The 144179-nt window shown below is 46.4% G+C and overlaps 2 protein-coding genes and 1 long non-coding RNA gene across 3 annotated transcripts; 1 reads left to right on the top strand and 2 right to left on the bottom strand.

The window, feature by feature from the left end:
- Positions 1–2316: 2316 nt before the first annotated feature.
- On the bottom strand, positions 2317–35755 carry PSMC1 (proteasome 26S subunit, ATPase 1). Its single transcript, XM_088462505.1, has 11 exons — positions 35658–35755; positions 25724–25777; positions 23949–24045; positions 22020–22144; positions 21460–21645; positions 19876–20004; positions 8957–9053; positions 8682–8871; positions 3502–3653; positions 2836–2990; positions 2317–2747 (listed from the first exon to the last, which is right to left on the bottom strand). The coding sequence occupies exons 1-11, from the start codon at positions 35658–35660 to the stop codon at positions 2613–2615; spliced, it is 1323 nt and encodes a 440-aa protein (XP_088318631.1). The 5' UTR covers positions 35661–35755; the 3' UTR covers positions 2317–2612.
- A 5617-nt stretch (positions 35756–41372) lies between these two features.
- On the bottom strand, positions 41373–42649 carry LOC148450923 (uncharacterized). Its single transcript, XM_088462507.1, has one exon. It carries the CDS (start codon positions 42638–42640, stop codon positions 41465–41467), a length of 1176 nt encoding a protein of 391 aa, XP_088318633.1. The 5' UTR covers positions 42641–42649; the 3' UTR covers positions 41373–41464.
- A 126-nt stretch (positions 42650–42775) lies between these two features.
- LOC148450924 (uncharacterized) lies at positions 42776–121256 on the top strand. The gene is made up of 3 exons (XR_015875195.1): positions 42776–42866; positions 96406–96531; positions 121123–121256. It is a non-coding gene; the product is annotated as an uncharacterized LOC148450924 (long non-coding RNA).
- The last annotated feature ends 22923 nt before the right edge of the window (positions 121257–144179 follow it).

The raw sequence follows: 144179 nt of genomic DNA on the forward strand, positions 1-144179 counted from the left end.
ATCGTGTGCAGATCGCCGTGTGTGGTCACCTTTAGTAGGTCGATAGCCTATGTAGCTGTAATTGTCAAGGGAGAAAAAGCACTGAAATGCGATTCTATATATAGAGAAGCTACAGTATCCTGCCAAAAGGGGGAGCCAAAGCCTCAGAAATAGAAGCTAGGTATCCAATAATATTAGGAAATTAAATCTGAGGCAATACAATGAAAATTACCAATTATTAAAACCTCCAGGTAGATCAGAGGCAAGGCACCACAGAGCTCAATTAGGATGGGGGGCAGCAGAGGATGACAATCATGACACTATAATGCAAGGTGTGATGGGGATATGGGGGAGAAGTGAGGTAGATGAAAGGAGAGGCAGCAATAACCTTCAGTGCTCACCACTGCTGGCCATGAAAACGAGGAGGTCTTTACCAGGTCCTTAGTAGGATGTAGTAATATTAGCTGCAGCGAGGGACACAGGGTGCGGGCCAGCCGACAGCCTAGGTCCTGCTGGAGTCAAGGCAGCCTCTGGAGCAATGGCTATCGCAGGCAGAGCAGCCGGAGTCACCAGCCCTTGCAGCCGGCTCTTGAGGAGACAGGGTCACGGTAAGCCAGCGGGTGTAGGCGAGCAGGAAGCCGGAATGTGGGGAGGGAGTAGTGAGCGTGTTGATCGCGGATGGGGCAGGTGTCCCGGTCCTCTGGATTATGGAAGTCTCCGTTGGCGTCTGTTCCAAATCAAGTCCCCGTCTTTAGGAGGGTGGTTAGGCCACCACCCGCAGGGAAGTAGAAAAGACCCTCGGCTCTGCGGGCTGACCCCGTGCGTGGAGTAGCAAGGATTTGGGAAAGGTGCAGACTGGGAGCTCAATCAGGCTTGGGGGAAGTGGAGGAGAAATTAGTAACGCCGGGCAGGCGCTCCCACAGGACACGTCTGTCTCCTTTGCTTGTCTCCACGCTCCCCCTGCTTGACCATTTAAAAAAAATATATAATTTGTGTGTGTGATGACCCCTGTAAGTTAGTAGTCAGAAATCACCATTACTTTATTTTTATTTACCTTCATATGGAGATGGCGGTCATTTTTGTATCATGGCGTATGACATTTTCCTCTGTTGCGGACGTTTGGGTAAATGCAATATCTCAGCTCAGAAAAGTCATCGAGAGCTGAGATAAAAACCATTATTTCCAGCACATAACAATTTTCCTACCTCACTTCCATATCACCGAAATTTAAGCCCAAATTCGTCACATTTTAAAGAAAAAGTTAATTTTTTTGGATTGTATTTCATTGGGAAGGAATAAAATTTCAGAGCTGTAATTTTTTGGGGGAATAGCTATATATTGCCAAACAAATTTCGAGTTATCTTTGTCTTCTTTTTTTATTAGAGCACTTTAAAATTGCTTGTTTATCCATTTTTCACCTAAATTGACAACTAATAAAAATGTCAAATTCCCAGCATACACCGTGTTCTGAGGGGTACCTGTAAAAAAAAAAAATTGGCGTTTGATATTCCATGTGGAACAAAGCTAAACGTGTGTTATAATAAGTTTACGCTTTTGAATCTTTTAAGTGACTGTGTTAAAGTAAAGCAGCATCTAAATGACAATTTTTAACACCCCTTAAGGAAACTATTACTTACAATTTTATTAAGCTCAATGTTGATTAAAATGCGAAGGACCTGTTGTTGTTGCAGGAACGTCTGGCTGTATCACAACCGTACACCCAAATCAGGCGGCCATTTTTTCCATATTCTATTCCGAACCACAATTCTCTCAACAGCAATAGGAGCATAAACTAGATACATAGCTAAATATAGAGACCTCAAAGTAAATAAAGAAACACAGAATACGGTTATTTAGGATGGTCCAAAAAGAATACAAGTCGCAGCTGCGAGGACCTCGGGAAGGTGGCCTACAGCAGTACGCAGGAGGCATAGATCGGAAGGGCGGGTATTACGCTGTGGTAGCGCTCATTGCTAGGGTACTGCTGACAACTTGGACATCTTTTCATCACAGTTCCATTAGTTTACTCAAATATAAACTCTTGTCTGATCCTATTGGCCCTGATTATGGACACCAGGAAAATGACCATCATTTTATTATCCTTGTATCCATTCATCACACTAATTCCCTCTCTTCTCACCTAGGAACATAGAATGAGTTTAGCAGGTGGATTCCAGGTTTTTATTCTAATTGGAAGAGGTCCTGGTCTATTATAGAGGAGAGGAAAGTTAAGCCAATTGGTGCAATAGCCTATGGACATCAGTATACGACGCCTGAGAAGCAGTACCGCAGCACTAGTGCTCTAATCACTGAGTAATAACACAATTTGCACTGATCTGCATTTGAATGGATTTTATTTAACACATCCTGCAGCAGCCGCAATAGGGCCACTGTCTAGCGCCCCGGGGGAACAGACATCATGCTAGCTCCTGGCTGAGCAACAGAATGGCCGATCGCGAATGTCCCACACCAGTATATCAGACCATGGTGTATGGGGATGATGGGAGTAACAGTCCAACAGCTGGAGGAGCTAATCTAAGGACAACTGCTCCCCACTACAGAAGCAGCAGCGCTCTCCCTCATCCAGTGAAAAATAACAAAAGAAAATAAAAATATTCAAGAAAAGATGAAGTTTAGAGGTAGAGCCCCTCCGGGGTGCCCTCCTGCTTCTTGTACAGCACGTTCTCTTTTGATTTCTTAAAGTCTTCGTTGGTAACTTTCATCCTACGCTCCCGGAGAGCCATCAGCCCGGCCTCAGTGCATATAGCCTGCGGAGAAAAGCAGAGACGTGACTCTGGGCTGATCGCTGCCGCATGTACTATGGGAACTATAAGGCTCACACAGGTAGGGTCTTACTTTTATATCTGCTCCAGACAGGTCGTCTTTGGCCATGATCAAATCATCTAACGTGACATCGGTGGACAACGTCATGCGGCTCGTGTGGATCTGGAAGATCCTTTTCTTGGTCTTCTCGTCCGGCAGAGGAAATTCAATCTTTCGGTCGATACGGCCTGATTTTAAAAATTTGACAGTAAGCATCACAAACACCAAATGTTTCTGCAGAGAGCAGATCTAACACAATGTGTAATATTCTTCCAAATAAACTCCCAGCTTCCCTGGTTCCGAATAGCTTTTATATTTATGTGTAAGTCAGTGTGTGTCAGAGTGTTACTGAGGAAACTTTCCCTATACGAGTCCTGGGCGTCTCTAGTCACTGTGTAACTACACTCTACGTAAGCAGTTTATCAGAGGCCGTCCCCAGGGTGGGGTGTAGGGGCTTTATTTTATTAGAGGGTATGGCGGTAAACTTCTTTGAGGATCCACCTTCCTGGATCCCAACAGTTACCTGTAACCCAGCTACTTGGGGGATACAGTGCTAGATAGAAGTGGAGATCACATCAGTTTACAACCTCTCACAATACACATGGTCATTGTCAGATTATGTGATCGCCGGGCCATGTAAGGTGGGTAGAAACGGTGAATCGCCATTAATGGACGCAGGCTGTATATGACAGAATATACCTGGTCTGATTAGTGCTGGGTCCAGGGTTTCTATCCTGTTTGTTGCCATAATGACTTTAACATCACCCCGGGAATCAAATCCGTCCAGTTGGTTGAGCAGCTCCAACATCGTTCTCTGAATCTCCCTCTCCCCACCGGAGTTGGAATCATATCTGTGGGAAGTACAGAAGACATGTGTAATGCTGAATCATCATGGCCACACAGGATCACATCATTACCTAACACACATACAGCCAGGGCCACACAGGATCACATCATTACCTAACACACATACAGCCAGGGCCACACAGGATCACATCATTACCTAACACACATACAGCCAGGGCCACACAGGATCACATCATTACCTAACACACATACAGCCATGGCCACACAGGATCACATCATTACCTAACACACATACAGCCAGGGCCACACAGGATCACGTTATTACCTAACACACATACAGCCAGGGCCACACAGGATCACATCATTACCTAACACACATACAGCCAGGGCCACACAGGATCACATCATTACCTAACACACATACAGCCAGGGCCACACAGGATCACATCATTACCTAACACACATACAGCCAGGGCCACACAGGATCACATCATTACCTAACACACATACAGCCAGGGCCACACAGGATCACATCATTACCTAACACACATACAGTCAGGGCCACACAGGATCACATCATTACCTAACACACATACAGCCAGGGCCACACAGGATCACATCATTACCTAACACACATACAGCCAGGGCCACACAGGATCACGTCATTACCTAACACACATACAGCCAGGGCCACACAGGATCACATCATTACCTAACACACATACAGCCAGGGCCACACAGGATCACATCATTACCTAACACACATACAGCCAGGGCCACACAGGATCACATCATTACCTAACACACATACAGCCAGGGTCACACAGGATCACACCATTACCTAACACACATACAGCCAGGGCCACACAGGATCACATCATTACCTAACACACATACAGCCATGGCCACACAGGATCACGTTATTACCTAACACACATACAGCCAGGGCCAGGGCCACACAGGATCACATCATTACCTAACACACATACAGCCAGGGCCACACAGGATCACGTTATTACCTAACACACATACAGCCAGGGCCACACAGGATCACATCATTACCTAACACACATACAGCCAGGGCCACACAGGATCACATCATTACCTAACACACATACAGCCAGGGCCACACAGGATCACATCATTACCTAACACACATACAGCCAGGGCCACACAGGATCACGTCATTACCTAACACACATACAGCCATGGCCGCACAGGATCACATCATTACCTAACACACATACAGCCAGGGCCACACAGGATCACGTCATTACCTAACACACATACAGCCAGGGCCACACAGGATCACGTCATTACCTAACACACATACAGCCAGGGCCACACAGGATCACATTATTACCTAACACACATACAGCCAGGGCCACACAGGATCACGTCATTACCTAACACACATACAGCCAGGGCCACACAGGATCACGTCATTACCTAACACACATACAGCCAGGGCCACACAGGATCACGTCATTACCTAACACACATACAGCCAGGGCCACACAGGATCACATCATTACCTAACACACATACAGCCAGGGCCACACAGGATCACGTCATTACCTAACACACATACAGCCAGGGCCACACAGGATCATTACCTAACACACATACAGCCAGGGCCACACAGGATCACATCATTACCTAACACACATACAGCCATGGCCACACAGGATCACGTTATTACCTAACACACATACAGCCAGGGCCAGGGCCACACAGGATCACATCATTACCTAACACACATACAGCCAGGGCCACACAGGATCACGTTATTACCTAACACACATACAGCCAGGGCCACACAGGATCACATCATTACCTAACACACATACAGCCAGGGCCACACAGGATCACATCATTACCTAACACACATACAGCCAGGGCCACACAGGATCACATCATTACCTAACACACATACAGCCAGGGCCACACAGGATCACGTCATTACCTAACACACATACAGCCATGGCCGCACAGGATCACATCATTACCTAACACACATACAGCCAGGGCCACACAGGATCACGTCATTACCTAACACACATACAGCCAGGGCCACACAGGATCACGTCATTACCTAACACACATACAGCCAGGGCCACACAGGATCACATTATTACCTAACACACATACAGCCAGGGCCACACAGGATCACGTCATTACCTAACACACATACAGCCAGGGCCACACAGGATCACATTATTACCTAACACACATACAGCCAGGGCCACACAGGATCACGTCATTACCTAACACACATACAGCCAGGGCCACACAGGATCACATCATTACCTAACACACATACAGCCAGGGCCACACAGGATCACGTCATTACCTAACACACATACAGCCAGGGCCACACAGGATCATTACCTAACACACATACAGCCAGGGCCACACAGGATCACATCATTACCTAACACACATACAGCAAGGGCCACACAGGATCGCATCATTACCTAACACACATACAGTCAGGGCCACACAGGATCACATCATTACCTAACACACATACAGCCAGGGCCACACAGGATCACATCATTACCTAACACACATACAGCCAGGGCCACACAGGATCACATCATTACCTAACACACATACAGTCAGGGCCACACAGGATCACGTCATTACCTAACACACATACAGCCATGGCCAAAAGTATTGAGAATGACACAAGTATTGGTTTTCACAAAGTTTGCTGCTTCACTGTTATTAGACCTATTTTTAAGATGTTACTATTGTATACTGAGGTATTGTCAATTACATTAAGTTTATGCAAAGAGTGAATATTTGCAGTGGTGACTCTTCTTTTTCAAGACCTCTGCAGTTCGCCCTGGCATGCTGTCACTCACCTTCTGGGCCACATACTGACTGATGGCCGCCCATTCTTACCTAATCAATGCTTGGAGTTTATCAGAATTTGTGGGTATTTGTTTGTCCACCCGCCTCTTGGGGATTGACCACAAATTCTCAATGGCATGACACAGGACGAAGACTTTTGGAGGATGGCCTGGTGTCAAGAAGGGCAGCAAGTTGGTCCAGAAGGTGAGTGACAGCATGCCAGGGCGAATTGCAGAGGTCTTGGTAAAGAAGGGTCACACTGCAAATATTCACTCTGCATAAACTTAATGTAATTGTCAATAAAAGCCTCTGACACTTCAGAAATGCTGTAATATTACTTCTGTATACCATAGTAACATCTGACACTTATGTAATGCTGTAATGTTACCTCAGTATACCATAGTAACATCTGACAAATAGGTCTAATACACAGAAGCAGCAAACTTTGTGAAAACCAATACTTATGTCATTCTCACAACTTTTGGCCATGGCTGTAGAATACAGCCCTGTTACACAGTGCTAATAACACAACAGAGAACGGGTACAGAAGACAATTGTGTTGGTGTGAAACCATGAGAGGGGCTAATACTGACGCCAAGCGCCCACATGAAACCGGGGAGTATATTCCTTCCATGACAAAGGTGCCCACTAAGAAGGGATTTTTCAAAATTTCACTCTTAAGGGGGTGAAAAGGTCTAAAACATCACTGGCAGCTGGTGTGGCTCTCCTATTTGTAGAGTGAGGGAATGGAATGTGTTACTACACACATAAGGGAAGGCAATGTGTTACTACAGAGGTACGGGAGGGGAATATGTTACTACACAGGTGAGGGAAGGGAATGTGTTACTACAGAGGTATGGGAGGGGAATATGTTACTACACAGGTGAGGGAATGTTTAACTACAGGGGTGAAGAACAGGAATGTGTTACTAAAGAATTGAGGGAGGGGAATGTGTTACTCCAGAGGGGAAGGAGGAGAATAAGTTACTACATGTGCGAGGAAGGGAAAGGTGTTACTACAGAGGTGAGGAAGTGGAATGTCTTAGACAGGTGAGGGAGGGTAATGTCTTACTATAGCAGTGATGCATTACTATAGAGGTGAAGGATTATTGGAGTGGTGAAATGGAAACAATATCTAAGGTATATCCGAGTGAAATTGGATACATCAGCTAGTATACATTTAAAAAGGGATCCTACTGTGATGCATGGGGTAAGAGATCCATAAGACACTGCTTTTCCTATATGTCTAATAAGCACCTGAATATCTGGCCTAACCTCTGTGAGTACCCCTTAGGGTACCAGCACCTTGAGGTGGAGAACACCAACACAGTCATAAAGAGCCACCCAGATCCAGTTTGTAGCCTCCACATACGAGAACACGCAAGTGGCAAAGTAACAGAGCCGTCTATTGATAGGACGGGCCGCACATTACACAATCCCCAATGATTGTACATTCTGCATAGCTGACACAACAGACAGGACAATTCTGAGCTCTCCCAGCCACCATTCATTTATCAATCATTGCTCTCACATGACCTTTCTGTGGTCACAAATGTCGTCATTACAATGTGCTCAGCAATTAAGAACATGTATAATATACGTGCGGTTTTACTATTCCATTATTATCTGGTAGTACACAATAATTTTTAAAAAGAAATGAGAGTAAAGCTGGGCACATACGTAAAGATTTTCTGTCCAACCATCCAACTAGTTGATTGGTTGGAATAAAAATCTGGTAACGTATGGGAGTAACTGATGATCAGCAATTTGCTCCTAAATGCCAGAAAACAGATGAAAATGGCGTCAAACAAGTTTGTTAAATGTTTGATATAAAACAATTTTTTCAAACAACAGTTTTTGTCCATTTTCCGGCGTTTGGGAGCAAATTGCTGATTGTCATTTGCTTTCATACATTACCAGATTTTCATTCCAACCAATCAACTAGTTTAATGGTTGGACAGAAAATCTTTACGTGTGTATGCAGCTTTAGGGTATGAATATTGATTTATGTAGCAAATATATTATGTTTATAAGGCTGTGGATAAATATTATATAATATTGGCGCTTTCCCTATGTACCTGTACACGTTATATGCTTTATGTATTGCATACGATAAGTCTGTTTGATTTTAAAATTCCAAAATAAATATTGAACCCAGAAAATGATTACTGGTGGTACTGGGAGCAGAATTCTAGTATAGAGCCAAGTTCTTACCTCTTTGTGCCAATGGCATCAATCTCATCAATGAATACTATAGACGGTGCGTGTTCTTCTGCCACTCGAAACAGCTCACGTACCAGTTTGGGCCCGTCTCCCAGGTATTTCTGTATCAGCTCCGAGCCCACCACCCTCAGGAAGGTGGCAGAGGTCTGGTTGGCTACGGCTTTGGCCAAAAGAGTTTTGCCTGAGAAGAGACGCAAACCAGACAGATATTAAGGGAATGGACAGAGAAACAGACAGACAATGAACAAGGGAGATGAAGATAGTACCTGTGCCAGGCGGGCCATAGAGAATGACCCCTTTGGGTGGTTTAATGCCCATCTCTTCATAGTATTCCGGATGTGTGAGAGGAAGCTCCACAGACTCCTGTAGGACAGAGACCACAGACACTCAGTGCCAGTCTCTACACAGCTCTGCTGTATGATCATCTAGTCTTATTATTTACACATATACCAAACCATGACAAAAATGTTCCTCCTTTCATCTACTCCTGACACTACCCATCAATTCATGGAACGTTCAAAGGATTAGCTGAGCCTCAAAATGCTGGTCTTCATCCAGGAGAAGCACTTTATTCAGCACCTCCACACTGAACTTCAGTCTAAAGTAGTCCTGTGATTCATTTAGTAATTTTGGTTATTTGCAACCGCACGTCTGACACCCCGTGGCGTGGCGTGGCGTGCCCCCCCCCCCCCCCGAGATAAGCAGACAAAAGGCAGTCATCAGTCTTGATAAAGTTCTTGACGAGCAATCAAAAAGCTGCAAGCAGACTGCTGAAATATTTTACGACATGTGGAACATTAACAGCCTGATCTTATTCAATCCGGCAAAACAAATTTCCGACTCGAGCTGACACCTGCCCCAAACAATGGAGGGGAAGCTGCACGTTGGGCTTCTGGGCTGTTCTAATCCACTGTGCCAAGCGCACTATTGAAGGCTCATGGCATGATTGCTATACCATGGCCAGGATGTTATTCCTACTTCCTAATCAGTGCCCTAGTAACAGAGTCCCCAGCGGCAACTATCCGAACCTCCCAGACCATATATGCGGGGATTGTAGACTTCGCATCACAGACCACTTACATCATCCCGCAGCCCCGCAGCAGACAGGATCTCTCTACAGAACCTCATCAGGTCATTTAGCCATCTTTCAGGATAAAATTATTTTCACCACATAATTAGAATGTAAGCTCTTTCAAGCAGGGCCCTCTACCCTCTTGCGCTTCTCCCTACCGTATTTTCATTTATGTGGGTGTAAAGGTCACTAATATCGCTATGTTTATTATCAGTGTCCTGCTTTGTATTTTATTGTATTGTAAGTCGCTGGTTACTTATTGGTTTATGTACTTTGTAAGGTGCTGCAGAACACTTGTGGCGCCATATGAATAAATTATAATTATAGGCTAAGCTACTGTTCCTATACCCCCTAAATAGACTAAGGGGCCTATGTGTGAAGCTGTTTTGTACATAAAATTAAGCAGAAACTACAGTTTCTGCATAATTTTATGTATGGTACCTATGTAACAATACAGGAGATTTCACAGAAATCTCTGGCAAAGTGCTAGTTAGCGCTGCGGATCACAGTCATCATTATTATCAATGGGGGCTACGATCTGACCCCAATGTACCTAGCGAAACTTTTCGGAATTTGGCCCCGGTAGTTTACACCCCCTTTAGATAGTGTAAACTACTGTAAGCCTATGGAGGCTCCAGGGGCAGGAGCTCCAATAGCGGCACTGTGCGCATGGTCAGGTTTTGTGAAAGACTCCTACAATTTTCCAAGGACATAACAGGCAGAGGCAGCGGTTACCGCATTCCTATGGAATTCGAAGACAAAGTTAAGGGTTAGTTATACCATAACTCTCCTTTTCTTCTTCAGGTTCCATAGGGCTCCACAGGGACAATGGGGATGTCCCAAAGCAGTTGTTCAAGGGCAGGAACACTCGTGAGCTGAGAGGAGAACCCAGCATCTGAATGAAACATCCTGAGAGGCAAATGTATCAAAGGCATAGAACCTAAGAAAGGTGTGGACAGAAGACCACGTGGCCGCCTTGCATAGTTGTTCGGCAGACGCACCACAACGGGTTGCCCACGAGGGACCCACAGAGCGAGTAGAATGAGCAGATACTGTAGCCGGTACAGGAAGGCCAGTCTGTGTAGGCCTGTGAGATGCGAAGCATTCTGGCCAGGGCCATCCCTTCTTATGGAATCCATATAGGACAAAGAGGGAGTACGATTTCCTGATAGAACTAGTACGGTCTATGTAGATCTTCAGAGTATGGATCACATCCAAAGAGGCCTCACCTGCCGAAAGGCCTGGTGATTAAAAGGCCGGAAACACAATTTCCTTAAGATGGAAACTAGAGACCACCTTCAGAAGGAAGCCAGGGTGCGTTCGAAGAACAGCCCTGTCCGGATGAAAGATTAGAAGTGGGGAGCGACAGGAAAGCACCCCTAAATCAGATACCCTACGGGCAGATGCTATTGCCAGAAGATATAGAGTCTTCACAGTGAGCCATTTGATATTTACTGAATTCAGGGGTTCGAATGGAGGTTCCTGAAGTGCCTTGGGGACCACTGACATATCCCACGGAGCCACAGGAGGGTCATAGGGGGATTGTACACTTAGAACACCTTCCAGGATAGAGTGAACCTCCGGTAGAGGAGCAATTTTGCGCTGGAAGCAGTAGGACAGAGCAGAAACGTGCACTTTCAGAGAGGCCAGGCGGAGTCCGAGATCCAGTTTAGCTTGAAGAAAGGCAAGGATTCTAGAACCCCTAAAAACCTGAGGGTCATAGTTTCTAGTAGTACACCACTGGAAATATGTATGCCACACCCGGTGATAAAACCTGGTAAAGGCTCTGAGCATGGTCTGGACCACAGAGCTAGAAAACCCTTTAAGACCTTAAGAGGGATGCCTCAAGAGCCAAGCCGCTAAAGACAGACGGGCCAGGTCCAGATGGACACAGGAACCCTGAGACAACAGGTCTGGTCGTAGAGGAAGTTGGAGAGGAACGTCTATGGAGAGACCTTGAAGATCGGAGTACCAATGGCGTCTGGGCCAAGCCGGAGCTACCAACAGGACCGTGCCTCCTCTTGCTTGAACTTCCACAGAATCCGGGGAATGGAGACTGGAGGAAAGAGGCACGCCAAAAGGTCCAACTCACAGATAATGCGTCCACGAAGGCTGCGTCGGGATCCCTCATCCTGGCCCCATACACTGGATGCTTGGGGTTGTGTTGCGAGGCCATGAGGTCCACGTCCGATAGACCCCATTTGTCCACCAGGAGCTGAAAGACTTCTGGATAGGGAGACCACTCCCCTGCATGCACGTCGCGGCGGCTGAGGAAATCCGCCTCCCAATTGAGAATCTCCCCTGCGGAGATGGCTGGGAGATAGCGTTCGGCCCATGTGAGAATGTGGAACACTTCTGTCATTGCTGATTGACTTCGAGTGCCTATTGGTGATTGAGGTAGGCCACTGCCATGGCGTTGTCAGACTGTACTTGTACTGGCTTGCCCTGAAGAATATCCTGATCCAGAGTGAGGGCTTTGTAAATGGCTCGGAGTTCCAGGACGTTGATTGGTAAGATCACCACGTCTGGAGTCCAGCGTCCTTGGAAGTAGTGCTGGTCGGTCACTGTGCCCCAATAGCGGAGGCCTGTGTCCATGGTGAGGAGTGCCCAGTCCGGGATCCAAAAGGGGCGACGCTTGTTTAGGTTGGATGTCTGTAGCGACCACGATAGGGACAGGCGAACCTCCGGAGATATGCCCATCGTCTGTGATCTGAGCAAATGGGGTAGCCCATTCCACCTGGAGAGGATCAGGTGTTGTAGGGGCCTGGAGTGAAACTGAGTGAATTCCACCATGTCGAAGGTGGACACCATGGATCCCAAGGTCTGCATTGCAGAGTGAATTGACACTCGGCGACTGTGGAGTAACTTGCGCACTCGGTGCTGTAATACAGAGATTTTATCTACTGTCAGAAGGGTTCTCTGAGCCTGAGAGTCAAGAAGGCTCCCAGATGCACCATTCTTTGAGAAGGGGTCAGGGAAGACTTTTTTTCCAGTTGATCAGCAAACTGTGCGTTTGTAGAAAGGCAATGGTTACTTGTAGATGGCGGTGAAGAATACCTGGGGAGCTTGCTAAGAGCAAGAGATTGTCCAAGTATGGGAGCAGTCTGATCCCCTGACGACGAAGATAGACCGCCATAACTGCATGATCTTGGTAAAGACCCGAGGAGCTGTAGAAAGCTCAAAAGGCAGAGCTTGAAATTGGTAATGTTGCTTTAGGACAGCAAACCAGAGATACTGCTGATGAGAAGGCGCTATAGGTACATGTAGGTAAGCGTCCCAAATGTCCAGAGACACCATAAAGTCCCCAGTCTCCAAAGCCAGGACAATAGAGCGGAGGGTTTCCATACAAAACCTGGGTACCCTGATAAACTTGTTCAGAGACCTGAGATTGAGGATAGGCCGATGAGACCCGTTGGGCTTCGAACTAAGAATAGGGTAGAATAATAGCCCTTCCCTTGCTGTGATGAGGGGACCGGAATTATTACCCCCGACAGCAGCAAGAAGTGAATGGCCTTCTGGAGGAGCAGGGCTTTGCTTGGGTCCGATGGAGGTCCTGTGCAATTGAACTGCTGGGGGGGGGGGGCGCTTCAGGAGTGGGAGGGCGTATCCGTGGGAGACCACTTCTTTTACCCAGTCATCTGAGGTGGTCTGATGCCAGAACTGGGCAATCTGAAGAAGTCGGACTCCCACCCTGGGAGCCCCCAGGGAGAGGACTGCCCCATCAGGCTGAAGGCTTGTCCTCAGACTTGCAGGTGGACGTCTAGTAGCCCAGGCTTGTTTGGTCCTAGGCTTGGAGGCCTTAGTGGATGCCGACTGCCGTGGAAAGGACTGACTTTTAGCTTTTCCTTGGGGACAAAAGGATGACATCCGAGGCTTCGTAGTAGATGCAGAAGGCAAGAAGTCTTGGAAGCTGCCAAGGTAGTCACAATATAGTAAAATTCTGGGCCGAACAGTATCTCCTCAGAATATGGCAGAGACTCCAAAGCCTTTTTAGAGTCCAAATCTGCCTTCCATGAGCAAAGCCAAACAATACGGCGGGCTACCACAGAAGTAGAAGATGCTTTGGCCAGTATCCCAAGCCACTTCTCCCAAATAGGAGGCTACATATCTAATGTGAGATATGTATGACAGCTGTTAACTCAAAGCATCAGAGGGAAATGTATCTTCTAGGGCATCTGCCCAACTCTCAATGGCTTTTGCCACCCAGGCCGTAGCCCTGGCAGGACGAGTAATAGCTCCTGTAAAAGAGTATACAGACTTCAGACAAGCTTACATCCTTCTATCAGTAGTCTCCTTTAAGGAGGTTGCAGTATGGATAGGTAAGGTAGCGGTAACCAGACGTGTCACGTGGGAATCCACTGCAGGGGGAACTTCCCATTTAGTGCGATCAGAAGCTGGAAGAGGGTAAAAGGAAATCAAGTGTTTAGGCAGCTGAAACTTTTACTTGGCATATTCCATGCTTCACACATGATCAAATAGCTGGTCCCAGTGAGGAAACTCCTGCAAAACTACCTTCTGTCATTTATAGAGGGGCTCTTTTGCCTTAGGAACAGGGTCTGTCTCTCCTATTTGAAGGATAGCTTGTACAGCTCTTATAAGTGCAGGTATATTCAATTTAGAGGGGGGCTCCTCCTCTCCCGAGGGGGGAGTCAGAGTGAGAGAGGTCTGTGTCTTCTGCCTCCCCAGATGATAACTCAGAATCTGATAGCTGGTGGGACTGGGAAGATAACAGCACACTTAGTAGGTTTACTAGGTAAGGTAGTAATTGCCAGACTCATCCACATCTACCCATGGGGGTAGGCAAATAATTTGCAGGGAGTACCTGCTGTGGCCATCCCATAGGGGAAACTACCACAGGGATCACTAGGTGGTCCGCAATTTTTGCCAACACCTGTGAAAAATAAGCCCGAGGGGGGTCCTGAGAGGATGCAGGGGCTGATGGACCAGGTGCCGTATAAAAAGATGAACATAGACCATCTTGAATTTGATCTTCTGAAGCGAAGTCTTCTAAACAGGTTATTCATCCCTTTGCTAGACATAGCTGCAAGGATAGTTATAGCATACAATCTGGCACAGTGCAGTGAGCAACTCAGATATGTACAATATGGCACAGTGTAGTGCGCAACACATACAGTCAGGTGCATAAATATTGGGACATTGACAGAATTTTCATATTTTGGCCTCTATTCACCACCACAATGGCTTTGAAATGAAACAAACAAGATGTGCTTTAACTGCAGACTTTCATATTTAATTTGAGGGTAATTACATCCAAATCAGGTGAACGGTGTAGGAATTACAACGGTTTCTATATGTGCCTCCCACTTTTTAAGGGGCCAAAAGTAATGGGACAAACTAAACAATCCTAAATCAAACTTTCACTTTTTAATACTTTGTTGCAAATCCTTTGCAGGCAATTACAGCCTGAAGTCTGGAACGCATAGACATCACCAGACGCTGGGTTTCATCCCTGGTGATACTCTGCCAGGCCTCTACTGCCAATGTTTTCAGTTCCTGCTTGTTCTTGGGGCATTTTCCCTTCAGTTTTGTCTTCATCAAGTGAAATGCATGCTCAATCGGATTCAGGTCAGGGGATTGACTTGGCCATTGCATAACATTCCACTTTTTAGCCTTAAAAAACTCTGGTTGCTTTTGCAGTATGCTTCGGGTCATTGTCCATCTGCACTGTGAAGCGCCGTCCAATCAGTTCTGAAGCATTTGACTGAATATGAGCATATAATATTGCCCGAAAACACTTCAGAATTCATTCTGCTGCTTTTGTCAGCAGTCACATCACCAATAAATACAAGGGAACCAGTTCCATTGGCAGCCATACATGCCCACGCCATGACACTACCACCACCATGCTTCACTGATGAGGTGGTATGTTTTGGATCATGAGCAGTTCCTTTCCAGTGGAATGGCGCCCTGAGCTGGGGGAGGGGCCTCAGGGTGAGGACCTTCTCCCCTATGCTGACATCAACCACCGGGTCTCTGCCCTTAATTTGTGCCTCCTGCCGGACACCAATGACACAGAGTTGCCCTCAGGCTGTGGGCGGTGTATAGGGGGGAAGGACCGGAGCATCCTGGGACAGAAAAAAAGCTTTCTTGTTGGTGTCCAGTCCTCCAAGTACCACCTATACCCTCATGTCTCCCTGTGGAGCCCTATGGACCCAGAAGAAATAATAGACATTAAAATAAAAAGTGTATCCTGCACTGATGAGATCTACTAACTGCCTGCGCCTACTGTTACCCTGGTATTTGTTGTCTGCATCCTTAGCCAACAAGACGAAGAAATGTGTATCTGCATCACATACTATAATAATAATAATATAATAACACTGAGGGATAACGAGCTGGGAATATGGGAATACATCACATACTATATGGGAATGCATCACATGCTATAATAATACAATATAATATAATATAATAACACTGAGGAATAACGAGCTGGGAACATGGGAATACCTCCTGCATCACATACAATAATAATAATAATAATAATAATAATAATAATATTAATATAATATAATAACACTGAGGGATAACAAGCTGGGAACATGGGAATACCTCCTGCATCACATACTATAATAATAATATAAAATAATAACACTGAGGGATAACAAGCTGGGAACATGGGAATAACTCCTGCATCACATACTATAATAATAATATAAAATAATAACACTGAGGGATAACAAGCTGGGAACATGGGAATAACTCCTGCATCACATACTATAATAATAATAATATAATAACACTGAGGGATAATGAGCTGGGAATAGTGGAATAACTCCTGCATCACATACTATAATAATAATCTAATAACACTGAGGGATAATGAGCTGGGAATAGTGGAATAACTCCTGCATCACATACTATAATAATAATATAATAACACTGAGGGATAATGAGCTGGGAATAGTGGAATAACTCCTGCATCACATACAATAATAATAATAATAATAATAATAATAATAATAATAATAATAATAATAATAATAATAATCTAATAACACTGAGGGATAATGAGCTGGGAATAGTGGAATAACTCCTCCATCACATACTATAATAATAATAATATAAAATAATAACACTGAGGGATAACAAGCTGGGAACATGGGAATAACTCCTGCATCACATACTATAATAATAATAATCTAATAACACTGAGGGATAATGAGCTGGGAATAGTGGAATAACTCCTGCATCACATACTATAATAATAATCTAATAACACTGAGGGATAATGAGCTGGGAATAGTGGAATAACTACTGCATCACATACTATAATAATAATCTAATAACACTGAGGGATAATGAGCTGGGAATAGTGGAATAACTCCTGCATCACATACTATAATAATAATCTAATAACACTGAGGGATAATGAGCTGGGAATAGTGGAATAACTCCTGCATCACATACTATAATAATAATCTAATAACACTGAGGGATAATGAGCTGGGAATAGTGGAATAACTCCTCCATCACATACTATAATAATAATATAATAACACTGAGGGATAATGAGCTGGGAATAGTGGAATAACTACTGCATCACATACTATAATAATAATAATAATAATATAATATCACTGAGGGATAATGAGCTGGGAATAGTGGAATAACTACTGCATCACATACTATAATAATAATCTAATAACACTGAGGGTTAATGAGCTGGGAATAGTGGAATAACTCCTGCATCACATACTATAATAATAATAATAATAATAATAATAATAATAATAATAATAATAATAATATAATAACACTGAGGGATAATGAGCTGGGAATAGTGGAATAACTCCTCCATCACATACTATAATAATAATCTAATAACACTGAGGGATAATGAGCTGGGAATAGTGGAATAACTACTGCATCACATACTATAATAATAATACAATAACACTGAGGGATAATGAGCTGGGAATAGTGGAATAACTACTGCATCACAAACTATAATAATAATAATAATAATAATAATAATAATAATATAATAACACTGAGGGATAATGAGCTGGGAATAGTGGAATAACTACTGCATCACATACTATAATAATAATATAATAACACTGAGGGATAATGAGCTGGGATTAGTGGAATAACTACTGCATCACATATAATAATAATAATAATAATATAATAACACTGAGGGATAACGAGCTGGGAACAGTGGAATAACTCCTGCATCACATACTATAATAATAATAATAATAATAATAATAATAATAATATAATAACACTGAGGGATAACGAGCTGGGAACAGTGGAATAACTCTTGCATCACATACTATAATAATAATAATAATAATAATAATAATAATAATAATATAATAACACTGAGGGATAACGAGCTGGGAACAGTGGAATAACTCCTGCATCACATACTATAACAATAATATAATAACACTGAGGGATAATGAGCTGGGAATAGTGGAACAACTCCTGCATCACATACTATAATAGATAATATATTAACTCTGAAGAATAACGAGCTGGGAACATGGGAATTACTCCTGCATCACATACGAAAATAATAATATAATAACACTGAGGAATAACGAGCTGTGAACATGGGAATAACTCCTGCATCACATACTATAATAATAATATAATATAACGAGCTGTGAACATGGGAATAACTCCTGCTTCACATACTATAATAATAATATTATTATTATTATTATTATTATTAATATAATACCACTGAGGAATAATGAGCTGTGAACATGGGAATAACTCCTGCATCACATACTATAATAATAATAATAATAATAATAATAATAATAATAATAATAATAATATAATAACACTGAGGAATAACTCCTGCATCACATACTATAATAATAATGTAATATAGTAACATTGAGGAATAACGAGCTCGGAACATGGGAATAATTCCTGCATCACATACTATAATAATAATAATAATAGAATAGAATAGAATAACACTGAGGAATAACGAGCTGGGAACATGGGAATAACTCCTGCATCACATATTATAATAATAATATAATAACACTGAGGAATAACAAGCTGGGAACATGGGAATAACTCCTGCATCACATACTATAATAATAATAATATAATATAATAACACTGAGGAATATCGAGCTGGGGACATGGGAATAACTCCTGCATCACATACTATAATAATAATAATAATAATATAATAACACTGAGGAATAACAAGCTGGGAACATGGGAATAACTCCTGCATCACATACTATAATAATAATAATATAATATATTAACACTGAGGAATAACGAGCTGGGAACATGGGAATAACTCCTGCATCACATACTATAATAATAATAATATAATAACACTGAGGAATAACGAGCTGGGAACATGGGAATAACTCCTGCATCACATACTATAATAATATAATAACACTGAGGAATAACGAGCTTGGAACATGGGAATAACTCCAGCATCACATACTATAATAATAATATAATAACACTGAGAAATAACAAGCTGGGAACATGGGAATAACTCCTGCATCACATACTATAATAATAATTAAATATAATAACACTGAGGGATAACGAGCTGGGAACATGGGAATAACTCCTGCATCACATACTATAATAATAATATAATAACACTGAGGAATAATGAGCTGGGAACATGGGAATAACTCCTGCATTACATACTATAATAATAATATAATAACACTGAGGAATAACAAGCTTGGAACATGGGAATAACTCCTGCATCACATACTATAATAATAATATAATAACACTGAGGAATAACGAGCTGGGAACATGGGAATAACTCCTACATCACTTCTACCAGCTCCTTTCACCATAACCCGATGTATGTTACAATCCAGAGTCTCTGGTGAGACCATTTGCCTATAACGGGCACAGTAATGGCAATGTATGGGGGCTGCGGGCTGGTGACACCATTTGCCTATAACTGGCACAGTAATGGCAATGTATGGGGGCCGCGGGCCGGTGAGACCATTTGTCTATAACGGGCACAGTAATGCAATGTACGGGGGCCGCGGGCCGGTGAGACCATTTGTTTGTAACGGGCACAGTAATGGTAGTGTACGGGGGCCGCGGGCCGGTGGGGACAGACAGAAATACCTTGATTTCCTGAATCTGATTATCAAGCCCCCCGATATCTGCATAGGTTTCCTGGGGGGCTTTTTCCACCTTCATCACTGTCACCAAGGGATCCGTGTCATCCATGAGCACTCCGATTACAGCATGAACCTGTACACAGAACACGCATGTGACATAAGAGAAGATCACACAGGTGTAATAATCCCACCACACTTACATATATGACTAATCGCCTGCAAAGGGAAAAACAAAAAGGCCACAATACTACAAGCTGCAAGTGTCTATAACATGGGGTAACATTATCCCCCTTTACTTACCTACTACAATGCCCCAACAGGGTCACATCCCGCCTAGGCCTGCTCTATGTCATTTATCAATAGCTAAAGCATCACTAAGACACCATACACCATATGCAGAGCAGCCACAGAGTACGTGCCCCTCGGCAGACTATGCGCCCCCTTAGCAGACTATGCGCCCAAACAATGACTGGAACAGTACACACAGTAATAGCTATTTCCCACTGATGCGGTATACAGGGGGTGGGAGGGGGGAATCTATATCCCAGATCTCCACCATCTTCTGTCACATAGAAAAATAGAGGGGTAGCTCTTGTTGAGGTGCATTATTACTCCTACACATTATGTTTGAACAGAAACAGAAAAAAATCCCCCCCCCCCAAAAAAAAAAAAATACACCACAATTTTCAAGCACAGAAGTTTTTGTGAAGTTTTTCTGCAGCCAGAATTGTGCTTTTTGCAAATTTGGAGAAGTAGATTAATGTCAGAGCAACAACCAGTAGGAATCCTTAATTTGCCATCTTTCTCGCTCAGGATGTTTATAAGCTCAGCACATAAAGTTCAATGTCAGTGTTCCATGTGCTTTAGTGCTTCAACCACTATAAAACATGCACAAAAATTAGCCAAATCATGACATGACGACATTTTATACCAGAACCGCTTCTGAGAAAGAGAATATCGAAATGTGAGAGAGAGGCTACACCTGCACACTAGGGATTAACTACTGGTCTTTGCGGAGGGTCCGGGATATCTATACCCATATCTATATGTCTGACCTCCCCGTATATCTGCTAGGCAGCCTATACCTCTGGGACTGGTCTTACATTGTGTTTCTCTGTTTCTAATTGTCATTATGCCATGTTTTAGGTCATTTTTGTACATGTTTTTAAATGAATAAATTTTTATGGTCAATACTGCAGTATGTATATATTTTTTCTCTCTCCTATATACCAACTAATGGAGTTCAAAACTGTTCTCTCTAAGCCTATCAGAGGGTAATTATTCTGTTTGGAAGGCACTATACTTTACTTCACAGATTTCACAATGGGAGGTTTCCAGCACCATCTAGTGGTTGAAACACTAAAAGCACACAGTGGATGGACAATTGTTGTAACTACTATACTATGTATTCTCATCTCTGCTTTGATTTTTATGTGCTGAGCCTTTGAACATCCTAAGCAAGAAATATGGAAAGTTAAGGATTCATAGCTCAAACTTAATTGTTTCAGAAGGACGGTGAAAACTGCTTTTGAGTTCCTGAGGATTGAACTACACAATCACACTGATCCCTGGTAACAGACGGACTCACTTTGTGGTTCAGTAATACGGAGCACCCTGGTTCCAGCAGGTCTTTATCCACAAATGAGAGGATACTGACATAGTGCTCGGATCCCACTGATGTGGACACAATCGCATGGTTATCATCAATGATCTCCTCTAAGGTGCCAACGGACATCGGGGTTCCTCGCAGGTCATCTACCTTTGACCTTTCCTCCTGTAAATATGAATGTAGAGATGTACATTATTCTCACATTACATTGTCTCATATGCTGTGTACAGGGCCATAGAGAGCCAGCCTGGGCCCAGGGTGATTGGCCTAATCGCGGGAGGTGTGGCCATGCCCGTGCAAATCCAGGGGGAGGGGAGCACGATCAGTGTGAACGCTTCACCCCACAGACAGAGGAGACTCCCACTGCACCCCAGCACACAGCAGCATGTGCTGGTAAGAGAGGGGGGGGCGTCATTGGACCCATGCCCTTCCAGCAAGCCCGAGCCTGTGTAATTACTACCCGCTTCCCCCTCCCAGCGCCCCTGCTGTATATCCTCTATAACCTCAACTAGTCATAGACACACAAGACATCTCGTTACCTCCTGCTTCTCCTCCAGCGGCTTCATCTGCTCCTGGTTCCTGATAAACTCTTCCTCCATGAGGAGATAGTCCTTGATGCGCTCCAGCTTCAGCAGCTTTAGCCTACACTGGGTATGTGGGGTAACTGCAAGAGAAACGAGGGTATGAAATTAGCTGATGACGGACCCCCCAATTATCTATAAACCAGTGACGGCATAATTATTAAATATGCGCAATACAACCTCTCAGTAATAGCAGTAACTAGAAGAGAGTCCGGTACTACAGGGCAGGAGCCAATCAGGGGACAGGACACATTACTCAGTAACTGTAATCACTAGAAGCGAGGCCGGTACTACAGGGCAGGAGCAGCCAATCAAGGGACAGACACATTACGCAGTAACAGCAATCACTAGAAGAGAGTCCGGTACTACAGGGCAGGAGCAGCCAATCAAGGGACAGACACATTACGCAGTAACAGCAATCACTAGAAGCGAGTCTGGTACTACAGGGCAGGAGCAGCCAATCAGGGGACATGACACATTACTCAGTAACTTCAATCACTAGAAGCGAGTCTGGTACTACAGGGCAGGAGCAGCCAATCAGGGGACAGGACACATTACTCGATAACTGCAATCACTAGAAGCGAGGCCGGTACTACAGAACAAGAGCAGCCAATCAGGGGACAGGACACATTACACAGTAACAGCAATCGCTAGAAGCGAGGCCGGTACTACAAAACAGGAGCAGCCAATCAGGGGACAGGACACATTACTCAGTAACTGCAATCACTAGAAGAGAGGCCGGCACTACAGGGCAGGAGCAGCCAATCAGGGGAGAGGACACATTACTCAGTAACTTCAATCACTAGAAGCGAGTCTGGTACTACAGGGCAGGAGCAGCCAATCAGGGGACAGGACACATTACTCGGTAACTGCAATCACTAGAAGCGAGGCCGGTACTACAGAACAAGAGCAGCCAATCAGGGGACAGGACACATTACACAGTAACAGCAATCACTAGAAGCGAGGCCGGTACTACAAAACAGGAGCAGCCAATCAGGGGACAGGACACATTACTCAGTAACTGCAATCACTAGAAGCGAGTCTGGTACTACAGGGCAGGAGCAGCCAATCAAGGGACAGGACACATTACTCAGTAACTTCAATCACTAGAAGCGAGTCTGGTACTACAGGGCAGGAGCAGCCAATCAGGGGACAGGACACATTACTCGGTAACTGCAATCACTAGAAGCGAGGCCGGTACTACAGAACAAGAGCAGCCAATCAGGGGACAGGACACATTACGCAGTAACAGCAATCACTAGAAGAGAGTCCGGTACTACAGGGCAGGAGCAGCCAGGGGGCAGGACACATTACTCAGTAACTGCAATCACTAGAAGCGAGGCCGGCACTACAGGGCAGGAGCAGCCAATCAGGGGACAGGACACATTACTCAGTATCTGCAATCACTAGAAGAGAGGCCGGCACTACAGAACAGGAGCAGCCAATCAGGGGGCAGGACACATTACTCAGTAACTGCAATCACTAGAAGCAAGGCCGGTACTACAGGGCAGGAGCAGCCAATCAGGGGACAGGACACATTACTTAGTAACTGCAATCACTAGAAGAGAGTCCGGTACTACAGGGCAGGAGCAGCCAATCAGGGGACAGGACACATTACTCAGTAACAGCAATCACTAGAAGCGAGTATGGCACTACAGGGCAGGAGCAGCCAATTAGGGGGCAGGACACATTACTGTCTCAGCTGACGCAGAAGAAACAACCTTTACCTTGGGAGGCGCAGTGCTGTTATGTACTAATGCCCCTTGGCACAGTCACTAATGAAGGTAATTTGGCCAGGTCTCCCCCACGTCTCCGCAGCATAACAGTAAGATTGTGTTGTGATCTCGGACAGGAATGTGGTCAGATAAAAGTGAAATTGTTGCTCACCAAGGGGAAGTTTACTGGCAGCATCCGGCCCCTTTGTCTTCTTCTTCTTCTTCCCGACTCTCGTGGGGACTGGAGGCTCGTACTTCTTCTTCTTATCCTGACATTTAACACATGGAGACCAGGGTTATTTCCAGACTGACCTGTATGTGCCCAGCACAATGACACCCTTCAGAACGGGCAAACGCAATAGAAGAGAGCACTAGTGAATAATACGAGGACAGAGGAACCTTTATACCCAAAGTCTGCATGAAAGTGTTATTGTTTCTCCAAAAATATTCTGGTAAGTTAAATGGCTACCAAGAAAAATATTAACCCTAGTGTGTGTGTTTGTACATATGATAGGGAAAATAGATTGTAAGCTCCACTGGGGCAGGGACTGATGCGATTGGGTAAATATTCTCTGTACAGCGCTGCAGATTATGTAAGTGCTATATACATAACCGGTAATACATAAAATAAATGATTGTGTCACCATCACGGTCGGTAGACAATGATGATGATGTGACCTTTATTAACATCTCACATTTTGCGCAGTCTGCAGCGTACATCACCATTATTACATCACTTAGTCGTTGTGGCTGTGGTATCAATGGACATCTGGAGGAGGGTGTTCGAGCTCAGACTGTTATATTATATATCTTATGACATAGACGACGGCTGCAGTCCCTATAACCTGATAGGTGAGACACAATCCTGTGCTAGTCTGTACCATTGGGGCACATGGCACAGAGAGGACGGAGCTCATTGATGGGTGACATTGGCAGGAGCAGTCTGTACCATTGGGGCACATGGCACAGAGGAGAGGACGGAGCTCATTGATGGGTGACATTGGCAGGAGCAGTCTGTACCATTGGGGCACATGGCACAGAGGAGAGGACGGAGCTCATAGATGGGTGACATTGGCAGGAGCAGTCTGTACCATTGGAGCACATGGCACAGAGGAGAGCACGGAGCTCATTGATGGGTGACATTGGCAGGAGCAGTCTGTACCATTGGAGCACATGGCACAGAGGAGAGCACGGAGCTCATTGATGGGTGACATTGGTAGGAGCAGTCTGTACCATTGGGGCACATGGCACAGAGGAGAGGACGGAGCTCATTGATGGGTGACATTGGCAGGAGCAGTGTGTACCATTGGAGCACATGGCACAGAGGAGAGCACGGAGCTCATTGATGGGTGACATTGGCAGGAGCAGTCTGTACCATTGGGGCACATGGCACAGAGGAGAGGACGGAGCTCATTGATGGGTGACATTGGCAGGAGCAGTCTGTACCATTGGAACACATGGCACAGAGGAGAGGACGGAGCACATTGATGGGTGACATTGGCAGGAGCAGTCTGTACCATTGGGGCACATGGCACAGAGGAGAGGACGGAGCTCATTGATGGGTGACATTGGCAGGAGCAGTCTGTACCATTGGGGCACATGGCACAGAGGAGAGGACGGAGCTCATTGATGGGTGACATTGGCAGGAGCAGTCTGTACCATTGGAGCACATGGCACAGAGGAGAGCATGGAGCTCATTGATGGGTGACATTGGCAGGAGCTGTCTGTACCATTGGAGCACATGGCACAGAGGAGAGCACGGAGCTCATTGATGGGTGACATTGGCAGGAGCGGTCTGTACCATTGGAGCACATGGCACAGAGGAGAGCACGGCGATCATTGGTGTGTGACATTGGCAGGAGCGGTCTGTACCATTGGAGCACATGGCACAGAGGAGAGCACGGAGCTCACTGATGGGTGACATTGGCAGGAGCGGTCTGTACTCACCTTGTCGTCCTTCTTCCCTCCCCCGGGTCCATGGCTGCCACTCTGGCTCTGTCCCTGCAGAATATACAATGATATGACTGGTCAGTGGGTGCACACAGGTATGTACATGTGCTTAGCTTTCATTGTTCTACATAACATGCTCACTTACAGGGCACTATTATTATGTGGGTGCTTCACTGCCAGATAGGGTGCAAATGGGACCACCAGTATAAAGCAGTGGAACATGCTAATGAGGCCTACATGCACCCCACTATGAAGTTTAAATGTATACACACAGAGTGGCTTGCAAACGTATTCAACCCCTCTAAAGTCTCAGATTTATCTGTATTACAAATGACACTTGCACAGATTGTACCAGACAGTATTTGTATTGGGAACCAGTAGGCTCTTAAAGTAAATTTCCAAACTCATAATTCCTTATTTGTCTGCTTATTTATTTATTTTTTAATGTAGACACAAACATGCTGCATGCATAAGTATAAGCACCCCTGCAGACTCGTACTTGGTAGAACCACATTTTGCTGCAACAGCAGCTGTAAGTATGTTGGTGGAAATGTCTACCAGGCTTATACACTGGGGGTAATTTTTGCTCATTCTTCCTTGCAGATTTGCGCCAGGTGGTTGGATGACCCTTGTGGACTGCAACAAATAGCACCACAGACGGAGATCTGGAAATGTACTCTGTCATTGGGCAATATTCACCATTTTATACAATCACCCCAATGTTCCTCTGGCCTTGTGCTTGGGATCATCTGTCCTGATATAGGTGACTGGTGCACTCTCACCCCAGGCTCAGCCACCGAGCTCTGTATCTCCTGCACAGTGATAGTGGTCTCTTCCTAGCCCCCCTCCCATACAGGCCAGGTGTATGCAGAGCTCCTGATATAGGTGACTGGTGCACCCTCACCACAGTCTCAGCCACTAAGCTCTGCATCTCCTGCACAGTGATAGTGGTCTCTTCCAAGCCCCCCTCCCATACAGGCCAGGTGTATGCAGAGCTCCTGATATAGGTGACTGGTGCACCCTCACCCCAGTCTCAGCCCCTGAGCTCTGTATCTCCTGCACAGTGATAGTGGACTCTTCCTAGCCCCCTCCCATACAGGCCAGGTGTATGCAGAGCTCCTGATATAGGTGACTGGTGCACCCTCACCCCAGGCTCAGCCACCGAGCTCTGTATCTCCTGCACAGTGATAGTGGTCTCTTCCTAGCCCCCCTCCCATACAGGCCAGGTGTATGCAGAGCTCCTGATATAGGTGACTGGTGCACCCTCACCCCAGTCTCATCCACTGAGCTCTGTATCTCCTCCACAGTGATAGTGGTCTCTTCCTAGCCCCCTCCCATACAGGCCAGGTGTATGCAGAGCTCCTGATATAGGTGACTGGTGCACCCTCACCCCAGGCTCAGCCACCGAGCTCTGTATCTCCTGCACAGTGATAGTGGTCTCTTCCTAGCCCCCCTCCCATACAGGCCAGGTGTATGCAGAGCTCCTGATATAGGTGACTGGTGCACCCTCACCCCAGTCTCATCCACTGAGCTCTGTATCTCCTCCACAGTGATAGTGGTCTCTTCCTAGCCCCCTCCCATACAGGCCAGGTGTATGCAGAGCTCCTGATATAGGTGACTGGTGCACCCTCACCCCAGTCTCAGACACTGAGCTCTGTATCTCCTGCACAGTGATAGTGGTCTCTTCCTAGCCCCCCTCCCATACAGGCCAGGTGTATGCAGAGCTCCTTATATAGGTGACTGGTGCACCCTCACCCCAGTCTCATCCACTGAGATCTGTATCTCCTGCACAGTGATAGTGGTCTCTTCCTAGCCCCCCTCCCATACAGGCCAGGTGTATGCAGAGCTCCTGATATAGGTGACTGGTGCACCATCACCCCAGGCTCAGCCCCTGAGCTCTGTATCTCCTGCACAGTGACAGTGGTCTCTTCCTAGCCCCATCCCATACAGGACAGGTGTATGCAGAGCTCTGTATCTCCTGCACAGTGATAGTTGTGACTCCGTCACAAGTCTCCTTTATCTGACACAGAGGTATGAGGTACGAGATAAGACTTTGCAGTTTCCATTTCCTCTCAATTCATCCAGCAGCGCTCACATTGATATTCCAGCACTTTGAAGATTGACTGTAAAGGTGCATACACATGTAACGATTTTTTGAACAATTTAACTATAACAAGGTCGTTATCGTTCAAAAAATCGTTCAGTTTCTGAGTTATAACGATGAACGAAAATCGTTCAAGCGCGCTCCAGTTTGTAGTTCATTTTAGACTGTCCAACAGAACGATTTTCATTAAGAGAAGGAACATTTTTCGTTCATCGTTATAAAAATCGTTCATTACACTTCAAAAAATCGTTCACTTTTCAAGGGAAAATCTGATAGAAAATCGTTGGTTACAAATCGTTACGTGTGTGTGCACCTTTAGAGCAGACTGGATGGCAATAAGATATCTGTCTGAAACAATCTGTGCGTCATGTGTAATACAATTAAACCTGTTTAGGGGCTTAGCAAGTCACAGTGCGACATTATAGACATACAAAGCGAGTCACCACCATATACTATAGATATATCTGTATCTACAAAAATATAGAAATGTTACCATGGTGCTAAATGATAATGAATACCCATAAAGAGTAATAAAAACATATACAATCAATAACAATGTTTAAAAGAAAAGCACAAATAGCCAGTGCCTAGTGATATCCGAGATCAAGAACAAGGTGCCTCCTAGTGCAATAATGTATCACAATCTACCTAAAGTGCAATAATGTATCACAATCTACCTAATGTGCAATAATGTATGACAATCTACCTAAAGTGCAATAATGTATCACAATCTACCTAATGTGCAATAATGTATCACAATCTACCTAATGTGCAATAATGTATGACAATCTACCTAATAATGTATGACAATCTACCTAAAGTGCAATAATGTATGACAATCTACCTAGAGTGCAATAATGTATCACAATCTACCTAATGTGCAATAATGTATCACAATCTACCTAATGTGCAATAATGTATGACAATCTACCTAAAGTGCAATAATGTATGACAATCTACCTAAAGTGCAATAATGTATGACAATCTACCTAATGTGCAATAATGTATGACAATCTACCTAAAGTGCAATAATGTATCACAATCTACCTAAAGTGCAATAATGTATCACAATCTACCTAATGTGCAATAATGTATGACAATCTACCTAAAGTGCAATAATGTATGACAATCTACCTAAAGTGCAATAATGTATGACAATCTACCTAAAGTGCAATAATGTATGACAATCTACCTAGAGTGCAATAATGTATCACAATCTACCTAATGTGCAATAATATATCACAATCTACCTAAAGTGCAATAATGTATCACAATCTACCTAAAGTGCAATAATGTATCACAATCTACCTAGAGTGCAATAATGTATCACAATCTACCTAGAGTGCAATAATGTATCACAATCTACCTAGAGTGCAATAATGTATCACAATCTACCTAATGTGCAATAATGTATCACAATCTACCTAAAGTGCAATAATGTATCACAATCTACCTAGAGTGCAATAATGTATGACAATCTACCTAAAGTGCAATAATGTATGACAATCTACCTAAAGTGCAATAATGTATGACAATCTACCTAATGTGCAATAATGTATCACAATCTACCTAATGTGCAATAATGTATGACAATCTACCTAATGTGCAATAATGTATGACAATCTACCTAATGTGCAATAATGTATGACAATCTACCTAATGTGCAATAATGTATGACAATCTACCTAATGGGCAATAATGTATCACAATCTACCTAAACGGCAATAATGTATCACAACCTACCTAATGGGCAATAATGTATCACAATCTACCTAATGTGCAATAATGTATCACAATTTACCTAATGTGCAATAATGTATCACAATCTACCTAATGTGCAATAATGTATGACAATCTACCTAATGTGCAATAATGTATGACAATCTACCTAATGGGCAATAATGTATCACAATCTACCTAAACGGCAATAATGTATCACAACCTACCTAATGGGCAATAATGTATCACAATCTACCTAATGTGCAATAATGTATCACAATCTACCTAATGTGCAATACTGTATCACAATCTACCTAAAGTGCAATAATGTAGCACAATCTACCTAAAGTGCAATAATGTAGCACAATCTACCTAAAGTGCAATAATGTATGACAATCTACCTAATGTGCAATAATGTAGCACAATCTACCTAATGTGCAATAATGTAGCACAATCTACCTAATGTGCAATAATGTAGCACAATCTATCTAAAGTGCAATAATGTAGCACAATCTACCTAATGTGCAATAATGTATCACAACCTACCTAATGTGCAATAATGTATCACAATCTACCTAAGGTGCAATAATGTAGCACAATCTATCTAAAGTGCAATAATGTATCACAACCTACCTAAAGTGCAATAATGTATGACAATCTACCTAATGTGCAATAATGTATCACAATCTACCTAAAGTGCAGTAAATGCAGAAAGTGAAGCCACCTTAATGGATCTATATAGCTAAAATTTACCAATAATTTCTTCTCAATTTAAATATATACTACATAAGATGTATCAAAAAGGAGAAAAATAGACCTAAAGAGGGAAAATATTTAAAAAAAAAAAGGAATGGGGGGGAAGAAAAACAAAAAAATTAGATAGATGGATAGATCTATCTATCTCGCACATGCTGATACGAAGGGGGGAGGGAGAATTATATGGCATAAAGTTGAATAGTGTCATTCAAACCCAAAGGTACTAAAAGGTATGTAACCTAAAAATCCAATATGCTTCACTCATGCATAATCTTGTAAAACGATCCCCTCCCCTAGCAGTGATCTTAATTTGTTCAATGGCCTTAACTCTCCGAAATATGCTTATATAGAGTATTACTGATCATCTTTTTCCTGATATTCCGTTGATGTTCCAACGGAAATAAAGAAATAAAGAACAAGGTGCGCCCTAATACAATGACGTATCAAAATCTACTTAATGTGCAATAGATGTAAAAAAGTGGTCCTGTACCAAAATATAGAATGGCAAATTGTATCTGATATTGCAAAAAAACTTCATGGGCGACTCTCCATAGACAGATTCCTCTTTGATAGAGCTCAGAGACAAAACAGACGGAAATGAAGTGTAATCCTAGTTATACAACAGATCTATCAGAAACAGGAATGACATGTACAATGAAGGGAAAGTCTGAGTGACAGAAATGCTTTATGCCGGGACGGAACGCTTTGGATTTAACGTTTATTGGCTGATGTCTTCCAAGTACTACTGAGATAAGCGCTGTTATTTTGTCTTTACTGTACGTGCAATTCCTGTTTTTGAGAGATGTTTGTATAAATAGGATTACACTATGTGTTCTTCAGAACCATGGCTCCCCCTTAATAGCCAGGACCCAACAGTAACCCCTAACCCCTTCGGGCTTAAAAACTGGTAACAGAGGGAACAAAACAATGAAAGGCATGGCTGGGGATTACACTTCCCAGCAGACGGAGGAAGGAAGAGAACAATATCCTGTACAGGCTTTTATAACGGTCTTCATCTCCCCTGATCTGGCTCCTGAGTGTGTGCCCGCCGGACCCTCACTGCAACCATCAGCCCCAATGCATCTCCCCTTACGCTCTTCTCAACCGCCTGCGTCAAGGATTCCACCCAGTCATAGGGTCACTTCTCACTACTCATCCTCCTTTCACCTCTCTGCTGCCTTGGATATAGGCGGCCACCCTCTTCATCACCACCCTACACTCTCCTGGCCTCCGCAGCACTGTCCTTTCAGCATGTTACCCTACATTTCCATCTGTTGGGGTCCCTGCAGTCTCGGTACTCAGCCCTGTACTTTTCTCGCTTTTACCTCTTGTACCTAGTACCTACAAGCTAATACTCTCCTTCAGCCCCCATTGCAACCTCTACCCCATAACCACTCTCATCCTCTGTTATCCAGTGTCCAACTAACTAGCTGCCATTTGCACCTGGATGTCCCAAAACTAGATATAACTGAACATGTTCAAAATGGGGCTCATCATCTTTCCCCCACTTAATATCACTCCATTCCTAGTCTCCCTCATGGCTGACAATAGACATCATCACCCCCTTTCCTGTTGCCCAAACTTGCCTGCCTTGGTGTCATCCTCAACACCGCTCTAAGCTTCACACCACACAGTCAGTGCCCCAAACAGCCCCCTGCTCTCTGGCCTTCCCATCACCCTCTACAATATATCCTAAATGTATTGTACTTCATGTATCTCCCACCTTGTGGCATGATGGACTGCTTCTCGCTCTCTTAGATCTACCTCTCACCTACAACGTTCCTCCTCTCTGACAAAGATTGGCCATTTCCATCCCCCATCTGGCTCCGGCCTTACCGCGTCTAATCAGACTCTCCTAACACCTTCATACTTCCAAGCACACCCTCAAAACTCACCTCCCATAGCCACTCTGAGTGCATTAGCTCCTATTGTACCCGCAGGCCCTCTACACCCTGTCTCTCAATCTGCAGCCCTTTATCAGCCTTATAGAATACAAAAACAAAAAATGGAAACCAAGTTTCCTATAGGAAGAGCTGTTCAGCTAGATATTCATTTGTTTTATCACCATAAATATCACAGAATTGTACATTATCTGGCTCTGCCACTCACATCTATTATCCGGAATATAATCTAATCTCTGGAATGAATATATCATTTTATAACAATTGCTAATTTTTATTTGCATATGAGCCTTGAATAAGCTAGTGGTGAAACGGCCGTCGGCTCTCTGTACGGCTGCTGCTAAAATTGTGAACCTTGTCTGTGCTTAAAATATACTGCTACATTGTGTCCCATATACTATGTATTCTTACTATATTCCAGAACATAGATTGATACCATCTTACCACCTGCTGTAACCTAACAGCTGTGAGTCTAAAGAATCTGACAGAGCGAGGAGAATGACTAAGGTCTCCTGATCACTATTATAGCCACGGCTGTGAGATACCGCTCAGGGTGATCACGATAGGCAGATATACAGCCTGCCGTTAAAACGCGATAGTGTCACCTCGGACAACTGTAATTGCCGCGACCCAAGGAGATAACATATTATGAGGGGATTGTTCCTAAGGAGATACTGTGTCAGGAGGAGACTGTTCCCCCGATAAATACAATGGAAATATAAGCGGTAGTACACCGTACACCACACACAGCATATGGTCACACATGTTCTCTGGTTCACAGAAAAATCATATTGTGGACATAAAATCTGCCTAGAATATATCTGACTTTGGACATTATAAATAAAGACAATTGCATTATATGGATATAACATATACAAACTATGTATTTAACGATTTATATGATTTCAGTTGAAGTCTAATAATAAAACTCAGCACAGCCTCAATTAGATAATATAGGCAATATAACTGTTCTAAAGCAGGAGGTATACAGGTGCATAGTACTAGGACGCCAGCCGTAAGAGTTTAATCATTATTTAATACACATTCCTCACTTCTACACATCTATATATTTTAATATTTCACTAATATTTTGAAATTATACAATATTTTAAAAAATAACAATAAAAGTATAAGATTTAATATATTTGTTGGCTCAGAGTGCCCCCTATTAGATGATTTCTTTTTTCTTCTTTGAAATTATTTGGTCTAAAGCTGGGTACACACGTAACAATTTCTGTCCAACCAGCCAACTGAAATGAAAATCTGCTAACGTATGGGAGTAACTGATGATCAACAATTTGCTCCTAATTTAAAATGATCGGTCAGACAAGTTTGTTAAATGTTTGATCTAAACAATTTGTTTCAACAACAGTTTTTGTCCATTTTCCGGCGTTTGGGAGCAAATTGCTGATTGTGATTTGCTTTCATCCCTTACCAGATTTTCATTCCAACCAATCAACTAGTTGGCTGGTTGGACAGTAAATCTTTACGTGTGTATGCAGCTAAAGACTCATAGCATTTGCGTAGCACCATATATCCATATTTACGCTACAATAATGATATATCTGAAAATGTGATAAAATATTAGGATATATAGAACCATTAGTCATTGGATAATTAACATTATAGGTTCCTCAAATACTGGTGCGGGACTGTATTAATGTAACTTGACGATCCAGTACTGTCTGGAGTCTTCATTTAAAGTACCTGTGAGTGCCGCAGTTTTTGTATTGCATAATTCCCCTCTGAGGGCACCTGGGCATTTACTGCATTTACCTGTGGAGTGCCAGCTTCACGTGTGTGTGTGTGTATATATATATATATATATATATATATATATATATATATATATATTAGGATCCACCAGTATATATAGTCTACCTTGACTATACAGCCCCTCCCCGCTAGTATATATAGTCTCCCCTGTATCTGTAGTCACCCTTGTATAGTCTCCCTGTATATAGAGTCTCCACAGTATGTATAATCTCCATGTATACAGAGCTCCCCACTGCCAGTATATATAGTGACCCCTGTATAGAATGTCCCTCACACCAGTCTCTAGTCTCCCCTGTATATAGAGCCCACCGACCAGTACATAGTCTCCCTGTATATAGAGCCCCCCGACCAGTACATAGTCTCCCTGTATATAGAGCCCCCCCACCAGTATATAGTCTCCCTGTATATAGAGTCCCCCCGCCAGTATATAGTCTCCCTGTATATAGAGCCCCCCCACCAGTATATAGTCTCCCCTGTATATAGAGCCCCCCCCACCAGTATAGTCTCCCTGTATATGGGGCCCCCCCACCAATATAGAGTCTACCCTGTATATAGAGCCCCCCACCAGTATAGTCTCCCTGTATATGGGGCCCCCCCACCAATATAGTCTCCCTGTATATAGCCCCCAACTAGTATAGTCTCCCCTGTATATAGAGCCCCCCACCAGTATAGTCTCCCTGTATATAGAGCCCCCTCACCAATAGTCTCCCTGTATATAGAGCCCCCCCACTAGTATATAGTCTCCCTGTATATAGAGCCCCCCACCAGTATAGCCTCCCTGTATATAGAGCCCCCCACCAGTATAGTCTATCTGTATATAGAGCCCCCCACCAGTATAGTCTCCCTGTATATATAGCCCCCACCAGTATAGTCTCCCTGTATATAGAGCCCCCACCAGTATAGTCTCCCTGTATATAGAGCCCCCCACCAGTATAGTCTCCCTGTATATAGAGCCCCCCACCAGTATAGTCTCCCTGTATATAGAGCCCCCCACCAGTATAATCTCCCTGTATATAGAGCCCCCCACCAGTATAGTCTCCCTGTATATAGAGCACCCCACCAGTATAGTCTCCCTGTATATACAGCCCCCCACCAGTATAGTCTCCCTGTATATAGAGCCCCCCACCAGTATAGTCTCCCTGTATATAGCGCCCCCTCACCAATACAGTCTCCCTGTATATAGTCTCCCCTGTATATAGAGCCCCCCCACTAGTATATAGTCTCACTGTATATAGTCTCCCCTGTATATAGAGCCCCCCACCAGTATAGCCTCCCTGTATATAGAGCCCCCCACCAGTATAGTCTCCCTGTATATAGAGCCCCCCACCAGTATAGTCTCCCTGTATATAGAGCCCCCCACCAGTATAGTCTCCCTGTATATAGAGCCCCCCACCAGTATAGTCTCCCTGTATATACAGCCCCCCACCAGTATAGTCTCCCTGTATATAGAGCACCCCACCAGTATAGTCTCCCTGTATATACAGCCCCCCCACCAGTATAGTCTCCCTGTATATAGAGCCCCCCACCAGTATAGTCTCCCTGTATATACAGCCCCCCCACCCACTATAACAGGTGACATGTGCCCGCGCTGTGTGTGGCCCCGGGGAGCCCCCGGTACGCGGTTGGTGTCACGGCCGGGGGTGTCTGGGCTCCCGGAGGAAAGATGCTCACTCACCATGTCTGCCGCTCCGTTCTCTGCCCGGATATACGTCACGGGACGGAGCAGCGGCTGGGTCAAACCTCGCAGCACTACGGAACGCGAAGCGGAAATCTTCGTTAATCACCATAGCAACCAGCATGGGGGAGGGGCCATGTGACGGCTTCCCCCGTGACTCAATGAAAATACCATGGTGCCTCAATGTGACACAGCTTTCCCCGGTGCCTCAATGTGACACAACTTTCCCCGTGCCTCAAAGTGGCAGAGCTTCCCCGGTGCCTCAATGTGACACAGCTTTCCCCGGTGCCTCAATGTGACACAGCTTTCCCCGGTGCCTCAATGTGACACAGCTTTCCCCGGAGCTTCAATGTGACACAACTTTCCCCGTGCCTCAAAGTGACACAGCTTCCCCGGTGCCTCAATGTGACAGAGCTTTCCCCGGTGCCTCAATGTGACACAGCTTTCCCCGGTGCCTCAATGTGACACAGCTTTCCCCGGTGCCTCAATGTGACACAGCTTTCCCCGGAGCTTCAATGTGACACAACTTTCCCCGTGCCTCAAAGTGACACAGCTTCCCCGGTGCCTCAATGTGACAGAGCTTTCCCCGGTGCCTCAACGTGACAGCTTTCCCCGTGCCTCAAAGTGACACAGCTTTCCCTAGTGTCTCAATGTGAGACAGCTTCCCTGGTGCCTCAATGGTAATACCCTAGTGCCTCAATGTGACACCACTTCCCCCGGTGCCTCAATGTGACACAGCTTCCCCACCCCGGTGCCTCAATGTGACAGTTCTCCCGGTGCCTCAATGTGACAGCTATCTTAACACCTCAAAGTGACAGTTCTCTCAGTCCTCAAAGTGACAGCTAGCTACCCTGGTGTCTCAATTTGACAGCTAACTAGCCTGGTGCCTCAATGTGACATCTTCTCCGGGCCCCAATGTTACAGCGAGCTACTCCGGGGCCCAATATAACAATTCTCCCGGTGCCTCAATGTGGCAGTTCCTCTGGTTTCTTGTGTGAAAACTAGTTACCCTGGGGCCCCAATGTGACAGCTACTCTGGTGCCTCAATGTGACTTTTCCCCCTGTGCCTCAATGTGAAAGGTTTCCTCGGTGCCTCAAAGTGATGGTTACCCCTGGGCCCCAATGTGTCAGTCCTCCTGGGGTCCCAATGTGAAATTCCCGACGTGCCTCAATGTGACGGTTACCTCAATATCCCAATATGCAGGTCACCCTGGGGCCTCAATGTGACAGTTACCAATGCTTGCACACACCCGCAGCTCAGTGTCACCCTCTCAGGGCAAGATCCATAGGGCTCGATTTAGACCCCCTCAATAGGAAGTGTTCGCTCATAGCCTGCCGATTTTCGCATTCTGCGCATGCGTACGCAGTGCGTGTGAGTGATCCATTGCGAGAGATCAGGAAGCGTTCACTCGCCGAACATAGTGAGTGACAGGAGAAGCTGTTTGTGGGTGGTGACGGGCTGGCAATTAATAACGGGGGAGTTGAGGTGCGTACACAGGCGTGCCTGGGCATTTCAGAGGCGTGCATAATTAATAGGCAGTGTCATAGTACACATCACCTGGTTGAATTTTACACTGAAGTGCTCGCAGTGCTTGCGGCAGGGTATAGTCAACCTCAAGCGCTGCAAATGCATCCGATGGTTGTATACACTTCCTGGAGATGACGTGCGGAAGTGGGCGTCTTAAGACAGGTTGGTGGGCGTCTGCATACATTCCATGGGAACGCCTTCCATCTGGAGCCGGCCCCACTGACATCACAAGTGATGTCAGTGGGAGTGCTTTGGCTCTCCCACTGGCTCTCCCACGAGACCGCAGGGTCTCGTCGCAAGCCCGATGGTCGCGATGGTCTTGACCATCGCGACCATCTTTTTGGCCGCTCGAATAAGCTGTGGGTGGTCACCCATAGCTATGCGAGCGGCCAGGAGGCCGCTCCATTTTTAGGTAGGAGGGCACTGATTCAGAGCGAGGGCACTGATTCAGAGCGAGCGCTCTGGTCAGAGCGTCCGGCTCTGAATCAGGCCCAGTGTTCCAAGCTCATTAAGTGCTAGTTGTTACAAAGAAATCTTTAGGCCTTATAATTTAAAGCAAGTAACCATAATGGTGCACATGGTCAGATTTTTCCTTCATATCTGAACGATAACGATTTAAAAATCGTTCAGTCGTTCATATCTGAAGGAAAATCTGACATATCTGATATGGAGCGTACACACGGTCAGATTTGTCAGACTTGTCAGATTTGTCAGATGAACGACTGAACGATTTGAACGATTTTACCAAAGTTTTGAACGATTGAACGATTTTTGACTGCTTTAAAATGAATGGAATCGTCCAAGTCTGACTGCAAACCCATCAGATGTCAGATATCGTTGTCTGACAAACGGGAACGCGCATCGTTGATCGTCCATCGTTCAGGCATGTCAGATATGAACGATTTTCCATCAGATATGAACGACTGAACGATTTTTAAATCGTTATCGTTCATATCTGAAGGAAAAATCTGATCGTGTGTATGCACCATTACTTGCAGATGGTGGTATCCAATTATACTATTAACATCAGTGCCAGGAAGTGTAATGGTTTTTCACTACATTATATTATACCCCTTTTCCACCTAAATTCCGGGTCCGACCCGGAGTTGGAACAAAGTTCCTATCCGGATCAGACCCGGAATTTTGCCGGCGCCGACTTGGGATATTCCCGAGTCAGCGCCGCTCACACCACAGTCGGGTCTGAATAGACCCGGCTTTTGCGGAGTGAAAGTGGTCGCTTGGAGATGATGTCATCTCCAAGCGCCACTGAAGCCGGACCAATCGGCCGGCTAGCAGCGCACTCCAGGTCACCGTGACCCGGAGTGCGCTGTTCTCACAGCAGGGTTTCACGGGCTACGCCCGTGTTAAACCCTGCTAGTTACCTGGGTTGGATTGCCGGGTCACTCGACCCGGTGATCCAACTCTCTCCCCTTTTACACCAGGGAGCTGCCCGGGTTAACCCTTCAAAAACCCGGGTTTTAGCTCCGGTGTAAAAGGGATATTATTTTGAGAGATATCAGGTGAGTTCCCTCTATTTGCAGATATATTGTTGTCACCTGTACTTTGGATCACTGAGGCTGGATGCAGGGATGGTACAGTACATTGAAAGAAAACATCAGTATTAAAAATGTTTTTAACATTGGTCAAATTTTTTTTATATAGTCCTATATATTGGTTCAGGAACACCAAAGGTTTCCGATATTAACCAATGTTTCTACTTGTTTGGAGTTAACTAGCTGCCTAACAATACTCCAAGGAAGAGATATGAGCACCAAGGGGTAAATATTATATACAGTGCATCTGGAAAGTATTCACAGCGCTTCACTTTTTCCACATTTTGTTATGTTACAGCCTTATTCCAAAATGGAATAAATTCATTTTTGTCCTCAAAATTCTACACACAATACCCCATAATGACAACGTGTAAAAAGTCTTTTTGAGATTTTTGCAAATTTAATAAAAAATGTAATAAAAACAAAATGTGGAAAAAGTGAAGCGCTGTGAATACTCTCCGGATGCTATATATATATATATATATATATATGTGTGTGTGTGCTTGTGAGCTGCCGGCATCTATGCAAATTCAGCAAGACTGCCTGATGTTTTCAAGTGGAAATCATTTAAGGTAAACCCAGGTTGGTTTTTGCCTTTAAAATGATTCCTGCTTTAAAGACAGGCATCCTATACCATATTTATACCTTTACCTGTGAGCTATCAGTGGTGGTGTGATTTATGTGCACCTTGTCACTCAGCTAAATCCCCCTGTATTTAAAACACAAATTGCCCAGCATGCCATACACAGGACTCAAACCCACAACCTCACATACTGAAGTCAGACACTTGAACACGTGAGCTATTTGCTCCTGGATAGGAAGCCTGATAATTCTATCTATATGAATATAGGTATAACTGACAACTTAAACCATTGCAGCAAAGCAGATTTATGTATATGTAGTGTAGTCTGTGGCTGCACAATACATAGACCTACTGTACTTAGCTGCAATGGTTTATGCTGACAATTACATCTAGCTTCATATAGTTAGAATTACCAGCAGGCTTCCTATGCAGGGAAATAGCTCCCCCAATACATCAATAGAACATCAGTAACAAAAACTTACAATGGTGAAGGCACATTGGATTAATTGCCGGGATAGTCATCGAAACCAAACCATCGTGGTCTCCGATGAAACATCATTCTCTTCCCTAGGATGGAGGCACGGTAATGTAAGGTGCAGCTGGGTTACGGGTTATATATTATATATAGCAATGGATGGGGTAGATCATACTCTCCCGGGACTGCTGGGAACCTCCTGAAAAACGTGTGTCGCTCCCGGCACCCCGTAAGAGTAGGCAAGTCCCCCGTAACGGCCGCTGCCCCCCCGCGCCTGCTGTGAAAGTGGGCGGTCCAGGGGTGTGATGATGCAATTTGCACTGAATCGCATCATCATAGCCCCGCCCCCTGCTTTTTTAATACTGGTAATATTTCAGCGTTATAAAGCGGAGAGGGGGGCCACGTTGATGCAATTTTGCCAACACGCCCCCACCCTCCCTGCTGCACCGACCTGCAGCCCCTTCCCGGAGGGTCCTGCCAGCATGTCGGTAAGTATGGGGTAGATTCAATGGGCCATGAACTAGGTCACATGACTTTTTACATTCGATAAAACCCTGGACCACAAACAGGATTCTACATTATGTAAAGATGGATTTCAGTGGGAGATATTGCGGCTTTTACTTCGTCCACCTAGAATAATCTTTTATATACACAGCAATCACTATAAAAACATTTTAATGACATTCATTTGCTGAAGTACACTTTCTGGTTGTCATTTTCCCTTTTATAGTAAAAGTAAAAAAAAAAATCAACCCTGTGACACCATTTAGCCGCCTCCAATACAACACGGTCCTGCCTGTCAGAATCCAACCAGTTTGGATCTGAGGTATTTGCCTGTGGGCTCAGGGACCGGGACCAATGGGCTGTAGATGAGGCTGAGCTCAGATGGGTGAGAAGGGTTTTAATGATGCTTCTTGCTGGAGCAAACTCAGGGGTAACGAGCTGGCCGGAGGTGGTAATGCTGGAATAAGGAACACTGGGCCTGATTCAGACCCACTCGCAAGCGGGTCGATGAGCGGACAGTGCGCACACATGCGAGCCCTGGAGCGAGCGATAAATCAATTGCTACAGGGCTCGCAACAAAACGGGGCGGCTGTCGATGTTGATCGACAGCTCGCCCCGTTTTGTAGGCGGGGAGGGGGGTGGCTGGCCAAACGGAGGTGTTCGCGAAGGAACACCTGCCATTTGAGGGCGGCTCTACTGACATCACCAGTGTGGTCAGTAGTTGAGCTTTCTGCTCTATTAGAGCAGGAAGCTCACTGGGGCTTGCGGGAACGAGACCGTACCACAAGGGTCGCGACCATCACCTGGCCGCTTGTAAAAGCTGTGGGTGGTCACCCACAGCTATGCGAGCGGCCAGGAAGCCGGCACCAAAAAAAAAAAAAAAAAACGCCCTGATTCAGAGCGAGCGCTCTGAAAGAGCGTCCGGCTCTGAATCAGGGCCACTGAACACCGACTGATACCGGTAGGACTGAGCACCAGACCAAACTGAACTGAACACCGGGCTGGAACTGGTGAAACTGGACAAAGACCAGCGGAGTGTGGCTGGACACCAGGCTGGTACCAGTGGTGCTGGATGCTGTGGTAGCAGCAAATCTGTGGGTGAACACTGGGCTGGGGCAGGTGGATGAGAGCTGGACACTAGGCTGGGACCAGTGGTACGTGAGCTTAACACTGACCAGACCTCAGTGGAACTAAAGGGAAGGTTGTTTGCCGAGCTGGACTCAGCGGTGCTGGAGGTGTTACTGTACACTGAGCTGGACTCAGCGGTGCTGGAGGTGTTACTGTACACTGAGCTGGACTCAGCGGTGCTGGAGGTGTTGCTGTACACTGAGCTGGACTCAGCGGTGCTGGAGGTGTTGCTGTACACTGAGCTGGACTCAGCGGCGCTGGAGGTGTTGCTGTACACTGAGCTGGACTCAGCGGCGCTGGAGGTGTTGCTGTACAATGAGCTGGACTCAGCGGCGCTGGAGGTGTTGCTGTACAATGAGCTGGACTCAGCGGCGCTGGAGGTGTTGCTGTACAATGAGCTGGACTCAGCGGCGCTGGAGGTGTTGCTGTACAATGAGCTGGACTCAGCGGTGCTGGAGGTGTTACTGTACACTGAGCTGGAGTCGGCGGCGCTGGAGGTGTTGCTGTACACTGAGCTGGAGTCGGTGGTGCTGGAGGTGTTGCTGTACATGGAGCTGGACTCAGCGGCGCTGGAGGTGTTGCTGTACACTGAGCTGGACTCAGCAGTGCTGGAGGTGTTGCTGTACACTGAGCTGGACTCAGCAGTGCTGGAGGTGTTGCTGTACACTGAGCTGGACTCAGCGGTGCTGGAGGTGTTGCTGTACAATGAGCTGGACTCAGCAGCACTGGAGGTGTTGCTGTACACTGAGCTGGACTCATCTGTGCTGGAGTTGTTGCTGTACACTGAGCTGGACTCATCTGTGCTGGAGGTGTTGCTGTACACTGAGCTGGACTCAGCGGTGCTGGAGGTGTTACTGTACACTGAGCTGGAGTCGGCGGTGCTGGAGGTGTTGCTGTACACTGAGCTGGAGTCGGTGTCGCTGGAGGTGTTGTTGTACAATGAGCTGGACTCAGCGGCGCTGGAGGTGTTGCTGTACACTGAGCTGGACTCAGTGGTGCTGGAGGTATTGCTGTACACTGAGCTGGACTCGGTGGCCCTGGAGGTGTTGCTGTACACTGAGCTGGACTCGGCGGTGCTGGAGGTGTTACTGGACTCATCTGTGCTGGAGGTGTTACTGGACTCACTGGTGCTGGAACTGTGACAAGGAACCAATGCAATATACACACAGGAATACTGTATATGCTTGCAGGAGTTTCTGGGGTTAATTGCATGTCAGGATACAGGAACACTGCAACAGAATGAGGAGTGCACTAATCCAGCAACTGGTTAATAAATCTGAGATGAACAAGATACTCAGGTGGATAATTAGTCTGGAAGGAAACAGCAAACTGCTAAGGAGACACCTGTACAAGGCTAAGGTAACTGCAGACTGGGAACATGGATGCAAAGAAAAGTTTCTGAAAGCAGTGGACAGTAGCTGGTCTGCACAGAGCTGAGGTTGGTGACAGATATGCTGTAGCCTGAATTACAGGAATTTAGGTGATAAATGCCCCAGGAACTCAGGATAAGCTAGTGGCTTGCATGACTTAGCAGACAGGGAATCCAGCAAAGCAAGTAACTATAGAGAAGCTTTTGTACACGTAAATTTTTTCTGTCCAACCATTCAACTAGTTGATTGGTTGGAATGAAAATCTGGTAATGTATGGGAGTAACTGACGATCAGCAAGTTGCTCCTAAATGCCAGAAAACAGATGAAAATGGCGTCAGACAAGTTTGTTAAATGTTTGATCTAAACAATTTGTTCAAACAACAGCTTTTGTCCATTTTCCGGTGTTTGGGAGCAAATTGCTGATTGTCATTTACTTTCATACCTTACCAGGTTTTCATTCCAACCAATCAACTAGTTGGCTGGTTGGACAGATCTTTAGATATGTGGCCAGCTTTACTACTAACTGGAGCCAGGTATAGCAATGTGACTGCCTGCAATCAGGAGCCTGAGATCAGGATGTAACTAATTGCTCTGGCAGTGGATTAGGGATGGCCATCAGCGATTCAAAATCACCTATCGTTTATGGCCAATGTTGAATACCTTTACCATCAATGGCAGAGAATCAGTGTCCACTGAGACAAGGAACACTCTGGAGGAATGCAAGCAGCTGACCTGCTCCTACATAGTGACGCCTCTGCATCTGTAGTTCTACAAGACAAGCAGAAAACCTGACCTGCAGGACAGGTGGTGAAGGTAAGTCACATGAAAAATTACTTAGAACGTGTAGAAAGTCAGAATCGTGACTGCCGATTTGCTACTTTTCTGGGGCGCAGGATGATGTCCCCACACTTTCATGCACTGAGAGTTGATGCACAACATGCCGCAATGTTTGCGCCTTGCCATTTTTAATTGAATTGCGCAGGTATCAGGCGAGTGCTTCATGAATATATGCCACAAAGTGCGCTTTAATTTAAGGCAGGACTTCACCATACAGAATTAGCGCCTAATTGAATTTGGCCAAAATTTTGGTAATTTTTTGAAAACTTTCTGCTTGCGCTGGTATGCTACAGTATGTGTATCAAAAGTGTGAATACTGGAAATATAGATATCCCAAGCTACAGATTCCCAGTGGGGAAACCCAGGAATATAGGAGAGCTAGGCGAGGCGTGGCGGAACTAGTATTTCCTTACAACAACTTTTATATTCCAGTATTTCTCTAGTTTCAGCATCACACATATGATGACATACTAGTCATTATGAGGTCACAGGAATGTGACATCACTTTGGTGACAAGCCATGTGTTAAATCATTCATACCCATCTTATGTCAGTATAAATTTTCATCTACATTAAGAGTGCCCCAAAAACAGTTTCTTTTGCCTCTTGCAAAGTGTATTTCTGTGTATACCACCCATGTCTTTGGGAGCACCAACAACATAGTGTCATCTAGATGTCATTGGTTTTTGATATTTTCATTGATCATACATTCCGGGTTGGGTATGAAATCCCTGTGGCTGAGTAGCTGCCGGGTGAAATGCCAATGCTAGAAGCCCGAAGAAGCAGAATCCCAACGGCTAAGGTACACTTAGGGGGTGTGACCTATGGTAATTGAGCCATGCTCCCATTTTTTGGTCCCGCGTGGCTTCGCTGTGCACTAGTATTGGGCACTATTAACTGAGCCGACACAGGCTTAAGTGAAAAGTCATTGCAATTGAATTGGGCAGAAAGTCTCCAGCTGAAATGACGTCATCAGCGAAAACTTTTCATGATCACTGCTTTTCGCCTGCAATTGAATACGGCCCAGTGTGTATATGAAGCCATCTCCTCAGCCCCGGAACCTGTGTAATTTAAGAGTCTAAGTTTTATGGGATTGTGTGACAGTGTGTGGCTCTGGCGAAGTTCAAACCTAGGCAAAAACCTAATCCCGGTCAAACTACACCACCATGCCAAATTTGGTGAAACTAGGTCCAAAACACAGACACCCACACACTCTCTCATTATATTCAGCAAATAAAATGTCTCTAAACATTGCAGTTTGAATTCTCAACCATAGGGGGCTGCTGAGTGATTCTATATCAGTGGTTCCCAAACTTTTTGAATCAGGGCGCCCTAGAGTATCAGCATTTTTTCCACGGCACCCCTACGCCAAAAGTTTCTTATTGTGAAATTGAGAAAAAAATGAACTGAAGTAAATTGTGCTTCTATGTCGCCCTTAGGTTCAGGTATGTGCTGGGTGACAGGGCTGTGCTTCTTTTTGTCCACATATTTTTTGATAGGCAAAACCTGTGCTAATGGCTGCCAATCTCACTGAACACAATTTATTTTATTTGGTACTGGACCACCACCACAAGGCACCCCTGCAAGTGCCCTGAGGCACCCCAGGCACGGCACACCGTTTGGGAACCACTGGTGTATGTATTGATTGTCCTGTTAAAAGGTGAAGAATATTTTGGGCTCCTAACTAACTGGTGAATAGAGATCACTGCTTGTGTTATCTCAGACCTATCTATCTGTGTGAGTGAGACCCAAGAGGGAGACTGTACACATGGGAACGCCGGACATTGGTGATGACACAATTTGCATGTCTTATTACCATTGTATTCAGAGACCATAATGACCATTTATTATTGTTGTTATCCTTTCATATGGCGCTATAAAGGTTCCGCAGCGCCTTACACATAATGAGCACACAAGAAAAACTGTTATTAGTAACAGGGGCGCCGAGAGGGGGGGGGGGCGGGTATAGTTTGCCCGGGCTTCCAGAGGGGCTCGGCAGGGGCCCGCACTCCCTCCCTCCCTCTGCAGCAGCCCAGCACACAGCGTGTGCTGGACTGCAGCGGGAGATTGCTTGCGGCTGCTAAGCAGCAGCCGCAAGCAATCTCCTATGCCTGAAGGGGGGAGCAATCACACTGATCGCGCCCCCCACTGGCTTTGCGCCGGGCTGAGGGGCTCACAGCGCCCCCTCTCCGGAGCTGCAAAAAACTTTTTTTCCCCAAGGGGGCGTGGCCACGCCTCCTGAAATTAGGCCACGCCCCCTCTTTACCGGGGCCCGGCGTGGCTCTCTACGCCCCTGATTAGTAATACAAAACTATGCAGGACAAGGACGGCTTATAAAATGTATGGAGTTAGCATCTGTGTAGACGTGCACAAGAGGTTATAATTAATGAACCATAAGTATGTGGAGAGGCTTTTACTATATGTCAGTAACACTTGTACATTATTGTACCCTACCCACTCAGCCTGGTGGGGGGCATAGGTGCGATTCACAGGATCATGGTCCATCATAGGAGTGAAGTTCAGGGAGGAGTTGCAGTCCCTAAGGGGAATGGCACAGAACAGACTGACAGGTGAACAAGCCCGACTGCGGTGAAATGCGCATTCTGGCACTCTGCCATTTCCCTGTTGCAGAAGTGAAGTGCTCGCTGCAGGTCTCATTGGCACTGATACCATGGTCATTTCTCCGAGACAGATATTTCTCTTTCAGGTGGGTAGCGACTTACCCCGATGGCGCCTCCGGTCCCTGCAATGCTGCCAGCAACAGGGTCCGCCTAACACCATACACGGGTGCAATGTCCCCTCAACTCCCTGTTGATTCCATCGGTGGTGCCATAACTTCCTCTCTCATCTCGGGTCCACTCGGCTGCAGGGCTGGCGCTACCATTGGGCATCTTTAGGCAGCTGCCTAGGGCACCGGCTCTTGTGGGGGTGCCACTGAGTCTTCCAAGTACACAAATTATGGATCTCTCCTTCATTTACATGATCTTTGCGGCAGCCACGTATCTTCCCAGCCACATCCGCCACCACCTCTGCCTACACTTTGTCCCTTCCTGATCTGGGGCAGGCTAGCCACGTCACTGACAGTCACATGACTGATGAGCCATGTGCTGTAATGAGGGCAATGTTACACGGGCGCCCAGACCCTGCTCTCTCCCCCTTACTTTCCTGCAATAAATGAGCTCCCCACCCATTTAAACTTAGACACCGCTCCCACTGTCTATCATGACTGCAGGAACATCTAAACATGGCCAGGAAAGGCGGTGGCTCGCACCTCCCACCACAAAAGAGAGGGAGCCCAGTCAGCTGTGCAGGAGACTTCTCCCACCTCCTCCCCAGTGTGTCTTCCTCCCCACCAGCAGCGCGGGACCTACTTCCTGAGGCTGCAAGTGACAACAGCATGAGGGTGACAATGGTAAGAAGATCAGCAACAGGTAAGTGGAGCTGGGGGGGCGAGGGGCTTGTGTGGGGGACGGGATTGTCACAGTTCACGAAAGTTGAAAAGTATAAGGGTAAGCTATGTGGGTTTTATTATGAGGGTAAAGGTGTTAATGTAATATAGATAAGTTTATTTGTTTTTTTTATTTGCGCTCTCAAAATGCTCTTGGTGTGGTCGTCACAAAAATGCTCTTGGTATTGCATGGGCGTTACAAAGATGCTCTCAGTAGTACTGTTTGGCGGTCACAAAAATGCTCTTAGTGTGGTGGTCACAAAAATGCTCTTGGTATTGCATGATGGTCACAAAGCTGTTAATGTTATTGCTGTATTGTTTTAGTGTCATTTTTATAATTTATGTTGTAATAAATCTAAAAAGACATCTACCAATATTTTAAGAAGTCAAGTTTACATGTGAGTGATTGGGCGGAGGCTATTGGGAGGAACAGGGGCGGTATTGTGTATCTTTGCCCAGGGTGCCTAGAGACCTTGCGCCGGCCCCGCTCAGCTGATGACCTCAGAAAGTAGAAGGAATCGGACTTCCACACCGTACAATACTATTTCTTTGGTTCTTGTTAATAGATTGTTGCTTATGTCTGGAGACACTGCTACTTTCTGACTCAGTATAGTGGGAATAATAACCATATGAGACAGGAGTTGCAACATTGTTTTATGATTTAATTGTTTTCAGAATAGGATACTGAATTGCCGATAGCTTGTGGAGGGTAGATAGAGCCCTATTATCACGTAATAGATGTGCATAATATACCTCTAGCACAACAATACAGAGTATGTTATGAGAAAACTATTCTCTAGGTATTCCTGTCTTCTGTAGATGCACGATACCTGCATTACTTATTTATTATTAAGTAGCATCACATTAAAAGATTCGAATCCATATTTATTTTGTTTGCAATTATTACGCTTATATAAAGGATCATTAAAAATCGGAGTGAATTTTACTACCTGCCAAACCTGCCTGCATGGCCATTAGGAGATATATTGTTAGGAATAAGTATGGTCACCACAAGGTACATGGTATATACCTGATCACACACTGCTGACAAAACGTTCATTTGGTGTTTATGATTTTAATATGTTCGATAATGGGGGACTCTTGTCAGATCTTTTGAATCAGAGTCTATGCATCCCAATTTATTTTAGGGAGGGAATCGATTTAAGAGTTATGTTTTAATTATACTTATTTCCAACAGTTAATTGTATTATTAAATCAATTTGAAAAGAATGGAATCGCTTGCTGTAATTTGGCCTAGGCCAATGAAGGGTTTTTGAGTACTTGGTAATCGATCCCAGGGAGCACACTCCAGCTATCTATATTTTGGTAATTAACCACTATATATTATATATGTCTGGTTATACATTATTGTTCTGACTTCTTTTCCTCTGCAGGATATTATTCTTGTTTTTGATACAATGATGCAGAACGACCTGAACGCTGCGCAGGTGAAACAGAAAACCTGGTATGACTGCAGCACGAGGGAGGGCACCTTTTGAGGTGGGCTGAAAGGGCTGGTGCTGAGCCCTGTGCAGCTGACCAAGCTACAGGCCGCCTGTCCAATTGGCTCAGATGTAGGCCAGTGTTTTAATCAGCCATATCATTTCTTAACAATCAGTCTTAATGGCAGCTTGCTGAGGGTTGCAGCTTGATGTGGATCTGCATGAAGTGTGGATACACTAATGCTGGCCATGCACGCTGCAATTATCGGGACGATCCGCCCGATATCGGCGGATCGCCGCGATAATTGTAGCGTGGTGGGGGGCGTCCGAGGGTTAAATATTGCTCGGTCGGGCATGCTGGATTGTCCAGCATGCCCGTCCGATGCGATATTTACCCGGTAACTGTCGGCCGCATCGGGCAGTGTATGCCCAGCGCTGCCGACAGACAGAAATTTCCTGAACAGGGAAATGTCTCCACCCCCGGGGGCGGAGCGCAGATGTCGGGCTATACACTGTGAGATTTCTCTCACAGTGTATGCCGCGGACATCTGCGGCTGGCAGCCGGCCAGATAAAATGTCTGTCGGTCTGACAGACATTTTATCTTGCTGTGTATGCCCAGCATAAGTGTGCTTTCTGAAAATTAAAAAAACAGTCTGTGCTGCCACCCCATCACCCCTCCACAGCGCTGTGACACCAGGCCTGTACTAGGTACTCCTGGTGGGGCTCCGAGGGGGATTAGTTAGCAGGCTCCCCGGACCCCAGACTGTAGCCCGGAATCCAGGGGACAGGTAAGGTGGAACCCCCAGTCTTTACTTTGGTCTCCGGAGACAGACCGGAGACACTGATGTGGACACTGGCTCACCCATTACTCCACCGGGGCATAATGATACTGGCGCATAGGCATAATGAAGGCCGGGGGACCCGGTGGTTAATGTCAGTCAGGGGATAAGGCGCTCTCCCTGCAGCTCCTCCCCCAGCCAGGGCGCCGTTCCACTGCGGTCTTGGTGTTCCCTGAGCTGCTCTTCCCTCACCCTCCGCACCCTCAGAGACGTGCTGTAGCCATTTTAGGCAAGCAGGTCTCCGGGATACGCTGGGTCCAGTCTCCCAGCGTATCCCAGGTTATACGGCGCTTTATCCTACCAGCCTCTGTGGTCTGTGTAGTTGATTTTAGTGCCCACTGCAGACACGTAATGTTTTTTTCTGCATTTGTATTTGATTTATGCTGGCGCTGATCTCTGTATTCTATACTGTCAGTTTTATACCTGGCCCTTTTTTCTACCATACCCAGACATACTAAGGTATTGTGGGGGTTCATTGTACCTCACATCTGCTATTTAAGTGTGATGACTATCACATACTATATAATACACGGTCATATATAGCATGGTTGCTCACTACATTATGCCATATTACATACTGCAAGGTGTTCATTGCACTGTATCATACCTTGTATTCTATTATCCTTGTGGCTATATCTGGCAGAGGAAAGAATAACAAGCAGCCTGATGCTGCTCCTCATACTCTGGTGTCCTGTAAATCCTGCTCCGTGTGCTTAGCCACAGAGGACTTCACTCAGCATGATCTCTGTATTAATTGTTACAAAGCCCCTGGCCCATCAGTCCCAGTTTCTCACCCTCAGGACCCACCCTGGGCGGCCTTTCCACAAATGCTGGCAGAACTTGTGGACCAAGTAGCAAAGTCCGTGGTAGCTCCACCTATGGGATGGCCACAGCAGGTACTCCCTACAAATCCTTTGCCTCCCCCATGGATGGACGTACTGTCTACTGGAGTACAGACCTTGGCTAACACCACCTATGGTTTTTCAGCAAATGCTGCAAAAAGATAAACCTTTACCTACTAAGCATATTATGATATCTTCCCAATCCACACCGGTATATGATTCTGAGATCTGGGGAGGCAGAAGACGCAGACCTCTCTCACTCTGACTCCATCTCAGGAGAAGAGGAGCCACCCTCTAAACTAAATATACCTGCTCTTGTGAGAGCTGTTAATACTATTCTACAAATAGAAGAGGATGAACCCGCTCCTTAGAAAAAACAAGCACTTTATAAGAGACACAAGGTGGTTTTACCAGAGTTCCCTCACTCTGACCAGCTATCTGAAACCTTTTACCGGGCATGTTCCAAGCTTCCCTTATGTGATCAAATTCCAAAACGGTTCAATTCCTTTTACCCTCTTCCAGCTACCGATTGTACTAAATGGGAAGTTCCCCCAATGGTGGATTCTCATGTAACATATCTGGTTAAAAATGCCACCTTGCCCATTCATACTGCAACCTCCTTGAAGGAGACCACAGATGGACGTATAGAAGCTTGTCATAAATCTATATACTCTTTTACAGGAGCTAGTACTCATCCTGCTTGGGCTACAGCCTAGGTGGCAAAAGCCATTGAGTGTTGGGCAGAAGTCCTTTGAAGAGACATTTGCCCCTGATGCTTTGAGGGAACAGCTGTCCTACATATCTCACATTAGAGAGGCAGCCTCTTACTTAGTTGAAGCAGCTATGGATACGACTCTCCTGGCCTCCAGGATATCTGCCCCTTTCTGTAGTGACCCGCTGTATTCTTTGGCTATGTTCCTGGAAAGCAGATTCAGAATAAAAACTGGTTCTAGAGTCTCTGCCTTATGCAGGAGACATCCTATTTGGTCCAGAATTGGATAAAATTGTGACTACTTCGGTGAGTAATAAGACAGCATTCCTGTCTTCTGCATATAATACAAAGCCGCAGATGCCATCCTTTTGGTCCTTTCGCCCTCAAGGAAAAGCCAGGGGTCAGTCCTTTCCACGGCAACAGACATTAGCTAAGGCCTCCAAGCCTAGGGCCAAACAAGCCTGGGCTACTAGACTTCCACCTGCCAAGTCTGAGGACAAGCCTGCAGCCTGACTGGCGGGCCTCTCCCTGGGAGGCTGATTTCTTCAATTCGCCCAAGTTTGGCATCAAACCACATCAGATGCCTAGGTAAGAGAATTGGTTTCCCATGGATATGCCCTCTCCTTCCTGAGGCGGCCCCCCAACAGTTCTTTTGCACAGGACCTCCATTGAACTCGACCAAGGCCCTGCAGCTCCAAAAAGCCATTCAGTCCTTACTGAAATTAGGAGTAATAATTTGGGTCCCTCCTCACAATGGGGCAAGGGCTATTATTCTACCCTTTTCTTAGTTAAGAAGCCCAATGGGTCTCATCGGCCTATCCTCAAACTAAAGTCTCTGAACAAATTTATTAGGGTGCCCAGGTTTTGTATGGAACCCCTCCATTCTATTTTCCAGCTATCGAGCCTGGGGATTTTATGGTATCCCTAGACATTCAGGACGCTTGCCTACATGTACCTATAGCGCCTTCTCATCAACAATATCTCCAGTTTACTACACTGCAGCAACATTACCAATTCCAGGATCTGCCGTCTGGCCTCTCAATGGACCCTTGGGTCTTTACGAAGGATCAAACTGCTCCCGCACTTAGGCAATCTCTTGCTGTTGGCAAGCTCCCCAGAGAATCTTCACAACCATCCGCAGGTAACCATTGGCTTTCTACAAATACACGGTTGGCTGATCAACTGGAAAAAGTCTTCCCTGACACTCTCTGAAAGGAGGGTACATTTGGGAGCCTTCCTGGACTCTTGAGTTCACAGAATCTTCCTAACGGCGGACAAGATTTCAGCACTACAGCACAGACTATGCAGACTGCTTCACAATCACAGAGTGTCGATTCACTCTGCAGTGCAGGCCTTGGGATCAATGGTGTCCACCTTCGACATGGTGGAGTTCACCCAGTTTCCCTCTAGGCCCCTTCAAAATCTGATCCTCTCCAGGTAGAATGGGCTACCCCATCTGCTCAAATACCAGATGATGAGCCTCCCCCCCCCCCCCCCCCCCAGAGATTCGCCTGTCCCTAGCTTGGTGGCTACAGACTTCCTATTTGAACCGGGGTTGTCCCTTTTGGATCCTGGACTTGGGCTCTCCTCACCACGGACAGAAGCCTCTGAGGGTGGGGCGCTAACTGGACATCACTCCTTCCAGGGCCAATTGTCCCCAGTCAAAGCAGTGTTGCCAATCAACATCCTGGAACTTCGAGCTATCTACAGAGCTCTCACTCTGGCTCAGAATATTCAGAAAAGTAGGCCAGTACAAGTAGAATCCGACAATGCCACGGCTGTAACCTACCTCAATCACCAGGAGGGCATTCGAAGTCAGTCAGCAATGACAGAAGTTTCCCGCATTATCACCTGGGCCGAACTCAGTCTCCCAGCCACCTCCGCAGTGTTCATCCCGGGGATTCTCAAATGGGAGGTGGATTTCACCAGCCGTCACGACGTGCATGCAGGAGAATGGTCTCTACATCCAGAAGTCTTTCAGCTTCTAGTGGACAAATGGGGTGGTTGTCTGGAGGTGGGTCTAATGGCCTCCAGACACAACAACAAACTTCCAATTTATGGAGCTAGAACACAGGACCCCGAAGCAGCCTTCATAGATGCATTGTCGGTGAAAAGGAACTTCCATTTAGTGTATCTCTTCCCTCCAATATCCCTGCTTCCTCGAGTGCTTCGAAAGTTCAGACAGGAGGGAGGCACAGTCAGGCTAATAGCTCCGCCCTGCCCAGACATCACTGGTACTCCAATCTGCAAAGGCTCTCCATAGACATTCCTCTTCAGCTTCCTCTATGAGTAGACCTGTTGTCTCAGGGTTCATGTCTACATCCAGACCTAGCCTGCCTGTCTTTAACGGCTTGGCTCTTGAGACACCCCTCCCAACGGCTAAGGGTTTTCCCAGCTCTGTGATCCAGACCATGCTAAAAGCATTTAAACCAGTCTCAGCCAAGACTTACCAGAGAATATGGCATACATATTTCCAATAGTGCACCCCAAGAAACCATGACCCTCCAGGTCTTTTTGAGGTATCTAGAATTCTTGCCTTTCTTCAAGCTGGATTGGATCCAAGCCTCCGCCTAGCATCTCTGAAAGTGCAGGTCTCCGCTTTTGTCTATCTGGTTTCAGCGCAAAATTTCTCCTATACCGGATGTTAACACCTTCATGCATGGTGTTCTATGAATACAACCTCCCTTTGTCCCTCCTGTGGCTCCATGGGATATGTCAGTGGTGCTCCAAGCACTTCAGGAACCTCCATTTGAACCCCTGGAATCAGTGGATGTCAAATGGCTCACTGCAAAGACTGTTTCTTCTTGCTATAGCATCTGCCCGTATGGTATCGGAGTTAGGGGCGCTTACATGTCGCTCCCCCTTTTTGATATTTCATTAGGACAGGGCTGTTCTTTGAACACGCCCAGGCTTCCTTCCCAAGGTGGTCTCTCGTTTCCACCTTTAATGAGGAAATTGTAGTTCTAGCCTTTCAATCACCAGACCTTTCGGCAGGTGAGGCCTCTTTTGGATGTGGTCTGTGCTCTAAAGATCTAGGTGGACTGTACTGATTCCATCCGGAAATCGGACTCCCTCTTTGTCCTATATGGATTCCACAAGAAGGGATGGCCAGCTAACAAACAGACTTTGGCCAGATGGCTTTGCATGACTATCTCACAGGCTTACACGCAGACTGGCCTTCCTGTGCCGGCTACAGTATCTGCTCATTCTACTCACTCTGTGGGTCCCTCGTGGGCAGCCCGGCATGGCACCTAAGATGAACAGCTATGCCCTCAGGCTGTGGGCGGGGTATAGGGAGAAGGACTAGAGCATCCTGGGATTGAAAAGCTTTGCTGTTGGTGTCCGGTCCTCCAGGTCCCAACTACACACAATGTCTCCCTATGGACTTCTAAGAAAGAGAGTTAACCAAGGTAAGTTTTGCCATAACTCTCTTTTTTTTCCAAAACATTCAAAAAGTTTAAAAAACAAAATGTATCAAAAACATCTTTTTATACTCTCACTCCATGAAATCATCTCTAAGGCTATTGCATCCTTTACTCTCCCCGCAGCTCATTCTTCTGTTCATATTGACACGTGCCTACAGTGCTCCTGACTCAGTGGTGGAAGCAGCTCACACGTGCGTACAGTGCGCCTGACTCAGTGGTGGAAGCAGCTCACACGTACGTACAGTGCGCCTGACTCAGTGGTGGAAGCAGCTCACACATGCGTACAGAACGCCTGACTCAGTGGTGGAAGCAGCTCACACATGCGTACAGTGCGCCTGACTCAGTGGTGGAAGCAGCTCACACATGCATACAGAACGCCTGACTCAGTGGTGGAAGCAGCTCACACATGCGTACAGTGCGCCTGACTCAGTGGTGGAAGCAGCTCACACATGCGTACAGCGCGCCTGACTCAGTGGTGGAAGCAGCTCACATGTACGTACAGCGCGCCTGACTCAGTGGCGGAAGCAGCTCACACATGCGTACAGTGCGCCTGACTCAGTGGTGGAAGCAGCTCACACATGCGTACAGCGCGCCTGACTCAGTGGTGGAAGCAGCTCACATGTACGTACAGCGCGCCTGACTCAGTGGTGGAAGCAGCTCACACATGCGTACAGAACGCCTGACTCAGTGGTGGAAGCAGCTCACATGTACGTACAGTGCGCCTGACTCAGTGGTGGAAGCAGCTCACATGTACGTACAGCGCGCCTGACTCAGTGGTGGAAGCAGCTCACACATGCGTACAGAACGCCTGACTCAGTGGTGGAAGCGGCTCACATGTACGTACAGTGCGCCTGACTCAGTGGTGGAAGCAGCTCACATGCGTACAGTGCGCCTGACTCAGTGGTGGAAGCAGCTCACATGTACGTACAGTGCGCCTGACTCAGTGGTGGAAGCAGCTCACACGTACGTACAGCGCACCTGACTCAGTGGTGGAAGCAGCTCACACATGCGTACAGCGCGCCTGACTCAGTGGTGGAAGCAGCTCACATGTACGTACAGCGCGCCTGACTCAGTGGTGGACGCTGTTCTGATTCAGACACTAGTGACCAATGTTTCTTGGTGTGCGCACGTGGAAAAGCCGCACTGTGCATGTGTGGAGATGGTGCTGCGATGCCGGTCACTGTGCAGCTGCAGACGCATTTTGATTGACATTCTGCAGCCTTTTGGGGACAATGACGGGGAACTTGTTTAAAACGCTGGTGTGTTGCCAGCGTTTGGGGGTGTACCAATGACTGCGTCCTCAGATGTAGATTCACTGGCCTTGGATGCTTACGGCCAAAACTCTGAGCATATATCTGAGTGTCTGCTTGATGATCGCAATGTTTCTGCGATGCTGCGTCTTTGGACACATGCAGCGGATTGGAGAAGCCCCCGGTGTCTCATTACTAAGCACAGCACCAGCTGCATCTGCACACATTCTCAGATCCTCTGTGGATGAAGACGCAGCACCGACACCAGCTGCAGCCATCTCAGGCGCAGCGCACACTACAACACCGCTTCAGCTGGCATTATATTCTGTGCAGAGCTTTTCACAGTTTAGTAAATTGCCCAAACACCTGGAAAACGCAAGCGATCAGTGATTTATCTGCAGAAACCTATTTGTAAATTGCCTGAATAATTGATAACCCAGCTCCTTCTCCAGTTGAGAAAGGGGAAATCACCCCTAACACCCCAAATTCTGTGTGAGACGCAGCTTTCCATGTGACCAGGATCAGAGCTCCTCTTGTCACCATTCTTCATCGGCCGAATGTCTCTGTCCCCAGTAGTGATTGGATGTACTGCATCTTATTCCTACCCTATCAGCGTTTTGGATCTGCCAATCAATATGTAGGCACAGGATAAGTTTTGCAACCCCAGTAGGGATACTGTACATAGCGGCTGTGCTACTTTATGCATAGCGGCTGTGTAATCGTGCTGCAGAGGCCGGGGAATCGCAGACCATGGACACGGCACGCCTAGAAAATTAGGCAGACAATCCCCCGTTTTGAAAAATGCAGCCTCCTCCCCTCCCGCGGCTTAGGGGGCCCTGTGGCTGTACAGATCCTGCGCAGATCGCGTTCCATCTGAGTTATACGTCATCGGGTTTGCGTACAGCTCTGAATCAGGCCCGATGTTATTAAACCTGCTCTTACAGGGAAATCTCGTGACGTTCACCCAACAAGGCCTGAGCTACTGCCAGGTGGTGACCAAAGAGCTCTACACAGGTAATGAGGAAATGCACCGCCAGGCCACCGTGGGCACAGCGCTATGTACAAGATGTCACTGCATACTGTAGGACTCATTACGTAAAATATCACAGGCATTAGAAAGTGGAAACCAGAGTACAGGACGGGCATGAAATAGGCCTTTTTGGCAATAGTCCCAGTTACCATGGCAGAGATTATTGGTGCTGACAATGCCGTCATCCTCTGCCCCACCTGCTGGGTTTTATGCTCTTTCTCAGACAATGTAAAACACCTTTCTGCTATCATGAAATTGCTGTCGGGTCTTTGATATCTTATCTCGCTGCTCTAAGACAGTATTGTGTTGTCACACTACTGCCGTGTTTAATAACCCAGCTATAATAAAGAATACGTTCTACTGACCCCTCTGTCTCTGAGGCACAGAATGCAGGTCTTATGGTGCATAACACGGTACGATAAAAATGGATGATATGAACGATAACGATATCGACCATATCATTATCGTTCAGACCGTTAATTTTTTGGTGCCCCATGACCAGCGATGCGCGGGCACGTAAGCACGATATCGACCAGGTTACATAGGACCCGTTGCTGGTGGTGTACTGGATAAACGGTAACGATCATCCAGCACACCAGTAAGGTGCAGGATGATCAGGCAGCATTATCGTTATGGCTGACTGATTGTTCCGTGTGTACGCACCATTACTTTCTTTGAAAATTAACTCCAGTTTCTGGGCCAATCACAGGTGTTGTTGCTGTATATCAGGACTCTTCCTTATCCTATCCGTGGCCTCCTCTGCAATTCCCCTAAATCACACTTGTCTACTTTTAAGCGCGGCGGTAAAGTGGGCGTGTACTGCTACATCTGAGAGGCGTGTCATAAAATTGACTTGCATCCAAATGTAAATGAGCCCCAAAGCAGCTAGTACGATCTATTTGTTTATATAAACACACTGATACTATTCAGGGCTTGCTCATATATTGTGTATTACATATAAGTGGCCCAGATAAACCTTATATGAAAATACATGTAGCCATAGGGATCAATGGGGTGATTCAGTTGTTTTTTGAGGCGTGATAATTAATGAGCGCCCAGGGCTGCAATACAATTGTTCTGGGCGGTCACTATTTATCGCCCTCTTCGCCCCGGGTGTAGCCGTGTGAAACAGCTAAACCCGTCTAAAGTTCTAGTTAGGGCGTGCTAACTGCGGTTAGCGTGCCCTAACCAGGGGGTTTCTCGCACATTTCTGCTCACACTAATGGAGCAACAATTGAATTGCTCTGTCAGGTGTGTTAAAAAAAAAAAAAAAAAAAGTCGCAGGCAAAACATTGTGTGTGTGTGTGGAGGGGATCTAGTAGTGTGTGTGTGTGTGTGGAGGGGATCTAGTAGTGTGTGTGTGTGTGGAGGAGATCTAGTAGTGTGTGTGTGGAGGGGATCTAGTAGTGTGTGTGTGTGGAGGGGATCTAGTAGTGTGTGTGTGTGGAGGGGATCTAGTAGTGTGTGTGTGTGGAGGGGATCTAGTAGTGTGTGTGTGTGGAGGGGATCTAGTAGTGTGTGTGTGTGGGGGATCTAGTAGTGTGTGTGTGTGGGGGGGATCTAGTAGTGTGTGTGTGTGGAGGGGATCTAGTAGTGTGTGTGTGTGTGGAGGGGATCTAGTAGTGTGTGTGTGTGGAGGGGATCTAGTAGTGTGTGTGTGTGTGTGTGTGGAGGGGATCTAGTAGTGTGTGTGTGTGTGTGTGGAGGGGATCTAGTAGTGTGTGTGTGTGGAGGGGATCTAGTAGTGTGTGTGTGTGGAGGGGATCTAGTAGTGTGTGTGGAGGGGATCTAGTAGTGTGTGTGTGTGTGGAGGGGATCTAGTAGTGTGTGTGTGGAGGGGATCTAGTAGTGTGTGTGTGTGTGTGGAGGGGATCTAGTAGTGTGTGTGTGTGGAGGGGATCTAGTAGTGTGTGTGTGTGGAGGGGATCTAGTAGTGTGTATGTGGAGGGGATCTAGTAGTGTGTGTGTGTGTGTGTGTGGAGGGGATCTAGTAGTGTGTGTGTGTGTGGAGGGGATCTAGTAGTGTGTGTGTGTGTGGAGGGGATCTAGTAGTGTGTGTGTGTGGAGGGGATCTAGTAGTGTGTGTGTGTGTGTGGAGGGGATCTAGTAGTGTGTGTGTGTGTGTGGAGGGGATCTAGTAGTGTGTGTGTGTGTGGAGGGGATCTAGTAGTGTGTGTGTGTGTGTGGAGGGGATCTAGTAGTGTGTGTGTGTGTGGAGGGGATCTAGTAGTGTGTGTGTGTGGAGGGGATCTAGTAGTGTGTGTGTGTGTGTGGAGGGGATCTAGTAGTGTGTGTGTGTGGAGGGGATCTAGTAGTGTGTGTGTGTGGAGGGGATCTAGTAGTGTGTGTGTGTGGAGGGGATCTAGTAGTGTGTGTGTGTGTGTGGAGGGGATCTAGTAGTGTGTGTGTGTGGAGGGGATCTAGTAGTGTGTGTGTGTGTGGAGGGGATCTAGTAGTGTGTGTGTGTGTGGAGGGGATCTAGTAGTGTGTGTGTGTGTGGAGGGGATCTAGTAGTGTGTGTGTGTGTGGAGGGGATCTAGTAGTGTGTGTGTGTGTGGAGGGGATCTAGTAGTGTGTGTGTGTGTGGAGGGGATCTAGTAGTGTGTGTGTGTGTGGAGGGGATCTAGTAGTGTGTGTGTGTGTGGAGGGGATCTAGTAGTGTGTGTGTGTGTGGAGGGGATCTAGTAGTGTGTGTGTGTGTGGAGGGGATCTAGTAGTGTGTGTGTGGAGGGGATCTAGTAGTGTGTGTGTGTGGAGGGGATCTAGTAGTGTGTGTGTGTGGAGGGGATCTAGTAGTGTGTGTGTGTGGAGGGGATCTAGTAGTGTGTGTGTGTGGAGGGGATCTAGTAGTGTGTGTGTGGATCTACTAGTGTGTGTGTGTGGAGGGGATCTAGTAGTTGTGTGTGTGTGGGATTTAGTAGTGTGTGTGTAGGGGATCTCATAGTGTGTGTGTGTGGGGGGGATCTAGTAGTGTGTGTGTGGGATCTAGTAGTGTGTGTGTGTGTGGGATCTAGTAGTGTGTGTGTGTGGGATCTAGTAGTGTGTGTGTGTGGGATCTAGTAGTGTGTGTGTGTGGGATCTAGTAGTGTGTGTGTGTGGGATCTAGTAGTGTGTGTGTGGGATCTAGTAGTGTGTGTGTGTGTGGGATCTAGTAGTGTGTGTGTGTGGGATCTAGTAGTGTGTGTGTGTGTGGGATCTAGTAGTGTGTGTGTGTGGGGGATCTAGTAGTGTGTGTGTGGGATCTAGTAGTGTGTGTGTGTGTGGGATCTAGTAGTGTGTGTGTGTGTGTGGGATCTAGTAGTGTGTGTGTGGGATCTAGTAGTGTGTGTGTGGGATCTAGTAGTGTGTGTGTGTGGGATCTAGTAGTGTGTGTGTGTGGGATCTAGTAGTGTGTGTGTGTGTGGGGGATCTAGTAGTGTGTGTGTGTGTGGGGGATCTAGTAGTGTGTGTGTGTGGGGGGGATCTAGTAGTGTGTGTGTGTGTGGGATCTAGTAGTGTGTGTGTGTGTGTGATCTAGTAGTGTGTGTGTGTGGGATCTAGTAGTGTGTGTGTGGGATCTAGTAGTGTGTGTGTGTGGGATTTAGTAGTGTGTGTGTAGGGGATCTCATAGTGTGTGTGTGTGTGGGATCTAGTAGTGTGTGTGTGTGTGTGTGTGGGATTTAGTAGTGTGTGTAGGGGATCTCATAGTGTGTGTGTGTGTGGGATCTAGTAGTGTGTGTGTGGGATCTAGTAGTGTGTGTGTGGGAGGGATCTAGTAGTGTGTGCGGGTGGGATCTAGTAGTGTGTGCGTGTGGGATCTAGTAGTGTGTGTGTGTGGGATCTAGTAGTGTGTGTGTGGATCTACTAATGTGTGTGTGTGTGGGATCTAGTTGTGTGTGTGGGATCTAGTAGTGTGTGTGTGTGGGGGATCTAGTAGTTGTGTGTGTGGGATTTAGTAGTGTGTGTGTAGGGGTTCTCATAGTGTGTGTGTGGGATCTAGTAGTGTGTGTGTGGGATCTAGTAGTGTGTGTGTGGGATCTAGTAGTGTGTGTGTGGGATCTAGTAGTGTGTGTGTGTGTGGGATCTAGTAGTGTGTGTGTGGGATCTAGTAGTGTGTGTGTGTGGGATCTAGTAGTGTGTGTGTGTGGGATCTAGTAGTGTGTGTGTGGGATCTAGTAGTGTGTGTGTGTGTGTGGGATCTAGTAGTGTGTGTGTGTGTGTGGGATCTAGTAGTGTGTGTGTGTGTGTGTGGGATCTAGTAGTGTGTGTGTGTGGGATCTAGTAGTGTGTGTGTGTGGGATCTAGTAGTGTGTGTGTGTGGGATCTAGTAGTGTGTGTGTGTGGGATCTAGTAGTGAGTGTGTGGGATCTAGTAGTGTGTGTGTGGGATCTAGTAGTGTGTGTGTGTGTGTGTGGGATCTAGTAGTGTGTGTGGGATCTAGTAGTGTGTGTGGGATCTAGTAGTGTGTGTGTGGATCTACTAATGTGTGTTTGTAGGGGATCTAGTAGTGTGTGTGTGTGGGATCTAGTAGTGTGTGTGTGTGGGATCTAGTAGTGTGTGTGTGTGGGATCTAGTAGTGAGTGTGTGGGATCTAGTAGTGTGTGTGTGGGATCTAGTAGTGTGTGTGTGTGTGTGTGGGATCTAGTAGTGTGTGTGGGATCTAGTAGTGTGTGTGGGATCTAGTAGTGTGTGTGTGGATCTACTAATGTGTGTTTGTAGGGGATCTAGTAGTGTGTGTGTGTGGGATCTAGTAGTGTGTGTGTGTGGGATCTAGTAGTGTGTGTGTGATCTAGTAGTAGTGTGTGTGTGGGATCTAGTAGTGTGTGTGTAGGGGATCTACTAATGTGTGTGTGTGTAGGGGATCTACTAATGTGTGTGTGTGTAGGGGATCTAGTCGTGTGTGTGTAGGGGATCTAGTCGTGTGTTTAGGGGATCTAGTCGTGTGTGTAGGGGATCTAGTCGTGTGTGTAGGGGATCTAGTCGTGTGTGTAGGGGATCTAGTCGTGTGTGTAGAGGATCTAGTAGTGCGTGTGTGTAGGGGATCTAGTAGTGTGTGTGTGGGATCTAGTAGTGTGTGTGTGTGGGATCTAGTAGTGTGTGTGTGGGATTTAGTAGTGTGTGTGTAGGGGATCTCATAGTGTGTGTGTGTGGGATCTAGTAGTGTGTGTGTGGGATCTAGTAGTGTGTGTGGGTGGGATCTAGTAGTGTGTGTGTGGGATCTAGTAGTGTGTGTGTGTGGGATCTAGTAGTGTGTGTGTGTGTGTGGGATCTAGTAGTGTGTGTGTGTGTGGGATCTAGTAGTGTGTGTGTGGGATCTAGTAGTGTGTGTGTGGGATCTAGTAGTTGTGTGTGTGTGTGTGTGTGTGGGATTTAGTAGTGTGTGTGTAGGGGATCTCATAGTGTGTGTGTGGGATCTAGTAGTGTGTGTGGGATCTAGTAGTGTGTGTGTGTGGGATCTAGTAGTGTGTGTGTGTGGGGGATCTAGTAGTGTGTGTGTGTGTGGGATCTAGTAGTGTGTGTGTGTGTGTGGGATCTAGTAGTGTGTGTGTGGGATCTAGTAGTTGTGTGTGTGTGTGGGATTTAGTAGTGTGTGTGTAGGGGATCTCATAGTGTGTGTGTGTGTGTGATCTTGTAGTGTGTGTGTGTGTGGGATCTAGTAGTGTGTGTGTGTGTGTGGGATCTAGTAGTGTGTGTGTGTGGGATCTAGTAGTGTGTGTGTGTGTGTGGGATCTAGTAGTGTGTGTGTGTGGGATCTAGTAGTGTGTGTGTGTGTGGGATCTAGTAGTGTGTGTGTGGGATCTAGTAGTGTGTGTGTGTGGGATCTAGTAGTGTGTGTGTGTGGGATCTAGTAGTGTGTGTGTGTGGGATCTAGTAGTGTGTGTGTGTGTGGGATCTAGTAGTGTGTGTGGGATCTAGTAGTGTGTGTGTGTGTGGGATCTAGGTGTGTGTGTGTGTGTGGGATCTAGTAGTGTGTGTGTGTGTGTGTGGGATCTAGTAGCGTGTGTGTGTGTGGGATCTAGTAGTGTGTGTGGGATCTAGTAGTGTGTGTGTGGATCTACTAATGTGTGTGTGTGTGTGTGTGTGTAGGGGATCTAGTCGTGTGTGTGTGGGATCTAGTGGTGTGTGTGTGTGGGATCTAGTTGTGTGTGTGTGGGATCTAGTTGTGTGTGTGTGGGATCTAGTTGTGTGTGTGTGTGGGGGATCTAGTAGTGTGTGTGTGGGGGATCTAGTAGTGTGTGTGTGGGGGATCTAGTAGTGTGTGTGTGTGTGGGATCTAGTAGTGTGTGTGTGGGATCTAGTAGCGTGTGTGTGTGTGGGATCTAGTAGTGTGTGTGTGGATCTACTAATGTGTGTGTGTGTGTAGGGGATCTAGTCGTGTGTGTGTGGGATCTAGTCGTGTGTGTGTGGGATCTAGTCGTGTGTGTGTGTGGGATCTAGTTGTGTGTGTGTGGGATCTAGTTGTGTGTGTGTGGGATCTTGTTGTGTGTGTGTGGGATCTTGTTGTGTGTGTGTGGGATCTTGTTGTGTGTGTGTGGGATCTAGTTGTGTGTGTGGGGGATCTAGTAGTGTGTGTGTGGGGGATCTAGTAGTGTGTGTGTGGGGGATCTAGTAGTGTGTGTGTGGGATCTAGTAGTGTGTGTGTGGGATCTAGTAGTGTGTGTGGGGGGGATCTAGTTGTGTGTGTGCGTGTGTGGGGGGGATCCAGTAGTGTGTGTGCGTGTGTGGGGGGGATCTAGTAATGTGCGTGTGTGTGGGGGATCTAGTAATGTGTGTGTGTGGGATCTAGTAATGTGTGTGTGTGTAGGGGATCTAGTAATGTGTGTGTGGGATCTAGTAGTGTGTGTGTGTGGGATCTAGTAGTGTGTGTGTGTGCGATCTAGTAGTGTGTGTGTGTGCGATCTAGTAGTGTGTGTGTGTGGGATCTAGTAGTGTGTGTGTGATCTAGTAGTGTGTGTGTGTGGGATCTAGTAGTGTGAGTGTGTGATCTAGTAGTGTGTGTGTTTGTGTGTAGGGGATCTAGTAGTGTGTGTAGGGGATCTAGTAGTGTGTGTGTGTGGGATCTAGTAGTGTGTGTGTGGGATCTAGTAGTGTGTGTGTGTGTGTGTGTGGGATCTAGTAGTGTGTGTGTGTGGGATCTAGTAGTGTGTGTGTGTGGGATCTAGTAGTGTGTGTGTGTGGGATCTAGTAGTGTGTGTGTGGGATCTAGTAGTGTGTGTGTGGGATCTAGTAGTGTGTGTGTGGGATCTAGTAGTGTGTGTGTGGGATCTAGTAGTGTGTGTGTGGGATCTAGTAGTGCGTGTGTGGGATCTAGTAGTGTGTGTGTGGGATCTAGTAGTGTGTGTGGGATCTAGTAGTGTGTGTGGGATCTAGTAGTGTGTGTGTGTGTGGGATCTAGTAATGTGTGTGTAGGGGATCTAGTAGTGTGTGTGTGTGTGGGTGGGATCTAGTAGTGTGTGTGTGTGTAGGGGATCTAGTAGTGTGTGTGTGTAGGGGATCTAGTAGTGTGTGTGTGCAGGGGATCTAGTAATGTGAATGTGTGTGTGTGATCTAGTAATGTGTGTGGGGGGATCTAGTAATGTGTGTGGGGGGAATCTAGTAGTGTGTGTGTGTGGGATCTAGTAGTTTGTGTGTGTGGAGGGAATCTAGTAATGTGAATGTGTGTGTGTAGGAGATCTAGTTGTGTGTGTGTGTGTGTGTGTGGGGGGATCTAGTAATGTGTGTGGGGGGAATCTAGTAGTGTGTGTGTGGGATCTAGTAGTTTGTGTGTGTGGGGGATCTAGTAGTGTGTGTGTGGAGGAGATCTAGTTGTGTGTGGGAGATCTAGTAGTGTGTGTAGGGGATCTAGTAATGTGTGTGTGTGTAGGGGATCTAGTAATGTGTGTGTGTGTGTGTGGAGGAGATCTAGTAGTGTGTGTGTGTGTGTGTGTGTAAGGGATCTAGTAATGTGTGTGTGTGTGGGATCTAGTAATGTGTGTGTGTGGGATCTAGTAATGTGTGTGTGTGTGATCTAGTAATGTGTGTGTGTGTGTGTGGGATCTAGTAATGTGTGTGTGTGTGTGTGGGATCTAGTAATGTGTGTGTGGATCTAGTAATGTGTGTGTGTGGGGGATCTAGTAATGTGCGTGTGTGGGGGGGATCTAGTAATGTGCGTGTGTGGGGGGGATCTAGTAATGTGCGTGTGTGGGGGGGATCTAGTAATGTGCGTGTGTGTGGGGGATCTAGTAATGTGTGTGTGTGGGATCTAGTAATGTGTGTGTGGGGGGGATCTAGTAATGTGTGTGTGGGGGGGATCTAGTAATGTGTGTGTGTGTGGGGGGATCTAGTAGTGTGTGTAAGGGATCTAGTAATGTGTGTGTGTGTGTAGGGGATCTAGTTGTGTGTGTGTGGGGGGGGGATCTAGTTGTGTGTGTGTGTGTGTGGGGATCTAGTTGTGTGTGTGTGTGTGTGTGGGGATCTAGTAATGTGTGTGTGTGTGTAGGGGATCTAGTAGTGTGTGTGTGTAGGGGATCTAGTAGTGTGTGTGTGCAGGGGATCTAGTAATGTGAATGTGTGTGTGGGATCTAGTAGTGTGTGTGTGTGGGATCTAGTAGTGTGTGTGTTTGTGTGGGGGATCTAGTAATGTGTGTGTGTAGGGCATCTAGTTGTGTGTGTGTGGGGGGATCTAGTAATGTGTGTGGGGGGAATCTAGTAGTGTGTGTGTGGGATCTAGTAGTTTGTGTGTGTGGGGGATCTAGTAATGTGTGTGTGTGTAGGAGATCTAGTAGTGTGTGTGGGGGATCTAGTAATGTGTGTGTGTGTAGGGCATCTAGTTGTGTGTGTGCGGGGGGATCTAGTAATGTGTGTGTGTGTGTAGGGGATCTAGTAATGTGTGTGTGTGTGTAGGGGATCTAGTAATGTGTGTGTGTAGGGGGATCTAGTAATGTGTGTGTGTGTGATCTAGTAGTGTGTGTGTGATCTAGTAGTGTGTGTGGGATCTAGTAGTGTGTGTGTGTGTGGGATCTAGTAGTGTGTGTGTGTGGGATCTAGTAGTGTGTGTGTGTGTGTAGGACATCTATTTGTGTGTGTGTGGGGGGATCTAGTAATGTGTGTGTGTGGGGGGATCTAGTAATGTGTGTGTGTGTGTGGGATCTAGTAGTGTGTGTGTGGGATCTAGTAGTGTGTGTGGGATCTAGTAGTGTGTGTGGGATCTAGTAGTGTGTGTGTGGGATCTAGTAGTGTGTGTGTGGGATCTAGTAGTGTGTGTGTGGGATCTAGTAGTGTGTGTGTGGGATCTAGTAGTTTGTGTGTGTGGAGGGGATCTAGTAGTTTGTGTGTGTGGAGGGGATCTAGTAGTTTGTGTTTGTGTGTGGGATCTAGTAATGTGTGTTTGGAGGAGATCTAGTAGTGTGTGTGGGGGATCTAGTAGTGTGTGTAGGGGATCTAGTAATGTGTGTTTGTAGGGGATCTAGTAATGTGTGTGTGTGTGTGTTTGTAGGGGATCTAGTAATGTGTGTGTGTGGGATCTAGTAGTGTGTGTGGGATCTAGTAGTGTGTGTGGGATCTAGTAGTGTGTGTGTGGGATCTAGTAGTGTGTGTGTGTGTGTAGGGGATCTAGTAATGTGTGTGTGTGTGGAGGAGATCTAGTAGTGTGTGTGTGTGTGTAAGGGATCTAGTAATGTGTGTGTGTGTGGGATCTAGTAATGTGTGTGTGTGGGATCTAGTAATGTGTGTGTGTGTGATCTAGTAATGTGTGTGTGTGTGTGTGGGATCTAGTAATGTGTGTGTGTAAGGGATCTAGTAATGTGTGTGTGTGTGTGGGATCTAGTAATGTGTGTGTGTGTGGGATCTAGTAATGTGTGTGTGGGATCTAGTAATGTGTGTGTGGGATCTAGTAATGTGTGTGTGTGGGATCTAGTAATGTGTGTGTGTGTGGGATCTAGTAATGTGTGTGTGGAGGAGATCTAGTAGTGTGTGTGTGGATCTAGTAATGTGTGTGTGGGGGGGATCTAGTAATGTGCGTGTGTGGGGGGGATCTAGTAATGTGCGTGTGTGTGGGGGATCTAGTAATGTGTGTGTGTGTGTGTGGGATCTAGTAATGTGTGTGTGGGGGGGGATCTAGTAATGTGTGTGTGTGTGTGGGGGGATCTAGTAGTGTGTGTAAGGGATCTAGTAATGTGTGTGTGTGTAGGGGATCTAGTTGTGTGTGTGTGTGGGGGGATCTAGTTGTGTGTGTGTGGGGGGGGATCTAGTAATGTGTGTGTGTGTGTGTGTGTAGGGGATCTAGTAATGTGTGTTTGTGTAGGGGATCTAGTAATGTGTGTGTAGGGGATCTAGTAATGTGTGTGTGTGTAGGGCATCTAGTTGTGTGTGTGCGGGGGGATCTAGTAATGTGTGTGTGCGGGGGGATCTAGTAATGTGTGTGTGTAGGGGATCTAGTAATGTGTGTGTGTGTAGGGGATCTAGTAATGTGTGTGTGTGTGGGATCTAGTAGTGTGTGTGTGTGTGGGATCTAGTAGTGTGTGTGTGTGGGATCTAGTAGTGTGTGTGTGTGGGATCTAGTAGTGTGTGTGTGTGGGATCTAGTAGTGTGTGTGTGTGGGATCTAGTAGTGTGTGTGTGGGATCTAGTAGTGTGTGTGTAGGGGATCTACTAATGTGTGTGTAGGGGATCTACTAATGTGTGTGTAGGGGATCTACTAATGTGTGTGTAGGGGATCTAGTCGTGTGTGTAGGGGATCTAGTCGTGTGTGTGTAGGGGATCTAGTCGTGTGTGTGTAGGGGATCTAGTCGTGTGTGTGTAGGGGATCTAGTCGTGTGTGTGTGTAGGGGATCTAGTCGTGTGTGTGTGTAGGGGATCTAGTCGTGTGTGTGTGGGATCTAGTAGTGTGTGGGGGATCTAGTAGTGTGTGGGGGATCTAGTAGTGTGTGGGGGATCTAGTAGTGTGTGGGGGATCTAGTAGTGTGTGGGGGATCTAGTAGTGTGTGTGTGTGGGGGATCTAGTAGTGTGTGGGGGATCTAGTAGTGTGTGTGTGGGGGGGATCTAGTAGTGTGTGGGGGATCTAGTAGTGTGTGTGTGTGGGGGATCTAGTAGTGTGTGTGTGGGGGGATCTAGGTGTGTGTGTGTGTGTGTGTAGGGGATCTAGTTGTGTGTGTGTGTGTGTGGGATCTAGTAGTGTGTGTGTGTGGGATCTAGTAGTGTGTGTGTGTGTGTGTGTGATCTAGTAGTGTGTGTGTGTGTGGGATCTAGTAGTGTGTGTGTTTGTGTGTAGGGGATCTAGTAGTGTGTGTAGGGGATCTAGTAGTGTGTGTAGGGGATCTAGTAGTGTGTGTGTGTGGGATCTAGTAGTGTGTGTGTGGGATCTAGTAGTGTGTGTGTGTGTGTGTGGGATCTAGTAGTGTGTGTGTGGGGGATCTAGTAGTGTGTGTGTGTGGGATCTAGTAGTGTGTGTGTGTGGGATCTAGTAGTGTGTGTGTGTGTGGGATCTAGTAGTGTGTGTGTGTGTGGGATCTAGTAGTGTGTGTGTGTGTGTGGGATCTAGTAGTGTGTGTGTGGGATCTAGTAGTGTGTGTGTGGGATCTAGTAGTGTGTGTGTGTGGGATCTAGTTGTGTGTGTGTGTGTGGGATCTAGTAGTGTGTGTGTGTGTGTGGGATCTAGTAGTGAGTGTGTGGGATCTAGTAGTGAGTGTGTGGGATCTAGTAGTGAGTGTGTGGGATCTAGTAGTGAGTGTGTGGGATCTAGTAGTGTGTGTGTGGGATCTAGTAGTGTGTGTGTGTGGGATTTAGTAGTGTGTGTGGGATCTAGTAGTGTGTGTGTGGATCTACTAATGTGTGTTTGTAGGGGATCTAGTCGTGTGTGTGTGTGGGATCTAGTAGTGTGTGTGGGGGATCTAGTAGTGTGTGTGTGTGTGTGTAGGGGATCTAGTTGTGTGTGTGTGTGTGTGGGATCTAGTAGTGTGTGTGTGTGGGATCTAGTAGTGTGTGTGTGTGGGATCTAGTAGTGTGTGTGTGTGTGTGTGTGGGATCTAGTAGTGTGTGTGTGTGTGTGGGATCTAGTAGTGTGTGTGTTTGTGTGTAGGGGATCTAGTAGTGTGTGTAGGGGATCTAGTAGTGTGTGTAGGGGATCTAGTAGTGTGTGTGTGTGGGATCTAGTAGTGTGTGTGTGTGTGGGATCTAGTAGTGTGTGTGTGTGTGGGATCTAGTAGTGTGTGTGTGTGTGGGATCTAGTAGTGTGTGTGTGTGTGTGTGGGATCTAGTAGTGTGTGTGTGTGGGATCTAGTAGTGTGTGTGTGTGGGATCTAGTAGTGTGTGTGGGATCTAGTAGTGTGTGTGTGGGATCTAGTAGTGTGTGTGTGGGATCTAGTAGTGTGTGTGTGGGATCTAGTAGTGTGTGTGTGTGGGATCTAGTAGTGTGTGTGTGTGTGTGGGATCTAGTAGTGTGTGTGTGTGTGGGATCTAGTAGTGTGTGTGTTTGTGTGTAGGGGATCTAGTAGTGTGTGTAGGGGATCTAGTAGTGTGTGTAGGGGATCTAGTAGTGTGTGTGTGTGGGATCTAGTAGTGTGTGTGTGTGTGGGATCTAGTAGTGTGTGTGTGTGTGGGATCTAGTAGTGTGTGTGTGTGTGTGTGTGTGTGGGATCTAGTAGTGTGTGTGTGGGATCTAGTAGTGTGTGTGTGGGATCTAGTAGTGTGTGTGTGGGATCTAGTAGTGTGTGTGGGATCTAGTAGTGTGTGTGTGTGGGATCTTGTAGTGTGTGTGGGATCTAGTAGTGTGTGTGTGTGTGGGATCTAGTAATGTGTGTGTGGGATCTAGTAGTGTGTGTGTAGGGGATCTAGTAGTGTGTGTGTAGGGGATCTAGTAATGTGAATGTGTGTGTGTGATCTAGTAATGTGTGTGGGGGGATCTAGTAATGTGTGTGGGGGGAATCTAGTAGTGTGTGTGTGGGATCTAGTAGTTTGTGTGTGTGGAGGGGATCTAGTAATGTGAATGTGTGTGTGTAGGAGATCTAGTAGTGTGTGTGGGGGATCTAGTAATGTGTGTGTGTGTGTAGGGCATCTAGTTGTGTGTGTGTGTGTGGGGGGAATCTAGTAGTGTGTGTGTGTGGGATCTAGTAGTTTGTGTGTGTGGGGGATCTAGTAATGTGTGTGTGTAGGAGATCTAGTAGTGTGTGTGGGGGATCTAGTAATGTGTGTGTGTGTGTGTAGGGCATCTAGTTGTGTGTGTGCGGGGGGATCTAGTAATGTGTGTGTGTTTGTGTAGGGGATCTAGTAATGTGTGTGTGTGTAGGGGATCTAGTAATGTGTGTGTGTGTAGGGGGATTTAGTAATGTGTGTGTGTGTGTGGGATCTAGTAGTGTGTGTGTGTGTGGGATCTAGTAGTGTGTGTGTGTGTGGGATCTAGTAGTGTGTGTGTGTGTGTGGGATCTAGTAGTGTGTGTGTGTGTGTGTGTGTAGGACATCTATTTGTGTGTGTGTGGGGGATCTAGTAATGTGTGTGTGTGTGTGGGATCTAGTAGTGTGTGTGTGGGATCTAGTAGTTTGTGTGTGTGGAGGGGATCTAGTAGTTTGTGTTTGTGTGTGGGATCTAGTAATGTGTGTGTGGAGGAGATCTAGTAGTGTGTGTGGGGGATCTAGTAGTGTGTGTAGGGGATCTAGTAATGTGTGTTTGTAGGGGATCTAGTAATGTGTGTGTGTGTTTGTAGGGGATCTAGTAATGTGTGTGTGTGTAGGGGGATCTAGTAGTGTGTGTGGGATCTAGTAGTGTGTGTGGGATCTAGTAGTGTGTGTGTGTGGGATCTAGTAGTGTGTGTGTGGAGGAGATCTAGTAGTGTGTGGGGGATCTAGTAGTCTGTGTAGGGGATCTAGTAATGTGTGTGTGTGTAGGGGATCTAGTAATGTGTGTGTGTGGAGGAGATCTAGTAGTGTGTGTGTGTGTAAGGGATCTAGTAATGTGTGTGTGTGGGATCTAGTAATGTGTGTGTGTGTGTGTGTGGGATCTAGTAATGTGTGTGTGTGTGTGTGGGATCTAGTAATGTGTGTGTGTGTGTGATCTAGTAATGTGTGTGTGTGTGTGGGATCTAGTAATGTGTGTGTGTGTGGAGGAGATCTAGTAGTGTGTGTGTGTGGATCTAGTAATGTGTGTGTGTGTGTGTGTGTGTGGGGATCTAGTAGTGTGTGTGTGTGTGTGTGTGTGGGGGATCTAGTAATGTGTGTGTGGGGGATCTAGTAATGTGTGTGTGGGGGAGATCTAGTAATGTGTGTGTGGGGGGGATCTAGTAATGTGTGTGTGTGTGGGGGGGGATCTAGTAGTGTGTGTAAGGGATCTAGTAATGTGTGTGTGTGTAGGGGATCTAGTTGTGTGTGTGTGGGGGGGATCTAGTTGTGTGTGTGTGTAGGGGATCTAGTAATGTGTGTGTGTAGGGGATCTAGTAATGTGTGTGTGTGTAGGGGATCTAGTAATGTGTGTGTGTGTGTGTGTAGGGCATCTAGTTGTGTGTGTGCGGGGGGATCTAGTAATGTGTGTGTGTGTGTGTAGGGGATCTAGTAATGTGTGTGTGTGTAGGGGATCTAGTAATGTGTGTGTAGGGGATCTAGTAATGTGTGTGTAGGGGGATCTAGTAGTGTGTGTGGGATCTAGTAGTGTGTGTGGGATCTAGTAGTGTGTGGGGGATCTAGTAGTGTGTGGGGGATCTAGTAGTGTGTGTGTGGGGGGATCTAGTAGTGTGTGTGTGTAGGGGATCTAGTTGTGTGTGTGCATGTGTGGGGGGATCTAGTAATGTGTGTAGGGGATCTAGTAGTGTGTGTGGGATCTAGTAGTGTGTGTGTGGGATCTAGTAGTGTGTGTGTGCGGGGGGATCTAGTAGTGTGTGTGTAGGGGATCTAGTAGTGTGTGTAGGGGATCTAGCAATGTGTGTGTAGGGGATCTAGTAATGTGTGTGTAGGGGATCTAGTAGTGTGTGTGTGTGTGTAGGGGATCTAGTAATGTGTGTGTAGGGGATCTAGTAATGTGTGTGTGTAGGGGGATCTAGTAGTGTGTGTGGGATCTAGTAGTGTGTGTGGGATCTAGTAGTGTGTGGGGGATCTAGTAGTGTGTGGGGGATCTAGTAGTGTGTGTGTGGGGGGGATCTAGTAGTGTGTGTGTGTAGGGGATCTAGTTGTGTGTGTGCATGTGTGGGGGGATCTAGTAATGTGTGTAGGGGATCTAGTAGTGTGTGTGGGATCTAGTAGTGTGTGTGTGGGATCTAGTAGTGTGTGTGTGCGGGGGGATCTAGTAGTGTGTGTGTAGGGGATCTAGTAGTGTGTGTAGGGGATCTAGCAATGTGTGTGTAGGGGATCTAGTAATGTGTGTGTGTAGGGGATCTAGTAATGTGTGTGTGTGTGTGTGTGTGATCTAGTAGTGTGTGTGTGTGGGATCTAGTAGTGTGTGTGTGGGATCTAGTAGTGTGTGTGTGTGGGATCTAGTAGTGTGTGTGTGTGGGATCTAGTAGTGTGTGTGTGTGGGATCTAGTAGTGTGTGTGTGTGGGATCTAGTAGTGTGTGTGTGTGGGATCTAGTAGTGTGTGTGTGTGGGATCTAGTAGTGTGTGTGTGTGGGATCTAGTAGTGTGTGTGTGTGGGATCTAGTAGTGTGTGTGTGTGGGATCTAGTAGTGTGTGTGTTTGTGTGTAGGGGATCTAGTAGTGTGTGTAGGGGATCTAGTAGTGTGTGTAGGGGATCTAGTTGTGTGTGTGCGGGGGGATCTAGTAATGTGTGTGTGTGTAGGGGATCTAGTAATGTGTGTGTGTAGGGGATCTAGTAATGTGTGTGTAGGGGATCTAGTAATGTGTGTGTAGGGGGATCTAGTAGTGTGTGTGGGATCTAGTAGTGTGTGTGTGGGATCTAGTAGTGTGTGTGGGATCTAGTAGTGTGTGTGGGATCTAGTAGTGTGTGTGGGATCTAGTAGTGTGTGTGGGATCTAGTAGTGTGTGTGGGATCTAGTAGTGTGTGTGGGGGGATCTAGTAGTGTGTGTGTGGGGATCTAGTAATGTGTGTAGGGGATCTAGTAGTGTGTGTGTGTAGGGGATCTAGTAGTGTGTGTGCAGGGGATCTAGTAGTGTGTGTGCAGGGGATCTAGTAGTGTGTGTGCAGGGGATCTAGTAGTGTGTGTGTGTGTGTAGGGGATCTAGTAGTGTGTGTGTGTGTAGGGGATCTAGTAATGTGTGTGTAGGGGATCTAGTAATGTGTGTGTGTAGGGGGATCTAGTAGTGTGTGTGGGATCTAGTAGTGTGTGGGGGATCTAGTAGTGTGTGGGGGATCTAGTAGTGTGTGGGGGATCTAGTAGTGTGTGTGTGGGGGGGATCTAGTAGTGTGTGTGTGTAGGGGATCTAGTTGTGTGTGTGCATGTGTGGGGGGGATCTAGTAATGTGTGTAGGGGATCTAGTAGTGTGTGTGTGGGATCTAGTAGTGTGTGTGTGGGATCTAGTAGTGTGTGTGTGCGGGGGGATCTAGTAGTGTGTGTGTAGGGGATCTAGTAGTGTGTGTAGGGGATCTAGCAATGTGTGTGTAGGGGATCTAGTAATGTGTGTGTAGGGGATCTAGTAATGTGTGTGTGTGTGTGTGATCTAGTAGTGTGTGTGTGTGGGATCTAGTAGTGTGTGTGTGGGATCTAGTAGTGTGTGTGTGTGGGATCTAGTAGTGTGTGTGTGGGATCTAGTAGTGTGTGTGTGTGGGATCTAGTAGTGTGTGTGTGTGGGATCTAGTAGTGTGTGTGTGTGGGATCTAGTAGTGTGTGTGTGTGGGATCTAGTAGTGTGTGTGTGTGGGATCTAGTAGTGTGTGTGTGTGGGATCTAGTAGTGTGTGTGTTTGTGTGTAGGGGATCTAGTAGTGTGTGTAGGGGATCTAGTAGTGTGTGTAGGGGATCTAGTTGTGTGTGTGTGTGGGGATCTAGTAATGTGTGTGTGTAGGGGATCTAGTAGTGTGTGTGTAGGGGATCTAGTAGTGTGTGTGTGTGTGCAGGGGATCTAGTAGTGTGTGTGCAGGGGATCTAGTAGTGTGTGTGTGCAGGGGATCTAGTAGTGTGTGTGTGTGTGTAGGGGATCTAGTAGTGTGTGTGTGTGTAGGGGATCTAGTAGTGTGTGTGTAGGGGATCTAGTAGTGTGTGTGTGGGGGGATCTAGTAGTGTGTGTGTGGGGGGATCTAGTAGTGTGTGTGTGGGGGGGATCTAGTAGTGTGTGTGTGTGTGGGATCTAGTAGTGTGTGTGTGGGGGGATCTAGTAGTGTGTGTGTGGGGGGATCTAGTAGTGTGTGTGTGGGGGGATCTAGTAGTGTGTGTGTGGGGGGATCTAGTAGTGTGTGTGTGGGGGGATCTAGTAGTGTGTGTGTTTGTGTGTAGGGGATCTAGTAGTGTGTGTGTGGGGGGATCTAGTAGTGTGTGTGTGGGGGGATCTAGTAGTGTGTGTGTGGGGGGATCTAGTAGTGTGTGTGTGTGTGGGATCTAGTAGTGTGTGTGTGTGTGGGATCTAGTAGTGTGTGTGTGGGGGGATCTAGTAGTGTGTGTGTGTGGGATCTAGTAGTGTGTGTGTGTGGGATCTAGTAGTGTGTGTGTGGGATCTAGTAGTGTGTGTGTTTGTGTGTAGGGGATCTAGTAGTGTGTGTAGGGGATCTAGTAGTGTGTGTGTGTGGGATCTAGTAGTGTGTGTGTGTGGGATCTAGTAGTGTGTGTGTGGGATCTAGTAGTGTGTGTGTGTGGGATCTAGTAGTGTGTGTGTGGGATCTAGTAGTGTGTGTGGGATCTAGTAGTGTGTGTGTGGGATCTAGTAGTGTGTGTGTGGGATCTAGTAGTGTGTGTGTGGGATCTAGTAGTGTGTGTGTGGGATCTAGTAGTGTGTGTGTGGGATCTAGTAGTGTGTGTGTGGGATCTAGTAGTGTGTGTGTGGGATCTAGTAGTGTGTGTGGGATCTAGTAGTGTGTGTGGGATCTAGTAGTGTGTGTGGGGGGATCTAGTAGTGTGTGTGGGGGGATCTAGTAGTGTGTGTGTGGGGATCTAGTAATGTGTGTGTGTAGGGGATCTAGTAGTGTGTGTGTGTGTAGGGGATCTAGTAGTGTGTGTGTAGGGGATCTAGTAGTGTGTGTGTGTAGGGGATCTAGTAGTGTGTGTGTGGGGGGATCTAGTAGTGTGTGTGTGGGGGGATCTAGTAGTGTGTGTGTGGGGGGATCTAGTAGTGTGTGTGTGGGATCTAGTAGTGTGTGTGTGTGGGATCTAGTAGTGTGTGTGTGGGGGGATCTAGTAATGTGTGTGTGGGGGGATCTAGTAATGTGTGTGTGGGGGGATCTAGTAGTGTGTGTGTGTGGGGGATCTAGTAGTGTGTGTGTTTGTGTGTAGGGGATCTAGTAGTGTGTGTAGGGGATCTAGTAGTGTGTGTGTGTGTGTGTGTGTGGGATCTAGTAGTGTGTGTGTGGGATCTAGTAGTGTGTGTGTGGGATCTAGTAGTGTGTGTGTGGGATCTAGTAGTGTGTGTGTGGGATCTAGTAGTGTGTGTGTGGGATCTAGTAGTGTGTGTGGGATCTAGTAGTGTGTGTGGGATCTAGTAGTGTGTGTGTGGGATCTAGTAGTGTGTGTGTGTGGGATCTAGTAGTGTGTGTGTGGGATCTAGTAGTGTGTGTGTGGGATCTAGTAGTGTGTGTGTGGGATCTAGTAGTGTGTATGTGGGATCTAGTAGTGTGTGTGGGATCTAGTAGTGTGTGTGGGGGGATCTAGTAGTGTGTGTGTGGGGATCTAGTAATGTGTGTGTGTAGGGGATCTAGTAGTGTGTGTGTGTGTGTGCAGGGGATCTAGTAGTGTGTGTGTGCAGGGGATCTAGTAGTGTGTGTGTGTGCAGGGGATCTAGTAGTGTGTGTGTGTGTGTGTAGGGGATCTAGTAGTGTGTGTGTGTAGGGGATCTAGTAGTGTGTGTGTGTGTAGGGGATCTAGTAGTGTGTGTGTGGGGGGATCTAGTAGTGTGTGTGTGGGGGGATCTAGTAGTGTGTGTGTGTGGGATCTAGTAGTGTGTGTGGGGGGATCTAGTAGTGTGTGGGGGGATCTAGTAATGTGTGTGTGGGGGGATCTAGTAATGTGTGTGTGGGGGGATCTAGTAGTGTGTGTGTGTGTGTGTGGGATCTAGTAGTGTGTGTGTGTGGGGGGATCTAGTAATGTGTGTGTGTGGGATCTAGTAGTTTGTGTGTGTGGGATCTAGTAGTTTGTGTGTGTGGGATCTAGTAGTTTGTGTGTGTGGGATCTAGTAGTTTGTGTGTGTGGGATCTAGTAGTTTGTGTGTGTGGAGAGGATCTAGTAGTTTGTGTGTGTGGAGAGGATCTAGTAGTTTGTGTGTGTGTGTGGGATCTAGTAATGTGTGTGTGGAGGAGATCTAGTAGTGTGTGTGGGGGATCTAGTAGTGTGTGTAGGGGATCTAGTAATGTGTGTGTGTGTTTGTACTGTAGGGGATCTAGTAATGTGTGTGTGTGTAGGGGGATCTAGTAATGTGTGTGTGTGTGTGTGGGATCTAGTAGTGTGTGTGGGATCTAGTAGTGTGTGTGGGATCTAGTAGTGTGTGTGTGGGATCTAGTAATGTGAATGTGTGTGTGTAGGAGATCTAGTAGTGTGTGTGGGGGATCTAGTAATGTGTGTGTGTGTGTGTGTGTAGGGCATCTAGTTGTGTGTGTGGGGGGATCTAGTAATGTGTGTGGGGGGAATCTAGTAGTGTGTGTGTGGGATCTAGTAGTTTGTGTGTGTGGGGGATCTAGTAATGTGTGTGTGTGTAGGAGATCTAGTAGTGTGTGTGGGGGATCTAGTAATGTGTGTGTGTGTGTAGGGCATCTAGTTGTGTGTGTGCGGGGGGATCTAGTAATGTGTGTGTGTGTGTAGGGGATCTAGTAATGTGTGTGTGTGTGTAGGGGATCTAGTAATGTGTGTGTGTGGGATCTAGTAGTGTGTGTGGGATCTAGTAGTGTGTGTGTGTGGGATCTAGTAGTGTGTGTGTGGGATCTAGTAGTGTGTGTGTGGGATCTAGTAGTGTGTGTGTGTGGGATCTAGTAGTGTGTGTGTGTGGGATCTAGTAGTGTGTGTGTGGGATCTAGTAGTGTGTGTGTAGGGCATCTATTTGTGTGTGTGGGGGGGGATCTAGTAATGTGTGTGTGTGGGATCTAGTAGTGCGTGTGTGGGATCTAGTAGTTTGTGTGTGTGGAGAGGATCTAGTAGTTTGTGTGTGTGTGTGGGATCTAGTAATGTGTGTGTGGAGGAGATCTAGTAGTGTGTGTGGGGGATCTAGTAGTGTGTGTAGGGGATCTAGTAATGTGTGTGTGTGTTTGTACTGTAGGGGATCTAGTAATGTGTGTGTGTGTAGGGGGATCTAGTAGTGTGTGTGTGTGTGGGATCTAGTAGTGTGTGTGGGATCTAGTAGTGTGTGTGGGATCTAGTAGTGTGTGTGTGGGATCTATTAGTGTGTGTGTGTGGAGGAGGAGATCTAGTAGTGTGTGGGGGATCTAGTAGTGTGTGTAGGGGATCTAGTAATGTGTGTGTGTGTGTAGGGGATCTAGTAATGTGTGTGTGGAGGAGATCTAGTAATGTGTGTGTGTGTAAGGGATCTAGTAATGTGTGTGTGTGGGATCTAGTAATGTGTGTGGGGGATCTAGTAATGTGTGTGTGTGTGGGGGGGATCTAGTAATGTGTGTGTGGGGGGGATCTAGTAATGTGTGTGTGTGTGGGGGGGATCTAGTAATGTGTGTGTGTGGGGGGGATCTAGTAATGTGTGTGTGTGTGGGGGGGATCTAGTAATGTGTGTGTGGGGGGGATCTAGTAATGTGTGTGGGGATCTAGTAGTGTGTGTAAGGGATCTAGTAATGTGTGTGTGTGTGTGTAGGGGATCTAGTTGTGTGTGTGTGGGGGGATATAGTAATATGTGTGTGTGTAGGGGATCTAGTAATGTGTGTGTGTGTAGGGGATCTAGTAATGTGTGTGTGTAGGGGATCTAGTAATGTGTGTGTGTGTGTAGGGGATCTAGTAATGTGTGTATGTATGTGTGTGTGTGTGTGTAGGGCATCTAGTTGTGTGTGTGCGGGGGGATCTAGTAATGTGTGTGTGTGTAGGGGATCTAGTAATGTGTGTGTGTAGGGGATCTAGTAATGTGTGTGTGTTTGTAGGGGATCTAGTAATGTGTGTGTGTGTAGGGGGATCTAGTAATGTGTGTGTGTGTGTGTGTGTGGGATCTAGTAGTGTGTGTGGGATCTAGTAGTGTGTGTGGGATCTAGTAGTGTGTGTGGGATCTAGTAGTGTGTGTGGGATCTAGTAGTGTGTGTGGGATCTAGTAGTGTGTGTGTGGGGGATCTAGTAGTGTGTGTGTGGGATCTAGTAATGTGTGTGTGTGTAGGAGATCTAGTAGTGTGTGTGGGGGATCTAGTAATGTGTGTGGGGGGAATCTAGTAGTGTGTGTGTGGGATCTAGTAGTTTGTGTGTGTGGGGATCTAGTAATGTGTGTGTGTGTAGGAGATCTAGTAGTGTGTGTGGGGGATCTAGTAATGTGTGTGTGTGTGTAGGGCATCTAGTTGTGTGTGTGCGGGGGGATCTAGTAGTGTGTGTGTGTGTGTGTAGGGGATCTAGTAATGTGTGTGTGTGTGTGTAGGGGATCTAGTAATGTGTGTGTGTGTGTGATCTAGTAGTGTGTGTGGGATCTAGTAGTGTGTGTGTGTGTAGGGCATCTATTTGTGTGTGTGTGGGGGGATCTAGTAATGTGTGTGTGTGTGGGATCTAGTAGTGTGTGTGTGGGATCTAGTAGTTTGTGTGTGTGGAGGGGATCTAGTAGTTTGTGTGTGTGGGATCTAGTAATGTGTGTGTGGAGGAGATCTAGTAGTGTGTGTAGGGGATCTAGTAATGTGTGTGAGTTTGTAGGGGATCTTATAATGTGTGTGTGTGTGTGTTTGTAGGGGATCTAGTAATGTGTGTGTGTGTAGTGGGATCTAGTAATGTGTGTGTGTGTGTGTGTGTGTGTGTGTGTGGGATCTAGTAGTGTGTGTGGGATCTAGTAGTGTGTGTGGGGGATCTAGTAGTGTGTGTGTGTGGGATCTAGTAGTGTGTGTGTGTGGGATCTAGTAGTGTGTGTGTGTGGGATCTAGTAGTGTGTGTGTGTGGGATCTAGTAGTGTGTGTGTGTGTGGAGGAGATCTAGTAGTGTGTGGGGGATCTAGTAGTGTGTGTAGGGGATCTAGTAATGTGTGTGTGTAGGGGATCTAGTAATGTGTGTGTGTGTGTGGAGGAGATCTAGTAGTGTGTGTGTGTGTGTGTGTAAGGGATCTAGTAATGTGAGTGTGTGTAGGGGATCTAGTAATGTGTGTGTGTGTGTGTGTGTGTGTGGGATCTAGTAATGTGTGTGTGTGTGTGTGGGTTCTAGTAGTGTGTTTGTGTGTGTGGGATCTAGTAATGTGTGTGTGTGGAGGAGATCTAGTAGTGTGTGTGTGTGGATCTAGTAATGTGTGTGTGTGTGTGGGGGATCTAGTAATGTGTGTGTGTGTGGGGGGGATCTAGTAATGTGTGTGTGTGTGTGGGGGGGATCTAGTAATGTGTGTGTGGGGGGGATCTAGTAATGTGTGTGTGGGGGGGATCTAGTAATGTGTGTGTGTGGGGGGATCTAGTAATGTGTGTGTGTGTGGGGATCTAGTAGTGTGTGTAAGGGATCTAGTAATGTGTGTGTAGGGGATCTAGTTGTGTGTGTGTGTGGGGGGGATCTAGTAATATGTGTGTGTGTAGGGGATCTAGTAATGTGTGTGTGTAGGGGATCTAGTAATGTGTGTGTGTGTGTAGGGCATCTAGTTGTGTGTGTGCGGGGGGATCTAGTAGTTTGTGTGTGTGCGTAGGGGATCTAGTAATGTGTGTGTGTAGGGGATCTAGTAATGTGTGTGTGTTTGTAGGGGATCTAGTAATGTGTGTGTGTGTAGGGGGATCTAGTAATGTGTGTGTGTGGAGGAGATCTAGTAGTGTGTGGGGGATCTAGTAATGTGTGTGTGTGGAGGAGATCTAGTAGTGTGTGTGGGATCTAGTAGTGTGTGTGTGGGATCTAGTAGTGTGTGTGTGGGATCTAGTAGTGTGTGTGTGGGATCTAGTAGTGTGTGTGGGATCTAGTAGTGTGTGTGTGGGATCTAGTAATGTGTGTGTGGGATCTAGTAGTGTGTGTGTGGGATCTAGTAGTGTGTGTGTGGGATCTAGTAGTGTGTGTGTGGGATCTAGTAGTGTGTGTGTGGGATCTAGTAGTGTGTGTGTGGGATCTAGTAGTGTGTGTGTGGGATCTAGTAGTGTGTGTGGGATCTAGTAGTGTGTGTGGGATCTAGTAGTGTGTGTGTGTAGGGGATCTAGTAATGTGTGTGTGTGTAGGGGATCTAGTAATGTGTGTGTGTGTGTAGGGGATCTAGTAGTGTGTGTGTAGGGGATCTAGTAATGTGTGTGTGTAGGGGATCTAGTAATGTGTGTGTGTGTAGGGGATCTAGTAATGTGTGTGTGTGTGTAGGGGATCTAGTAGTGTGTGTGTAGGGGATCTAGTAGTGTGTGTAGGGGATCTATTAATGTGTGTGTGTGTGGGATCTAGTAATGTGAATGTGTGTGGGGGATCTAGTAATGTGTGTGTGTGTAGGGGATCTAGTAGTGTGTGTGTAGGGGATCTAGTAGTGTGTGTTTAGGGGATCTAGTAGTGTGTTTAGGGGATCTAGTAGTGTGTTTAGGGGATCTAGTAGTGTGTTTAGGGGATCTAGTAGTGTGTTTAGGGGATCTAGTAGTGTGTGTGTAGGGGATCTAGTAGTGTGTGTAGGGGATCTAGTAGTGTGTGTGTAGGGGATCTAGTAGTGTGTGTGTAGGGGATCTAGTAGTGTGTGTAGGGGATCTAGTAGTGTGTGTGTAGGGGATCTAGTAGTGTGTGTGTAGGGGATCTAGTAGTGTGTGTGTAGGGGATCTAGTAGTGTGTGTGTAGGGGATCTAGTAGTGTGTGTGTAGGGGATCTAGTAGTGTGTGTGTAGGGGATCTAGTAGTGTGTGTGTAGGGGATCTAGTAGTGTGTGTGTAGGGGATCTAGTAGTGTGTGTGTAGGGGATCTAGTAGTGTGTGTGTAGGGGATCTAGTAATGTGAATGTGTGTTGAGGGGATCTAGTAATGTGTGTGTGGGGATTCTAGTAATGTGTGTGGGGGGAATCTAGTAATGTGTGTGGGGGGAATCTAGTAGTGTGTGGGGGGAATCTAGTAGTGTGTGGGGGGAATCTAGTAGTGTGTGTGGGATCTAGTAGTGTGTGTGGGATCTAGTAGTGTGTGTGGGATCTAGTAGTGTGTGTGTGTGGGATCTAGTAGTGTGTGTGTGTGGGATCTAGTAATGTGAATGTGTGTGGAGGAGATCTAGTAGTGTGTGTGTGTGTGTGTGGGATCTAGTAATGTGTGTGGAGGAGATCTAGTAGTGTGTGCGGGGGATCTAGTAGTGTGTGTGTGTAGGGGATCTAGTAATGTGTGTGTGTGGGATCTAGTAATGTGTGTGTGTGTGGGATCTAGTAGTGTGTGTGTGTGTGAGGAGGGGATCTAGTAATGTGAATGTGTGTGGAGGAGATCCAGTAGTGTGTGTGTGTGTGGGATCTAGTAATGTGAATGTGTGTGTAGGGGATCTAGTAATGTGTGTGTAGGGGATCCAGTAATGTGTGTGGGGGGATCTAGTAATGTGAAAGTGTGTGTAGGGGATCTAGTAATGTGTATGTGTGTAGGGGATCTAGTAATGTGTGTGTGTGTAGGGGATCTAGTAATGTGTGTGTGTGTGTAGGGCATCTAGTTGTGTGTGTGCGGGGGGATCTAGTAATGTGTGTGTGTGTGTGTGTGTAGGGGATCTAGTAGTGTGTGTGTAGGGAATCTAATAATGTGAATGTGTGTTGAGGGGATCTAGTAATGTGTGTGGGGGGATTCTAGTAATGTGTGTGGGGGGATTCTAGTAATGTGTGTGGGGGGAATCTAGTAGTGTGTGTGTGGGATCTAGTAGTGTGTGTGTGGGATCTAGTAGTGTGTGTGTGGGATCTAGTAGTGTGTGTGTGGGATCTAGTAGTGTGTGTGTGGGATCTAGTAGTGTGTGTGTGGGATCTAGTAGTGTGTGTGTGGGATCTAGTAGTTTGTGTGTGTGGAGGAGATCTAGTAGTGTGTGTGTGTGGGGGGATCTAGTAATGTGTGTGGGGGGATCTAGTAATGTGTGTGGGGGGATCTAGTAATGTGTGTCTGGGGATCTAGTAATGTGTGTGTGTGGGATCTAGTAGTTTTTGTGTGTGGAGGGGATCTAGTAATGTGTGTCTGGGGATCTAGTAATGTGTGTGTGTGGGATCTAGTAGTTTGTGTGTGTGGAGGGGATCTAGTAATGTGTGTCTGGGGATCTAGTAATGTGTGTGTGTGTGGGATCTAGTAGTTTGTGTGTGTGGAGGGGATCTAGTAATGTGTGTGGGGGGATCTAGTAATGTGTGTCTGGGGATCTAGTAATGTGTGTGTGTGGGATCTAGTAGTGTGTGTGTGGGGGGGGATCTAGTAATGTGTGTGGGGGATCTAGTAATGTGTGTCTGGGGATCTAGTAATGTGTGTGTGTGGGATCTAGTAGTTTGTGTGTGTGGAGGGGATCTAGTAATGTGTGTGGGGGGATCTAGTAATGTGTGTCTGGGGATCTAGTAATGTGTGTGTGTGGGATCTAGTAGTTTGTGTGTGTGGAGGGGATCTAGTAATGTGTGTCTGGGGATCTAGTAATGTGTGTGTGTGTGGGATCTAGTAGTGTGTGTGTGGGATCTAGTAGTTTGTGTGTGTGGAGGAGATCTAGTAGTGTGTGTGTGGGGGGGATCTAGTAATGTGTGTGGGGGGATCTAGTAATGTGTGTGGGGGGATCTAGTAATGTGTGTCTGGGGATCTAGTAATGTGTGTGTGTGGGATCTAGTAGTTTTTGTGTGTGGAGGGGATCTAGTAATGTGTGTGGGGGGATCTAGTAATGTGTGTCTGGGGATCTAGTAATGTGTGTGTGTGGGATCTAGTAGTTTGTGTGTGTGGAGGGGATCTAGTAATGTGTGTCTGGGGATCTAGTAATGTGTGTGTGTGTGGGATCTAGTAGTTTGTGTGTGTGGAGGGGATCTAGTAATGTGTGTGGGGGGATCTAGTAATGTGTGTCTGGGGATCTAGTAATGTGTGTGTGTGGGATCTAGTAGTGTGTGTGTGGGGGGGATCTAGTAATGTGTGTGGGGGGATCTAGTAATGTGTGTCTGGGGATCTAGTAATGTGTGTGTGTGGGATCTAGTAGTTTGTGTGTGTGGAGGGGATCTAGTAATGTGAATGTGTGTGGAGGAGATCTAGTAGTGTGTGTGGGATCTAGTAATGTGTGTGGAGGAGATCTAGTAGTGTGTGTGGGGATCTAGTAGTGTGTGTGTGTAGGGGATCTAGTAATGTGTGTGTGGGATCTAGTAGTGTGTGTGTGGGATCTAGTAGTGTGTGTGTGGGATCTAGTAGTGTGTGTTGGATCTAGTAGTGTGTGTGGGATCTAGTAGTGTGTGTAGGGGATCTAGTAATGTGTGTGTGTGTAGGGGATCTAGTAATGTGTGTGTGTGTAGGGGATCTAGTAATGTGTGTGTGTGTGTGTAGGGGATCTAGTAATGTGAATGTGTGTGTAGGGGATCTAGTAATGTGAATGTGTGTGTGTAGGGGATCTAGTAATGTGTGTGTAGGGGATCTAGTAATGTGTGTGTAGGGGATCTAGTAATGTGTGTGTAGGGGATCTAGTAATGTGTGTGGGGGGATCTAGTAATGTGTGTGGGGGGAATCTAGTAATGTGTGTGTGTGATCTAGTAGTGTGTGTAGGGGATCTAGTAATGTGTGTGTGTAGGGGATCTAGTTGTGTGTGTTTGTGTAGGGGATCTAGTTGTGTGTGTGTGTGTGGGATCTAGTAATGTGTGTGTGTAGGGGATCTAGTAATGTGAATGTGTGTGTGTAGGGGATCTAGTAATGTGAATGTGTGTGTGTAGGGGATCTAGTAATGTGAATGTGTGTGTGTAGGGGATCTAGTAATGTGAATGTGTGTGTGTAGGGGATCTAGTAATGTGAATGTGTGTGTGTAGGGGATCTAGTAATGTGAATGTGTGTGTGGGGGGATCTAGTAATGTGAATGTGTGTGTGTAGGGGATCTAGTAATGTGAATGTGTGTAGGGGATCTAGTAATGTGAATGTATGTTTAGGGGATCTAGTAATGTGAATGTGTGTGTGGGGGATCTAGTAATGTGAATGTGTGTGTGGGGGGATCTAGTAATGCGTGTGGGGGGATCTAGTAATGTGTGTGTGTGTAGGGGATCTAGTAGTGTGTGTGTAGGGGATCTAGTAGTGTGTGTGTAGGGGATCTAGTAGTGTGTGTAGGGGATCTAGTAGTGTGTGTGTAGGGGATCTAGTAGTGTGTGTGTAGGGGATCTAGTAGTGTGTGTGTAGGGGATCTAGTAGTGTGTGTGTAGGGGATCTAGTAGTGTGTGTAGGGGATCTAGTAGTGTGTGTTGAGGGGATCTAGTAATGTGAATGTGTGTTGAGGGGATCTAGTAATGTGTATTGAGGGGATCTAGTAATGTGTGTGGGGGGAATCTTGTAATGTGTGTGTGTGTGGGGGGGGATCTAGTATTGTGTGTGTGTGTGGGATCTAGTAGTGTGTGTGTGGGATCTAGTAGTTGGTGTGTGTGTGGAGGGGATCTAGTAATGTGAATGTGTGTGGAGGAGATCTAGTAGTGTGTGTGTGTGTGTGGGATCTAGTAATGTGTGTGGGGGGATCTAGTAATGTGTGTGGGGAATCTAGGAATGTGTGTGTGGGATCTAGTAGTGTGTGTGTGGGATCTAGTAGTTTGTGTGTGTGGAGGGGATCTAGTAATGTGAATGTGTGGAGGAGATCTAGTAGTGTGTGTGTGTGTGTGTGTGTGATCTAGTAATGTGTGTGGAGATCTAGTAGTGTGTGTCGGGGATCTAGTAGTGTGTGTAGGGGATCTAGTAATGTGTGTGTAGGGGATCTAGTAATGTGTGTGTGTTTGGGATCTAGTAACGTGTGTGTGGAGATCTAGTAGTGTGTGTGTGTGTGTAGGGGATCTAGTAGTGTGTGTGTGTGTGGGATCTAGTAATGTGTGTGTGTGTGTGTGGAGGAGATCTAGTAGTGTGTGTGTGGGGGGGATCTAGTAATGTGTGTGTGGAGGAGATCTAGTAGTGTGTGTGTGTGGGGGGGATCTAGTAAGGTGTGTGTGTGTGTGGATCTAGTAATGTGTGTGTGTGTGGATCTAGTAATGTGTGTGTGTGTGTTGGATCTAGTAATGTGCGTGTGTGTGGGGGATCTAGTAATGTGTGTGTGTGTGGGGGATCTAATAATGTGTGTGTGTGTGGGGGGATCTAGTAATGTGTGTGTGTGTGTGGGATCTAGTAATGTGTGTGTGTGTGTGGCGGGGATCTAGTAATGTGTGTGTGTGTGTGGGGGGGATCTAGTAATGTGTGTGTGTGTGGGGGATCTAGTAATGTGTGTGTGTGTGGGGGATCTAGTAATGTGTGTGTGTGTGGGGGATCTAGTAATGTGTGTGTGTGGGGGGGATCTAGTAATGTGTGTGTGTGGGGGGGATCTAGTAATGTGTGTGTGTGTGGGGGGGGGATCTAGTAGTGTGTGTAGGGGATCTAGTAATGTGTGTGTGTAGGGGATCTAGTAGTGTGTGTGTAGGGGATCTAGTAGTGTGTGTGTAGGGGATCTAGTAGTGTGTGTTGAGGGGATCTAGTAGTGTGTGTTGAGGGGATCTAGTAATGTGAATGTGTGTTGAGGGGATCTAGTAATGTGTGTTGAGGGGATCTAGTAATGTGTGTGGGGGGAATCTTGTAATGTGTGTGTGTGTGTGTGTGTGTGTGTGTGGGGGGGATCTAGTATTGTGTGTGTGTGTGGGATCTAGTAGTGTGTGTGGGATCTAGTAGTTGGTGTGTGTGTGGAGGGGATCTAGTAATGTGAATGTGTGTGGAGGAGATCTAGTAGTGTGTGTGGGGGGATCTAGTAATGTGTGTGGGGAATCTAGGAATGTGTGTGTGGGATCTAGTAGTGTGTGTGTGGGATCTAGTAGTTTGTGTGTGTGGAGGGGATCTAGTAATGTGAATGTGTGGAGGAGATCTAGTAGTGTGTGTGTGTGTGTGTGTGATCTAGTAATGTGTGTGGAGATCTAGTAGTGTGTGTCGGGGATCTAGTAGTGTGTGTAGGGGATCTAGTAATGTGTGTAGGGGATCTAGTAATGTGTGTGTAGGGGATCTAGTAATGTGTGTGTGTTTGGGATCTAGTAACGTGTGTGTGGAGATCTAGTAGTGTGTGTGTGTGTAGGGGATCTAGTAGTGTGTGTGTGTGTGGGATCTAGTAATGTGTGTGTGTGTGTGGAGGAGATCTAGTAGTGTGTGTGGGGGGGGGATCTAGTAATGTGTGTGTGGAGGAGATCTAGTAGTGTGTGTGTGTGGGGGGGATCTAGTAAGGTGTGTGTGTGTGTGGATCTAGTAATGTGTGTGTGTGTGGATCTAGTAATGTGTGTGTGTGTGTTGGATCTAGTAATGTGCGTGTGTGTGGGGGATCTAGTAATGTGTGTGTGTGTGTTGGATCTAGTAATGTGCGTGTGTGTGGGGGATCTAGTAATGTGTGTGTGTGTGTGGGGGATCTAATAATGTGTGTGTGTGTGGGGGGATCTAGTAATGTGTGTGTGTGTGGGATCTAGTAATGTGTGTGTGTGTGTGGGGGATCTAGTAATGTGTGTGTGGGGGATCTAGTAATGTGTGTGTGTGTGGGGGATCTAGTAATGTGTGTGTGTGTGGGGGATCTAGTAATGTGTGTGTGTGGGGGGGATCTAGTAATGTGTGTGTGTGGGGGGGATCTAGTAATGTGTGTGTGTGTGGGGGGGGATCTAGTAGTGTGTGTAGGGGATCTAGTAATGTGAATGTGTGTGTGTAGGGGATCTAGTAATGTGAATGTGTGTGTGTAGGGGATCTAGTAATGTGAATGTGTGTGTGTAGGGGATCTAGTAATGTGTGTGGGGGGATCTAGTAATGTGTGTGGGGGGATCTAGTAATGTGTGTGGGGGGATCTAGTAATGTGTGTGGGGGGATCTAGTAATGTGTGTGGGGGGAATCTAGTAATGTGTGTGTGTGATCTAGTAGTGTGTGTAGGGGATCTAGTAATGTGTGTGTAGGGGATCTAGTAATGTGTGTGTGTGTGTAGGGGATCTAGTAATGTGTGTGTGTGTGTAGGGGATCTAGTAATGTGTGTGTGTAGGGGATCTAGTAATGTGAATGTGTGTGTGTAGGGGATCTAGTAATGTGAATGTGTGTGTGTAGGGGATCTAGTAATGTGTGTGGGGGGATCTAGTAATGTGTGGGGGGATCTAGTAATGTGTGTGGGGGGATCTAGTAATGTGTGTGGGGGGAATCTAGTAATGTGTGTGTGTGTGTGATCTAGTAGTGTGTGTAGGGGATCTAGTAATGTGTGTGTGTAGGGGATATAGTTGTGTGTGTGTGTAGGGGATCTAGTAATGTGTGTGTGTGTGTAGGGGATCTAGTTATGTGTGTGTGTAGGGGATCTAGTAATGTGTGTGTGTAGGGGATCTAGTAATGTGTGTGTGTGTGTGTGTGTGTGTAGGGGATCTAGTAATGTGTGTGTGTGTGTGTAGGGGATCTAGTAATGTGAGTGTGTGTGTGTGTAGGGGATCTAGTAATGTGAATGTGTGTGTGTAGGGGATCTAGTAATGTGAATGTGTGTGTGTGTAGGGGATCTAGTAATGTGAATGTGTGTGTGTAGGGGATCTAGTAATGTGAATGTGTGTGGGGGATCTAGTAATGTGAATGTGTGTGTAGGGGATCTAGTAATGTGAATGTGTGTAGGGGATCTAGTAATGTGAATGTGTGTTTAGGGGATCTAGTAATGTGAATGTGTGTGTGGGGGATCTAGTAATGTGAATGTGTGTGTGTGGGGGGATCTAGTAATGCGTGTGGGGGGATCTAGTAGTGTGTAGGGGATCTAGTAGTGTGTGTGTAGGGGATCTAGTAGTGTGTGTGTAGGGGATCTAGTAGTGTGTGTAGGGGATCTAGTAGTGTTTGTAGGGGATCTAGTAGAGTGTGTTGAGGGGATCTAGTAATGTGAATTTGTGTTGAGGGGATCTAGTAATGTGTGTGGGGGGATCTAGTAATGTGTGTGGGGGGAATCTAGTAATGTGTGTGTGTGTGGGGGGAATCTTGTAATGTGTGTGTGTGTGGGATCTAGTATTGTGTGTGTGGGATCTAGTATTGTGTGTGTGGGATCTAGTATTGTGTGTGTGGGATCTAGTAGTGTGTGTGGGATCTAGTAGTGTGTGTGGGATCTAGTAGTGTGTGTGGGATCTAGTAGTGTGTGTGGGATCTAGTAGTGTGTGTGTTTGGGATCTAGTAGTGTGTGTGTGTGGGATCTAGTAGTGTGTGTGTGTGGGATCTAGTAGTGTGTGTGTGGGATCTAGTAGTTGGTGTGTGTGGAGGGGATCTAGTAGTGTGTGTAGGGGATCTAGTAATGTGTGTGTGTGTGTGTAGGGGATCTAGTTGTGTGTGTGTGTGCGTGTGTGGGGGGGGGGGATCTAGTAATGTGAATGTGTGTGGGGGATCTAGTAATGTGAATGTGTGTGGGGGGATCTAGTAATGTGAATGTGTGTGGGGGGATCTAGTAATGTGTGTGTGTGTGGGGGGATCTAGTAATGTGTGTGTGTGTGGGGGTATCTAGTAATGTGTGTGTGGGGGTATCTAGTAATGTGTGTGTAGGGGATCTAGTAATGTGTGTGTGTAGGGGATCTAGTTGTGTGTGTGTGTGTGCGTGTGTGGGGGGGGGATCTAGTAATGTGAATGTGTGTGGGGGGATCTAGTAATGTGTGTGTGTGTGGGGGGATCTAGTAATGTGTGTGTGGGGGGATCTAGTAATGTGTGTGTGGGGGGATCTAGTAATGTGTGTGTGGGGGTATCTAGTAATGTGTGTGTGGGGGGATCTAGTAATGTGTGTGTGGGGGGATCTAGTAATGTGTGTGTGGGGGGATCTAGTAATGTGTGTGTGGGGGGATCTAGTAATGTGTGTGTGGGGGGATCTAGTAATGTGTGTGTGGGGGGATCTAGTAATGTGTGTGTGGGGGGATCTAGTAATGTGTGTGTGGGGGGATCTAGTAATGTGTGTGTGGGGGGATCTAGTAATGTGTGTGTGGGGGATCTAGTAATGTGTGTGTGTGGGGGGATCTAGTAATGTGTGTGTGGGGGGATCTAGTAATGTGTGTGTGGGGGGATCTAGTAATGTGTGTGTGGGGGGATCTAGTAATGTGTGTGTGGGATCTAGTAGTGTGTGTGTGTGGGGGGGATCTAGTAGTGTGTGTGTGGAGGGGATCTAGTAATGTGTGTTTGGAGGGGATCTATTAATGTGAATGTGACAGGGGGAGATTGAGTGTTAATGTCATTGCTGCAAAGCTATATACAGTAAATGTCAGTGGGGGCGCTGGGGTATCAGCTTATAGGAATATATATACTCCTATAAGTGGAGTTAGAAACGCCCTTTGGGTGGAGCAGACCACGCCCCCACAACGGCATGCCGGGATGCGCGCGGTGCATTCTACGGCTATCTGCAATCTCCCTCAAAGTGTTTTTCAAAAGTAGGCAAATATGCTACATGTGTTCTTACAACAGGGAAATATAACGGGGCAGTTGCGGCTGTTTGGCTGGGGCTACAATGCTGTCCAAAACTAAGAGGAGCCCCACCTGTAGCCCCAGCTTCACAACCACATCTATAAAGGGCTGTTACAATGTCACTAATGCTCAGGTCATATCCGTATGTGACTGATGGACATGCGTTGGTGATAATCCGTCTATGGGCCCGATTCACAGATGTGCGCTATTTGCATCGCTGCTGCGTCTTAGGACATGGTAATGCCGCAGTAGGTTTCTGAAGGCTTAACATGGGTGCTGAAATCGGGGCAGTAGGGAGGTATGAGTTTTGTGAAACGGTCACTGCCCCTCCCCAAATGGCCGCAGCAGGTCAATCATGTTGTTCCTTAGGGGTCTCTCTGAGAGATCACTGTTCGCAGTACAGATCCTGAGCATGCGCCCATTGGCCACCATCAGAGTTATACGCATCAGATCTTCTGTCCCTTCCTTACCCTGACGCTACATCATTGTGCTGGAACCGTGCCCACGGCACACCCTCAGAAGAACAGAGAGGGGGCCTTTAAGGTGCTTCACCGTGTCCCCAATAATATAAAACCCCAATTCATGTAGCTTGCATGGAACATGCTGCCAGCTCCTCATGATCATGATATTACGGATTTATCTCCTCTGTTTGGAGACGTGGATCACAGGGACCTGCACCAGATAAAACTTGTTCATCTTATTTTAATGGTGTCAGTTTTTCATGGGTGAAGTTCCCGGGATCTCATTATCACAGACAGATTCTTTCCAGACCTGCAGATTCCTTTGCATTAATGTATCATGGAGAATCTGTGTCTGTACAGATACATAATACAGCTCTAAGCCTCTTATATCCCTTCTATCCCATATTGTGTGCATGGCGAGGCTGATGCATATGTATTAGGGGGTAACGGCCGCTCTGCGCTGACATGTAGCCGGCAGTGCTTAAGCCCTATGATAAACTAATTGCGGAATATTCCTTCTGCAGAAAATCCACTGCATATTAATAAAGCTGGAAGTGTGGAGTCTGGTAATGGCATGCTCGCCGACTTTCTGGCTGCCCCCCGCAGGAGGGGACAGCTAGGTCAACGCTGCAGGGGGGTGTGATGGTGGCTGGTGCGGGGACGTGGCAGCATAATTTAATTATCGCGGCCCGCCCACTGCTTTACAATTCCGATGGTTATACCATCGAGTAGTTGCAATGCGATGACTAGTTACCATCACATCGCTGGATTTGATGCCAGGACCCCTGCAATCATTCGAGGCCAGGCTTCCGATGCCCATCCCTAGCAGCCATTAGGTGTGGTCACACCTCTTTTCTTTCCTGAGTGGGCGGATTCCTCCAATCACATACAGAATCCATGGCTCACTGTCGCCACCTAGTTTGGTATTGCAACCCATCCCCCTTCCCACCTCAAAACCTCTGAGATGAGCAAGTTGGGATGAAGCATTTTTATTTTCACATCAGGGCCCTTCACCACATCCATGAATATAATCCAGACTTTTCTATCATCTGGCGGACTCATCATCCAAGTTTCTGGGTCTTTTCTTTTTATTCTGACTTGATGGCACTTTTATAGGTTTCCGTAAATCGCTCAGCAGTTGTTTGATAATACTTTTAACTTTCGCAAAAAAAATTTCCATTTGAAAAACTTCTCAAGGCCCCCATACATCAGAGATGGATTGCAGCAATCGTGCAATTTGCAATCGATTGTGTATAAAAATCTGCAATGTATGGGCTTCACAGATCGCAGATTGCAACCAAAAAGTGATTGGAATTGTTTAATCAGATTGTCCAACATGTTGGATTTCACAGATCGATTGGGGCTGTAGATTGCTAGTGTATGGACATGATCAGCAGATTTGCAGACCGTTTCTAGCAAAATGATGGGCCTTTATGGGCCTTTCAAGATTGCCAGATCTGTGTTTGCTGAAATCGATCTGCAAATCACTGGAAAAGATCTGTAGTGTATGGGCGCAGATTGCTCAATTGGGAAATCCTAAGATCGGGCAATAAATCTTCAAATTGTTCAATTGTGGTTTTCAGATTGCTGATGTATGGGGGCCTTAACCCTTTTCTATGAACCTCTAGCCTGGCATTCTCTGTAGCTGCACACATTTCTTTTTGGCTGTATTTCCTCACATCAGACAACAGGTCAGGACCTTCATGCTGGAGACTTTTTGTAATGTCTGGAATCAAGGAAGCAGCCTCAGAGACAGCAACTGTCCCTAGGAGGTCACATTTTTTCAATTTCACTGTATTATCGCCACATTGATCAATCAAGTTACTTCAGTAAAGACTTTGAATGACTCCACGGAGGCATTGTGTCGACCAGGACACTGTTGTTCTTTTTTTGGTTTGCACCCAACACAGAATGATTCTGAGAAGTTGTCCTTTGCTTTGTGCGAACATCTGGGTTTATAACCTGGGACTCCTTCGGTGCGGCCGTCAGCCAGCTCATGCGCGAGCAGCAGGTGACACTGGGAGGGATCCTATTGGTACGTCTGCTGTAAGATGCCCCAAGGCTTCTATTAAGCAAGTTACATATAGATGTCTTTGCCTATCTGGAAGAATGGTTTTTGCTTTCTGGAGCTTGATGAATACGGGGAATATGGTCAAACCTCTGTAAATAGCATTTTCTGTTGTTTGACTGGATGTTTGAGGATAGCGCATCCCTGCTTTCTGTGAGTGGGAACCTGCTACTCAGTAGTGAGCGATACTTGCTGACACTTCCAATGTTTTTGTAGTTGTCAGTCAGGAAGATTTATGTTTAGTTGGTGCTTTTTTTTTTAAAGTTTTATTTGATTTCTTAGCTTAAAACTGCCTGCGGTCAGTTGTACTCTGTTCGCACATGTGCAGAGTGACTCCTGGGTCATAAACCAGAAAGTCCTGACATCGCAAAGAACTGCTCTTATCGGAAACACTGTCCTTTTGCTTAAATGATCATGCATACAGCGTTACTAAATGCCAGTATGCAAGAGATCGCTGGCGGGATGCACAGCATACAAAATGCTATACAGGAGGCACCCCGCCCACTAAGTCCACGAGCTCCAGGATTACACTGTAAGGAACATAATATAAAGTCCACACAATATTGTGAAACAGCAGTGGCTGCACCGGGGTCAATGACACCCGCTGCGGTAAACAGCCCCCACCTCTTAAAAGGGGTCTCATGGGAAGGGGCTCTGAGGAAGGAATTTACATTACTCCTGGGGCGTGCCCTGCATTCCCGGAGATGCTGGGAAACCCCCTGGGACCAGAGGCGGATTTACTGCTAGACAATCCTGGCACACGCTTAGGGCCCAGCAGGTCCCAGGGGGCATGGCTGCCTGGGATGTATAATGGAGCAGTTCAGCCGCAGAGGACATTTGCTTGCTGCCAGGCTCCAGCAGACAGGCTGTAAATGTCACTCTCAACGCGCATTAGATAGCGCGCACCACTCTGTCTCCTCCTCTCCTGCACTGTGTCACTGTGTGCACATCACATGCACAGAGACCGAGTGAGGAGAGGAGAACAGGAAGACAGTGAGGCGCTCTGCTGACTCAGGATTTGCGTATGGGAGGTAAGTTGTCTGCTGGCGCCTCTATTGTCTTCAGCAAGGGAGGAGGGCTATGGGTGGTGAGGTGCCTGACAGTACCATTACTGTTTGCAGCAGGGGGGGGCAGGGCCGTCTCCAGGCATGATCCATACGTGCGGACGCACAGAGGCGTTGGGGTCCAGCTTTAGAAGATCTCCGCACTCCACCCACCTATTGCCGTTATTATTTTAAGCTCAGGGGAAGGGTGCAGTGAGGAAGGGGCGGAGGGGGAGTATGGGACGGAGCTGGGTGCCGAGACACCTCGCACTGGTGTTCAAAGTTTTAATAAAATACTTTTTATGTTCCTTTTTAGGGCCGTTTTCAATTGCCTATGAAAAGCCGTTCTGACGTCATTTCGCCTGTCGGAAACTTTCCGCCCAATTCAATTGCAATTACTTTTCGCCTAAGCAGATAGTCAATGCATTCAGATAGGCGGAAAAGATTTGCCTCTGAAAGGGGGCAGAAAAAAGTGCAGTTTTGGGGTGCAAAGTTGCTGGAACCCCTGTGCAGTGTTAGGACAGTCCCCCAAAGGAAAACTGCTTAAAAAAAAAAAAAAGTAAAGAAAAACCATTAGAACACCCCCAAAAAGTATTCATTTTGGGGGGCAAAAGTGCAAAGTTGGGGGATAAACATAAAAACTAGCGAAATAGACTCCAGGGGGGTCCCCAAGTATGCCCCAGGTGTTTTCTTTTCTTTGCAGGTGTTTGCGGCAGGTGGTTTTTCCATGATTTTTAAAACTTTACTTTAGCAACTATTAAATATGCTGACCCCCATTTTCATGTACCCCAAATTTGCGGGGACTAGTTATTTTGAAGAAAAAATATTGCTAAATGCTATTTTCCACCCCATATGAAAATACGCTAAATAGCACCTACTGAGACCATTAAGTACCCCAAATACCTTTAGCAGGGCTATTCGGGGGTATCCATAGTGATCCCCAATGGCTGTGCATCTTTTGGGGGGTGTCCGGCTGATTTGGACTTTTCCCTGATCTAAGTTTCTCCGGGATGCGATCTTGCGTCCTTTGCAATTGCATAGGGCCAATCGCGGGGACGAGCGCGATACTTTTCCGGAGGCAAAACTGGTGATGACGGTGAAAAGTTTGGGACTTTTCGCCGGCAATTGAATACGGCCTATATGTTTGTGATGTCAGTAATGCTTAAAGTTATAAAAAGTTGAATATAAGGAGGAAAAATGGCGAATAATGTAAGGGAAATAAATCGGGAATGAAAATAGTGTTATGGATTGTTTGAGGAAGGGGGGCCCCTAATTGGTATCTTGCTTAGGGCCCCATGAGGTCTAAATCCGCCTGAGACTGTGCCTGCACTGCCGGCTCCTCCCCAGTGACAGAAGCCAGGTGCTGCACAATAATGTCAGTGGCTCCCTGTCGCTGCAGAGGAGCCGGCATATTTGGGTCACCCCCTGGAAGATGGGTCCACATCCCCCACACCCCCCTTGTGACACCTCTGTGAAACAGTCCCAGCACATCACAAATGCAGTGGAAGTACTTACAGCGCCAATGTTCTCTGTTCTGGATCTCAGCTCCCTCTTTTATATAAATGAATCCCAAAATCCCACTGGTGTAGTATCTGTCAATAAAAAGCATAACAGGAGCGCTCCATAGTGCAATAACAACATTATTTTAATGTAATAAAATACCACATAAAACCTCAACCCTGTAGGAAATGCTCCACCAAATATAGAATACATTAGTGCTTATCACCAAATGCAGTTCAGTTGCTTCCGTACCTCCCCTTACTATGTACATATGCGGCTAGAGCCGGTGGAGGTCTTGCACCACGCTGTAAGTACTTCCTGTACAATCCTGGTAGGCTGGAAGCTGGATAGCGGATGGATTTGGGAGCACGGTCGGTACGTCACTAGGCCATACCCTAATGTGCAGGGCTGGCAACAGAAATCTTGGGCCCCCTATCCCCTCCCAGTAGGTTCATGCAGGTCGGCCATTGCCTCATCCCCAACTGTGTCTCTCAACCTTATCCCCCGTGTCTCTCCAGCCTCATCCTTGCCTGGGTTGCACAAGCTTTAACCCTCATCTCTCCAGCACCATCCATGTGTCTCCAGCCTCTTCTCCCTATGTCTCTCCATCTCCAGCCATCCACTCATCTCCTCTGTGTCTCTCAGCTTCATTCCCCACCCGTGTCTTTCAGCTAGATCTCCCAACACTGGGCCTGATTCAGAGCCGAACGCTCTGACCAGAGCGCTCGCTCTGAATCAGGGCCCTCCTCCATGAAAATGGAGCGTACGCTCGATTAGCTGTGGGTGACCATCCACAGCTTATGCGAGCGTCCATGATGATGGTCGCGATGGTCAAGACCATCGCGACCATCGGGCATGCGACTGAGACCCTGCAGTAGGGTCTCGCTGCCGCAAGCCCTGGAGTGATTTTGGCTCTCAGAGCCAAAATCACTCCCACTGACATCACTAGTGATGTCAGTGGGGCCGGCTTCAGACGGTAGGCGTTCCCATGGGAACGCCTCCGTCTGGCAGCCACGCCGCCAGCACGCCCACCAAAGGGGGCATGCTGTCAATCAACATCGACAGCACGCCCCCTTTGGTGCGAGACCCGGAGCGACTGAGAGCCCGTCGCTATCCGGGTCTTGCGCATACGCACAACGGAGCTCCCTCCGTCTGCATGCGCAGTGGGGCAACATCGACCCGCTTGCGAGCGTCCTGTGCTCGCGAGCGGGTCTGAATGACCCCCACTGTGTCTCTCAGCTTCATTCCCAAGACCCTGTGTCTCTGCTTCATTCCCCAGACCCTGGGTCTCTCGGCCTCAAAGCCAGACCCTGGGTCTCTCAGCCTCAAAGCCAGCCTGGCTCTTCGCTCTGTGCCCCAGCGGCGTGAGATCATGATGTCGCGCACGCTGCTGGCACCAATAAAACTATTTTGTTCCGGGCTGCCGGAGGTGGCGTGGCCTTTCTCCGACTCACTCTGTCTGTCCGTGTCTCTGTGCCCTGCAGAGGCTAGGGGGACACATGAACTGGGCTCCCGAGATTCATGAGTGGCTGGGGCCCCTCAGAATCTTGTTGACCAGAACAAGTGTACTCTTTGTAATCCCCTGTTGCCGGACCTGCTAATGTGTGTCATTAGAGATGTCATCAGAGGGCTAGCCTTAATGATGTATGCTTACTGATCAAACTATTCATACAATTAGTGAGTGCATGCATCCAGTTTATAAGTGTTAAATATGTGTGTTTACAATTGTTCCCATAATGGGGACATATAATTTTATTTATATTTTATTTTGTTGTTGGGTTATTGCTTAACCCCTGATGTACTGGGTTAACCTAAGCACTATGTGTTTCACCTTAAAGGAGTGTTTGATAATGTTCCTATGATACACACACATTTACCAGTAAAAGCTTTTTAATCTACCACATACCAAAAGAGACCTTTGTAGATTACTGTTATTAATTCTAGATTTGCTTTGACACTGCCCCTTATCTTTATTTATAAGTACCGATGCGCAGTACATAATGTCATATAGTTTCTCTAACTGGTAGAGGTTTTTACTCATGATTGTGTCCTGGGTTTCTAGGCAACCGCCCAGTCGGGCTTGACATTGCAGACATGGTGATGTCGGGCAGCATTGCGCACACTGATGACATCACTGGAAGGGGACCGGATGATGCCGATGGACACTCTTAGGGTGAAAGTATTTAAGGTGAGCTTTTTGTATTTTTTTTAAATGTATCCCTGAGGAAAGTTTGAATAAAATGACCTGAAACATTGGAAAATCCCGCCACCTGCGCTACCTGTTGCAGAAAGTCCCCTGAGTGACGCTGTTCCTAGTTTGAATATGATCTGTGCTACAGCCACAATGAGACGGTCAGTCAGGATATTGCACAGGGGGAGGAAACATTTTAGCCTATTTAACACACTTAAGAGTCAAAGTTTGAAAAATCCCTTCTTAAGGTGCGTATCCCCTACACGAGAGTGGAACGACTGTACGATTACAACATTGCAATCGTTCATCATCCTGTGCAGTGGATAATGTGCCCACACTGAACGATATGTTGGTATCGACAGTTTGGCCGGCATGTTCAGCCATTGACCAATGCCGACAACGACCAACGGGAACGCGCATCACTGGTCGTTGCCAGCATTTTACTGCACGATTAATGAACGATAATGATGTCGTAATAATTCAATTGCCCATTTTTCTCGTCTAGTGGATATTTGCCATTATGGAGGGAATATTCTCCCCTTGTTGTTAGACCGAATTATAGATATTATTAGAATTTATTTTGCCACTATTCTTGGCAATAAGTAATTATATGCTGCCCGAATGTATTATTATACATCCGCAGTGACAGGGTCCCTGTGATGTGTATTCGGAGTGAAGTTACCGTATCGGCAGTCCGATGCATGTGTGGCGGCCAATGCCGGGGAGGGTTCCGGAGTAGCTTATAGGCTACAATAGAATAACACCATCTGGAAATGGAGTTACCTACATGGGTCAAACTACGGTAAATCTGACACAGAAACCTATGGGGGCTGCGACTGCTGACGGAAATGGTGGGACCACAGCAGATCCCGGAGATACCTGCGCCGTTCCCTCCATGGTACATTCAGGGGATACCTGCGCCGTTCCCTCCATGGTACATTCAGAGGATACCTGCAAATACTGTTTTCAGGGAAAATCCCACAAATATTTGATAAATAGGCCCCGTAGAGAGCAGAGGGGCTTAGGACCACCCCTCAGAGCTGATTTTCTATCCGCCCTCCTCTCCCCCATCACGTCATGCAGAAAGTCTCTGTGATTGGCAGCAATACTGATAGGTAATGTAATGATTTGTAGGATGGCAGCTAAGAAATATGATACGTTCCTATTGTTCTGTGGTTTTGCTGCTTGGAGATGGTTTTTTATAATCCTAAAACAATGTCACATTACAATCAAAGTGTTGATGCTTTGATAGAAAAAAAATCTCTGAACAAAATGTTAGTGTAGATTTTATTATTCAGTAAAATAGAAACTTGATTGTGGGTGTGAATACTTTTGCACTGGGTTACTGATGTAGATACTGTAATGCCCGATATTTGGGCATTCTTATACCACCTCTATAACCAAATCGCCATCTTTGGTGGCTGCGAGATTCCCTGCTCCTTGCAGAGCCGGTTACAGGCTCATCTCTCTGTAGCCACGAACTCTTCAGTTGTGAAAATGAATGATAATTACCTCCTCACAGCACGGAAGCTATCTTTACGTCAAAGCCTCGCCACTTAATCAACAAGACGGCAAGTGTGGCGGCCTAGGTAACCCTGCAGCAATGACTACAGCACATATACCAAGTATGTACAAAACAGACATTTATAGAGTTTAATGTCTGAACCATCAATAAGCTGACCCGTGAAAGCAGGACGAGGGAGCGTCGTCATAACTGCAGCTGTCTAGCACAGGAACACTACATTCTGTCTTACCTCTGTCATTCTGTGACTGCAAAGTGTCACCCTATATAATATATATACATCTGTGATGTACACAGTCCTTATATTGATCATTTGTCACATAAGCAGTATTCAAATGTTTTGTTACCTCTAGGGGGGAGGGTTAGGTTTAGGCACCTCTTGTGGGAAGGGTTACAGTTAGGCACCACTGGGGGGGGTTAGGGTTAGGCACCTCTTGGGGGGAGGGTTACAGTTAGGCACCACTGGGAGGGGTTAGGGTTAGGCACCTCTTGGGGGGAGGGTTACAGTTAGGCACCACTGGGGGGGGGTTAGGGTTTGGCACTAAGGGGGGGGGAGGGTTAGGTTTAGGCACCTCTTGGGGGGAGGGTTACAGTTGGGCACCACTGGTGAGTGTTATCGTTAGGCACTAAGGGGGGGGAGGGTTAGGTTTAGGCACTAACGGGGAGGGTTGGGCTACAAGATGGGAGGGTTAGGGTTAAGAGGGTAAGGTGGGAAGGTAAGTAGACTACCATTGGGATGCCACTGTCGGTATTGTGACAGGAGGTATCCAGAAAGCCGGCATTACATACCCATTCCCGAGCAAACTCATCAGCCAAGGGTAACTAACTACAAAACAAGAAAAGTTTATTATGCATTTATTAAAGTCAAAACACCTCAACAAGCAATAAATGATTTGGATACATATACATGAAATCATAGTTTGTGTGTAATTTCCCTGTAAGGCGTCTGTTTCATAGGATAATTATTGTTAGTCATTAGACTGTCAGTGATACAGGTGCTTTATAATATGCAGAGGCCCTGTCATATTACCTTCAGCATCAGGTGCAGCAAATGGGGCATCCTGCAAACTCTCTGCTATAGTTGGTGGAGGTGACCGTGCCTAAAGCTGCCCATACACCATACCAAACCCCCCCCCCCCCCCCAACCATCCAACTAATTGGTGGTTTGGAATGAAAATCCGGTAATGCATGGGAGCAAATGATAATCAGCCATGGCTCCAACACGCCAGGAAACACGAAGTAACAGGTTGTCCAGGAAAGTTGGTTAAATCTGTTTTTTTAAAACAACTTGTCTGAACAGCTTTAATCTGTTTACCCGTGTTTGGGAGCAAATTGCTGATTGTCATTGGCTCCCAAACACTAGCTGATTTCCATTCCAACCAACCAACTATTTGGAGGAAAGTTGGGGGGTGGGTTAGTTTGCTCTTCAGCCACCGGTTTTTCATACTGATTCCGTCATGATGATGGGAATATTTTTATGGCCTGGAGCTGTAGTCCCATCTGCTACATTTTTAATCTGGGGAAACTCTGCCTACAGTACTGTTCCCAATAACACACAGTTGGCAGCAATGTAAAATGCCTAAGTCCTATTCATTGGGGGGAATTCAATTGATTTGCCGGTTGCTTTTTTTCTAAGATGCCCGATGGAGCAATTAAATTGTTGCTCCATTAGGGCGTGATAGCCGCCGGCACTGGCATTTCTGCTCGCTCCCTCAGGAGGGTGCGAGCAGAAATGTGTGAGAAACCTCCTGGTTAGGGCGCGCTAACTGCAATTCACGCGCCCTAACCAGAAATTTAGATGGGTTTAGCTGTTTTACACGGCTAAACCCAGGGTGAAGAGGGCGGTAATTAATGAGTGCCCAGAACAATTGAATTGCGACACTGGGCGCTCATTAATTATCATGCCTTAAAACAATTGAATCTCCCCCACTGTATGCTATAGATGACAATGTTGGTGTAAGTGGTGGTATAGGAGTCAGAAGTGATGGATGTAGGAAGGTGTAACCCATGGGTGGATTGGGCCACCGGGATCATGGGACATTTCCCACTGGGCCACCAAATGGCTGTGCCCTTCATTTGCCTCTATCTCGTTCCCCCCTCCCTGCGTGTTCCATACAGCTGGCCACATACAATCAGGCAGCACCCTGCAGGTGGAGCAGGGACTGGTGACTCCTCCCATCCCCGCTCCTCTTCCCAGCAGCTGGCACTGATTTGGAGACTTCCCCTGCACATGGGCTCTGTGCTGTGTGAGGTGGCTGGTGTGTGGTATAGGGGAACGGTTGTGTATAAATCCCCTTCAGTGAATGTACCGGACGTGACGTACAGTGAGGGTGGAAGTGCTGTTCTATGCCCTTTAAAGCTCTGTTAATTGTAAAAATTTGCACTCTTGCGGGCTCGCTATGCTCTCCATGCTTCAGGCATGGCGATTGCTATTCCCAATCGGTATCCACGTGGATAGTAACTGATGATGTCAGGGTACATCTACTGAAGGGGATCTATCAGTAACCATAGGGGAACAGCCAAAACGGCAAGAGAGGAGTGGCAGCCGGATGCGAGGCCTGGTGGTGGTCTTACCTCCTCTCAGATTCTATGCACCAGCAGTGAGGGGAGAGAGGAGCAGGCTAAGACCTGACTCCTGGAGGATGTGACAAGTCCCTGCATGGAGAGCAGCTTCTGACCTGCATCGATCAGGTAAATGAGTGTGCTATGTACTATAAGCCTGTTGGTGTGTAGAGTTATCTCTTGGCTGCAGTGGTGACTGGTGATGTAGCAGCTGCAATGGCCCTCTAGCAGCAGAGGAGCTGAGTATGTCATGTTTGTGTCACTTAGTGACTGTAATGGTGCATACACACGGAGCGATCAGACAGTGATAACGATATCGCTGTCTGATCGTCCTGCACCCTCCTGGTGTGCTGGATGATCGATATAGATCATCCAGCACAGCACCAACTCACCAACACTATTGTATAGTACACAAGTTCTCAAACTCTGTCCTCAGGACCCCAAACAGTGCATGTTTTCCATATCTCAACACTGAATCAAATGAAATAATTAACTCCACCTGTGGACCTTTTAAAACATGTCACTGAGTAATGATTACACCTGTGCACCTGTTGGGTGACCTGGAAAACGTGACCTGTGTGGGGTCCTGAGGACCGAGTTTGAGAACCCCTGGTATAGTATAGTAACCTGGTTGATATCGACCAGGTTGACATGCTGTCACTCACCTTCTGAGCCACATACTTACTGACGGCCGCCCATTCTTGCCTAATCAATGCTTGGAGTGTGTCAGAATTTGTGAGTATTTGTTTGTCCACCCGCCTCTTGAGGACTGACCACAAGTTCTCAATGGGATTAAGGTCTGGGGAGTTTCCTGGCCATGGACCCAAAATTTTGATGTTTTGTTCCCTGAGCCACTTAGTTATCACTCTTGCCTTATGGCAAGGTGTTCCATCATGCTGGAAGAGGCATTGTTCCTCACCACACTGTACTTGGATGGTTGGGAGAAGTTGCTCTTGGAGGATGTTTTGGGACCATTCTTTATTCATGGCTGTGTTCTTAGGCAACATTGTGAGTGATCCAACTCCCTTGGCTGAGAAGCAACCCCCACACACAGGGCCGCCATCACGGGGGACTATCGGGACTACTGTCCCAGGCCTGGGCACTCCGCCAAAGGAGGGTTGCCCGGCCCGCTCCTACCACCCACCCGCCGCTATTGCTACTAGAGCAAGGCAAAGGAACCTTCTGTCTGATGCCTGCCCGCTGCAAATGAATAGGGCCCCCCACCGCTACTGCCTCGCCCGGCATGTAAGAGGTGCCTGACCTGTCCACATGAACAAGAAAGTTTATTATCCGGCGCGCATGATGACATCACCACGCCACTAAATGATAGATAGAGGAGCCGCAGCACCCTTCCAGACAACCCTGAGCACAGAGTAGAAGCCTGGACCTAAACTGAAACAAAAGGTAACATAATTAACATGCTGCCTGGCTGAGGAAGAAGGTGGCTGGCTGGACCAACACTGTGTGCAGGCTGCAGTGAGGCAGAAGGGGGCTAGAAACATCAGAGTGCAGGACTGGAGAGACGACTGTACTCAATTAGGCTGTATAGAATTAGACAAACTATAGTGTGTGTTTATGTGTGTGTATGTATATATATATATGTATATGTATGTATGTATGTGTATATATATATATATATATATATATATATATATATATATATATAATTAGGGGTGTGCACCGGCCACTTTTCATGTTTTGTGTCTTGGATCTGGATCGATCTTCGTGTTTTGGATCTGGATTGGTTTTGCCAAATCCACCCTTCCGTGTTTTGGGTTCTGGGTTTTGTGTTTTGGATCTGTATTTTTTTGAAAAAAAGCATAAAAACAGCTAAAATCACAGAATTTGTGGGTTTTTCTGCTCCTATGCTATTATTAACCTCAATAACCTTAATTTCCACTAATTTCCAGTCTATTCTGAACACCTCACACCTCACAATAGTGTTTTTATGTCCAAAAGGTTGCACCGAGGTAGCTGGATGACTATGCTAAGAGATACAAGTGGGCGGCACAAACACGTGGTCCATCTAGGAGTGGCACTGCAGTGGCAGACAGGATGGCAGTTTGAAAAACTAGGCCCCAAACTATACATAATGCAAAGAAAAAAAAGAGGTGCAAGATGGAATTGTCCTTGGGCCCTCCCACCCACCCTTATGTTGTATAAACAGGACATGCACACTTTAACAAACCAAACATTTCAGCGCCAGGGTCTGCCACACGACTGTGGCTGAAATGATTGGTTCGTTTGGGCCCCCACAAAACAAGCTGGCAATTAATCTGTCCCTGCACAAACTGGCTCTACGGAGGCAAGATGTCGTCCTCATCCTCCTCATCCACCGATTCCTCACCCTCTTCAGTGTTGTGTACATCCTCATCCTCACAGAGTATTAATTCGTCCCCGCTGGAATCCACAACCACAGGTCCCTCTGTACGTTCTGGAGGCTGGTCTCCCTGGAAGAGTTGATAATTCATTTTATGAACATCATCTTCTCCACATTTTGTGGAAGCAACCTCCTACGCCTTTCGCTGACAAGGTTCCCGGCTGCACTAAACACTCTTTCGGAGTACACACTGGAGGGGGGGCAACTCAGGTAAAATGGAGCCAGTTTGTACAGGGACCTCCAAATTGCTTCTTTTTCCTGCCAGTACAGGTACGGACTGTCTGACATGCCTACTTGGATGCTGTCACCGATGTAATCCTTTAACAGACAGACGCACGCTTGTCGCTGCTGCTTTGAGGATGCAAGTGTGGCTACAGCCCACACAATTCACAAAGACAGAAAAAGAACAATATTTTTATTGTTTGTGTAGCACACTTTGAGGGTGTCACCACCCTTTAACAGACAGACGCACGCTTGTCGCTGCTGCTTTGAGGATGCAGGTGGAATCTAGATGGGATTTGGAACCGGGGACACACTACCTCCATCAATTGTCTAAATCCCACTGCACTAATGGCGGATACCGGACGCACGTCTAACACCAACATAGCAGTCAAGGCCTCAGTTATACGTTTTGCTTCAGGATGACTGCTGTCGTACTTCATCCTCATCGCTAGGGACTGTTGGAGGGTCAATTGTTTAGTAAAAGTAGTGATGTTCCTACTTCCTCTATGGGATGATGAACAACTCCCAGCAGCAGCAACAGCACTAGGAGGAAGTGGTTCTTGATCTTTCCCTATTTTATTTTTATCGGAGAAAGTTTGGTCCTCCATTTATGTTATATTGATATATACGTGCGGCTAAAGCGCACACAAACACAGAAAATATTTTTTTAGTTTTGCTGGAGAGTAGTGCACTTTGTGGGTTACACCACCCTTTAAGAAATGAGCCAGCCGGCTCTTTACTTATGGGACACAGGCGCACGCTTGGCGCTGCTCCTTTGTTGATGCACGTGCAGCCACAATGCACACAATTCACAAACACAGAAAATATATATTTTTTTGGTTTGGAGTGTACTTTGGGGGCTACAGCACCCTTTAACGTTCAAGCCAGCCGGCCCTTTACTTATGACACAGGCACACGCTTGGCACTACTTTGTTGATGCACGTGCGGCTACTGCGCACACAATTCACAAACACAGAAAATATATATTTTTTTGGTTTGGAGTGTACTTTGGGGGTTACAGCACCCTTTAATGGTCAAGCCAGCCGGCCCTTTACTTATGACACAGGCGCACGCTTGGCACTACTTTGTTGATGCACGTGCGGCTACTGCGCACACAATTCACAAACACAGAAAATAATTTTTTTTTTTGGTTTGGAGTGTACTTTGGGGGTTACAGCACCCTTTAATGGTCAAGCCAGCTGGCCCTTTACTTATGACACAGGCGCACGCTTGGCACTACTTTGTTGATGCACGTGCGGCTACTGCGCACACAATTCACAAACACAGAAAATAATTTTTTTTTGGTTTGGACTGGAGTGTACTTTGGGGGTTACAGCACCCTTTAACGGTCAAGCCAGCCGGCCCTTTACTTATGACACAGGCGCACGCTTGGCACTACTTTGTTGATGCACGTGCGGCTACTGCGCACACAATTCACAAACACAGAAAATATATTATTTTTTTAGCACTTGGGGGGAGCACCCCTGATGGACAGAGCACCCCCTGGACAACACTACAGCACCCCTTTAGGACTGGGACACTGCACAGGACTTTGGAGTGGACACAGCCCCTATGGAGAACTGACTGCACAACACAGTCCAGCCAGCCCCTATGGACTTTGAAGTAGTGGACACAGCCCCTATTAACAACAGCAGCACAGCACAACACAGCCAGCCCCTATGGACTTTGAAGTAGTGGACAACAGCAGCACAGCACAGCACAACACTACTCTGCACTACACTACACTACACTACACTACACAGCCCAGCCAGCCCTAACTCCCACCCTCCCTCTTCACTGTCCACAGCCGAGTGAGAAAATGGCGCCGACGCGGGTACCTTAAATAGGTTCCAAAACCCGCGAGACTCGGAAGGCGGGATGATGACGTTTTGCCTCGATTTCAGATCCGAGTCAGCGGGAAAAGTCGAGCCTGACTCGGATCTGCCTCGGCTCGGGGGGGTTCGGATTTCAGAAATCCGAACCCGCTCACCCCTAATAAATATAAATATATATATATATATATATATATATATTATATATTATATATGTGTGTGTGTGTGTTTCTATTTATCTGTTTGGGGGTGTATCGTTGGCAACTAGCAGCAGCAAACCAGGCAAATATTCTGCATGTGCAGTTGCATTTCTATATATAGGGCTGTAAGGAGGGGTGAGCGGCCGCACAACGCGGGCTCGTCTGGGGGTGTACTAGCCGTACCTGCCCTGCCCACGCCCTCCTCTGCCTCACGGTGTCTGTACTGTATGAGGGGGGGGGTGTACGGATGCCTGACTATTTTGACTGTCACAGACCCCACAATTTCTGATGGCAGCCCTGCCCACACATGAATGGGCTCAGGATGCGTTACTGTTGGCATGACACAGGTCTGATGGTAGCGCTCACCTTTCCTTCTCCGGATTTTCCAGATGCCCCAAACAATCTGAAATGGGATTCATCAGAGAAAATAACTTTACCCCAGTCCTCAGCAGTCCAATCCCTGTACCTTTTGCAGAATATCAGTCTGTCCCTGATATTTTTCCTGGAGAGAAGAGGCTTCTTTGCTGCCCTTCTTGACACCAGGCCATCCTCCAAAAGTCTTCACCTCACTGTGCGTGAAGATGCACTCACACCTGCCTGCTGCCATTCCTGAGCAAGCTCTTCACTGGTGGTGACCCGATCCCGCAGCTGAATCCACTTTGGGAGATGGTCCTGGTGCCTGCTGGACGTTCTTGGGCACCCTGAAGCCTTCTTCACAACTATTGAACCTCTCTCCTTGAAGTTCCTGATGATCAGATAAATAGTTGATTTAGGTGTAAACTTACTAGCAGCAATATCCTTGTCTGTGAAGTCCTTTTTTGTGCAAAGCAATGATGACTGCACATGTTTCCTTGCAAGTAACCATGGTTAACACTGGAAGAACAATGATTTCAAGCTCCACTCTCCTTTTAAAGCTTCCAGTCTGTTATTCTAACTCAATCAGCATGACAGAGTGATCTCCAGCCTTGTCCTCGTCAACACTTTCACCTGTGTTAATGAGCGAATCACTGACATGTCAGTTGGTCTTTTTGTGGCAGGGCTGAAATGCAGTGGACATGTTTTTGGGATTAAGTTTATTGTCATGGCAAAGAGGGACTTGGCAATTAATTGCAATTCATCTGATCACTCTCTATGACATTCTGGAGTATATGCAAATTGCCATCATAAACACTGAAGCAGCAGACTTTGTGAAAACCCAATACTTGTGTCATTCTCAAAACTTTTCGCCATGGCTGTACTCCCTAGATGCAGGGTGTCCGGGCAAATGCCCTCTTTGCCCTGCAGGCAGCCATGAGTTCTCCTCAGTGGTTCTTCTGCTGCCTTCTTGAAATCGTCTGGTAAATATTTATAAAAAAAAAAAGGTTTCATAGAGCGTCTGATGCAGAACGCGCTGTATCTGCTGATCGGCAAGCAAATAATACAGAAATTGGTTGTAAAAAGTTAGTGCTCTATGTATGTACTGTACCACAGGAGAGCAAGGACCACCATGATGTAAAAGAAAGAGAAAAAAGCTATATATAAAGATATACGGTATATAGCATAGCAAAATCTGTAAGATCATCCAGTAGTAGAATGTGTTGATCTGTCTATAATCTGGCTGCACCATGGTGAGAATCTAGAGAAAACTATCCAGAGTACAGTAGTTCCCATTTAATCTCCTCATTATAGAAAAGGTAAAACCAATTCTACACTTGATGTTATCTCTTCATAAAAGCTAATTAAAAGAAAAGGAGGAAAGCTCCCAGCAATAACAGCTCTTCGCTATAAATACAACTGGAGCCTTGCACCAAATGACAGCAGAGTCGCTAATGTATCCAGCTCCTGTTGTTAAGATAAGAACATGAAGGCAGGAATTTCACACTTCCAGAGACATCGTCCTTACATAATCCATGATGAAAATAACTTGTTTGGCCAACGGTTCCCAGATAGCATCTCCTTACAGAAATCACCCAAAACTCATTCACAATCATTTGCGACTCCCCAGGAGGGCAGGCACTTACGTCTTTCGTGCGTCCTCTGACTTCTCAATGAATGGGTATGGGAATAATGATGTCAGGGTGTTGGGAAGTGATTTATCTTCAGAAATTTCTGTCACTAGGATCAGTAAGGAGAACACTTGTGTTTAATTATTTGCGCTAAAACGTTTCCCCAACACAAACCGGCTGATTATTCCTCGCTTGCTTGATTGATTACACCTTCTGTATTCATTGGTGATTTGCTGGTGCGTGACGCCAACTCTATCGGTGAGGGCATAGAGAACATTGCTCTCTGGGGCCACAAAGGAGGGTGTAAGCAGCGTCTTCTCCTCTTAGGGTTTGGGAACTACCAATTCTCCATCCCTAAGCTAATAAGTCATCATTCATTTTCTCTAATTACTAAAAGAAGAACATGAAACCTCATTTCACCTAGCAGAAGATCTCTTTTAATCAAAATTATTTTTTAAACCTAAAATCCTGTTGCATCAACTGTGATTAGTACATCTGGTGTAGTTGTGCTTTTGTCAAGTACCACACATTTAGTTAAATACACCTTTATTGAATCTTTCTCTTAAACAGTTTGGTTTAATCCCATATATGGCTTTAAATTATTTGTGAGTGCAGGGGGACCTGGGGTCACTTTATACATTGTGATATGATCAGGGTAAGGGTGCCGTCTCCTGGGGTAAGTGGTAGTAGCACACCCGCCCAGGGCCTTGGTACAAGACCTACTAGCTTTATTAGCAGCACAAAAATAAACAAAACATAAAAGTAAATACTGCTCGGCTCTAACTAAACAAAATTATTTCCTCTCTCAGTGGGGGGGGGGGGGGGAGGGGACCTAAAGTCCCTCTTACAAAACAATAGTTTTTAGCCCAGTGCTTACATTCAGTAGTCCCAGTGACTCTCAACAGGCCTCTAAATCCGTTGAGAGACTGAATACAGAAGGGTGTGATACAAAAACTTGACAATAAAAAGGTTGACACTAATTTAGTTGACACCAAATGGAAAATGGTTGACATGACAAAAGTTAGACAGCACAAAAGGTCGATAGATTCAATCAGTTGACATGGAACTGGTCGGCACTATTTTGTTTTGTTTTTCTATCTCTAATCTTCACCCTAACCCTAATCGTCCCTCCTAGTGCCTAACGTCTACCATCTGGTGTCGACCAAATCATTGTCAAACTTTTATTTGTCAACCTTTTTGTATGGAACCCCTACAGAAGCTAAAAACCTGGGGCGTATATATCTGCTATTGACAACTGTTTGAGTGTTTTTGTCACAACATGTAAAGCTTTTTATTACTTTATTCAAAGTGTGCCAAAAATGTGACTTATCTGCCATTGCGTGCAGGTGCCAAACCAGCAATGTGCATCGGATATTCTGCTCTTTAAATCGCCCAGGGAGAACGCAGAATTCTGCAACCATTTTTTTTTTTTTTTTTTATAATAACAATTCCCACTGAACGCCTACACAAAGCTCAACATTTACACTCTCATCCAGATGAATCACTTCAACTCCGCAAACACATTAGCTGATGTAGATACCTTGCAACCATTTATCAGAACTCCAATTGAGCAAGAGACAAATATTTTACAAATCAATTGGCTTGTAAAGCTCAACCGCATGTCAAGATAAAGCCGACAAGTCCAGTGTCTCCAGCTCATTAGTGTATCTGAAAGAAGAAAAGGATATTTCAATCTGTGATTATTATAATATTTTATTCTGTATTTCTACAAATTTTCTGGTCCTTGGTGACCTGGAGCCAGAAGACAGCACAGTGCTAATTCTCCTGTGGGGAAGCTGAACAATCCTTATATTGCAGTACGCTGTGTAGTCACTAATGTCTGCAAAATGTCTCTAGAAATATTTGATCTGCAGAGGTCTTTAAACAATAGGCTATTGGAGGAGTGTCAACCGCTCAGTGTCTGATCCACCACCAGCGGCGGCTCCTACCCTCTTAGATGAGGGGATCTGCTGGTGCTCTGACCTGCAGGAGGAGACGCTGGGTAGCGGCGCAATGGATCTGGCAGGTGCCTGGACCAGCACATGTGCACAAGCTGTGGTGGCGGCTTCTAGGGACTGCACCAGCTGCAGCCGCTAGAAGCCGGGTAGTTCTGCACATTAGGCAAGGAGCGGCTTCGGACTGGAAGCTCTTCTAATTGCACTGAGATTTCTACCTAGAATGTACAGATAAAAAATGGCAAATCTTTAGAAAGAACCTCAGTATGTGATTGGCTACACTCACTACCATCTGAGGTATATACATTTATTCAACGTACCCCCAAAGGGATGCAGTTAATTTTAGGGGTGAGCGGGTTCGGATTTCTGAAATCCGACCCCCCCCGATCCGAGGCCAATCCGAGTCAGGCTCGACGTTTCCCGCCTGACTCGGATCTGAAATCGAGGCAAAACGTCATCATCCCGCCTTCCGGGTCTCGCGGGTTTTGGATCCTATATAAGGTACCCGTTGTCGGCGCCATTTTCTCACTCGGCTGTGGACAGTGAAGAGGGAGGGTGGGAGTTAGGGCTGTGTAGTGTAGTGTAGTTCAGTGTAGTGTTGTGCTGTGCTGCGCTGTGCTGCTGTTGTCCATAGGGGCTGTGTCCACTCCTCCAAAGTCCATAGGGGCTGGCTGGACTGTGTTGTGCAGTCAGTTGTCCATAGGGGCTGTGTCCACACCAAAGTCCTGTGCAGTGTCCCAGTCCTAAAGGGGTGCTGTAGTGTTGTCCAGGGGGTGCTCTGTTCATCAGGGGTGCTCCCCCCAAGTGCGAAAAAAAAAAAAAATATTTTTTTTTCTGTGTTTGTGAATTGTGTGAGCAGTAGCCGCACGTGCATCAACAAAGTAGTGCCAAGCGTGCGCCTGTGTCATAAGTAAAGGGCCGGCTGGCTTGACCGTTAAAGGGTGCTGTAACCCCCAAAGTACACTCCAAACAAAATAAAAATATATTTTCTGTGTTTGTGAATTGTGTGCACTGTGGCTGCACGTGCATCAACAAAGGAGCAGCGCCAAGCGTGCGCCTGTGTCCCATAAGTAAAGGGGCGGCTGGCTCATTTCTTAAAGCATGGTGTAACCCACAAAGTGCACTAGTCTCCAACAAAAATAAAAAATTATTTTCTGTGTTTGTGTGCGCCTTAGCCGCACGTATATATCAATATAACTTAAATGGAGGACCAAACTTTCTCCGATAAAAATAAAATCGGGAAAGATCAAGAACCACTTCCTCCTAGTGCTGAAGCTGCTGCCACTAGTCATGACATAGACGATAACATGCCATCAACGTCGTCTGCCAAGGCCGATGCCCAATGTCATAGTAGAGGGCACATACAATTCCAAATGACAAAGTTCAGGAAAATGACCTTGAAAAAAACATTTAAATCATCTGAAGAGAAACGTAAACTTGCCAATATGCCATTTACGACACGGAGTGGCAAGAAATGGCTAAGGTCTTTCCCTATGTTCATGACTAGTGGTTCAGCTTCACATGACGATGGAAGCCGTCCTCCCACTAAAAAAATCAAACGAGTTAAGCTGGCAAAATCACAGTGAAGAACTGTGCGTTCTAATGGGATATCACAAATCCCCAAGGCGAGTCCAAGTGTGGTGGCGGTTGCTATGCCTGACCTTCCCAGCACTGGACGGAAGAGGTGGCTCTTTCCACCATTTGCACGCCCCCTGCAAGTGCTGAAAGGAGCACCCACAGTCCACTTGCTGATATGCAAATTGAAGATGTCACTGTTGAAGTACAACAGGATGAGGATACTGGTGTAGCTGGCGCTGAGGAGGAAGTTGGCGAGGAGGATTCTGATGGTGATGTGGTTTGTTTAAATCAGGCTCCGGGGGAGACAGTTGTTGTCCGTGGCATGAAAAAGCCCATCACGGTCATGCCTGGGCAGAAGACCAAACATTCCACCTCTTTGGTCTGGCAATATTTCTATCCAAATCCGGACAACTACTGTCTTGCCATATGTACCATATGTAAAGGTGAAATAAGTAGGAGTAGGGATGTTAACCACCTAGGAACATCCTCCCTTATACGGCATCTGCAGCGCGTTCATAAAAAGTTACTGTCAAGTTCAGAAACTTTGGCTAAGACCGTAAGCAGTCCAGGGACACCTAAATCCCATTGTCCTGTTGTATCCAAGCGCCTGCAAACCACACCGTCAACTCCTTCCTCGTCAATTTCCTCCTTAGTCAGGATCGGAAGTAGTCCTGCAGGCCATGTCACTGGCATGACTGACTCTCCTATCCGGGATTCCTCCGGAGGATCCTGCATTGCTACGCCTCCTGCTGCCGCTGCTGCTGGGAGTCGTTCATCATCCCAGAGAGAAGAAGGAACACCACTACTTTTACTAAACAATTGACCCTCCAACAGTCCTTAGCGAGGAGGATGAAGTACGATAGCAGTCATCCTGAAGCAAAACGTATAACTGAGGCCTTGACTGCTATGTTGGTGTTAGACCTGCGTCCGGTATCCGCCATTAGTGCAGTGGGTTTTAGACAATTGATGGAAGTAGTGTATCCCCGGTTCCAAATCCCGTCTAGATTCCACTTCACTAGGCAGGCGATACCGAGACTGTACAGAAACGTCAGAAAAAGTGTCCTCAGTGTCCTGAAAAATGCCGTTGTACACAATGTCCACTTAACCACGGACATGTGGACAAGTGGAACAGGGCAGACTAAGGACTATATGACTGTGACAGCCCACTGGGTAGATGTATCACCTTACGCAGCAACAACCGCAGCGTCACCAGTAGCAGCATCTCAGAAACGCCAGCTCGTTCCAAGGCAGGCTACATATGTATCACCGGTTTCAGTAAGAGGCACACCGCCGACAACCTCTTAGAGAAACTGAGGGAAATCATTGCCCAGTGGCTTACCCCACAGACTCTCCTGGGGATTTGTGATATCTGACAACGCCACCAATATTGTGCGGGCATTACATCTGGGCAAATTCCAGCACATCCCATGTTTTGCTCACACAATAAACTTGGTGGTGCAGAATTTTCTGAAAAGCGACAGGGGCGTGCAGGAGACTCTTTGGGTGGCCCGAAAAATTTCTGGCCACTTTCGCCATTCAGCGACTGCGTGCCGAAGACTGGAGCGCCAGCAAACACTCTTGAACCTGCCCTGCCATCACCTGAAGCAAGAGGTTGTGACGCGGTGGAACTCAACCCTCTATATGCTTCAGAGGATGGAGGAGCAGCAAAAGGCCATTCAAGCCTATACATCCACCTATGACATAGGCAAAGGAGGGGGTATGCACCTGACTCAAGCGCAGTGGAGAATGATTTCCATGTTGTGTAAGGTTCTCCAGCCCTTTGAACTTGCCACACGTGAAGTCAGTTCAGACACTGCCAGCTTGAGTCAGGTCATTCCCCTCATCAGGCTTTTGCAGAAGCAGCTGGAGAAAGTGAAGGAGAAGCTAAGACGGAGCGATTCCGCTCGGCGTGTGGGACTTGTGGATGAAGCCCTTCATTCGCTTTGCCAGGATTCCAGGGTGGTCAATCTGTTGAAATCAGACCACTACATCTTGGCCACCGTGCTCGATCCTAGGTTTAAAGCCTATGTGGTGTCTCTCTTTCCGGCCGACACAAGCCTGCAGAGGTGCGAAGACCTGCTGGTGAAAACACTTTCAGCTGAAGCGGAACGTGACACGTCAACAGCTCCGTCTTCATTTTCTCCCACAACTGGGGCTGCCAGGAGAAAACTTAGGTATCCTAAGCAACCCGCTGGTGATGCAGGGCAGGCAGGACCAAGTTTGGACATCTGGTCCGGACTGAAGGACCTGGCAACAATTTCTGACATGTCTACTGTCACTACATATGATACTGTCACCATTGACAGAATGGTGGAGGATTACATCGGTGACAGCATCCAAGTAGGCATGTCAGACAGTCCATACCTGTACTGGCAGGAAAAAGAGGCAATTTGGAGGCCCCTGTACAAACTGGCTGTATTTTACCTGAGTTGCCCCCCCTCCAGTGTGTACTCCGAAAGAGTGTTTAGTGCAGCCGGGAACCTTGTCAGCGAAAGGCGTAGGAGGTTGCTTCCACAAAATGTGGAGAAGATGATGTTCATAAAATGAATTATCAACTCTTCCAGGGAGACCAGCCTCCAGAACGTACAGAGGGACATGTGGTTGTGGATTCCAGCAGGGACGAATTAATACTCTGTGAGGATGAGGATGTACATAACACTGAAGAGGGTGAGGAATCGGTGGATGAGGAGGATGAGGACGACATCTTGCCTCCGTAGAGCCAGTTTGTGCAGGGACAGATTAATTGCCAGCTTGTTTTGTGGGGGCCCAAACGAACCAATCATTTCAGCCACAGTTGTGTGGCAGACCCTGGCGCTGAAATGATTGCTTTGTTAAAGTGTGCATGTCCTGTTTATACAACATAAGGGTGGGTGGGAGGGCCCAAGGACAATTCCATCTTGCACCTCTTGTTTTGCTTTGCATTATGTACAGTTTGGGGTCTAGTTTTTCAAACTGCCATCCTGTCTGTCACTGCAGTATCACTCCTAGATGCGCCACGTGTTTGTGCCGCCAACTCGTGTCGCTTAGCATAGTCATCCAGCTACCTCGGTGCAACCTTTTGGACATAAAAACACTATTGTGAGGTGTGAGGTGTTCAGAATAGACTGGAAATGAGTGGAAATTAAGGTTATTGAGGTTAATAATAGCTAAAATCACAGAATGTGTTGATTTTTCTGCTCCTATGCTGTTTTTATGCTTTTTAAAAAAAAAATACAGATCCAAAACACAAAACCCAGAACCCAAAACACGGAAGGGTGGTTTTGGCAAAACCAATCCAGATCCAAAACACGAAGAAAGATCCAGATCCAAAACTAAAACACAAAACACGAAAAGTGGCCCATGCACACCCCTAGTTAATTTACCGCCGCCTGGAATATGGCTCAACGTTCAATTTGAAGTTTGCTAAAATACCACAATGGTCAACTTACTGGCCTGTTCTTTATACGACAATAAATCATAATGAGCCAGACTTTCCAAGCAGGTTTTGGAGGAGGAGAAATGTACAGAATTAATTCGAAAGATGCTAATTTTCGTGCTGCAAATTTGATAAATTAGTGTGTTCTACTGAAACCTTCCCATCTTTAGAGTCATCATGTGTGTGGACTGTAGATGCATCCTCTGGTGTGTTGGTGAGGTGGGCACACAGGGTCTGATTCTGATACATGATTCAGACTATACGCCGCCACAGATAATGAGGGCTCAGTCACACCTATACCCTGCCACAGACACTGAGGGCTCAGTCACACCTATACTCTGCCACAGACACTGAGGGCTCAGTCACACCTATACCCTGCCACAGACACTGAGGGCTCAGTCACACCTATATGCTGCCACAGATACTGAGGGCTCAGTCACACCTATATGCTGCCACAGACACTGAGGGCTCAGTCACACCTATACGCCGCCACAGACACTGAGGGCTCAGTCACACCTATACGCCGCCACAGACACTGAGGGCTCAGTCACACCTATACCCTGCCACAGACACTGAGGGCTCAGTCACACCTATACTCTGCCACAGATACTGAGGGCTCAGTCACGCCTATACTCTGCCACAGATACTGAGGGCTCAGTAATGCCTATACTCTGCCACAGACACTGAGGTCTCAGTCACGCCTATACCCTGCCACAGACACTGAGGGCTCATTCACACCTATACTCTGCCACAGATACTGAGGGCTCAGTCACACCTATACGCTGCCACAGATACTGAGGGCTCAATCCATACTTGCCAACTCTCCCTCATTGTCAGGGAGACTCCCTGAAATAGCAGCAATCTCCCTGAAGAGTCTACCAATCTCCCTCATTTCACCTTAACCCCATTATGACACTGTTTATATAAAAGAAAAAACAGATATATACATTCAAATGGGATCATTAGTATAATTTCCGTGCATTGGCTATAAGGCACAATAATCCCTATGGTTACATGTATTTTCTGAGAAGTATCAGTGTGTTTTCATCAACAAGTAGATCTTACTAACTGCTTTGGGGCTCATTTACATGTGGATGTAAATTAATTTTATGACACGCCTCTCAGATGTAGCAGTACACGCCCACATTACCGCCGCGCTCATTGGTGCTGCTTTCACAATCTCCCTGAAATGCTTTTTCAAAAGTAGGCAAGTATGGCTCAGTCACACCTATACTCTGCCACAGTTACTGAGGGCTCAGTCACACCTATACTCTGCCACAGTTACTGAGGGCTCAGTCACACCTATACTCTGCCACAGTTACTGAGGGCTCAGTCACACCTATACTCTGCCACAGTTACTGAGGGCTCAGTCACACCTATACGTTGCCACAGATAGCGAGGGCTCAGTCACACCTATACTCTGCCACAGATACTGAGGGCTCAGTCACACCTATACTCTGCCACAGTTACTGAGGGCTCAGTCACACCTATACTCTGCCACAGATACTGAGGGCTCAGTCACACCTATACTCTGCCACAGTTACTGAGGGCTCAGTCACACCTATACTCTGTCACAGTTACTGAGGGCTCAGTCACACCTATACTCTGTCACAGTTACTGAGGGCTCAGTCACACCTATACGTTGCCACAGATAGCGAGGGCTCAGTCACACCTATACGTTGCCACAGTTACTGAGGGCTCAGTCACACCTATACTCTGTCACAGATACTGAGGGCTCAGTCACACCTATACGTTGCCACAGATAGCGAGGGCTCAGTCACACCTATACGTTGCCACAGATAGCGAGGGCTCAGTCACACCTATACGTTGCCACAGATACTGAGGGCTCAGTCACACCTATACGTTGCCACAGATACTGAGGGCTCAGTCACACCTATACTCTGCCACAGATAGCGAGGGCTCAGTCACACCTATACGTTGCCACAGATAGCGAGGGCTCAGTCACACCTATACGCTGCCACAGTTACTGAGGGCTCAGTCACACCTATACTCTGCCACAGTTACTGAGGGCTCAGTCACACCTATACTCTGCCACAGATAGCGAGGGCTCAGTCACACCTATATGCTGCTAAAGCACATTTATGGATTTGTTCTCATCACTTTGTTTTATTAAATGTAAACGCCACACTTCAATTTTATAACACAACCTATTTGTCATGTTACCTGTAGTAAGAGATTGTATTGGTAAAAGCTCCTGGTAGATTTTATGCGTCTTATTAATTTTCTCTGCACAGATGCATGAATAAGCCCTGAGCGGTAACAGTCTCTGGATAAATTGGAATTTGTACTTATTGTCCCAATCATCCTAGTTTGTAGCACGTAGAAAACAGACTAGAGAGGAGAGTTATCATTAGCATAAACCGTGCACTGTGACACCATCAGTGTGGCCTTGTACACAATAACAATGCCATGAGATGTTACACGTTCTTTCTATACTGTATATTATATGTGTGACGTATAGTGTCGGTGAGATTGTACTTGTGCTGATTTTAGCAGTTCCTGGGACAAATGGTGCTGTCCTGAGCGCTTTCCTGTGACGAGATGTCTGACTAAAGGTGACATGTTCGGGTCGCTGTGCACGGTGTTTATTTCCGAGTCACTGTCATTTCTCAATTTTCCCCTCCGTGTCTAGTGCTACCGTAATCTTGATATTGAAGCTTGAAATTAGCATCTAAAATCTACGAGGTAAAAACCCAAACTCTGCACACGGCACAAGCTGCAATCCCACATGGCGGGTCATTACCAGACATGCTGGGAAATGCTGTCAAATGACAAATTGGATTTGACTGATTTGGCCCCTGACTGTTTGATCAAACTGGGCAGGGATCCCGTGACTTGGTGCCAGTCACAAGCGTCAGATGACAACACTGCCCTGGCACGCTGCCTACATTCTATTATGAAGTTTTTATGGATTTAAAAAAAAAAATATCTGTAGGTTTTGTTTTTTTTTTGCTGTTTTATTTATTTCACAGTAAAAAACGAGTTTTATGGATTATAACAGCTTGTAACAGAAAATTAAATTTAACCTTGAAAAATCAGAGTGAGTGATCCGCGGCGATGTAAAGTGCGTCCAGTCACTTTCTTCCATGCAGCCATCTTGCCATCATAATTGGAAAAATGAGATCAAGGGCCAGACCTTGTGTTGTCCTGATAAGAGCGCAACGCGCACGGTCTAATCAAGTCCTGAAATGCAAATGGCAGAAATACTGGCCTGGAAGCTTGTTTTCATCTTATAGCATTAAATATACACTAACCCAAGTATAAATACAGCGAGCGTTACTTATTATTATTTTACTTAACTCCTTAGTGCACCTCTATATTTGACCGTTTTGTGAAGAATAACTTTTTAGTAAACAAATGTTATACTTTATTGTGTCTTTGATTTCATAGCGTAGTGGATAAAATATAATTTTTATTGTATTAGCACCAGACGGAACACTGCAGTCCGGGGCCTATATTAGGGGGAAAAAAGAAATCACCATGTCACAGCGCCACTGAATCCAGGTTGCCCTTACCTGGTCCGGTGACGCTGGAGTCCGGGCTGGTGTGTGACAGTGGGCGGGAGATCCCCCAGCACCCGCTGTCAGCTCCTCCTCTTCTCCCCCGGCGGCTGTGTGCAGGCGGCCGCGGCTTCCTTAGAAGCGCGCACGCCGCTCTGTTAAATATTTAAAGGGACAGGCACCAGTAATGGAAGCGCTGATTGGGGCTAGTTTGAACTCTGACCTATGAAAGGAAGTTCCTGGGAGCACTCCAGTGCCAGCGTTCCTGTGCATAATCTGATAATTGGTTCTGACCCTTGGCGTGATTTGTGACTCTGATTCTGTCTGACCACTGGTTCTATGTTGATATCTGGTTCTGACCTTGGCTATTCCCTGTGACCTGTTTACATCTGCTCCCTGGTACCGTCTCGTCCGTTTGGTTCTGACCCGGCTAGTCGACTACGCTCAAGTCTCCTGTATACCGACCAAGTGCCAGCACCTGTATAGGGAAACCTAACCTGAGGGCCGCGACCTGTGTGTCGGACGCAGCCAAGTCCATACCTTCTTGCGAGGGTCACTGGTGAAAACCGCCGGCACATTCGACTCCGCGCCTCAGGATTAGGTCTAGCCAATTCCCTGAATACGGGTAGCATCCACTATCTACCCGTGAGTTTGTGACACACCAAAGGATGTTTGGTGGAGAAAGGGGTCCAGGGATGATTCCTCGGTAGCTGAAGAATTCTTTAGATTAACAAACACAAGTTTTAGCTCTTCTGGACTAACATTGGCGCTGATTATTTGTCGTACACTGTTCTTTTCATGTGCGTGCTTCAACCGCCATCATTAGTATTATTTATTTATTACCAGTTATTTATATAGCACCCACATATTACACAGCACTGTACTAAGAACAGGAGGCCATTAACATCAGTCCCTGCCTCAATGGAGTTTACAATCTACAGGGGAGATGTACTAAGCCGTGGAGAGAGATACAGCGCCAGCCAGTCAGCTCCTAACTGCCATGTTACAGGCTGGATCCCAATAATTATTTATACTATGGTAGTAACCATTTAAAAACATGGACAGATAATATACCAAAGGGACAGTATTAAAAGAATAAAGCGAAACTGCTCATATTTGGATGTATATGAGGAACAATTAGCTCCTCTGTATCAGTCATAACCCTGTTGTAAAAACGGTTATGGATTAATGGATATCCAGTAATTAGATAGACACCAGATGTTAGACAGGCAATAGGTCGACTGGGACCAGGGGCATATCTATAATGGGTGCAGGGTGTGCGGGGAATACGGGGCCCTGGGTCCAGGGGAGCACCGCACACCCTGCACCCATAATATTACTTACCTCTCCGAAGTCCCATGTCAGCGTGGGTGTCCGGCGCTGTCAAACGATTGGAAAATGGTCGCAGATGGCCTTCGCGCCCATTTTCCCGGTGACCTGTGCATACACTATAGACTCTGGGCACACTCTAGTGCCCAGAGTCTATAACTCCGGCGCTGGCCGCGCACAGCTCAGTGCGGTGCCAGGCAGAGAGGAGGGGGCCCGTGTCGGAGACAGCACACGGGCCCCCTCCTCTCTAGAAACGCCCCTGACTGGGACAATAGGACGACAGACTAAAGGTAGACCTGTAAAAGGTTGACAGAGGCAAACGGTCGACATGCATATGGTCGACATGAAAATGTCAACACTTTTTTTTTTTTTTCTAACCCTCCCCTTGGTGCCTAACCCTAACCCTCCCTTCAAGTGCCTAACCCTAAAAAAATCATGTGGCGACCATTTTCATGTTGGCCATATGCATGTCGTCATTTTGACCCTGTTGACCATTTGTACCTGTCGACATTTTTACATGTTCACCTTTAGTGTGTCGACCTATTGTCCCTGTCGACCTATTTGCCTGTATAACATCTGGTATCTATCTAGACATTGTGCTACCTTTTTACTGTAGATCTATAGACCGGATACTAAACAAAGAATTAAGGAAAATTCCTTTTTGTTAGACAACGTATTGATCCCTCGCTGGTAACTTAAGGACAAGATCGTTCCCTACTGTGGCCACTTTGTTAGGCAAAATAAATAAAAATAAAAACATCCCACATCAATGTGACTACCAGAGAAATCAATAGGTTTTTATCAGGGTCAAAAAATGGATGTAACACATGTCCACAAATACAGAGAAATGTCCGAATTTAAGGCATCATATTTACCAGGACCTTTAATAAAGGAGGCTCATAGTAGAGCCAAATAGAAAAAGGGCAAATATAGTGTAGTAAGTTCAGTACACAGTATGTGGCTAATAATGACTATGCGTACCAGTTAAAATCTTGCATATAGATATAAAGGTATAAAGGCACTGCCAGCCTTATCTATGTGAACCCTGGCTACTACCCTTGCAGATAAGCATAACCTTTTTATTCTTTATTAACCCTGTCTATGTGTATCCCTTGTCTATTCTCCTTGAATAAAGCCCCCTGTTTTAATATACCACTGATGATGGGTCCTTTTTTGATTTAAAGGACCACCATCCATAAAAACGTGGAAAGATTTGGGGTGAGAGGAGAACAGGAGGACAAACGAGCTAAAGAAACCTACCTTTATATCTGTATGCAAGATTTTAACTGCTACGCATAGTCATTATTAGCCACATACTGTGTACTGAACTTACTACACTATATTTGCCCTTTTTTCTATTTGGCTCTACTATGAGCCTCCTTTTATTAAAGGTCCTGTGTGCAGCACCAGATATCCGGATAAAGTAAAAACCGCATCCGTTCGACGAGATCACTCAGATGAGCATTACAGAATTAACTTCTGGTACGCACATATCTATTTTTGAGCACAAATACACCGTTTAAAAGTAATACACTATTTGGCGCATGCCCTTTCCACCCCACTTTCTAGATCACATTCCGTCTGACGGCCAACCAGATACACGGAAAGGACAGCTGCCTCCTTCTATTTAAGGATCGTAGTGTTGGAACTTTAATACCCTAAAAAACATTTACACCATATAAAGAATAACTCAGGGTAACATACGGAGCGCCATCCGGGAACCATCACATACATACATACATATATATGTATGTATGTATGTGATGGTTCCCGGATGGCGCTCCGTATGTTACCCTGAGTTATTCTTTATATGGTGTAAATGTTTTTTAGGGTATTAAAGTTCCAACACTACGATCCTTAAATAGAAGGAGGCAGCTGTCCTTTCCGTGTATCTGGTTGGCCGTCAGACGGAATGTGATCTAGAAAGTGGGGTGGAAAGGGCATGCGCCAAATAGTGTATTACTTTTAAACGGTGTATTTGTGCTCAAAAAAAAATAAATATATATATATATATAAATATATATAATATATATATAGGAGGTAAGAGAGGCTGAACCCTGACAAATCTGCTCTCACCTTGGTTCTAGGGTCAGAATAACTCAGAATAATACAAGTCTGCAGCAGAAATGGAGATACAGTATGAGAGTGCTGCGCTGAGCATCAGCAAGATACAGATTAATGTATCATCTGACATGGAACAACAAGAGCGGCTTTATTTGGGGAATGATGCAAATTAGCATATTTAAAATGGCACCAGAAATCCTGAGAGAGTGGCTAGGACGCTACTGCTCTCCAGGGCTGTACGGGAACGTCTGTGATGTCAGCCAATCCCCTGTAGTGTGTGTCAGTCAGCAGAGCACCTGGGGCTGGCAATTACTCCACATAATTAGGAAATGCCAAGCTCCTAGTCAGCTCACTGGCATATAAAAGTTATTACTATGACAGCGGTTGTATCAACTGTGCTTTCCCCAAACAATGTACTTATGCCATTGCAGGGAATCAAGTGACCTGCTGTGCAATATTACTCAATTACTCAGATTGCTCATTGTGTTCTCTCTGAAGGGTAACTCGCAAAACAACTATTTTATTTACGGAGAGCCTAATGCTGGGCAGACACTACACAATTATCTGTCAGATATCTGTCCAAGCTGGTTGGGATGAAAACCTGGTAATGTATGCGAGCAAATGACAGTCGATATGGTCTTAAACACTGGAAAACGGACAATAAACAATTGTTCAAATTGGTTAAATTCATGTGTTTTAACCAATTTGTCTTAACAACCATTTTTATCTATTTTCCAGTGTTTGTGAGCAAATGGACGATTGTCATTTGCTCCCATACATTACCAGGTTTTCATTCCAACCAGCCAGATTGGACAGATATCTGACAGATAATTGTATAGTGTATGCCCAGCATTAGTTGTGTGTGCAATTAGCACATTCGGGCCTGGCCTGAGATCCACCATAGCATCACCCAGGAGCTAACGTCTCATCTTCCCCCCATGGAGCCACATAAACCCTTCCCAGGTCTTGTAACGGGCAATCATCCTAATTCAGCATGCAATCAGGCAAGGTCAAAGGTTCAGGCATGTGGTCCGCACAACACATTCTCGGAATAATCCTTCATCTGCTCTTGATGAAGGACCGTGGGTGATTGCACACTGGCTGAATCCTGATTGGGCCCTTTTTAAGCCTACTGTGGTGGTGCCATGATAGTTGCCCAGGACCTCTAACTTACTTAACTATCTCACCGCAAAGAGCTGGCCCAAGGCATAGACAAATTAGGCAAATGCCTAGAGCAGGGTATGCATTCCAAGCCTAGGACCAACTCAGCTTGACAGGGGGCAATGATGAGACCTGGACAGGCAGACGCGCCTCTGCTCTTGCTGTTCTAGCACGATAGCTCTGATCGGGCGGCAGCTCATACAGCCAGCAGCAGCGGCACTGGGAGCAGAGACAGTGGGGGCAGCGGGCAGTAACAAAAATCGCCACGGGAGGAGGGCTGCTGGGCATGCCCAGCCACAGCAGCTCCTCCCATGGACCTTTGCAGAGTCCAGTAGCCTGGGCCTGTGTGCAGGGAGACAAACAGGTGGGGGCGCTAATGCTCTTGCTGGCACAGGGCACTAAAATGTCCATTTCTCTGTGGATGAGGAGTGCAATGGGTGAGGGGTGTTGGTTGTCGCTGGCTGCTGCTGTGATCTGTACTGCTGGTTGATTGGTGCTGTCAGGGCCGGATTAAAGGAGGGGGCGACAGGGGCGATCGTCCCTGGGCCTCCACACCTGAAGGGCCCCACACCCAGCCATCGGGGTTAAAGTGAACCGGAGGAGACTGAACCAGTTCCGCCCCCTCCGGACACCTAACCCCGATGCCGCACGGAGACACCAGGCGCCCACTGAGATTGTAACCAGCAGGCGCCCAGCTCCCTCCCCGCAGCGGCAGCCAGAGCCGGAGACGAGAGCTCACTCGTGAGCTCTGGCTTCCAGCTCAGGCAGTGAACTATGGGAGAGACGTCATGCGTCTCTCCCATAGTGCAGAGGAGCAGCCCCAGCCGAGCGGATCAGAAGGCAGCAGGAGCGGGGCTTAAGGTAAGTATGATTTATTTATTTTTTTTACTTTAGCGCAAGCGGCTTTTCCACTGCTGGGGGGGACATTACTTCTGGGGGCGACATTACTACTGGGGGCATTACTTGGGGGGGGCATTACAACTGGGGCATTACTCGAGGGGGACATTACTACAGGGGACATTACTCGGGGGGGGGGGGGCGCATTACTACTGGTGCCACTACCACAGGGGGCATTACTACTGGTGCCACTACCACAGGGGGCATTACTATTGGGAACACTACTACTGGGTTGTATAACTACAGGGGACATTGCATAGGGGGCACTGCATAGGGGGCAACACTCCTGGGGGCACTGGATAAAGGGCACGTAATAGGGGCCCCCACGTTTGTTGCCCAGGGGCCCCCACGGACCTTAATCCGGCCGTGGGTGCTGTGCTTGGAGAGGGGTGCTGGGTCAGAGGAGGAACTAGAGATGGTGCTAGGGGGCACCACCCAAAATCTTGCCTAGGGCATCAAACTGGTTAGGGCCGGCTCTGTCACCGCAGCTTCAAATAAGAGAGACTTTTATGAGGACGGGAATGTGCTAATATCATATCCAATTGGTCTGTTTTACTGTACATGTGTCATTTTAATTGTGTGGAATAAATAAATAAATGTATTGAAGTATTCACATCCCTGTGTGCGATCTCATAACAAGTTTATATGTAAATGCTGCTTCTGCTATTTAATATTCCCTTTTAGCTCTGTATATCTGCTTTTCAACAGCGCTATTTTGTTTACTGATTTTCATTTTAATCTGTGGTAAACTGTAAATATATATATATATATATATAGGAGGTATTTATATATATATATATATATATATATATATATATATATATTTTTTGTCAGGGTTCAGCCTAGGATCGGCCTCTCTTACCTCATATATATATATATATATATATATATATATATATATATATTTGAGCACAAATACACCGTTTAAAAGTAATACACTATTTGGCGCATGCCCTTTCCACCCCACTTTCTAGATCACATTCCGTCTGACGGCCAACCAGATACACGGAAAGGACAGCTGCCTCCTTCTATTTAAGGATCGTAGTGTTACCTCCTTGCCGGCTTCCCCTGACTTCCTTGCGGTCAGACGTCTGGTGCAGTGATGGATGTGGGGCTGAGTATTCTGCCTTAGGTGCTTTTTGCGAGCTTCCATGGTCGGCTGTGTGTGCTGGGGATCGGAGTTCCCATCATGGCGCCACCATGACAGTTCCTCTCATGTGACAGTACTCCTAACTAGGGGTGTGCAACGGCCACTTTTCGTGTTTTGTGTTTTGGTTTTGGATCTGGATCTTTCTTCGTGTTTTGGATCTGGATTGGTTTTGCCAAAACCACCCTTCCGTGTTTTGGGTTCTGGGTTTTGTGTTTTGGATCTGTATTTTTTTTTTAAAAAGCATAAAAACAGCTAAAATCACAGAATTTGTTGGTTTCTCTGCTCCTCAATAACCTTAATTTCCACTCATTTCCAGTCTATTCTGAACACCTCACACCTCACAATAGTGTTTTCATGTCCAAAAGGTTGCACCGAGGTAGCTGGATGACTATGCTAAGCGACACGAGTGGGCGGCACAAACACGTGACCCATCTAGGAGTGACACTGCAGTGGCAGACAGGATGGCAGTTAGAAAAACTAGGCCCCAAACTGTACATAATGCAAAGAAAAAAAAGAAGTGCAAGATGGAATTGTCCTTGGGCCCTCCCACCCACCCTTATGTTGTATAAACAGGACATGCACACTTTAACAAATCAATCATTTCAGCGCCAGGGTCTGCCACACAACTGTGGCTGAAATGATTGGTTCGTTTGGGCCCCCACAAAACAAGCTGGCAATTAATGTGTCCCTGCACAAACTGGCTCTACGGAGGCAAGATGTCATCCTCATCCTCCTCATCCACCGATTCCTCACCCTCTTCAGTGTGTACATCCTCATCCTCACAAAGTATTAACTCGTCCCCACTTGAATCCACCACCACAGGTCCCTCTGTACCTTCTGGAGGCTGGTCTCCCTGGAAGAGCTGATAATTCATTTTGATGAACATCATCTTCTCCACATTCTGTGGAAGCAACCTCCTACGCCTTTCGCTGACAAGGTTCCCGGCTGCACTAAACACTCTTTCGGAGTACACACTGGAGGGGGGGCAACTCAGGTAAAATAGAGCCAGCTTGTACAGGGGCCTCCAAATTGCCTCTTTTTCCTGCCAGTACAGGTATGGACTGTCTGACATGCCTACTTGGATGCTGTCACCGATGTAATCCTCCACCATTCTGTCAATGGTGACAGTATCATATGCAGTGACAGTAGACATGTCAGAAATTGTTGCCAGGTCCTTCAGTCCGGACCAGATGTCCAAACTTGGTCCTGCCTGCCCTGCATCACCGCCAGCGGGTTGCTTAGGATACCTAAGTTTTTTCCTGGCAGCCCCAGTTGCCGGAGAAAATGAAGAAGGAGCCGTTGACGTGTCACGTTCCGCTTCAGCTGACAGTGTGTTCACCAGCAGGTCTTTGCACCTCTGCAGGCTTGTGTCGGCCGGAAAGAGAGACACCACATAGGCTTTAAACCTAGGATCAAGCACGGTGGCCAAAATGTAGTGGTCTGATTTCAACAGATTGACCACCCTGGAATCCTGGCAAAGCGAATGAAGGGCTTCATCCACAAGTCCCACATGCCGAGCGGAATCGCTCCGTCTTAGCTCCTCCTTCACTTTCTCCAGCTGCTTCTGCAAAAGCCTGATGAGGGGAATGACCTGACTCAAGCTGGCTGTGTCTGAACTGACTTCACGTGTGGCAAGTTCGAAGGGCTGGAGAACCTTGCACAACACGGAAATCATTCTCCACTGCGCTTGAGTCAGGTGCATACCCCCTCCTTTGCCTATGTCATAGGTGGATGTATAGGCTTGTATGGCCTTTTGCTGCTCCTCCATCCTCTGAAGCATATAGAGGGTTGAGTTCCACCGCGTCACAACCTCTTGCTTCAGGTGATGGCGGGGCAGGTTCAAGAGTGTTTGCTGGCGCTCCAGTCTTCGGCACGCAGTCGCTGAATGGCGAAAGTGGCCAGAAATTTTTCGGGCCACCCAAAGCGTCTCCTGCACGCCCCTGTCGCTTTTCAGAAAATTCTGCACCACCAAGTTTATTGTGTGAGCAAAACATGGGACGTGCTGGAATTTGCCCAGATGTAATGCCCGCACAATATTGGTGGCGTTGTCAGATATCACAAATCCCCAGGAGAGTCTAAGTGGGGTAAGCCACTGGGCGATGATTTCCCTCAGTTTCTCTAAGAGGTTGTCGGCGGTGTGCCTCTTACTGAAACCGGTGATACACAGCGTAGCCTGCCTTGTAACGAGCTGGCGTTTCTGAGATGCTGCTACTGGTGACGCTGCTGCTGTTGCTGCGTAAGGTGATACATCTACCCAGTGGGCTGTCACAGTCATATAGTCCTTAGTCTGCCCTGTTCCACTTGTCCACATGTCCGTGGTTAAGTGGACATTGTGTACAACGGCATTTTTCAGGACACTGAGGACACTTTTTCTGACGTTTCTGTACAGTCTCGGTATCGCCTGCCTAGTGAAGTGGAATCTAGACGGGATTTGGAACCGGGGACACACTACCTCCATCAATTGTCTAAATCCCACTGCACTAATGGCGGATACCGGACGCACGTCTAACACCAACATAGCAGTCAAGGCCTCAGTTATACGTTTTGCTTCAGGATGACTGCTGTCGTACTTCATCCTCCTCGCTAAGGACTGTTGGAGGGTCAATTGTTTAGTAAAAGTAGTGGTGTTCCTACTTCCTCTCTGGGATGATGAACGACTCCCAGCAGCAGCAACAGCAGCAGCGGCAGCAGTAGGCGTAGCAATGCAGGATCCTCCAGAGGAATCCCGGATAGGAGAGTCAGTCATGCCAGTGACATGGCCTGCAGGACTACTTCCGATCCTGACTAAGGAGGAAATTGACGAGGAGGGAGTTGACGGTGTGGTTTGCAGGCGCTTGGATACAACAGGACAACGGGATTTAGGTGTCCCTGGACTGCTTACGGTCTTAGCCAAAGTTTCTGAACTTGACAGTAACTTTTTATGAACGCGCTGCAGGTGCCGTATAAGGGAGGATGTTCCTAGGTGGTTGACGTCCCTACCCCTACTTATTTCACCTTTACATATGGTACATATGGCAAGACAGTTGTTGTCCGGATTTGGATAGAAATATTGCCAGACCAAAGAGGTGGAATGTTTGGTCTTCTGCCCAGGCATGACCGTGATGGGCTTTTTCATCCCACGGACAACAACTGTCTCCCCCGGAGCCTGATTTAAACAAACCACATCACCATCAGAATCCTCCTCGCCAACTTCCTCCTCAGCGCCAGCTACACCAGTATCCTCATCCTGTTGTACTTCAACAGTGACATCTTCAATTTGCATATCAGCAAGTGGACTGTGGGTGCTCCTTTCAGCACTTGCAGGGGGCGTGCAAATGGTGGAAAGAGCCACCTCTTCCCGTCCAGTGCTGGGAAGGTCAGGCATCGCAACCACCACCACACTTGGACTCTCCTTGGGGATTTGTGATATCTTCTTAGAAAGCACAGTTCTTCGCTGTGCTTTTGCCAGCTTAACTCTTTTGATTTTTTTAGTGGGAGGAGGGCTTCCATCGTCATGTGAAGCTGAACCACTAGTCATGAACATACTAGGGATCGACCTTAGCCGTTCCTTGCCACTCCGTGTCGTAAATGGCATATTGGCAAGTTTACGTTTCTCTTCAGCTGATTTAAATGTCTTTTTCAAGGTCATTTTCCTGAACTTTGCCATTTGGGATTGTATGTGCCCTCTACTATGATATTGGGCATCGGCCTTGGCAGACGACGTTGATGGCATGTTATCGTCTATGTCATGACTAGTGGCAGCAGCTTCAGCACTAGGAGGAAGTGGTTCTTGATCTTTCTCTATTTTATTTTTATCGGAGAAAGTTTGGTCCTCCATTTATGTTATATCGATTTGATATATACGTGCGGCTAAACACAGAAAATAATTTTTTTTTTGGTTTGGACTGGAGTGTACTTTCGGGGGTTACAGCACCCTTAACGGTCAAGCCAGCCGGCCCTTTACTTATGACACAGGCGCACGCTTGGCACTACTTTGTTGATGCACGTGCGGCTACTGCGCACACAATTCACAAGGACAGAAAATAATTTTTTTTTGGTTTGGACTGGAGTGTACTTTCGGGGGTTACAGCACCCTTAACGGTCAAGCCAGCCGGCCCTTTACTTATGACACAGGCGCACGCTTGGCACTACTTTGTTGATGCACGTGCGGCTACTGCGCACACAATTCACAAACACAGAAAATACTTTTTTTTTGGTTTGGACTGGAGTGTACTTTCGGGGGTTACAGCACCCTTTAACGGTCAAGCCAGCCGGCCCTTTACTTATGACACAGGCGCACGCTTGGCACTACTTTGTTGATGCACGTGCGGCTACTGCGCACACAATTCACAAACACAGAAAATATATTATATTTTTAGCACTTGGGGGGAGCACCCCTGATGGACAGAGCACCCCCTGGACAACACTACAGCACCTCTTTAGGACTGGGACACTGCACAGGACTTTGGAGTGGACACAGCCCCTATGGAGAACTGACTGCACAACACAGTCCAGCCAGCCCCTATGGACTTTGAAGTAGTGGACACAGCCCCTATTAACAACAGCAGCACAGCACAACACAACACAGCCAGCCCCTATGGACTTTGAAGTAGTGGACAACAGCAGCACTACACTACACTACACTACACAGCCCTAACTCCCACCCTCCCTCTTCACTGTCCACAGCCGAGTGAGAAAATGGCGCCGACGTGGGTACCTTATATAGGATCCAAAACCCGCGAGACTCGGAAGGCGGGAAGATGACGTTTTGCCTCGATTTCAGAATCCGAGTCAGGCGGGAAAAGTCGAGCCTGACTCGGATCGGACTCGGCTCGGGGGGGTTCGGATTTCAGAAATCCGAACCCGCTCACCCCTACTCCTAACCTATGGTAGCATGATTTCAGTCAGCTGATGCTGTGCTCCAGTAATCTGCTACCCCTGGGTATAAATCCGCCTCCAGAACTCCAGGAAGTTGCTGTTCAACTTCTTCTTCTCTGTTCCAGTGATACCAGCGTTGCTCTGTGCTAATCTTTCAGAGAGTTACTTCAGCCTGTTCACAGTTCTCCAGTTTCCAATATTAGCTTCCAAGCTATTCTTAGTCTGAGAGTAGTTCTCTCCCAGTATCCAGACAGTTTTGTTTTCTATGTCTGTGTGTCTTTGTATATGTGCTGCTAGTATTGCAGCTTCCTTGTGTCACTAAGGTGTCAGATTACCTGCTAGTATTAATTAGCCCACAGTTGGACCTCCCAGCACATATCTGTCAATCTGCCCTGTGTCTTGTCAGTGCAAATCTGCACTTGCATTTAGCACTCTCCTAGTGTATGCCTGACTTCTCTTTGTGTCTTGTCTCTGCCAATCATTTCCAGCATTCCCATATATTCCCTGAGTCCACTCTGCTCTTGTCTGTGCAATCTCCAGTATATGTCTGTGTTCTTTGCTCAGCGTCTTGTCTCTGGTAATCAGCTCCAATCATTTCTACCATTCCCATATATTCCCTGAGTCCTCTCTGCTCTTGCCTTTGCAATCCCCAGTATATGTCTGTGTTTTTCTGCATACTTAACTGTTTCCAGTCCATGCCTGTGTTATAGCATTCAGTTCCATTTCCAGAGTTCATTCATTCCATTCACCTCCAGTCATATTGCATTCATTATAGTTTCCGGTCTTTTGCCATTCCCAGGTACCTGTCCAGAGGGCCGCGACCTGCTCACTTGGTGCAGCTGAAAACCAAATCCCAATTGGAGGGGTCACTGGAGAAAACCACCAAGTGAGTTAGACTCCGCGCCTCTGGGTTTGGCCACAACTAGGAGACCTAGTCTAGTCAATCCCCTAGTCAACCGAACCCCTCGGCTCACCGTCCTCCACAGAGGAATTCTTGCACTGGATCGTGACAAGGTTACTAAAGGAAGTGGAGGACGGTGATGAAACTTTCTTATATGGAGGTTTTGTATATAACTTCCATAGCTCCTCTCTTGTAGATTCTTCCCTTTTGTATATTTTGCACTAATAATGTGTAGATTCTTATGGGACATGACCAGCACATATGTAGGGAATGGACGGGATCCGACATACAAACCATTGCTGGAGAACCAAGAGCCCGATTCATAGTTTTCTATGGTTTGCGTAAAACTACGATGGTGGGAGGACTGTGCATACGTAGGATCCGTTCTGTGCATATGCAGCATGGGTCCTGCGTTGATGCATGTAGTGCCCCCTAAGCCGCAGCACTGTTTGGGGGAAGGGTGACCATGGGCTGCGTTTTTCAAAATGGGGGCATGCCGAGGCTAGGGTCTGAATCTTCTGATCTAAATTCTGCAAACAACAACAAACTGCTCTGAACAATTTATATCAAATTCAAATCTGAAAAAACATGAAATGAGGTAACAGATCACATGCAGGACAGAAGGAGTTCGTGTATCTATAAGAATGCCCCAAGAATTGCTGAACATGTCTATAACGTCAAGAAAGGACTCGACACACATATAGTGTCTCCCACATTTTATGGATAAACACAAGAAAGATCCAAGTGGATTAATGTTTTTAGGAATTCAAAAAGTCAGAATAAATTGAAGAGGATGAGACATTGTTTCTGAATTAAAAAAAAAAGTGAAACAAAATGGATCCATACATTACAAACGCTCACCCCAAGAGGACTGAATATCGACATAGAATTGAATGTGTTTTTAGAATAAATAACACCTTCAGAGTCATAAAAATTCCTCATTCTTATCTACCTTTATCTCCTCCATTTTAAATTTTAACTCTATATCCACCATTATTTCATCCGATTTAAGTAACCCACATTTATATTCTTGATTTTTATATTTTTGACTTTTATATTCATTTCTTATATTTTTTTTTACATTGACATTTTTTACACATTTTTTTGGTATACATTCTTTATCATATATTTTTAGAATTTTATGGAATGTTCTACAATTTTTACAAATAATTTTCAACAGTGATATATGAAGGTCCCTATTGGTCCAAAAAAGATGACTAACATCATCAATTAATTGTCTCATGATCCTTTTAATAAAAGGAATTTTACACACAGAATTCTTATACACTGTTTTAAAACAGATTTTATTTTTTTTTTCTTTAGATATTTATATATAAATATAAGCTTTCAGCAAATGAGCCACATCCTTGAAAAAGTACCCAGCAGGGTACGAAATGCTGAACAGAAGAGCCGCAGTCCGAACAGCCAGTGACATTACCACCCAGCCGGGTGCATTAATGATCAAAAGCTAAATACAAAGTGTGTATGTATATGCATATATAAGTATGTGTGTGTGTGTGTATATGTGCGTGTGTGTGTGTGTGTGTGTGTATGTATATATATATATATATATATATATATATATATATATATATATATATAATATTATGAGGGAGAGAAATCTGTGCTCACTACTAGGAGACATCCTCGTGACTGATAGGAGTTATAGCTGGCAGTTATATTGCAGTATGACACTGTTCTAATTTATGTTCATGGGAGGTACCCAGGCTGCATTGTGAACTGGCACAGCGAAAAATGCACATCAGTAGTCCGTTTTCTGACACGCATTTTGCCAAGCCGGCTGGCTCTCTGGCTGGACTGTATCGTTCAGCAGGTAAATGGCGTTTAACCTCAGCTCTGCCTGGAGCAGCAGACAGCCATGACCCTCCTCAGCTTGATACCTCCCCCTTCTTTCTTCACTCCAATGTAGACTGCCAGCTCTCTCATTTATCATTCTCTGTGTTGTCACACAATAATCAACAGCAGAAGCAGGTAAGCATCCTATACATTGGTGCTTTATGTTTACGTAATCCTTTATCTTTGTACTATATTCTTGCCCTTGAATAATGCAATAATTGTATTTGCTATAAACACATTGGCTAGCAGATATATCTTTTCTAGAACAGGGATGTAGTCAGGAAGCCGATGGTCTAAATACCGACCGCTGGCTTCCCGACTGTGAAATCCTGGCAGGGCACTAATGACAGGCGTTGAAATCCCGATGCCTGTCATTAGACCTACAATGGGAGCCCGACGCCCGGCATACCGAACGAAGGTATGCCGGGCGTGGACAGCCACGGGGAGAGGGTAAGGTTTTTGGGCTCCCGGGGGGACTCAGGGTTAGGCACCCTCCCGGGAGGGTTAGGTTTAGGCTAGGGGAAGGTGGGTTAGGCACCCCCCCTTAGGGTTAGGTTGCGGGGAAGGAGGGGTTAGGGTTCAGCACTTGGGGGGCAGGTTAGAGTTAGGCACCCCTAAGGGACGGTTAGGGGGGAAAATAGGGTTATACTTACCTAATTAGCGATCGGGATCTTCACCTCTTCCGGGCTTCCGCTGTCGGGATTTGAACCGCCGGCCATGCGCCTGGCGGTAATACATACTACACCCCTAGAATACTGTGGCCATACAAATCAATTGTGGCTATAAAATGCTGACTGCACACGTCTTGCTATATGGATATTACATTTTGGAGTTGATTCACAATATACAGTATACACACAATTGTTAAATCAAACTATATCATTATGCTTATGTGGTTTTTCTGTTGCAATTATCTAACCTGGAGGAATTTTATATATATATATATATATATATATATATATATATATATATATATAATATTTTGTATCCTATGTGGCTTTACTGCCTGTTTATGCTTTATTGAGGGGACTACCCTCTCAGAATTTACTGGATAGAGGGAGCAGCTTGTCCCTATGCACAGATGTTTTGAATACAATTGACAACTAAATGGATGATTTATTTAAGAGCATATATATATATATCCAGTCAGGTCCATAAATATTGGGACATTGACAGAATTTTCATATTTTGGCCTCTATTCACCACCACAATGATTTTGAAATGAAACAAACAAGATGTGCTTTAACTGCAGACTTTCAGATTTAATTTGAGGGTAATTACATCCAAATCAGGTGAACGGTGTAGGAATTACAACGGTTTCTATATGTGCCTCCCACTTTTTAAGGGGCCAAAAGTAATGGGACAAACTAAACAATCCTAAATCTAACTTTCACTTTTTAATACTTTGTTGCAAATCCTTTGCAGGCAATTACAGCCTGAAGTCTGGAACGCATAGACATCACCAGACGCTGGGTTTCATCCCTGGTGATGCTCTGCCAGGCCTCTACTGCAAATGTTTTCAGTTCCTGCTTGTTCTTGGGGCATTTTCCCTTCAGTTTTGTCTTCATCAAGTGAAATGCATGCTCAATCTGATTCAGGTCAGGGGATTGACTTGGCCATTGCATAACATTCCACTTTCTAGCCTTAAAAAACTCTTTGGTTGCTTTTGCAGTATGCTTCGGGTCATTGTCCATCTGCACTGTGAAGCGCCGTCTAATGAGTTCTGAAGCATTTGACTGAATATGAGCATATAATATTGCCCAAAACACTTCAGAATTCATTCTGCTGCTTTTATCAGCAGTTACATCATCAATAAATACAAGGGAACCAGTTCCATTGGCAGCCATACATGCCCACGCCATGACCCTACCACCACCATGCTTCACTGATGAGGTGGTATGTTTTGGATCATGAGCAGTTCCTTTCCTTCTCTTCTCTTCCCATCACTCTGGTACAAGTTGATCTTTGTCTCATCTGTCCATAGGATGTTGTTACAGAACTGTAATGGCTTTTTTAGATGTTGTTTGGCAAACTCTAATCTGGTCGTCTTGTTTTTGTGGCTCACCAATTGTTTACATCTTGTGGTGAACCTTCTATATTCACTCTTGTGAAGTCTTCTCTTGATTGTTGACTTTGACACATATACATCTACCTCCTGGAGAGTGTTCTTGATTTGGCCAACTGTGAAGAGGTTTTTCTTCACCAGGGAAATAATTCTTTTGTCATCCACCACAGTTGTTTTCCGTGATCTTCCGGGTCTTTTGGTGTTGCTGAGCTCTCCTGTGCGTTCTTTCTTTTTAAGAATGTTCCAAACAGTTGATTTGGCCACACCTAATGTTTTTGCTATCTCTCTGATGGGTTTGTTTTGATTTTTTAGCCTAATGATGGCCTGCTTCACTGATAGTGACAGCTCTTTGTATCTCATATTGAGAGTCGACAGCAACTGATTCCAAATGCAAATGTCGCACCTAGAATCAACTCCAGACCTTTTACCTGCTTAATTGTTAATGAAATAACGAGGGAATAGCCCACACCTGTCCATGAAATAGCTTTTGAGTTGATAGTCCCATTACTTTTGGCCCCTTAAAAAGTGGGAGGCACATATTGAAACTGTTGTAATTCCAACACCGTTCACCCGATTTGGATGTAATTACCCTCAAATTAAATCTGAAAGTCTGCAGTTAAAGCACATCTTGTCTGTTTCATTTCAAAAACATTGTGGTGGTGAATAGAGGCCAAAATCTGAAAATTCTGTCAATGTCCCAATATTTATGGACGTGTGTGTGTGTGTATATGTATGTATATGTATGAGAGAGACATATGTGCTCATTACTAGAAGTGACAACCTCTTGACTGATTATGAGTTATAGTCGGCAGTTATGTAACAATTCATATACGCACCCACGGTCACATTTTATCTTAACAAAACCAGTCGCATCTGCTGATTTGGTCTTATGTTTGTCCTGATATTTCTGAGATGAGATGGTACAATGTCGGGCAAAACTGGAATTGTGTACGCTCTACCGTTCAATACTTCTGTTTGTGCTCCTCTAACAGCATAGCCAGATGTCTGTTGCATGTGTATAGAGTCTCAATATTTTCAGCAGATGGTTTTGAGAGATGAGGGTCACAGATGTCAAGGTATATAGCAATAGTGTGTGTATGGGAATCTGCACTGCAGTGGGGCTTTCCATCAGCGTGCCTGTTTATCAGCGGGGCTCTCCATCAGCAGGGCCTTCCATCAGTGCACCTGTTTATCAGCAGGGCTTTTCCATCAGCAGAGCTTTCCATTAGTGGGGCTCTCCATCATTGGGGCTCTTCAGCAGCAGGGCTTTCCATCAGCAGAGCTTATCATCAGCGGGGCTCTCCATCAGCAGGGCCTTCCATCAGTACACCTGTTTATCAGCAGGGCTTTTCCATCAGCAGAGCTTTCTATTAGTGGGGCTCTCCATCATTGGGGCTCTTCAGCAGCAGGACTTTCCATCAGCAGAGCTTATCATCAGCGGGGCTCTCAATCAGCGTGGTTGTCCATCAGCGCGCCTGTTCATCAGCGGGGCTTTCCATCAGCAGAGCTTTCCATCAGCAGAGGAATTGTAAGAAAACAAATAGTGAAAATGCACATGTGGTTTCTGTCAGCAGCCAGCAGAATTAATGTGAGTGGGAACTTTATCTTTATGACTCATCAGTGATATTTATTTAATGGTCTTTATTAACAAACGCTCAGGGAATTGAGGATCTCCTAATTTATGTTTCATGATAGATAAAGCGTCGCATAAAGGACTAATGTCTTGGCCTGAGGGATGGTGATATCCTTGGGCAGAGGTGTGATGATTACGATCTCTGGGGTGCAGTGGAAGCCACCATTACCTCATTCATTGCTCTTGTTTGCCATGTCTCTCCTATAAAGATGCCTAGTGAGATGGGACTTGCACTCCTTAGTAAGCATGGTCTGCTGGGCCTCAGTACGGAGTGAGGATGAGAGAGACTGCGATAGGAGATCACAGGTCTGCTCAATGCTGGATTAAGGGCCACATGAGCCTGGAGTTGAAAATGATCAAGGGCCTATTGTGAGAAACAGAGGAGGTGTGGCCAGCAGTGTGGGTGTGGCCAGTGCTGTGTGGGCGTGTACATCGCTTACACATTCAGGCCCAATGTCTCCCTAAAATGTAAAAACAGAAACATTGCATCATTATATCTGAGTGACCATACTCTCCAGGGATGTGGCTGCATCATTATATCAGAGTGACCATACTCTCCAGGGATGTGGCTGCATCATTATATCAGAGTGACCATACTCTCCAGGGATGTGGCTGCATCATTATATCAGAGTGACCATACTCTCCAGGGATGTGGCTGCATCATTATATCAGAGTGACCATACTCTCCAGGGATGTGGCTGCATCACTATATCTGAGTGACCATACTCTCCAGGGGTGTGGCTGCATCATTATATCAGAGTGACCATACTCTCCAGGGGTGTGGCTGCATCATTATATCAGAGTGACCATACTCTCCAGGGGTGTGGCTGCATCATTATGTGAGGAAAACAGAAATATTATTTTAGTACTTTATTGCCAGCCTTGCGAGCAGCTGGTCACCATCATGTTGACATGATGAAGATGATGATGGGCCTAATTTTATGTGGAGGCCTGGAGCTGTAGTCCCATCCACCCCAATGTTATTCTGGGCCTGGTGTTCTGGTTTGGGACAGAAGCATCAGAAATTTACGTATTGGTGGGATCCAAATTTAAGTCCTGGCCACGATGTGTTTAGAGATACAGTAACTAACTGACATGCTTCTCTCTGACATTTTAGCTTTTTAACCTTTCAGCCTCATTAGCTGCATTTTCACTTCATGAGTCCTATGTAATAGAAAATTACTTTCTCGGCTACAGCTGTTGTTGCTTTTAAACCTTTTCTGTTGATTTATACAATAGACTATAGAAATTTGTACCCCAAACTGTTTGTAACTCTTACAAATGAATAAAGGGATTTAGCAGCTTTGCAAGAACAGCTTGTACAAATACGCCTATTTTCCTATATATGTGCCCAGCAGGCCACACCACTTTATTAGGTCTCCGTCGTGTGCCGCAGCTCTGTGCATGTCTGGTAGTGTGATAAAGGCTGTTTAGCTTGTATCACGTCATTGGATACTTAAACAGGACTGGCTTCTCAATATGATAATGTCTGCTTTATCTTTTGTATAGTATGAGTCATTCCACTTACTGCACCATGACACAATGAAGAGGCTGTATGGGGGCTGGCTGTGATAGACAGAAGGGGTGCTGGCTGGTATAGAGAGGTGTGCTGGCTGGGGAGACAGAAGGGGCGCTGGCTGGGGAGACAGAAGGGGCGCTGGCTGGGGAGACAGAAGGGGCGCTGGCTGGGGAGACAGAAGGGGCGCTGGCTGGGGAGACAGAAGGGGCGCTGGCTGGGGAGACAGAAGGGGCGCTGGCTGGGGAGACAGAAGGGGCGCTGGCTGGGGAGACAGAAGGGGCGCTGGCTGGGGAGACAGAAGGGGCGCTGGCTGGAAAGACAGGGGACTGGCTGTAGCTGGAGAGACACTGTAGGCTGGAGTTGTTTAACACAGGGGGCTGCCTATTTTGTCAGTCCCGGGTACCAGAATTTCTGATGGCAGTGTCATAATTTTGGAAGAGTAACCACGTTCTCCTGGGATGTGGTGAAATCATTAAGGGAGAGTAACCACACTCTACTAGGACATGGTGGCATCATTATGGGATAGTGACCACACTCTCCTGGGACATGGCAGCATCATAATGAGAGAATGCCCACACACTCTGGGGACTTGGTGGCATCATTATGTGAGAGTGACCACATTCTCTGAGGGCATGGCAGCATCTCAGGGGGCATAATGACATCATTATGGGACAGTGACTATACTCTGAGGATGTGGTTGCATTATTATGGGAGTGACCACATGCTCCTGAGACACTGTGTCATCATTATAGGAGGGTGACCTGACACTCCTGGGATGTGGTGGCATCATCATGGGAGAGTGACCATACTCTCCGGGGATGTGGTGGTGGTGAAATCATTATGGGAGAGTGACCACACTCTACTGGGGTGTAGTGGCATCATTATTAGAGAGTGCCCTCACTCACTGGTACCTAGCAGCATCATTATGGGAGAGTGGCCTCATTCTCCTCGGATGTGGTGGCATCATTATGGAAGAGTAACCATATTCTCCTAGGATGTGGTGTCATCATTATGGGACAGTGATCATATTTTCCTTGGACGTGGTGGCATCATTATAGAAGAGTGATCATATTCACCTCGGACATGGCGGCATCATTATGGGAGAGTGACCATACTCTCCTAGGATGTGGTGGCATCATTATGGCAGAGTGATCATATTCTCCTAGGACTTGGTGGCATCATTATGGGAGAGTGACCATATTCTCCTAGGACATGGTGGCATCATTATAGGAGAGTGATCATATTTTCCAAGGATGTGGTGACATTATTATGGGAGAATGGCTGCACTCTCTGGGGACGTGGTGGCATAATTATGGGAGAATGGCCGGACTCTCTGGGAATGTGGTGGCATCATTATGGGAGAGTGACCATATTCCCCCTAGGGCGTGGTGGCATCATTATGGGAGAGTGACCATATTCTCCTCAGACATGGCGGCATCAATATGGGAGAGTGACCATATTCTCCTCAGACATGGCGGCATCATTATGGGAGAGTGACCATATTCTCCTCAGACATGGCGGCATCATTATGGGAGAGTGACCATATTCTCCTCAGACATGGCGGCATCATTATGGGAGAGTGACCATATTCTCCTAGGACGCGGTGGCATCATTATGGGAGAGTGACCATATTCTCCTAGGACGTGGTGGCATCATTATGGGAGAGTGACCATATTCTCCTAGGACGTGGTGGCATCATTATGGCAGAGTGATCATATTCTCCTAGGACTTGGTGGCATCATTATGGGTGAGTGACCATATTCTCCTAGGACATGGTGGCATCATTATAGGAGAGTGACCATATTCTCCTTGGATGTGGCGGCATCATTATAGGAGAGTGACCATACTCTCCTAGGATGTGGTGGCATCATTATGGGAGAGTAGCCGCACTCTCTGGGAATGTGTTGGCATCATTATGGGAGAATGACCACACACTCCTAGGATGTGGTGGCATTATAATGGGAGAGTGACCATATTCTCCTAGGATGTGGTGGCATAATTATGGGAGAGTGACCATACTCTCCTAGGACGTGGTGGCATCATTATGAGAGAATGCCCTCACTCTCTGGGGATGTATTGGCATCATTATGGTCTGAGATAGCATGGTATGGGTAGTTCCGTATGTCGTTTCCATGTACTGTGTTCTGATTTGCCATTAGAAATGTTACCTGTATATTATTTCCACCTGATTCATTCAATAAACAAACGATTCATTCATTAAATGGGAAGTACAGTAGTTGGCTTGTGGACAAAGAGAATGATGACAAGAACTATCGGAACACCGGAGCGCAGACACTGTGTTACCGGCACTAACGCTCCTTGCAGCATTTTCCAAGCGCTTTGTAATAAATCCTGTTGTACTGCTGGCGCGTGTTGAAAGTTGCATTTCACTAGTGTCAAAATTCTGATTGTTGCAAAACCGTATGTATCCCAGTTTGTCATATAATAGTTATTTTCCTCTTGGTCAGTAACTTGCTTTTCTACACTATGAGTCGTTTTGTGTAGATTTAACTGTTGCTGCATATTAAGCCACAAGGACCCATTCCAGCAGCTTTCACTGACTCTGCTTGTAGCCTATATAGATGCGATCAGAATCGGCAAACCGTAGTGGGCGGAGGCTGCTAGCGGCAGATAACATGAAAATGAATATGCTGCAAAAAGTGGTTGTGCTCCCCCTACCCCCAACCAAATCTGTGACAGCTAAAAGCTTATTGGTGACTGCACATTTGCAGCTGTTTGTGGTCAGATACCGGGCTCTTGTTTTGTACTGTAATCTGAGGTTCTAAAATGTATTTTATTTCCGATTTTGTGTTTTTAATGCTTAAAAGCTAATAGTTATTTTACAAGATAGATGTAAATCGCTGTAAAAAAAAAGCAGAAACAAAAGCATAAAATAAATTACTTATTTAAACACATATGCAGAGCCATACGCTTCTCAAGATGCACACGTGTGCACCCGGGTTCTGACAGGTCATCATTGTGTATTGGCACCTGTGAAAGTCACACGTCCTAACAGGCGCATATGCTTGTCTGCATCAGCACATTAGCATAAAACTGCCATTACTGCCCTCTGCCCAGGCTAGAACGGCCCTACACTCCCCTGTGCCACCTCTCCAGGTACAGGCGGGTGTAAGTGGCAGGATCACTCATACATGTGTATTACCGAGTCAGGGGCAGAGAGTGGGCGGAGCTTCAGCTGGCCGCATGGACTAATTGGACGAGGTCTCTCTGTCCCTGCAGTTTTCGGCTATAATAAGGATTTTTCTTCATATAACGTCATTCTGAGATGGGTTATATAAAGTATAAAGTAAGCTTTTATGCATTTATTTTTAGCCTTAATAGCAGAAAACATTACAGCTGTGTAAAGCTTGCTCTCTACTTTGCGATATTGTAATAGCATGGGTATTGAATATGATAATTGCATTATCTTCTGCGTTAACCGTTTGCTAAATAGGGGAATATTTCAGTTATGTAGAAACGATCATTTGCGCATGACTTAAGTAAGAATTTGCCTGCTGAATAGACCCCTTAGCGCCCAAAATTCTAAAATGTCACATCGAAGGCTGGCTCACAAAGGAATTTTCACAATTTCCTGGTATGGATGGAAAACATGGCATCCAGGCCTTAGAAACATTTGTTTTTTGTTTTTTTATTATTGTTTCCTGAGCCCAGTTTCTATCACTTAGGGACATATGTATCAAAGCTTGATGTGAGATCAAATTGTGAAATATATATCACCAACCAATCAGCTCCAAACTATCATTTTTTAAACACCGCCTACAAACTGTAAGTTAGAAGCTGATTGGTTGGTGATGTATATCTCACAATTTTATCTCACATCAAGCTTTGATACATATGCCCCTTAGCCTCTGTCAGAAGCTACAGACTTATTGCAGTTATATCTGTAAAACTCTTCATTCAAGTACATTTGATATAATTTTTGTTAACTTTGTCTGGAGTTCCCATTTGAAGCGGTGGATGTGCGAGGAGCAGCCCAGGGCACAGACCTGATGCCGTTCTAATTTCTCATCAGACTGTCTATGCTACACTGAGAACAGAGCCTGCGGCTGCAGCCTGCTCATATCTACTGCACCTAAAGAAGATTTACAGCTATAATAACAACAGGAAATATACAAGTAAAGCAAACTGAGTAACGCACAAAAAGTTCTGGGGGCAGAATGCAAATTAAGAGCAGAGAGAGGTGATATCTGCTATCAGGGCCTCGCACATGGATACGGGGGTCACTGAGCAGAGAGAGGTGACATCTGCTATCAGGGCCTCGCACATGGATATGGGGTCACTTAGCAGAGAGAGGTGACATCTGCTATGGGGGACTCACACATGGATATGGGGTCACTGAGCAGAGAGAGGTGATATCTGATAAGGGGGCCTCACACATGGATACGGGGGTCACTGAGCAGAGAGAGGTGATTTCTGCTATGGGGGCCTCACACATGGATATGGGGTCACTGAGCAGAGAGAGGTGACATCTGCTATGGGGGACTCACACATGGATATGGGGTCACTGAGCAGAGAGAGGTGACATCTGCTATGGGGGCCTCGCACATGGATATGGGGTCACTTAGCAGAGAGAGGTGACATCTGCTATGGGGGACTCACACATGGATACGGGGGTCAGTGAGCAGAGAGAGGTGATTTCTGCTATGGGGGCCTCACACATGGATACGGGGGTCAGTGAGCAGAGAGGTGATATCTGCTATCAGGGCCTCGCACATGGATACGGGGGTCACTGAGCAGAGAGGTGATTTCTGCTATGGGGGCCTCACACATGGATACGGGGGTCAGTGAGCAGAGAGGTGATATCTGCTATGGGGGCCTCGCACATGGATACAGGGGTCACTGAGCAGAGAGAGGTGATATCTTGTATGGGGGCCTCACTCATAGATACGGGGGTCACTGAGCAGCCTCAGCACAATATCCTGCCCTTAGAGATACTTTCAGAAAGACCAAGGAAAGTCGCCAAATGGATACAATTTCCTGGGTAATTTACCCCCATGGGGCAGCTTATTTCTGCACATCAGTCAGTCCTACTTACCTACTCTCCTGGAAGTGTCAGGAGGCTCCTGAATTTTCGGGGAGCCCCCTGCACCCCCGGAGAGTATCCACATCTCCCGCATCCCGCCCACTTCTTAATGAAGTTGCCAGGACAGGAAGATGATCGTCGGGAATCACTGCTCCGAATGGAGTGGGCGGGGCTAAATTACACGTTTTCTTGTCATTTAGCCCAGCCCCCTCCTCTCACTCCCACAATTCACGGCAGTTTGCCGGGGCGGGGCCTAATGACATAGGAATCCGGCCCCTCCCCCCAAAGTGGTCACCTGTGTCTCCTCCCCGGGCATCTCTCAGGGAGCAGATGCTAAAAGTAGGTAAGTATGCAGTCAGTGCACTGTGAATGAAGAGCACTACAAAGCCCAGTCTGATGTGATATTAACACCATCTACGCACACTATTATTCCACATCAGTACCATGTATCGTACCGAAGAGGAATATCACAGCTTCAATTAGCACATAGAACAAGACTTGGTTTCATTTTCTGTAAATGCACAAAACAAATGACTGAGACTTGCATCAAGGGACGAGACATTGTGCTCCATAGACACAAATAACGTACATATACTGTGATTACAGGCAGAATAATCAGGTACAGAGGGGCCTATTCAGCAAGTAAGTATTAAGGGTCCATTTATCATTAAATATTTGCGGCTTATTCCCCGGGTAACAATATTTGCGGCTTATTCCCCGGGTAACAATATTTGCGGCTTATTCCCCGGGTAACAATATTTGCGGCTTTTTCCCCGGGTAACAATATTTGCGGCTTTTTCCCCGGGTAACAATATTTGCGGCTTTTTCCCCGGGTAATAATATTTGCGGCTTTTTCCCCGGGTAACAATATTTGCGGCTTATTTCGGGGGAGTAACCACAAATTACCCCCATGTATGAAGGAGGGACTGCAGCAGATATCTCTGATCTCAATGGAATAGGTGTCTATGGGGGATGCTCTGCATTCCAGATATTGGCGTTAGCCCATTGTAGCCAAACTTACCTGGAGAGGGTTCCACCCTCCCGCGGCAATGGCAACCGCGCATGTGCAGTTAGCGGGACTGGCCATTCGCAGTAGCCCTGACAGCTCTCCAGTTAAATCGCAGGGACAGGCTCCTTTCAGAGTCCCAGCATGTGCCGAATGATACATTCCGGCGCTACAATCGCATGTTGCAATGCGATCATGGGCGGTAATGTCATACCCACATCGTATTGCTATAGTTTTACTCTTCATTCAGTGCGGTGACGGGCTGTTATCGGAGCTGTTCTCCCGGCACAAAGAGCCCCTAAATGTAAGAGACGATCTCTGCCCTATGCACCGATGAGGAGGGATACTTCTCTGGGCTTATATGTCTCATATAGTCATATGGTGAACTTGTTCTGTCATTAATTGCAGAAAATGGAGTTCTACGAAGAACCTGCCATTGTATAGTGGTTCTGAGCTCATGTCTAATGTGGAGAAAGCAATGAAAGGGTTATTATCAGCACGTATTATTATCAGCACGCAGTTAGTAAAGGGCTATTACATGTGCTGTGTAAGTTAGGTGAGTGGCGGAATCTCTGTGTAGGTAACATGGCCCCCTCAGGCCGCATATGTCTGTCTCTATAGCTTCCCCCGATCTGATATCAGTAACATGGAGAATTATATGCACAGTTACTGACCTTCTGGCTGCCCCTCCGGTGGTGGCAGCAACGTTGGAGATGTAGTGGTCCTGGCGGCAGGATTGCATCATTGTGGAGAATGGGACGGGGCCAGAATGACGCAATTTAGCACACATTGCGTCATCAACCCGACTGAAGCGCCCATCCCAGATTTTTGAGCCTCTTAAATGTTCCGGGAGAGTAGATAAGAGAGAGAGTAGTATATTTCTTTTACGTAGAAAATGCGCATATTTCTTATGATTTGTATTCCTGTTCCTATGATGCCACCGTCTTTTGATTGAACACTTATTGCAATGATTATATAATGGTTAATTGA

Source organism: Taudactylus pleione, unplaced genomic scaffold (assembly GCF_031769625.1).
Source record: "Taudactylus pleione unplaced genomic scaffold, aTauple2 ptg001254l, whole genome shotgun sequence".
NCBI lineage: Eukaryota > Metazoa > Chordata > Amphibia > Anura > Myobatrachidae > Taudactylus > Taudactylus pleione.

Excerpts from the sequence above, each read along its gene's own strand:
- PSMC1 (XM_088462505.1), bottom strand. Across the intron at positions 8,872-8,956 it reads CTATGGCCCGCCTGGCACAG|GCAAAACTCTTTTGGCCAAA; the intron begins GTACTATCTTCA and ends GTCTCTTCTCAG. Across the intron at positions 3,654-8,681 it reads GATGCCATTGGCACAAAGAG|ATATGATTCCAACTCCGGTG; the intron begins GTAAGAACTTGG and ends TACTTCCCACAG.
- LOC148450923 (XM_088462507.1), bottom strand. The coding sequence starts at position 42,640 with ATGCAATTAACCCCAGAAACTCCTGCAAGCATATACAGTATTCCTGTG.